Source organism: Lacerta agilis, chromosome 4 (assembly GCF_009819535.1).
Source record: "Lacerta agilis isolate rLacAgi1 chromosome 4, rLacAgi1.pri, whole genome shotgun sequence".
Lineage (NCBI taxonomy): Eukaryota > Metazoa > Chordata > Lepidosauria > Squamata > Lacertidae > Lacerta > Lacerta agilis.
The window spans coordinates 73,200,578-73,320,632 of record NC_046315.1 but is presented as its reverse complement, the minus strand read 5'-3'; the positions used below and the strand labels follow the sequence as shown (position 1 = coordinate 73,320,632).

Here is a 120,055-nt window from a genome sequence, read left to right as displayed (position 1 = left end):
AAAACAAGAACACTTGGTAGGCTGCACTCAGTCCTGTGGGTCACAAGTTGTGTAGGCATCTTTTAGCATTTAATAAAACAGATAAGGAAAAAAATGTGTTACATTTACAAAACAGGCAAGATAGAACTGTCATCTGTACTATGGCTGCAAATCTAAGCGTATTTATTTAGAGCCTAACTGCATATCGCACGCAAAAGCAAGGAAATGAACCTTGATGGCTTCACCATCCCAAAAAGCCAGTTAGCAAGAGATGATGTTGGAACATTTTTCCTGCCTGCTGCTTCTGCTCTCCAGGTTGCACCTCTTCCGCTTTTACTCTCCACACCCTCCAAACAAAAGTCCAGTTGCATTTGTCATAAAATTTTAAGGCTAGAATTTCAAAGCATGTGAGAGTAGCTGTGGTGAGATGGGGATCAGAGCAAAGAGGTGGTGAGCTGGGAGCTGGTTAAGTACCTCTGCCCAAGGATAGGTGCATTCTATTCTTAGGAACGTTTGCTTGCTTTAGTGCAGTGTTTTTCAACCTTTTTTGGGCAAAGGCACACTTGTTTCATGAAAAAAATCACGAGGCACACCACCATTAGAAAATGTTAAAAAAATTAACTCTGTGCCTATATTGACTATATATAAAGTAATTTTTCAATTTTTCCCACGGCACACCAAGCAACATCTCGCGGCACACTAGTGTGCCACGGAACAGTGGTTGAAAAACACTGCTTTAGTGCCGTCTAGTAAGAGGCTCATTCCTAGGGAAATGTGCACATGACACGCCTTAAAAGCAGGAACATTTACCTGCTCACAGTTCAAAACTGGTCTGCAAAGTTTCTTTTGAAACTGCGAGCTCAGAGAACAATCGTAACTACTTACATGATGTAGCAGAATAAATACTTAGGAATCATTTTTCATATCTGTGGGGCATTTGGGACAAAGAACATTTGTGAAAAGAGTCCCTCGGGGATGCATTGTACTTTGTTTGAAGGCAGTTTAAAATGGCTTTGCATTGTTAAGAGCTCTTGGAATGGCATAACAATGTTGGTAAACGGAAATAAAAGGGAAAAGAATGTCCGCCTTTTCTGCTTGTCTTCAGTTATTGTTGTCTATTTGATCATTATTCCATCCAGTATAATTGCTGGTCTATAAATTGCACATCCCACACAGAGGCCGTTCCAAACAGCTTCCATCTGCTGAATATTTACACTTGTGAAGTGTTTACACATTATTATTATTATTATTATTATTATTATTATTATTATTATTATTATGCCTTATACCTGGAGGTCTCAAGAGTGGTTCACAGAACAAAATCAAAATATAAAAGCACAAAAATATATAATCAAAATAAAAACCCCCAATAACCCCTCATTTTAAAAGGGCACTTGTAGAACAACTTGCTATATGGATTATCAGTTGGAGTTTTCACACCATTACCAACTACTCCTAAGGCTGTTTGAGGTGATTGTGTCGAGAGTCCTGTGGTGGTGGCAAGCCTTGTAGTTTAGCCACATTCTAAATCACTTAAACATTTCTGTAATAAATGATAAACAATAGTTACATCGCATGTATATTGCCCAATGATGAATCTCCATTTTATATAGAGTTTGGACTTCCTCACTTTGTCAATTTGCCTAGTTCCTCAAATATTAGTTTGTTATGCGAGGTATAAACTACCCACATTTACTCTGCAATCTTCAGTGGGGCTTACTCCAAGGTAAGTATGTAAAGGACTGTGTCTCCAAATGATCAACTCTTCTCATAGAGCTTTTAATCACCTTTAGCTGATGATTGATATTTTTGTATAAACATGGAGTATTCTGTGTTGGTAGAGAGCAAACTGAAAAGAAAGTTATGTTTGATACCTTCCAACAGATGGCACTAGAGATCTGCATTCGTAAAGTTACTGCATTCGTAAAGTCAAAGCATTTGTAAAGTTACTGCAGCACCAACCCAGGAAAAACTACCGTAGCCATTTTACCGCCAAATAAAGATGTATTATGCTATTAGAACTGCTTGGGAAATGTTTGTCAAAATCGTATTTTTTCACAGCCCAATCCAATTTATGCTTCATTTCACACATTGCCATTCTGTATAGGCCTATGTATCTTTCTCATTTATTAAGCAAATGTAACTATTTTCCGTGAAATAAAATCCAGATCCATAAAACCTACGGAGAGGATCAAATTCAATTCTGAAGGCAATAAACAAAACAATTTTGGACTGAAAACAACGTATTGAGGGGACTATCCAATCCTGAGCTCATTTACTTATTTGTTCAAACTTTATAGGTTTAAGACAAAAATGACAAAATGCTCCACAAAAGTGCATATATATTTATAAATTAATATATCTCAAGTGATAAGTTTCAACAACTAAATCCAAAGAGTTGTTGGAGTTATCAAGTAGGGGGGGCATTTCTGACAATGCACAAGAGCAGTATATTCTCATACCACTTCTCTATTACAGTAAAAAGCATGGCAATAGAAACAAGAGCTTTTCTATTTACATCTTTACATAGTGTTAGAATTTGGGTTTCAGAAGCAACTTCCATATTACATGGGCAAAATGATAAAGGCTGTACTGCGGCCTTAATCTCTTGCATTTGTTCAGTTTCACAGTTTGCAACACCTAGTTGTGTTTCAGTGCATCAGGCACTCTTAGAATTGCTTTCTGAGGATGAATTCTTTTTAAAAGTGCAATTTCTTAGTGCAACTTATACTGCAAACCTGCCATTGGCAAACACGCAAAACACAATTTACATTCAAAAGTACAGTATCTAACTGATAAAACATTACAGAAGTTTAAAAACAAAATATAAAACAAAATAGTTGCACTATTTGGTTCCACAGAAGGTGAGGAGTTTTGTTTTTTCTCCACATAGTGAAAGAACATGATTTCTTTCCCTCCCATCCCCAACCGGTACCCATGACCCTTATGGCTCCATCTGTCCAGTTTAAAGTGCCTCTCTCTGCTGTTCATTGTTAATGGCTCCATTTAGCAGCTTTCAATATGGTTTATTCTCGGATTTATCACTAGGCCTTTTTGAAGCCTGTCGGATTAAACGAGGCGGTGGCAGTGGTTTGGCGGGTCCGTCATCTTCCGCTGACTCTTCCTCGTTCAGTGCACCAAATGCTGGTCTTGGCAAAAGTGGTTGCCTGAAGCCTCTGTTTCCCTGGGGGTGGCTTGCTGTCTCTCTGTTGCTCCTGTCCGTTTCGTTTTTCCATTCCATCCTACACTGCTGCTGTCGAAGCCTCTGGTCTCTCAGAATTTTTCCTGCTTGGGATTTCAAATTCAGCACCGTGCTTTGATCAGAGTCAGAATCGCTGTCGTCCGTTACTGTAAATTAAAGTATATATTAATATATGCATCACAGGAAGAAGAAGAAATGGAGACAAACAAAATCTCAGCATGCCCAATGCTTCACTACTCAAAGTACAATGATGTAACGACGGCCCTATTCGGGTGGTTTCTCTAACACCATTAACAATTATAGAAATCAGGAGGGCAGAGTTATGCTTTCTGGCGCAATCAGGGTTCCACACCATGGGGTAGGGGGAAATCATACTTGCATAAAGCAAGTGCCCTCCTACACATGTCTGCTTCCCCATATGTAGATTGGGGGCAGCAACGAAGTGAGTTCCCACTATCCTTCCCCCCACATCATGTATTTAATCATGCAAGGAAGAGCGCCCAGGTGCTAATGTATTACTAGTTTCCTATATCTGTGATGCATTTCGTTACCTATGGTCCAGCTTCCTGCCATCGCCAAACACATTATTTTTTTGCCAGCAAGTTTTTATTTGGAATTTAAGGTTTGCCGCAGCAGGGAACTGGGGTGTGTGTGTGTGTGTGTGTAACGAAAACGAAAGTTCATTCTGCCACTTCTAATATCAAGTCTTACCACATGAGGGCACAGTCAGTCTCAGTACAGAAAAATGATGCAAATTAACTTTGGGACACATACCACATTATTCCCCAGCTCTGTAGTGAAAATTGCACGGGCTACCTACCCAAAGCTGCCTATACTAGGGTTGCCATATTTCAAAGAGTGAAAATCCAGACAGAAAAGTTGTTGGTGTCCTCTCCTCTCAAGTGAGAGGTTGCAGGACCAGTGGTCAAGGATGATGGGAATCATAATCCAAAAACAACAGCAGGAGACCCAAGTTTGGGAAACACTGATGGTGCACTGGAACTGAGAGCTTATTTACTTTTAAGTAAGAGTTACATGATTTTTAAAGCTATCTGAAAGGAATTATCTGCGAGAGAAGCAGTTGCAAGGTTAGACCTGCAAACAGGAGGTATTAAATTAAAGGCACAGAAGCCCTGAGACGTATATTTGCCTGTCCAGTATGGTGCTGCAATTGCATTGTGCTGAAAAACAATTGCCACACTTCAGGTCTGAGGGAAAAAACACAGAAAACATTGGATGGTGATGATTGTATAGGGAAGTTTTTTAATGTTTGATGTTTCACTGTGTTTGATGTTTTAATTTGTTAGAAGTCACCTAGAGTGACTGGGGCAGCCCAGGCAGATGGGCGGCAAAAAAATAAAATAAATGATGGTGATAACGATGACGCTTGGGAAATCGCAACAGGCAGATAAACAACAACACTGTCGTTATTTTCCGTTCCAGAGAGAGAACATGACATCTTAGGACAGACTTTTGGGATGAAAAAAGCTGTTTTGCAAAGTCATGTAACTAACAAGCAAGGCCTTAAGAGTCCAAGACATAAGACACAGTTGCAAGAATCTGGTCAAAAACTGGCTATGTGTCCTAGTCACCACAGCAACCATTCAAAAGTTGTTGCCATTTGCTTGAACCTGATGTTCACATAACAATTTATTTGTTTATTATTTTTCCTTCACATGCGTGTGCTCAGTAAGATATGTTCCATTTAAAGCAGAGGGTATGAAAGGAACAGGTGAATACACAACACAGTGCTATTGGGAACTCAACATTGTGGTGAATCTATGGCTGAGATCCAAAGAATCACACAACTAGCTCCTCACACCCCAGGCCTTTGGGCCTGCGGTTCTACAAGCAGACACCTCCCTTAGTTCTTTAGGAACTATGGAGCCATTCCAAAGCAGTTCATGGCTGGGAATCTGCAGCTCAAAGGAGGAAAGCCAAGAATGGTACTGTACGCTCAACCGTTTGGGTGTGCCTAAAGTAGCTTTGGATCCTTGCCTAGGGCTATAAAGCCAGAGGCAGACAATAAGTTTTATTTCCCCCCTCCCTGAAAATTAAAGGTGCAATGATAGAGCCACTTCATCACGTGTTCCACTTTTGTCCCTGGCCAAACAAGTTTGGTAGGTTTTTGTGGAGATAAGATCTACAATATAAGGCCTAAAGGATGGCTGTGTGCCTCAGAGGAAAATATGGCCCCATCATACCCCTTTCCAGGGCTGGGGCTTCAGCCAGATAACGTCCCTTCCTGCTAGGTGTACCGCCCTGCTAGAGACTCCTTCCTTCCTCTTCCTTTTCCTCTAGACAGAATGCAGGCAGCAACAGTTGCTGCTCCTTGCCACTGTTGGCCACTCATCTGAGCAGGTAAGCAGCTGCCATCCCAATGGCTACCTTGCTACCCCCTGAATATATACAAACATACTATATACACAAAGCATACACACAATCGCATGCACCAATACACAAAAAAATCACTAAGAGCACCTCCTCGGCATATGCTGCGAGTGAAAGAAATGGACCTATTTGCATGTGGAGTAGCAGTTCTCTTGGAAAGTATGGAAATAACCCATGATCCTCTCTGGCACATTTGCTTGTTTTCCAGGTAACCGCTTCATTAACAAAACAAAAGAAAAGCCAAATTCACTCTTCTTTTTACTCAAAAACTGTATTACCTTTATAAGAAGATTGATTTCTTTTCCGTACTCTCTCAGGGAGTTTAGTGTTTTTAGGCAGTGAAAGATAACGGGGCGGTTTGGCTGCTACCTGCAGAAAGAAACATGAATATTTTTTTTGTACAAGCAAAGTGAAATATACGCATGATTAGTATTATGTCAACTTCTGATACATTTTGTACCTGGGGACAAATGCAAGAGTATAAAATACATATTACACTGTGAGTTGTGATGGGGCCATTATCTTTTCAATTCCTTTGTGCAAACTCTGATGGATCAACTGGTAGAACATGAGACTCTTAAATCTCAGGGTCATGGGTTTGAACTCCACATTGGGCAAAAGAGTCCTGCATTGCAGGGGGCTAGACTAGATGACCCCCGTGGCCCCTTCCAACTCTACAATTCTACGGTTCTGTGTTATACAAGTACCTGTCTTGACAAGCTGCTGCCCCTCTTCACGGTCTCCCTCAGGCTGTGTCGGCGCCGAATCAAAATTTCTTTCGCCTGCTTTTCGCTTGCATCTTCGGCGAGACTGTATCTGTTGTATGATGGAGTCTGAAACGAGAATAAAAGCAATGGCCATATTAATGCCATGAGCGGTACAGGGCTGCAAACTGTAGCTATAATTCAGTGCTTTAAGAAATCTCACAAACAACACTCAAACTAGCATAATGTTTACAACGAGTTACATGCAACCAATGTGTATAATTTAATGCTCGTTCAGCCTTTGGACCTTTGGTTGTTGTTTGGTTGTTATGCATACAAGAAATAAGAATTTTAAACGTTGCAACTCGTGTTCATAACATTTATGCAACTGCAATATCCGTCTAACCCATTCTGGGTGATTTCCCTCTTGCCCTGGAGCCCCACAGGACCCCCCCCCCCACTCCTCTTCAGGAGGATCCCCAATCCTCTGGAGAAGGCTTTCAGAGGTTTCAAGGATGGCAAGAAAGAGGAGGAGGAGGAGGAAGAAGAAGAAGAGGAGGAGGGGGAGGAGGATAGAAAAATCAGCTGAACAGGCTACTTTTCACTTGCACTAACCATTGGACACAATTCTTCGTTTTTTAAATGTTTGTTCTCTTTCAAAATATAAATTCCCTGCTTTGATGAGATCTATGTCTATAAAGATTTTAAGGACAGACGCCATTACAGGCTTCATACAAACAGGAATGTGAAAGAGGTGGCCCATTTAGACATTTCTATATTATCACGCAGTACAGTGGACCCTCTAGTTACATACCGCTCTGGATACGTAACTTTCGGGTTACGAATGCGGCAAACCCGGAAGTGTATACTTCCGGGTTTCACCGCATGTGCAGAAGTGCTCAATCGCACCGCACACACATGCAGAAGCAGCACCTCTGCTTAAGGACTTTTCAGGTTGCGGACGGACCCCCGGAACGAATTTAATTCATATCCGGAGGGTCCATTGTAAAATGCAGCAGAATCCATTATGTGAAGTTGTATTTAATCATCAGAAACCCTGGGCGATCAAATTCCAGCTTAAACAATAGGATTGTGAACATTAACAGCTACAATAACCTTCAGCATCCTATTTACACAGAGGTTGGCCGCACAGGGTTCTCTTAATGACCAGTGGATAAGGAACTATTTTAAACTACTGTGAAACTTACCTATGCACAGCACCTTGAATCTGTGTATGTATTAAGAGTGTGAGTGTGTGTGTGTGTGTGTGTGTGTGGCTCAGAATATTCAGAATTTATGCTTGTGCCTAGTGTTGAGTGGCACATCTTTGTGTTCTAGAAAGCTGCCACAAACTCCTCTTCTTAAGACATTTTATAAAGCCTGGAGTACAACTTCTCATACCTCTTTGTCTTTACCATGTTTATTTATCAGCTTTCCCACACACTAATCCTAAATACATTTTCCCAGATGCGAGTCCCACTGCTTTTAATGGAAATGGCTTCCAAGTAAGTTTGCTTAGGATGGCATCCTGGTGATTTTATTAAGGGAGGAAAAAACATTGCCAGCTGAGAAACTAGATACATTCACCACGGGGTGTTCTATTAATGCCGTATTCTACTTACTCTTTGCCGTATCTGATAGAGATTTTTTGTTAAAATGTATCTTATATCATCCATCTTGACAGGATAGGAAGGCCTTATTTCTTCTTCTTCTTCTTTAAGTTCACTGTAAGAAGGTGAAACAAAATATAAAGGAAAATATGTAATAACTTGCAATACTATAAATAAGGCTAAAACTACCTGGAAGTAATTGCCACTGAACTCAGTGGGGCTTACTTCTGGTATGCAGAATTTCACTGCTACTCAACATTTCTCCATAAATGGAGTGCCGGGGGGGGGGGGGGAGGTGCCTATCCTTACAATTTCTATAACAAAAATCCTAGCTGGTCTAACTATAGCTATTACATTTCAAACAATTTCAAGAGATATGCAAGTACACAAATAGAATTCCAGCAAAATCCCAAATAGGACTGAGCCATAGGTTCTTTTATACATGTAACCATGATAGAATTTTGTTCACATTTGTTACTGGTGGGTATGTCAACCGACTGAAGATTGCTTTGAAAACTTGAAAATATCAGTTACAGGTAGGTAGCCGTGTTGGTCTGCCATAGTCAAAACAAAATAAAATAAAAAATTCCTTCCAGTAGCACCTTAGAGACCAACTAAGTTTGTTCTTCGGAAGTGTGCATGCACACGAAAGCTCATACCAAGAACAAACTTAGTTGGTCTCTAAGGTGCTACTGGAAGGAATTTTTTATTTTATTTTGTTTTGAAAATATCAGACAGCAAGGAATTTCAGTGTAAAAAAAAGATCATGGCACCTCACAGTAAAGAAGCATGCATTAATTGTTAGAAGGAAAAACTATCTTCAAGATGTCGGTTGTCATTCCATATTACAGTAACACAGGTTGTTTGTGGAAGGGCTGTAGTTTACTGGTTGAGTATCCCTGCAGTAGGTCTGATATTCAGTTCCTGAAATCTCCAGTTAGGGCTGGGTGACACTCCAGTCTGAAAACCAGGAAAGCTACTGCTAGTCAGTCTAGACAGTACTGAGCAAGATGGCACAATCATGAGCCTCAGAAGCAAGATCCATTGGGTTTAATGGACTTTACTCCCAGCTGAGTGTGTGCAGGATTACATTTTAGATGTCTGATACCAAAATCCTGTGTATTTCAACTCAAGAAAGTTCAAGTAAATTCAATGGGGCTTATTCCAGGTAAGTGGGTATAGGGGTTGCCGCTCTGGTCAATTAATTTACCAACTGAAGTCTCATTGAATTTGCCCATTCGCTAAGAACATTATTAAAAGCCTTTCTTACAGGGCCTCCACCTTTGTGTATAGAATGGGTGGATACAACAGGTTTTTGGGGCCTCTTCAGTGGTGGCACCCTGGTTATGGAATGTTCTCCTAGGAGAAGTTCACATGCCACTTACTTTATAGTCATTATAGCACCAAATAATTTAAAAAAAGAAAGAATCCCAAGCATTTTTAGTGTTTTATTCTTGGTGTTGGGTCCATCTATTATATTGCCATTGTTGCATTTAGCTTTAATAAGTTGTTTTTTATTTGAATTTTTCATTGTAAGCTGGGTTTTTTTTCCCTTCTATTGTAAGCCATCTGGATTTTTTATGTTTTGGACACACCATAATTCTTTGAAATAAATATACAGACTAGTTAATCCTAAATATAGAAAATACTGTTTGATTCACTTTTGGCTATGATTTGGCAACTGTTAGAATGCACACTTCAAAATGCAACATAGACAAGATTCAAACTAGCAATGATATTGCACCCTACTGCCCTCAACTTACCTTATAGAAGCCAGCGATGGTACTGTACTTATCATTCCACACTCTGCCATCTCTATCGCATGCTTTATTTCAAGTTTCTTGTACAGGGAAACTATACTTGATTTAGGCTCACTTTCCCTAATCAGAAGCCTTCGCAAGTATTTCTTGTCAAACTTTATAAACCTGTGAGGAGCAGAAGCAATGCTGCAGATTAAATTCTAAAATGCTGCAGTGTCCTCTAAACACTGTTACGAGATCAACTTTCAGTTTTTGATATGGATAGCCTGCACAGGGAATGGCAGCTAAAATTCTGCTCACAGGCAGGACTAGGAGCAGCCTGAGCTATAACCAAAAGACAAGTGGAAGACATACTCTGAGTTGCTTCCTATGTGACACACACAGTCAGCACCCCTGAGTTATACCCACTGTTATAGTTTCCAGCTTAATCCTTTTGCTTCCTCTGTTCCTTTTTGGAACTGCCTGGCAAATTGGAAAATCCCCAGGTTAGAAGTAACCGAAGAGGATGGTCCCAGTTACTGTTAATTTTCAGCTTCCGTTTTTTAGCCCAGGAATGGACAAGCCCGGGCTTTCTCAACCTCGGCCCTCCAGATGTTTTGAGACTACGATTCCCAACATCCCTGACCACTGGTCCTGCTAGCTAGGGATCATGGAAGTTGTAGGCCAAAAACATCTGGAGGGCCAAGGTTGAGGAAGACTGGACAAGACCTTTAACCAATACTGTAACCTCTTAATCCAGATGTAGCACCCATCCTGACTTCAATCAGAAAGGAAAGGGCGGTTGTTAGTCTTTGTTTGTCTCTCTCTCTCTCTTTCTTATGCCTCCATCTATTTTTCCTGGTGTGGAAGGGCCTCCGTGTCATTTCCCTTCCATCACACTCCAGCTTCACAGAAGTAAAGGATGGGTATCAAATACTCCCTGTCTCCTCGCAAATCCCTCAGCTGCCAGACTTTTCATTCCCTTGTAGTCTCCTCTATAAGCCACCTTTTCCCAGGTATTAAGTCAACCCCTCCCCTTTTCACATTCCCAGGCAGCTTACTGCTTGGTCTCGTCTCCCTGCCTCTATCGTCCAGCCCACAAGCTCCTTCTAGCCTCAGCTACCCCACACACAGAGAGGCATTCTCTGACCAATTTCCCCACATCCTAACTTTCCCATGTACCTGTATGGATGCTGATTGAATGGGCAGCTTGAATCATTAGGGGTTAAGGCTACTGATACCGTGCTGTTTATGAAAGTTTGAGTCCTGCCTAACACCTTTTTAAGAAATATGCTAATTCCATGTTATTCCAATAAGATGCTTGAATGATACTCAGTGGTATTCTTTGACTCCATGGAGTACCAGTTTCAGGACACACTCAGGCCGCAAAGTCATAAGATCCAAAAAAAGGAGTGTCAGGTTTGCATGGAAGAACTGCAGGTTTGGACACAAGCTATATGTTGTTCTTATATTCAACAAATAAAATATTTTTTTCAAAAAAACACATTTGAACTAGAATGGCCCAATAGCTAAACCGAAGTCCCAGCAGATTACCTCATGAATATTAACAAACACTTGTTTTTTGAATGTAGGATTTTTGAAATAAGGTGAGGTTTTTAATTCATGTAGTTTGATTAGTGCAAATGCTGAAGCTAATTATATATCAGTATTCAGGTTTGCTAAAATGATCTCATCCACGAAGCCACACAAAATAATGCTTTATAGAAATCATTGGCAGATTTCAGAATGTAATTATTGAACTGAGGGATCAAGCTGGGCTTCTCACTTTCCCCCACACTCTACTAATGTTTCAATACACTACTTACTTATCTCTCCAAAAGTTGTGACTCCAGTGTCCACACACATCTTCAATTCCAGCTTTCACGTGATCAAAGAACTAAAATATGGAAACAGACTCATTACTTGCTTTTGTATGTGCCACAGACTTAAGCCACATGCAATCACTGAGGAAAATTTCAACCAATATAAATATTGTTTATCTAAGCTTCTCTTGAAGTCATTCCACATTTGTAACCTAATGACCCAGTTATAAGAGCACAATGGCTGAGAGAAAATGGCATTTCTTCTCTCTAAATCTATATTCACACCATAGATTAAAAGCATATGGCATACCCCAAAGAATTCTGGGAACCATAGTCTGTTAAGGGTGCTGAGAGGTATAAGCCACAGTTCTCAGGAGTCTTTTGGAGAAGCTGTGTTCTTAAATGTATGGTGTGCATGAAACCGTATCACCCTAGTTAACCCTTCGCCACTATCGCACAGGGGAACGGGTGGCGCTGTGGTCTAAACCACTGAGCCTCTTGGGCTTGCCAATCGGAAGGTCGGCAGATCGAATCCACGCAACGGGGTGAGCTCCCATTGCTCTTTCCCAGCTCTTGTCAAACTAGCAGTTCGAAAGCATGCCAGTGCAAGTAGATAAATAGGTACCGCTGCAGCAGGAAGGTAAATGGCATTTATGTGTGCTCTGGTTTCCATTGTGCCTGAAGCGGTTTAGTCATGCTTGGGACATGACCCAGAAAGCTGTCTGTGGACAAACGCCGGCTCCCTCAGCCTGAAAGCAAGATGAGCACCACAACTCCATAATCTCCTTTGACTGGACTTAACCATCCAGGGGTCCTTTACCTTTTACCTTTACTATCACACACTGCACCTAACCAGCCATTAATTTCAAAGGGTGGCATGTGCGTGTCTCATCTATGTATCAGAAGCCATACTTCTATTCTCCAGCATCCTGGTATACCAGTAGCTCAGGCTCCAGGGGAAAGAGGGAAGTGAAGTAAGCAGCTTGCCCTGAGCCACATGTGCACAGCTGTGTCTACAGATTGTAGATCACACCCCTGCTTTCATTATGTGCAGAATTTAACTGAGCTTCAATACTTACTTGGGAGTTAACAACCAGTGAGCTCAGTTGAAACGTATTTTCAAGCAAACATGAAGGACTGAGCTATAAAGGTTAAACCGAATTAAATTGTTGTGCCTAACTAGTGTGTTTTAAAGTCACTATCTTAATATTGTCGGGGGGGGGGAATGTGATACGAGACACTACGCCAGAACTGCAGGCTGAAAAGGTGTTCCCGAATTCAAAGACACACTGGTATGTGACACATGCAGTACCAAAATTAATTAATTCATGTAACAAGCACATGTTATAAATGGCACATGTTATTAAAAATATAAATATATTATTTCCCACCAAAGAAGAAACATTCAGCTATTAAAACCACATTTCAGTACATGTTGTCCACCCAAAACTCCAACATACCCGACAATAAATTTCCTCGCTAACAGCTGGTTGCTTCTTATTTGCTCTTTTAACATCCAGAAATTCCACCAGTGGACGAATTGTTATTCCCTGTTTTCAGGAAACACAAAAACAAGCATGAAAACCATGCCAGCCCTAAAATTTCCTTTCTACTGTGTCACTCTCATATTCTAAACAAAATAAAAAAATTATTTCCAGTAGCACCTTAGAGACCAACTAAGTTTGTTATTGGTATGAGCTTTCATGTGCATGCACACTTCTTCAGATACCAAACACAGTGCATGCACACGAAAGCTCATACCAATAACAAAATTAGTTGGTCTCTAAGGTGCTACTGGAAAGAATTTTTTAATTTTGTTTTGACTATGGTAGACCAACACGGCTACCTACCTGTAACTCTCATATTCTGTTCAGCGTGTAGCTTGGTAAATGAATGTTCAGAAACAGTAGAACAGTTGCATGTTGCCTCAGATAACAGCACAATAAAGTCCCTCAAAATGTACCTGGCTTTCTTTCTTTTTTCTTATTTTCAAAACCAGACAGCACAGACTTTAAAGATCTACTGCTGATGTCTGAATCTAGATGCCCAAGAAATATAGGTTGCAGGTGATTGTGGAAAATGGTCTGTAGCCCTAGAAATCTGTTGTCATTCACAGAAAACCATGCTGGACTAGGTGGAGAACCAGTCTGACCTGGGGCTGCATATACCGGTATGTAAACACACACACCCCAAGAATCCTCAGAACTGTTTTTCGTTAAGAGTGTTGAGAATTATAGCTCTATGAGGAGTAAACAACTGTGGCCAGGATTCTGATGGGAGGTGCTTGAAATGTGTGGTGTATACACAGCTCTGGAATAAGCTAGCTTCCTAGATTTCTATCTGTGGTCTTAACAGGGCAAAAAGCAAAGTATGTTCTCTGTGAGCCAGTACATTTCCAGATAAAATAAGGATGGTAGTCAACAAGCTGTAAAATGCATTGGGTCAAATTTATAAATGACTAGAGGTTGCCACCCCGGCTCGTTCCGATTCCTCCACACCTGCCCAACCCCTTCTTCCTTTACACTTCACCCACCTCCTCGCAGCTCAGCCAAACCTCCCCTCCCCCTCCTCTCTCAGGTTGCCCCACCTTTTGTGAGTGAAGCACCTCCCTTCTCCATTACACGTTGGTGCAGCCATGTTTAACAGAAGGAGACAGCCAATTTACAAAGCTGTTTGTCAAAAAGCTCTGTGAAGCTCTCCCCTCCATGAAACAGTTCACCTGAGTCACCTGCCAATCACCTGACATACTGCCACTACACTGGAGCTGCTGTGGCCTCCTACTGGCAGCCACGTGGACTGCAGCATAACGACAGCCTCACATTTTTATGTATATAGGAAGATATTACTGGCAAGTCACGAATTGCAATCTTTGTTTTTAAAACCGATTTCGCAATTTGCCTGTAAAGCTGGAGACAAGATGTGTTAACTAGTTCAGAATATGATTTACTAAGTTGTGTATAAGTCCTTCTGTGAGATATCTCTCCCGAATTACAGAATATTCATTACGGAAGTAAAATATGATCATACAAGACATTAGGAGGACAAGAGGAGGAAATTACTCTTGGGAGTAAACTCACTTACTACAGTAGAAGTTTCAGGTGACATTTGTAATGGGCTACTTGCAGGCTGTCAGTGCCAATACTATATTAGTCCCATGGCCAGAATAAGTAGTAGGAACATTGACTGGGCTCTTTGCAGGTTTTAGTGCAAATAACTATTTAGTCCCATCACAAAAAAGGAATTTATTCTTACCTGAATGAAAACTGTGAAGAATATCACCACAATAACAGCAGAAATGAAAAGCTTCTTTCTAGGGAAGTCGGCAGAAGGAAGCAAGAAAACGAGAGAGAAACATATGGCTCCTCGGAGGCCTCCATAGGCTATAATAAACTGGTCCTTAAACGTTATAGGAATTGTCCGGAATACATTAATAATTTGAGTCAGTGCAAAAACTCCTAAGGGAAATATAGAAAGACAAGCATGGTTCAGAACCTTAAATTTAAGACAAATATAATAATGTTTCCAAAATAAATGTAAGAATGTTATCTTCCATTTTATGTCATATGAAAAGGAGGTGCATAAGTTTTATTTACATGTCCCAAGGGCTTCTGTTGCACAAGCAACCTGACTGTCCCTATACTTCTCTCCCCACTTCCTGCAGAGCGCTCCCCCCCCCTCTCTCTCTCTCTCACACACACACACACAGAGAGAGAGAGAGAGAGAGAGAGACTTTTCTCACTGTAGTTGGTGGGGGATTGAACCAAGGACACTTTCTTAATGGAAGTATCATGATAACCGAAATCAAGAGGATTTTTTTTAAAAAAGCTCCCCTACCAGGGCCAGCCCAAAACATTTCACTGCCTGAAATGAACATCAACATTCCCACCACCAGAGGCGGATTTACAGAAGTCCAACTGATTTGGTCATACTGTAAGCAAAGCTTCAGGGGCGCTGCAACTATAATGTAGAATGGAAGTTGAGAAGTGGAAGGAGGCCCTGAATTTTGGTGTTGCAGACTAGCTGCTGATGAAATGTGAGACACCACACCACTCCCAAGCACAGAAGCCAACCAAATTGACATAGCTTATAGACTAGGGGAGGGACGTGGGTGGTGCTGTGGGTTAAACCACAGAGCCTAGGGCTTGCCGACCAGAAGGTCGGCGGTTCGGATACCCGCAACGGGGTGAGCTCCCATTGTTCTGTCCCAGCTCCTGCCCACCTAGCAGTTCGAAAGCATGTCAAAGTGCAAGTAGATAAATAGGTACTGCTCCAGCGGGAAGGTAAACAGCGTTTCTGTGCGCTGCTCTGGTTCACCAGAAGCGGCTTAGTCACGCTGGCCACATGACCCGGAAGCTGTACGCCAGCTCCCTCGGCCAGTAATGTGAGATGAGCGCCGCAACCCCAGAGTCAGACATGACTGGACCTAATGGTCAGCGGTCCCTTTACCTCTATAGACTAGGGGACTGATTTACTTCAGCACTTGAAATAACATTGAAGGATCATCTGGAAAGACCCACAGTCTTCCGTGTCCAGAGCATGTCTTTCTTTCAAGCAGTTTTTGCTTTTGTTCTTGATGGCAGCTTTCTTTTCTTTCTTTCTTTGGTCAAGCACACTGTTCCATAAAAGATAAGCATGTTTCAGGTGTAAAGTATGTTGAAGTGCAATCTATACCATTTTAAGTGTCTCTTACCTAGTGCACGCCAAATCAAACAAAACAGGAGGGTAAAGCAAACAAAGGCCCAGTTCCACTCATGGTTTTTTCCAACGGTGGACACTCCCATGAAAATAAAGATCAGGGTCTCGCTGACACTGCTCAGCATCTTCATGAAGTACTTTATTGTGGTGTAGGACTTTTGAGAAACATTCGCCTCCACGTATTTACTCATGGTCATAGCACAAGCTGTAATCCTGCAGAGGAAAGCAACTTTTAATTCAGCTTCCAAAATACTTACATTAAAGTTTACACAGCCCAACGCGAAAAGCATAGCCTGTTATTCCAGGAAGGTTTTAAGGGGGTTCCTCAGATTAGCAAAATTCTGCTTAAGTTTCCATTTCAGCAATCCAGCTGCTGTTGAAGCATTAAATGCGTGGAGAGGTTCAAAAAGCGATTGACTGAAAGATGGAACCAACTTTAGCTAGAACAGGAAGGAAGAGCTCTGAGAATTTAGGCTGTAATCCTATACACACGCTGGAGTACATCCAATTGAATTCATTGGGGCTTCCTTCCAACCAGACATTTGATAGGATCATGCTGTCGGTTGATTGTGTGGGTCAGGGTTGGTAAATACAAGGGAACTGCATGGACTTCAATGGGACTGAGAGATCTGTGTGCGTCACGGGACATTGTTTCACTGTTCCCAAACAGCAAGTCTCCTGCATAACTTCATTATTACAAACTGATGTTTAAATGCAAGGAAGTTTAAAACCCTGTTTGCAAAGCAGTGCCAGGGAGGCATGGTAAATTAACATGCACACTTTGCATCATTCCTAACCTTTTTTTTTTAAAGGGAAGGCTCCATTTCAATTTACTTGCAGGAAATGAAGTGATCATTCTTTGAGGAAACTCTTGTTTCCTTTGCCGTTCTGTAAGGACATTGCATGCTGCCACAGTGCACCCTGGCGCGCACCAGCTGACTGCTATAATTAAGTGTCTCCTTTTTAGTTACTCAGCGTTGTGGGATTCAGCGTGTCATGATTTCACTTTTCACAAGATGCCATTTCATGACAGAGGATGAACTTCAAACAGATATCTTATGTGGGTGGACCTAGGGCCAGGCTTCCTGTTTTAATTTTGAACTCTAAGGTATTTTCCATGACGTTGAACAGCCGCACCTATCAAATGTCTTCCATTGCCAACCAAGGCCAGATTCACACATGAATCAGCCATTTAAAACATCATGTAGAAGAAAACCTACATGAAGCGAACCTGTATGTTTACATTTATATGTCACATTTTGGGGGGTGTATACTTAAATCGGCCAGGTAACTTAAAAAACACAAAGGGTGAGATACAAAGAATGCTTTGAGTGAGTGGAAGGCACATCTGCTGGAGACAGGTGGCAAACAGGAAGTTTATATGGTTTTCAATTATTTCTGTTTCAGCTACAGTTGCACGCACCATAAACCTGCAGATCACACACAAGTCTGCAAGCTCGATTGTGTGGCATGGCCGTGGGCCTATGCTCAACACACTCTGGTTCCCAACTAAAGTGTGAAGAGCGCAATAGACAGCACTGTGACTGCAGGTCAAGTAAACTGCATGGAGGTTGCTCCACTGGGGGAAGACTGTGATGTGAAGCAATTCACCAAGCAGTTCTCGGAGAATTCATCACATCACCACTCATTCATGTTTGCAGTTTTCAATGGAATGTTGAAAGTAAGCCACATAGCCAATGGGCATCAGCAGAAGTTGCATGGCAACTGGTCGTGCGCATGCCCCATATCCCAAGAATGTATGGTATCCTTCCATGGTAATGCTGGGTAGTCACGGTATAACTGTGAACTGCAGCTATAATGGCTAGAACATATCATTATTACTCAAGATTTGAAGCACTCAGAGCATTTAATAATATCGTATGTCCAAAAAGATGCCACTTCTCTCCTAATTTTTATTTTATTTCTGTGCCCAGTTATCAAACAAAGAGTCAGGCATACTTTATTCTATCGATTTCAGTTGGGTTAAGCACACTTAAAGCAATCATATTCACTTATCTAAAACCATCTTTACAGCGGGAAAGGGAAAGAAAAAAGTTTGATGATTATACAAACTGCATTTCATCATGGTTATACCAGTAATGCAAGTCACCTTGCACAAACAAGGCAGTTTCTGTCTGGTGACTGGAAAAATCTAGATCACTGGATGCAGGCATCAAGTTTCGTTGACCTGCTACTAAACTTTGCAAAAGTTTCAATGTGCTTCTAAATTTCACTTCACTAGGGTCACTTTACTAGGGATCAAAATGAAAAAGAAATTAATTGGGAAATTATAACATGAGTAAATGGTGTGTGTGTGTGTGTGTTCTGCTTGTTCCATGCAGTAAGTACATACAAAATGTTGTTTTCGAAAGCAAAAGAGGTTGCTGTGCCGACCAATTCTCATTGCTTTATCAGTAAATGTTAGGCACTAGAAGTTTAGATATTGATCTGGATAGAAAGATGCTCAAACACAACAGCTTTGAATTTGAACTTGGGCATGAACCTACCCCTCCAGTTGCCATCTTGACTGATAACAAGTTGTTAGTCGACCGACAGTGAAATTCTATGCATGTCTATGCAGAACAAAGCTCTATCATTGTCTTGTTCCCATTGAGTCAGCATAGGACTGTGGTCTTCTAAGAGCAGAGGCTAATGTTTCTAATATATCCACGGTATTCTTAGCGCAGTATATTTTCATGGATACTTACGCCATAATGCTTGAGAGATGAAACATTTCAGCTGTTATGTATGCCAGGTAACTGTACAAGAAGACAAACAGTGGTTCAATCACTCGGATTTTATGGGTGTAACGTGTCGTAAAAGCTGCTACAAAGCCCATAACAATTCCAATCAAAACTCCGCCGATGCCAACTACAAAGAAATTAGCAATTCCAGCAAATATGCTAACAGCCGCAACTGTACGCATCTTGCAGAAAGACTTGAAGAGGTTGTACAGGACCTATGAAAGGGAGAAAAAAAGTTAACTTCTTTTAGAATCCTCACTGTAGCTTCAATTGGAAAATTTTACATTATGTAATATTGCTACTACTGTATGTAATTTTAGACAATAGTACAGTTTGATGTAACTGAAGACCATGATACTATCCCAGTGAAAATGATCTGTCACTCATTCCATTAGTTAGACAAGCAATTGCCCTGAAATAATGCAAAGTATGTCCCATCACCTCCTGGCAAATAGAAGGGGAAGAAATGGTGGCAGTGAGAGATTTTACTTTCTTGGGTTCCATGATCACTGCAGATGGTGACAGCAATCACAAAATTAAAAGACGCCTGCTTATTGGGAGAAAAGCAATGACAAACCTAGACAGCATCTTAAGAAGCAGAGACACCACCTTGCCAACAAAGGTCCATATAATTAAAGCTATGGTTTTCCGAGTAGTGATGTATGGAAGTGAGAGCTGGACCATAAAGAAGGCTGACTGCCAAAGAATTGATGCTTTTGAATTATGGTGCTGGAGGAGACTCTTGAGAGTCCCGTGGATTGCAAGAAGATCAAACCTATCCATTCTGAAGGAAATCAGCCCTGAGTGCTCACTGGAAGGACAGATCCTGAAGCTGAGGCTCCAGTACTTTGGCCACCTCATGAGAAGAGAAGAATCCCTAGAAAAGACCCTGATGTTGGGAAAGATGGAGGGCACAAGGAGAAGGGGACGACAGAGGACGAGATGGTTAGACAGTGTTCTCGAAGCTACCAACATGAGTCTGACCAAACTGCGGGAGGGAGGCAGTGGAAGACAGGAGTACCTGGCGTGCTCTGGTCCATGGGGTCACGAAGAGTCGGACACGACTAAACAACTAAACAACAACATGTTTGCGTTCTTTCTAGCCATATACAAGGTATTGCACCAGATGTCTCTGTTTACAGACTAGATTATCTTCATAATGCAGCACAGTGCAGCACAGTAGCTGCTTAAAAATGTAGCTGACTTGATAGTGCTTCATATAGAAAAAATGTGCATACATCAGACTTATTCCATTCATCTTTTTATCTTGCCGGCCCAACATAGTTTCTGAACTAGGACAAACTGTGGTTCGCATTAACTGTAGTTTATCCAAAGAGAATAATTAGCCATGGTTGAATTTGGCTTTTTTCAGACAAACCATAGTTAAAACTACACACAATTTGTCCTCATTCAGACATGATGAACCATATGCAGTCAACTGAAAACGGAAGCTATCACTTCTGATCTCCTCCTCATGACCACATCAGAAGATAGAGGAACACATGAGCCCAAGGATCATGCTACACGTAGGGTAAGCTATGGCTCATTGCATGGAACAATGTCCATGTTGCTGCTTCAAGAAATGCAGTAATCACAGTACTGTGAATTGGGACACAGAAAAAGCAGAAAGCCTGGAAAGGATGCAACAGCAGGATGCATTCACCTGAACAGATTTAATTTGATAGACGCTTGCATAATTGAAAGACTGGCCACCACATTTAAGCCCCAGAACAGCATTTCTTTTAAAATATGTTAACATGCAATGTACATCTACAATACAGAAGATAGAAATGGAACTCTCGGCAATGCATTCCCATCTCACATTAAAGCAGCTAGCTCACTTCCTTGTTCCATTCCCCAGGCATTCCTTGATGCTATCAAATGACATCCATTAAACCTAGGCATCAGTCCAGTTTATACTCAGCAGAACTAAGCAGTGAGGCTTTTCCTGGACAGTACCACTTTAGTTCGCAGAAGGTAGACCTTGCATGTTTGAATACACATACTTTAAAGGCAATTTTATCAAGCTTGTACTTTCCAAAACAATATGAGGACCAAAACACAGCCATCCTCAAAATTCACAGTTATCTAAATTTAGTTTAGCAGTAGTTCTCTATCCAATGTTTGCAGAAATGCATGTATTAGGGGGAAATGTGTAAAAAAATGAATATATTAGTGAAAATAACACAAACATGCATCATAATGAGAGATACAACATCTCAAAAAGGATACAACAGAAAACATGGAGAAAGGGGCACCCAAAATGATCAAGGGGATGGAGGAATTGTTTAAAGCATGGGTGGCGCGTCGCATTGTGCTGCCTGAGGTGAAACAGGAATGTACCACTGTGACCCATGCTGCCATGCTGCCATGCTGCCATGCCGCCGCCACAGCTTCCCTTGCTTGGGTTGCATGGTAGCACCTGTGGAGCAGTGGCAATGACAGCAGCTTCTGGCAGAGGCAGTGGGATGCCCAAGGAAGACCACCTCTTGGCCTTCTGCTACCTGAGGCAGCTGCCTCGCCCTGTCTCATGTGTGAGCCGGCCCTGGCCTGAAGCAAGTGACATTTCAGAGGGGAAAGGAAAACTGGGGGTGGAGGATGACAGGTCAATAAAATTATGTCTAATTAATTTATGGAATTCATAACCATGAATTTATATGCATTCAAAATGAGTTCAGATCAAATTAATCACTGATAGGTTTGTAAGCAGGTATTGGTCATGATACTTGAATGGAATCTTCCAAATCCATAAGGAGCATGTTTCGAAACAGCAAGCACTGACAGGCAAACATTGGGGAAGGGCAACCGCCTGGTTACTGTAGGAAACAGAAGGCTGGATTAGATGAATTTATGCTCTTATCTTGCACAGCTCGTTTTATGCTCTTACATCCCTAGAATAATACTAGCACATTTTATAAATATTCCGCAAATCTCCAGAGCTTGGCTGGTGAAATATGCTTTTCATATTATTAGATCAGATACATTATATGGGGGAGAAGGGAATCAAGTTTTTTTTTTTTTTAGTCCTTTTCATTTATTTTAATTTTTTACTTTGAAGGAAGTACAGTCAAGGAGGACTCACATTAGCATGTTGTGAATTATGCTACATTGGTCTGAAACGTAGTAAGGCATCGCAGGGTGTTGATTTTACGAGATGCCTGGACCGAACAGGTTTTATTGATCATCTCCAATACATAACATTGCCGTGGCCATAGCAATTTCACTCAACAACATGAAGGAGGTCAGGTAATTTCGTGTTAAACATAGAAAAAAAAGGATCGGCTTGGAATGTATTTGTTGCTGGGGTGGGCAAACTTTTCACCAGCAATGAAAAAGCCCCATAGGTGGAATTACCTCATGATGTCTTCCCCTGGGCCTTGACTGAAGCCTGGGCACCCAGGAAGGCCTCAGAGTGCAGACCACTGGTTAGAATCATAGAATTGTAGAATTGGAAGGGACCACGAGGGTCATCTAGTCCAACTCCCTGCAATGCAGGTTAGATAATTTGTAGAATGAAAGACACCCCTCAGCCATCTCAAATTTAAGACTATTGCATCAAACAAAAAACTGTACCTCACCACTGAGAACTTCGCCAAAGTTTTCTCTTCCCTTTGATAATTTTCAGATGCAATTTCTTATCTCACTTATTGGTAGAGAACGGTCTGGAAAATGTATGAGAAATTTCCAGCACAGCACCGCTTCAGACTGTTGAATCCAGCTGATTGCTGGGGCCTTCAAAATCTTGGGAGACCAGCGGTAAGCCCTTTGAGGGCAAAGTTACTCAGATTCACTCTGAAGTAGACTTCACTATCGGGGCAATTCTAGGGGAGCGTCCAGTGCACTGTCTAGTCAAATTTATTTAGGAGGAGTTTCCGTTACTGTGGTGTCAGGATGTGGACAAGATGCTTCACAATGTTCAGTCCACCACATGTGCTCTCAGTAGTTGTGTATCTTGGGTTGTAAGAGCTAGCTGGAAGAGGTTGACCAAACCGGGCCTCAGAGGGCTAAGGTGGCGGGTGAAGGGGCGTGCAAGACTCCCACCCCAGGCCTCAGACAAGCTCCGCATGAGCCTGCCCTGAGGTATACGACAACTACCACCCATTCACACACATCCCCTTCTTATGTGTGCCTGTGTGAATGCATGCATTGTGTGGTGTGCATGCGCTTATTTAGGTGCGAGTCATTACACTACCCATAAAGTGGCAATTAAAACAATTATAGCAGGAAGCGATCGGTGCAGCAATACTTTTCCAAAAGAAAACTGAGGTAAGTACAAAGTCTAGCAATGTTCCTGGTGTGATTATTCATTGATATGGAAATGGATAGCTTGGGGAATTGGTAGATGGATGAGGTCTATGATCTTTAAAAAAAAACCAATCCAGTTAATGATTAAACATTGCTCCCATGTAACGGCTGCAAAGTGTTGCTGCATAAAACAAACTGGCAATCTCAGTCCACCTACAAGCAGGTAGGTATATCCACAACGAGGTAGTGCTAACCGAAACATCTGTTTGTAAAAGCCATTCGATCAGCAGACCTACTCGTCCTATTACTCATTCAGTGCTAAAGACCTCTACTGGCCCCTTTCATGAAGACACTTCTGCTTCCCGATTAAAATGACCCAAAATGTTATAAAGTGCACAAATCACTTAAAAGATCCAATACTAAATCCATTAGCATGTATCGCAGGCATTTTTCTGCTCTAATTATTTTTTCCCTAAAACACAGTAAAGCCCCAGCTTCTTCACTTTCGCTCCGTTATATAGCTGAAAGAAATGTGGTAAGCCGGAAGAGTTCGTAACAATGTGAAACACTTAAGCAAAGTGACTTACCACCGTTACAGCATCATTCAACAGTGACTCCCCAAAAACTAGGATGTACAGCTGCTCGTTGACGTGAATGTTTTCAAAAACTGCCAGCACTGCCACGGGATCCACGGCTGAAATCAAGCTGCCGAAAAGCAGGCACTGCAGTAGAGTGATATCACTCAGGCCGAATACTTCAATCTGGCAAATGGCAAAGAGGGAAATGCCGATGCCAAATGAGTTCCAAAGAGTCCCTACAACCGCGTACCAGAAAATGGTGCCGAAGTTCTCAAAGAAGAGGCGTGTTGGCATGAAGTAGCCGGCGTCGAGGACAATTGGGGGCAGAAGGTACAAGAAAAAAGCATCACTGTTCATCACCGTTATAGACTTTTCTTGTACTCCAAACATAATTCCACCTAGAATTAATCCAACCAGAATAAGGAGGCAGCTCTCTGGCACTACATGGGGCAGCTTGTGGTATAGGTGGAAACCTTCAGAATGAAAGCACAGAGGGGAGGTTGGGAGAGAGACAGAGACAGTTAACTTGTGCACAAAGTGAAAACCAGTGCCATGCTGTCCTTAAATTATCTACTTATGCGTCTATTGGTAACCCACCCCTCCCACAAATTTACACCTCAGTGAAGGGATGCTGAAGGCACCTAACAACATACAGGTGAGAGAAAAGGCATCATACAATAAACCAAGAGCGAAAATCCAGATAACATGGTGTGGGGCATGGGTGTAGTCAGGGTTTTCATTGGGGGAAGGGGCAGGACAGATAACATGGTTTGGGGCATGGGTGTAGTCAGGGTTTTCATTGGGGGAAGGGGCAGGACTTTTTTTAGGAGGGGCAGAACCAACATGATTGGTCAGTTAGTTAAATATTTCTATTGTTTTACTTAATCGGGGGTGGGGACAACTGCCCCCGTTGCTACGCCCATGCAGTGGGGTGATATTCACCAGCAAAATTTAAGTGCCAATCAAAACCATGACTGTCAAAATTTAATGGTCCTGTATCTGAAGGACACAAAGAAAGGGAACAGTCTGATCTTCCACAACAGTGAGTTCTGCAGACACTCTCCCAGATCCCCACCACCAACCCATCCTCAGACACACAGCAGGGCCTCCCCAGCTTCTATCAGTGGATGGACAGGATAATGTTGATGGAAATGGTCCTTCAGATATCCCTGCCCCAAGCAACTGTAATGGCTGTAAATCTTAACCATACTAATCTCACAGTGAGGTCCACTGACATCAGTAGGACTTATTTCTGACTAGACGTGATTAAGATTACACTGAATTTATCTATTTAAGAAAGCTTTATCCCCATCTTCACAATTCCTGTCCCCTGGGCAAGGTAAAAATCATAGAAACCCAATAAAATACATGTTACAAGAGGAACAGATAAAACCGATATGAATCAAGTTATTATTCATAAAACCAGCAAATACTGCGGCCTTTAAATGTAGTGACCAGTTTGGTATTTGTCCAGCAACTTAGTTTCCTCCCCATACACTTTGTTTTAATACAAATGTTCTTAGGAACTAGGAGATGCAGGCTTTAATATTTTGCAAACTACAACATTTTAAGTCTTGGCTAAGGTACAATATTTTGGGGACACTGTAAATTGAGCAGCAGTAGGGGACTATCTGTACCACAGCTATGAAAGTGTCATGGCCTTAGTTCAATGTCAGATTCAGAAGAGGGTAGTCAGCTAATATTCCTGTACCACCAACTGAGATACTGGACTAAGATCCAAATACTGAACCAGAGGCCAGTAGTGGACGGGTCAGGAGCCCGCAGAACTCTCACCTTCCATCCCATCACAATTCACCTGAACTGTCACAACTCCCATCCTGTGCCCCTGTCCAACAGCATGTTGAGTGCGCCAGGTTGAAGGCTACATAGAGAAGGAGAAGTGTTCATCTTAAGGTCAGAAGATTTCTTCTATAGGGATTCACACACTTTAGGTAAAAGGATGAGAGTTTAGGAGGGGTAGACTGGATGCAAGGACCCATAGGGCCCACTCATTGCTTTCTATTGCTTGTGTCCTAACAAAGCAAGAAGTTGGTTCACGGACAGTCATTGGTTCTTAAGACTCTGAAGGACCTTGGTCAAATTTTCTACAACATACCTGTCATCCTATCCATGTCTGCATCCAGGTAAAACTCAGTGTGTCAAATGGGTCTTGCTCCCAAGTCAATGTGCTCTAGATTGCAGTCTTAGTGCACTTAGTCCTAAGAGCACTTTACTAGGGCATTGAACCCAATGGGATTTAGTCCTGAGCAAATATGCTTAGGAGTATGTTGCCCAATGGTGAACCCCATTGCAGTATTTCTTGTATGGCTCATTTTCTTTTTCCATGTCGAAATGGTTCCCCCCGGGCACTAAAGGTCACATTTCACATTTGACCCATACCTCTCCTTTTCTATATATAACCCTTATAATTACACAGCTTGGTGAACTGAAAACACAGCTACCCAATGGAAAAAGAAAATAAACCGCTGCCAAATAGCTTTATGGTTCTTGTTCACGGAAGGAGAATCAGCCGCTGGTAGTTCACCACTGAATTCAACTAGAAGTCATAAGTTGCTATGTTCTGAAGTACATCCTACGATGACACTCAAGTGCCCTTGACTTTTGGCAAGCTCCAGAATTTCACAGCAGCCTTTCCTAGATGACTAGGAATAAAAGTTAAAAACTTAGCTTTCCTTGTACATTAGTGTCTTGTGAACTGCTTTTTATGACTCTTCTGCACTTTTATAGTTTACAATGATGAGTGAATGCAGTACTTATAAAAATACTTTGGAAGAGCAATTGAAACTGATCAGGTGCATGTATCAGGAAATTTTCAATGTCTGATGTTTTACAATTTTTTATATGCTGTAAGCTGCCCAGGTGGCGCTGTGGGTTAAACCACAGAGTCTAGGGCTTGCTGATCAGAAGGTCGGTGGTTCGAATCCCTGTGACGGGGTGAGCTCCCGTTGCTCGGTCCCAGCTCCTGCCCACCTAGCAGTTCGAAAGCACATCATGGGGTCAGGGGTCCCTTTACCTTTACCTTTAAGCTGCCCAGAGTGGCTGGGGAAACCCAGCCAGATGGGCGGGGTATAAATAATGAAATTATTATTATTATTATTATTATTATTATTATTATTATTATTATTATTATTGGAATCTACATAGTGCTGCTCAAACTTTAATAATATTAATTAATTAATTATACCCTGCCCATCTGACTGGGTTTCCCCAGCCACTCTGGGCAGCTTCCAACAGAATATTAAAATGCAATAGTCTATTAAACATTAAAAGCTTCCATATACAGTATAATTACTTTTTTAACCATAAACTTTTGTATTTTTAAGCTATGTATGTTTTATCTGCATTTCTTTTATTTTCCATGAGCCTCCTTGAGTCCTGGTTCTAAGTGAAATAAATAAATAAGCAAGCCAGCATTTGAGAGTCATCCCACTCATTCTGCTGAGTGAGGTTCTGGATCTCTGTCTGTCCCCAAAATCCTATCCTGGTGAGACCACTGTCACCATCAATTCAGTGAGTAAGTGCAACACCCTTAGTACTTTAAAACAGTTGTGGGATGCATTCAAAATTATGCACTTTTAAATCTCATTTAAACTTAATTGGGAGAATTAAACACATTCTGACATTGGGCAGTTTGCACAACTAAGAGAATAACGCCGACATGGGATTGCACTGGAACTGGACTACTAAAGGGGCTATATCAAAACTGTTGAAATGCTGAACGGATTTCTACTGATTATGAAATATGCAATATTGCACCTACATTCACTGCAAGATGGCATGCCCTTCCCTCTGCCATATGTGAAGAATCACATATTATATCACAAAGACAGAAAGATTCATCAGTACCAACAATGGAAGAATGGTTGTTGAAATTAAGACTTAGCTGAGATAGCAAAACTGACATGTTTAAGGCTGAAGATAATGTTTGTTTATAGAAAGTGGTTTTTTAAGGTGTTATAGTAGAGTGGAGAAAGTGATTATTGTTTATATGTAGTGGGCAGATGAAGAATCAGAAGTTCTTAAATCTCTGAACTTTTCTATTTCCTCTTGAAAGCCCTTTTCTATTTCTTCTTTCTTCTTTCTTATCTCTCCATCTCTCTCTCTCTCTCTCTCTCTCTCTCTCTCTCTCTCTCTCTCTTTCATTGTGTTTTTAATCATACTTAGCTTAACTTTGGACAAAAAAAGATATTTGAGATTAAGTTTTGTATTTCTCTTTATAAACTCTAATGAAATTTATTTTAGAACAATATGTATTTTACCTCTCTCTCTCCCCCCCCCCACTCCACCTTTCTCTTTCTTTCTCTCATTTTGTTTGAAGAAACACAAACAAGAACCTGCCAGCAAAAATGCATAAAAGCTTCAGGTTACACACCCCATCAAGTTATTATGCAAGAATCCTCCCAAGCCATGCTTATCTCTCCTCTAACCTTTGTCAGGTCAGGAAAGCAAAGAGATGTCTGTTGCTTCACTGCTTCTTTGGTGACAGGCATCCACCCTGATCCCCTTATGCACAACAACTGCAGCGCAAAAACATCTTCATCACATGAAGAAGAAGTGGTGGAGGAGGCAGCAAAGTTGAGCCAGCTCAGGATTTCCTTGTCCTGCTTCTTGTGTCAATTCGTGAAGAAAAAGAGCAGCAGCCATCTGACTTTCCAAACGTAGACTCTCCTTCCTTGGAGGCATATATTTCTGTTTTACAATTTAAAGTACCGTACTCATTTTTTTTACAATCCTTAAGAGATCAGTGACTCCCCTTCTTCTCTTTCCGTGGTTCATTTTACATATCACAAATCCCTGCCTATTTTACTACAAAATTCAGTATTCCATTATTACATCCATCAAAACTTTTTTTACACTGTTGAATTTATCTGAATGCTGCCAGCATTTTCAGCCCATATATTCAATAAACATTTTCCATTCTAAACGTATGTTCTTCTCGTTCTCTTATTCTAGATGTTAAGTCCGCAAGCTGTGCATATTCTGCCAACTTAAGTTGCCATTCTTCTTTGGTTGGGACCTAACTAGTTTTCCTCTTTTTTTTGGCTAACGAAACATGGGGATGCCAAAGTAGTGGCATACATAAATAACCTTTTTTGACACCTGGGAATTTCAATCTGAATTCAGATTCCTTGGAGGTTTTTAAGAAGAGGTTGGGGTAGCCTTCAGATTTAGCTAAGCTTCCTGTTCCTGCATTGCTGGGGGTTGGACTGCATGACCCCTGGGAACCTTTCCAACTCTACAATTCTACTATTCTGTCTCCCCACAGAAAAGAAATTAGGCTGAAAAGTAGGGAGAGGGGCTACTTGGAGATCAACCGCAAGCCAGATGGGGGCAACACACCTGTTCCTCTCCCCCTTTTTAATAAAGCAAGAAAAACTCGAAATCGACCTCATGGGGGTCCCCTCCCGCCACTTACCGATCTTGGCCAAAGAAGCCAGCAGGATCCACAGGGTGATCTCGAAGGGCACCCTCACGTGCAGGTAATCCAAGGTGAAGACGTGCAGCCTGGTTTCCTCGAAGGGGGTCCCGCTCGGCGGCACAGGCGCCGGGGTCTCCGCCCCGGGAGTGGGGCTGACGCCCAGCATCGCCGCCAGCTCGGGCGCTCCGCTTTCCGACAGGGCGGAGACGCCGCCCGGCAGCAGCAGAAGCCAAGTCAGCAGCGCCAGCGAGGGGGCCAGCCGGCGGGGACCCCGGGAAGCGCCCATCTCGTGGAGCTGCCGCCGCTTTCTCTCCCACAGGCGCGGCTAGAAAAGGGACCGGAGGAGCGCTCGGCTGCCCGCTCGCCTCGGCTGCGCCATGGTCGGCGCTGTGTGGCGTCGGGGGGTCCTGCCCTCGCCGCCTGCAGGGGGAGACAGGCGTCACGCGGCCGGGAGGCGGGCAGCTCGCGCGCACCTGCTGCTTGCTGGCCCCGCCCCTTTCTCGCCCACCCTTCTCGCCTCACCAGGCGCTTTTCAGTCCACGGCCGGGCGCGCGCGAGGCTGGTTGCTCCGGCGCAAGAAGGAGGAGGGCCGGGCAGGGTCCAAACAAGGAGGGACGCGGCCGGTGGTGGCTCCCAGCTTTGCCTCAGAGTGTTCCCCAGTGTTCCTCGCTGTTTCCCCTCCCTCTCCGCTCCTTCAGCCGGGACAGGTGGTGCCGCGAGCAGACCCGCCTCGGGTTCACCGAAGGTCACCCACACCAGGCAGGCAGGGCTGCAAATAGACACGCGCCCGCCCAGCAGCCGGTCGGAAACACACCGGCTGCTGCTGTTGCTGCTTCGCGGCGCGCGCCAAATCTCTGGGGCGAGGGGAGGGGAATGGAGCGCCCCTCCGTCCGTTGCTGTTTCTCGGGGAAGGTGGAGGCAGGCAGGCAAACCACCCGAGGTGTGAGGAGCAGGCACGACAGCGAGGAAAGCCCGTGCTGCGAGGCCACAAGGCAGACTCCACATCTCTTTAACTGGAGATTTCCTGGAGCTGCTAAGCTAACCTGGAAGCTGGCGCCTCTTAGGCTGGGACAGTCCCACTGGTGCGTTTGGCTGCGGCAACGGATTCCTCAGCTTTGCCCATTAAATGCTGCCAGCTTTGTGCCAATAAAAGCATGCAGATCTGTGACATTTGAAGAGAAACCTTGTGCTTATTTGATGTAAAAGGTAAAGGTAAAGGACCCCTGGACGGTTAAGTCCAGTCCAAGGCGACTATGGGGTGCAGTGCTCATCTCGATTCGGCCGAGGGAGCCAGCGTTTGTCCACAGAAGCTTTTTCGGGTAATGTGGTTAGCATGACTAAACCGCTTCTGGTGCAACAGAACACTGTGATGGAAGCCAGAGCGCACTGTTTACCTTCCTGCCACAGCGGTACCTATTTATCTACTCGCACTAGCATGCTTTCGAACTGCTAGGTTGGTGTGGCAGGGATTCAAACTGCCAACCTTCTGATCAGCAAGCCCTAGACTCTGTGGTTTAACCCACAGCGCCACTCGTGTCCTACCAGTCAACAGTGTGATGCAGCAGCAAAAAAGCTAATGCTATTCTAGACTGCATTAACAGAAGATTAATGTCCAGATCAAGAGAAGTCATAGTACCACTCCATTCTGCCTTGGTCAGACCCCACCTGGAATACTGTGTCCAATTCTGGGCACCACAGTTTAAGAAGGATGTTGACAAACTGGGACGTATGCAGAGGAGGGCAATCAAGATGATCAAGGGTCTGGAAACCAAACCTTATGAGGAACAGTTGAAGGAGCTGGGTATGTTTAGCTTGGAAAAGTGGAGACTGAGAAGAGAGATGATAGCCATCTTCAAATATCTCAAGGGCCAGTCACATGGAAGCTTGTTTTCTCCTGCTCCACAGGCTAGGACCCGAACTAATGGCTTCAAGTTACAAGAAAGGAGATTCTGACTGAACATTTGGGAGAACTTTCTGACAGCAAGAGCTGTTCAACAGTGGAACGGACTCCCTCAGGAGATTGCGAGCTCTGCTTCCGTGGAGGTTTTTAAGCAGAGGTTGGATGGCATAAATGCTTCAGCTGACATTCCTGCATTGCAGGGGGTTGGACTAGATGGTGCTTGGGGTCCCTTCCAACTCTACAATTCTATGATTCTATGAAGTGAGTGACAGCCCACCAAAGCTTGTGCCACCATAAGTGTTAATAACTGTGGCTATTCTTGCTGCAACGGAATAAGAAGGCTAGCCCCTCTGTAGGGTGTGGGGAAGCTGCATTTTGCCAGGTGTTGTTGGACTCCAGCTACCATCAGCCCATCAGGGAGCATGGTCAGTGGTCAGGGATGATGTGAGTTGTAGTCCAGCAACAGCCAGAAGGTCACATATTCATAGGAATATAGGAAGCTGCCTTGTAGAGCCAGAACACTTGTCCATCCAGCCCAGAATGGTTGGCAATGGCTGCCCAGGATGTCAGACAGGGACTCTTTCCCAGCCCTATACTTTGAGAAGATGGAAATTGAACATGGGATGCTTTGCATGAAAACCCTGGGCTTTACGACTGAGCTATGGATCTCTCACTCAGCAGCATGGATGCACACATATATCTCAAGCTTAATATTTCAAAAGTCCTTGGAAAGCACATGTCACTGACTCCTTTGAGAGCTTTGCACTTGTTTGCACTTACGATCATATTAGTGTTGCTGTCTTGGATGCTGCCAACCCCTGGGTTATGTGAATAAATAGAATTCTGCTTCCAATAATATCCATGACTAGGTGCCCATAGTTTTGTGTCAGTGCAGAATTAGATACTAGGAGGCCAAGCTTCTCATAACCTGGATAATTCAGACTGGACTACTCTGATTAATTGGAAGCACTGGAATTGTCCTGTAGAATCAGGTCTTTTTTCCATCATGGCACTCAATTATTCAGGGCTTTTTATTTATTTTGATCTTTTAGAAAAACTGATATGGAGTTGCCACTTATGGAAGAATATTAGGCTACCCAGTAAGCTTTGTACACAGACAGGCTATCATGTTGTTTCTGTGGCCAATTAACTCTTTGTGGCAAATAATATATTTAAGAGCTGCTGAATGGGCAAATCAGGAAGCCCCAGGTTTTAACAGTGAATTTGCTGGGTGGTATTAAGGCAAGCTTTTATTCTGACACCCAGATCCACATCTTTAAAATGGCTATAACATTTTAAAAAAAGACCAGAAATGTTCTTACTAAGTATTTTGCCAGAAGAAATAAAAATAAAAAAACAGAAAGAGTGTTATGTATGTATGGTATAATGGCTGCAAGAATCTTAATAGCTCGAAATTGGAAGAACAAAATTGTACCGACCATTACAGATTGGCAAAATTTAATGTTAGAATATTTACAATTAGCTAAGACAATGGGAAAAAATAAGAGGACAAATGAAACAAACAGTATGGAAAGAATGGAGGTTATTTAAAGAATACTTAGAGAGCAAAGGTATAAATGGAATCCTAAAGGCGGATATCGACTGAACCTTTAAATGTTCAAATAAATGAATGAAAAGAAATAAGGAGAAGAAAATTGAGAAACAGATGAATTATATAACTGTACACTATACTAACACAATAATATAGAATGCAACGAGAATAATTGGAAGTTTAAGTGTAGGCGAAAATTTATTGGAATAGTGGTTATATGTACATTTCTACAAAAAGGTATACAAAATGTATATATAAAATGTATATGATGTATTTGTATGTGTGTTTATGATTTTAACCAATAAAGAATTAAACCAAAAAATAAAATAAAATAAAATAAAATGGCTATAACAGTGTCCTGCCTTTCAGAGTTGTTCTAAGAATTGTAACAACATAATGTGTGATTTGAACACTCAAAAGTAGGGAACAACAAATTCCAGTTAAAAACCAACTCATAATTAATGATTAAATGACTGTGTGTGACAGCACGACATTAATAAAGGCACATAAACAAACAAACAAACAAACTCTCCCTCCATTTGAAACAGTCACTTGCCTCACCCTCGGTACTTGTTCTCATGACAATTGTCTCATGACCATCAGCCCACACCCTTGTAGAACATGGGTAGGCAAACTAAGGCCCAAGTGGTCTGGGAATCAGCGTGTTTTTACATGAGTAGAATGTGTCCTTTTATTTAAAATGCACCTCTGGGTTATTTGTGGGGCATAGGAATTTGTTCATTCCCCCCCTCTCAAAATATAGTCTCCCCCCCCTCCAGGTATGAGGGACAGTGGACCAGCCCCCTGCTGAAAAAGTTTGCTGGCCCCTGTTGTAGAAGGTAAGCCTTCTAGGCATGGAGATTCTATGTGGATTTGAGGACTGTAGCAACATTCCACTGAATGAATAGAAAACCTCACGCCCAAGAAGTGCAGTTGTGCTTGAAGTTCTGGCTATTGCCACAATGTATTTTCTTAGCCACAGAAATAACTAGGATTTCATCATCCTTTCCCCATTGGGGCACTAATGTGTTTTATTAATGGACTTGTTGGATGTTCCCCATTTGGAACACCGATGTTGTGGTAAAAGGAGATCACAGATAATGTGACAATGTAGAGCCAAACCAGAGACGGCACAGACATCTCGACCACGTTTAATAACCTTTTAGGCTCATACAGAAGCACCTGCTTAATATTTAAACAAAACTTATTTCAAAATGGAAAAGCAAACGCCAAATTGCAGCACAACGATTGATTGGACTCTGATATCAACATCAGACAATGTAGCATAGAAAAAGAATTGGTTTTATTTTCATTTGGTTTAAGAAACACGACTTCGGGTTTCTATATTATATACACTATGTAAAGGATGCATTCAATATCATGTCAGGGCACATCTGGGCATTTTCCAAATGTAAGCATAATTTTCATAAATATTTAAAACCAACTTTGGAAATTTCTGAGACTGAAACTGCATTAGGGAAGCAGTTGTGTTTATCTTTCCCCTGTTTTAGACAAACAGCAGGCTCAGGAGGCTGCAATATTGAGTGGAAAACTGTGGAAATAAAGGGACTGCTCAGTCCTTTCCTTTCTGCCATTTTCCTGGTTCAGATCGGCCATCCCAACCTACCTTTCCCTCTGCGAAGGGGGAAAATGCAGGTACTGAGATATTTTCTATTACAGGCACAAAAGGAAGAGTGACTTGTAGCAAGGACTGGCCCACAGTGGTACATGCATAGACCATCTTACTTCAGTTAAACAATATTTACAAGGCAGCTAGGTGGTTACTGAATGTTGCACTGAAAAATCAAGGCTTGCTTGATTCCTAGCATGTCTGCACTACACATTTAATCTAATTTAAGGCCTGTTGAACTGCTACAGTTCCTTAGGGAGGAAGGAACCCTAAAAATGATACTTCTGTGGCAGTTCTTTGATATGCACCAAAAGGGCAAAGGGACCAGGAACTATGGGATTTGAAGCTGAGTCCTACTGGCTGCAGAGTGGGACCATAACATGGGCGTAGCTAGGATTTGTGTTAGAGGAAACAGACTTTTGTTGGGGGGGCAGAAGCTCAGATTTGTATTGGTTTTGATTGATTTAGGGGGGCAGCTTCCCCTCCCCCGGTCCCCTTGGCTATGCCCATGGACCCTAACCATTGTAGAACACTGCCTCATTTGATTTCAAAGGTGTTTTGTTTTTGTTTTTTTAACATGGTCTCTGTGGACAGCTTTTACAGAAGCTGGACAGATCTGTAATGGGGAACGTCACATTGTTGAATTTGTAGCAGCTGGAACAGATTCATTTCTTCTGGGGAACATTGTATCTCCTGTGTTGAAACAATTCAATTGGCTAAACAAGAAATCTTGGACTGAGCATATCTCATTACACAATCTTATTTGTCTACGTCAAAGTCGTGGAATTAATCTTGAGTAGGGTTCGCAGTATGGTAGAATACATTGTTCATGGATATAACTGGAGGACAGAAGTGATCTTGGAGATTGCGCCATTCCATTCTGAGTCCTTTGTTTTTAGGAGGAAATGCACAGCTGGTTATTCTGTGTGTTTGCTTCCTAGCAAGGGTGAGGCCTAAGCATATGCACTATTTATCCAATTGCCCTGAATTCTGGAAAAAAAAGGTTCATAAAATGGACCAGAAAGATGTGATTGCTTTCCAGAAATGACAACAGTCTTCAGTCCCTTAGTTCAATATTGCAAGTAGAATATTATTTTAAGTGGGGAAAGCAATATTGAAGGAAATTGTAGGACAATAGTTGTGTGGGGGGGGGGAGAGCAGTGTGATAATATATGTAAAGACAACCTTGGAACTTCAAATTACCATATATTCCTCACATCCTTTTTTGAAGAAATGAGACCACTTGTTTTGGCGAAACCTTATCTTTCTTAGGAGGTACATCTATGTGAAAAACATGTCAAATAATGGCTGTTTTTGAAACCTATTCAGCCCACCATTGGGTTGACCATAAAAGATAATTATTAAAATCTTAAAATGATAAGCCTCTATAAATAACAAAGCAAAACTGATTTATTGAAATATTTATAGGCTGTGCTTTCATAAAAATACAGTAAGGCAGCATACAGCCGTAATTCTATACTTCTGCAGTTTTCCCACAGTCCAGTAGCCATTTGTATGCTATGAAATGCATATTTTTCTATTTAACCCATTTATGTGAATAAGCAAGATCCCCAGAAGCTGGATGTCATATGAATATGATGGGATGAGGCACAAATCATAGTTTTGAATTTTGATGCCTATAACCAATTAAAGGATTTGCATTTTGATCCAAAGTATGGCTAAGCTGCCCATTTGGAAGTGCATCAAGTTCTTTCAAGAGATATCTAGCATTATGTAATGTTGCCACAAGCTTGATATGACTATTCATTCTACTGTCGTGCATTTGCTAATAATAATATTATTAATAATAATATAAATGTTGGTGGTCTGGTCGTATGGGTATTCATTATTCTTTCTTCCCCTTCTTTATCATTCATCACAATACCTCTGCCTGATGAAATTTTGGTGAATCAGATATGTACCTTCCCACATTTTTTATCCTTGCAAACCAGCCACATTTGTGCTCAGATAAGGGGGGAATTTCAGGTTGAGTCCTGGCAGTCAAGTCCACAAATGAAACACATGACATCTCATATTTTCTTCTGTGCGGCCTTCTGGACTACCTGTTTTGTACTACAGATATAAACCAGGGACAAGGGACTCTTGCTGGAAGAATGACAAAGCTCCCTTTTAAGGTGATTGTGAGATCTATACTGTATCATGAGTCAAAGGCAGCTGGGGGAAGGGGTAAACTGGAAAACCATCTGGACTCCCATGCTTTTGGGGGGGCAAAAATATTGCACAGAATCCTTCCTGCCTCCATTAGTCAGGCAACTGTCTTATTTGGAAGTAAAGACTTGTTTCTCTTTGTTCATGACTTACATTTGTGTATTTCCAATGCAGTGTTCATATCATGTCGTAAGTAAAATTCTCTACTCCAGTTGTAATGAAAATTGCTTCACAGAGAAATCAGAGAAACCCGTAAATTTACATGCTTTATCTTAATGAAACGTAAACTGCCCCATGCCCTGCAGTGTTAATCACTTCATTTCAGCCATATTTTCCGAAAGTGACTGATCTCTCAGTGATAAGGCAAAATACAGCCTGCTGAAAACAGATCGCAAAATGCTCATGCAAAACAGCAAGCTTGAAATTACCCCAAGCCGTAAAGCCTTAGTGAAAGTTTCTGCCTCTCATGCTCATTAATCCCAAGAGTTTGTAGTTTCGAAGTGACGCACTGCCTATGCATTTAACTTTTCAGGTGAATCTCTTCAGCAATAGCTTTGAGAGAGCAAGGTGGTTTCAAAGACTAAAGCAGGCTTCGTGAGCACACTCAGCATAGCCCTCTGTAAGTAACAAAACAAAGTATGCTCACCGCTGGCTTACTGAGGCTGAATTGACTTTACTTCTAAGTGCCCGACTAGAAGGTGGCATAAGCAGAAAAGGTCTGCACAGTTTTAACCTCTCCGAGCCAAGTGTGCCCTCCAGCAGACCTGCTGGCTGCTTGACAACTTTCCCCATGCTGTTCAGGCAATCCAAGAGAAGCAGTAAAAACAGGTGGTTCATCATATTGCTGATGATGGCTGCAGGCTGCACGACCACTTTCGTGCATCAGAGTTTAATGCAGGCCTGAGGCAAGAAAGCTCAGGTCTTCAAAAGCTCTGGGTCTTTCCACACTTAACATTTATAGTGGTATAGTTGCTGTTTGATCTGACATTTGTAAGAGTGGGTTTTGGGCCATAGGTGTGCACCTTCGGTCACATGTTGCTGCTATTAGAGAGCGAGTGAGGTTTTAATTCCCACACTAACGGTGGGTTGTGCCTGAATGGAAAAAAGTCCCATGGTTATAGTCACACCTTCAAGGTTCCTTCAGTCAGTAAATGTCAGAGTTAGGAGCATGTGTACGGGGAAGAGTCCTTTAAAAAAAAAAAAAAAAAGGTATTCCAGAACTCCCACCTTGTGGATTTATAGGAGGGTAGAAGAGGTTAGCTGTAACTCTGTGTTTCTGAGCTACAGCTCATCCCAGAACACCCATTGCAATCAGGCATTTTCTTCTCAGACACTGTCATGCGGGGATTAGTTGAGGTGGAAGGAGAAAGAAAAAGGGGGAAGTTGCCTTTTGACCACAGAAATCCTTGCAGGATGCCATTGCTGAGATGATAAACTTATTGACTATAATGTAATTCAAGAATACTACGTATTAATGTAAAGAAATCGAAAGGAATGGCGCCACATGTCTAGGTAAATACTGACACCAACTTAACCTCTGGAATGTATCTCCTGAAATCTCCATGAAGCCTTACGGAGGTTTTATTTTGTCTGAATATCTTGCAGGTCAACAAGTCAGAGGGAAGTGGCATGAAGCAGAAATCTCCAAAACCACTCCCATCAACTCCCACTCCCTGCACACAGAAAGTGGGGTGGTACCTGGACTCATGCCACTCATATGAAGCTACAGAGGATCCATTACAGAACTTGTCGGGCACAAACTCAGCACCTGTGTGACCAAGGGTGACTCAGTTCCATCACCAGCCCTGAACCCCAGATTGGAATAGATCTAAACTATCCCACTAAGCTGGAAATTCCCACTAAACTGGGTTTTGATATGCTTTCTCTGCAGATCTACATGCAAATATATAGTGTTTATAATTTCAACGAAATAGATGCAAAATAAACAGGTCATTGCCTAATTAATTTATAAACCTATCAAATTGGTTGGTCCTAAGGTATTGCCCACCTGCGGGTTTTGGAGTTCATTACAACCTGTTATCAACAGAGGTCACTGCTGCACTTTGAGACTATACTAAAAAACATTCCATTACAAGCAGATGGAATGAGAATCATTACACACACACACACACACAGAGAGAGAGAGAGAGAGAGAGAGAGAGAGAGAGAGAGAGAGAGAGAGAGAAGCAGTTGAAATTGTTTTGTTTAAAAGCTCAGGATTTGGGGGTTTGTAGGTGGAGGAGATTACAGAGTACAAAAAGCTACATTATCCCATCTCTGCATTCAGCTTCCAGAGAGTAGACTCTGTGGGTAGAATCCATTGGAGTGGAATCTATAGGATGGGATAGTGTAGGAGGAGAGAAAAAGTCCATCTCTTTATTTGGGTTGCTCCATGCATAGATATCCGCCTGCAGTCTGTGTGATTTTTTTCCCCAGTGACACGTTCAATTTAATTTCAGTGATGCATGGTTCCTATTAGGAACTTTAAGCGCTCCTGCCTGCTATTTCTTCTGTGTGTGCCGAGAGAAAGTATCTGAGAACAAGGCAAACCCCTAGACGATCATTTGTCTTTTTGGCAAGGAATAAACATCACATTAGATTTTGCGAGAGGCAGGCATATGAAACACATCACTCAGAGACGTTCTCTCATTTTAAAGCCAAGGATGAATGGGTGGATTACTTTCATTACATTTTTAAGGAAGAAGGAATGACTCAGGCTTGGATTCAAACATTTAAAAGTTGAGAGTGAACTATGAATTGGTACTGGTGTCGAGAAACTTGTCTTATTTGTAATGAATAGGAAGGAGATGAATTACACTTGATATTGATAAATAATAATCATACTGCAGGACGGTTATACATTTCAGCTCCCTGCCATAATTTAAGGGAGGATCTTTACACACAAGACCAAATTGGTAGGTTTTTCTAATTGCTTTGTATAAGTTAGAGGCAAGAGAGCAGGTGGGTGAACCACCACTATGATGCACGTGCATTCACTCAACCCAAGCCGATTGTTAGCACCAATCACAAAATTCACATTTTCGTAAACCCCAAAGAACCACAGCCTTGCTGTTCAGAGGCTAATAAATTAAATCACCACCACCCCTGAAAGTGAATAGGCAGGCACTTCTAGAATACACGCCTAAAGAGGGAGGGTGTTGCCAGAAGGAGGAGTATCTTCTTCTCTGGTTTATCTCCATTGAAAATATGGCACAAAGGACAGGGCCTTCTTAGTGGTGACACCACAACTATGGAACATGCTCCTGGGTCAGATCTCTCAGGTTCCATTTCTTCCTGTTTTCAGATGGTCTTTAAAGACATGGATGGCAGGCATCAAATCAATAATTTGTTTAATGCTGCTTTTGACTGCTTTTGCACATTGCTACTGCTGTTATTATTATTTTTTAATATTTGTTTTTCATAATTCTATTGTATGCTGTGTTTCTTTTTATTTCCCCTGTATTAGAGTTTCTGCTGGGTGGTGGTTGTTTGCACAGCATATATGGTGATGCATGGTATTTCAGTTAATCACAGATAAGAGTAGACACCTTTCTTAAAATTCAAAGGAAATCCATTACCTCAAATGTTGTTTCATTTGACTCATTTGTTTACCTTGACTCAGTAGCTCTCCAAACATGCAGCATGCAAGAAAGGCCATTAATATATAAACAATATTACTTCAGCCAACTGATCATTTAAAAGTGCCACCTTCCTCTCTATATCTACAGTACAAATAATATGAGGACCCTGCTCTGCCACAATAACAGGTTGGATGGGGGTTGTTTTTCTATTCCAAGCTAAAATTCCAATGTAAAATTTCCAAAAGCTGCAGTGCAGGTGACAATGTAGACTTAAGTTTAAATTCTGCCATGAAAAGTGAGCCAGGGATATAATTTTACCCACTTGTTTTGCGTCAGAAGAAGAGCATTTAGGTTTGTTTCCCTGGTTTCCGGTTTTGTTTCAAAAGTCCAGGGACCTTTTTATTTATTTATCCCAATACTTTAACATGGTTTAGAACAAAGTGTACCCGAGTGACAAAAATCAACAGATTTCTCAGTTGTTGTTGTTGTTGTTGTTGTTGTTGTTTCGTCCCAGGCTATTTTTTGTTTTCGAAAAGAAAACTCTGGGTACTTAGAGATCCGTTTTTTGTTGGGAGGAAATTACCAGAACAAAAAGATCTATCATTCTCTCTAACAGTGGAACTCACCTAGCTGGACTGTAGTGGTATCAGAAAGCTTGAGTGAAACCCAAAGCTTGCAGAAGTACCAAAATATATACTTAGGAAACAAAAAGCTAAGGGTGCTGGTAGGAAAAACCTTCACAAACCAAAACAGCCAAAGAAGAACTGAGTGGCCACCGAAGGCAGAGTTGGGTGGGAAGCAGGAGGAATGGTATGTATTATCCTGAAAGTGGCCATGACTGACTAGCTGGGACCCTGAACAGGACCTCTCCACACTGCAACATTTTGTTGTTGTAGTAGTACCCCCACTTCTCAACACCTGATAGATATTAAAATATATATAAACTCCATAAAGCCGGTATGTCTCTGAATTCTAGATACCGGAATAATAAAATAGAGAAATAACATTGCTTGTTTTGTGCCCTGATTTTGAATATCTATAGGTTTCTGGCTGACTGTTGTTGGAAGAAGAATGAAGGATTAAGAAGAGACCTGCTGGTTAAGACCTCCTTGTCCAGCATCCTATTATCACAGTGGCCAGGACACAGGTGGCGCTGTGGTCTAAACCATTGAGCCTCTTGAGCTTGCCGATTGGAAGGTCGGCGGTTTGAATCCCCGCGACAGGGTGAGCTCCCGTTGCTCTGTCCCAGCTCCTGCCAACCTAGCAGTTTGAAAGCACACCAGTGCAAGTAGATAAATAGGTACCGCTGTGCTTGGAAGGTAAATGGTGTTTCCATGCACTCTGGCTTCCGTCACGGTGTTCCGAAGCAGTTTAGTCATGCTGGCCAGATTACCCAGAAAGTGGACAAACACCGGCTCCCTTGGCCTGAAGCAAGATAAGCGCCGTACCCCATAGTCGCCTTGGACTGGACTTAATAGTCCAGGGGTCGTTTACTTTTATCTTACCTATCACAGTGGCCAACCAGATGTTCATGAGAAGCCTGCAAACAGGACATATTAGATGGATCTTGCCCTGATCTAGGAAGGCAATTATTACATTCTTATTAAAAACAACAACAACCACATAACCTTTACTTTAATGCATAAGTTGTAAACAGATCTCAAAGGAGGCAAAGTCCTCATAAAAGCAGACCTGGAGGTGTGTTTGCCTAACTCAGAATTAACTTTCTATTCAAGTTCTTCCACTTTCACTGCCTCGAGAGTTCAAGTTTCAACCTTTTTTCTCTGTTTTACTTGAAATGAAGTTTCAGGTACACTAACCTGTTTGCTAGGTTGGGAAAAGAATGATGTCAAATGGGGGGGGGGTGTCAAAGTGCAGGCATCTCCCTCCTGGTTTCACAAGAGAATTAGCTGGATTCGGCCTGATCTAGCACAAAGCCTGAGCCTCAGAAACACAAGTTAAAACCACAGTTCATCTGGAGACTCTCATACTAGGCAGCTGAAGCCGATTCCTAACCCTACAGTCAGCTTCCTAACTGATCTCAGCATGATTATGAATGATCTGCTGAAGATATGAATGGGAACAAAACTGCAAAGCACTCTGCATATTTATAATCATAAAATAATAATGGGAACAAAAATCCAGATGAATTTAGGACAGCCCTGCTGAAAGCAAGGGGATATAAGTGTTTAACTGTATGTCTAGCTTCTTCTGGGATGCCTCGTGAAAGTTCAAAATCATCATGTTCTCTGAAATCACATGACTTACTCATACATAAAATACATGTACCCTTAATTCGCTGATGTGCTAAGGATTTTTTTAAAAAATATAATGCTAGTACATGGAAGTGCTACCACTATAGTTCTTTGGGCAATGAACTGAGTAATCAGAAACAAACTTGTTCTGCAGACCACGTGGAGAATATTTTCTTTTTGATCAAGCGTCTTACAAATATTTACTTATTACTACATAAGTAATAAATCAAATAATTAGATTTCTACACACTTTGTGCTGGGACTGAGCCCCCAAAACATTTTAGATGCCGAGGGCAAGAACCCAAAGTAAACTCATGTAATAATAACAATGGCATCTGAACACCCCCTGGCAAATTGCATCTAGAAAGTGTCACAAAGAGAGTGGGGTGCCTGCGCACACACACACACACACCCTAACAGACCTATTTGTTAATTGCAAGGTTTATACTTCACAAGTATTAGTACAAAAAAAAAAAGTCTGAGCAAAATAGGGTCGGAGGGGGACACATTGTATAACTCTACATATGATAATAATTCTGATAAATAACTTTTACTTACTAAATTAATCCAAAGCAGCTTGGCCAATTGCAAAACACTTAGCAATATATAGTGAATCAGTTACAGTTGGTGCAAATTTATACAGGGACAAAAGAATTACCTGTATATATTGCTACTGACCTCAACACACTGCTCCAAAATCATCTCCCCACCCACTTGTTTCTGTTTGAAAGAAACAAGGAAACGAAGTGTTCTGTGAGAAGGATGGGCCACAATAAACAAGAGGCAGTGTTGACTCTTGAAACTTTACACGGGTGAAACTGACTGAAAAGTTTCATTTGCAATTAAGGATCAGGAAAAAATGTCTCAGCAGAAAGCAAGGTGTTCGGCCACTGGACGCTCTCGATTTCCAGCGTTTCTAAAGCTGAGAGTCCAAATCTTCTGATTACAAAGCTGCTCAGTATACAGAATGTTTTGGAGCAACAAGTATCAGCACCGGCTCCTCCTTCTTTTTCGCCACCTTTTCATTTAGAATGAGGTTGAGCCCCAGCATACTCTCCAAATGCCAGAATCCCTCCTCACTTTTGAGGTGGGATGTTGGAATATTTATTTGGTTGCTGGCACCAATCTTGGAATCAATTTCTGAATTTGACCCAGTGGTTCTCAAAGGGTCTGTAGGGTTACCATATCTGCATGAGCAAATCACCCTTTATTTTAAAACTTGCACACTGCTGCTGCTGTTAGCATAATGAACCAACCATAAGAAACTGCTCCACATTCCCCAAAAATTCAGTTGTAAATAATACAAAGCAAAACAACATTTGGGGAATATAGGAAGACATCAATTGAATGCATTTTGTGGTTTTTTAGGAAGAATTCAACATGTAATTTTTTAACATTGTTATTCTTTGGTCATTGTTTGTTTGTTCTTTTATTCAATGTTCTTTTTTCTTTTGTATAGATGTAAAAGTAAATAAATAAAAAAAGAAAGAAACTGCTCCACATATCATGACTTCCGTAATACAATCGGATTGAATTCCAGGCCTAGCCTGAACAAGAAGTAATTTAACAGAACACCTGGCTTGACTTGAATATGAAATATGCTTCACGCTGTAGTCTGGCCAAAACGTCTGGCTGGCATATGCCCCTGAAATCATTCAAAATGTGTGGTTTGCCTCACATTACAACCACACTAAGCAACAATGAATAGTTAATCCATTATTTGCACAACAGGTATGAGTCTAATTTTTGACGCATGATTAACAATTACCCTAACTATTCTGTAAAGCAGGGGTAGGCAGATATACTGCAGATTTACAGGTTCTACTTGAGGGTTTCTCCTTCTTCTTTTTTGCAAAAAGCCCCAGTGAAAAATTGTGGCTTAAGGGCTACACAAATCATTAGGTATAACTGAAATAAGTTCAGCAAAAATGGATGGTTTCACAAGAGTGGCAGCACTGAACACGCAGGGCCCCAAATTTGGGCAAACACTTAACCTCCTACATCTCTCAGATGAAAATACAGACATTTCTCACTCATTCCTTGACTCCCCCACCCCATTTTTATTTGTCCCCACTCCCACAGAGCATTTCTTACCACCTCTATGGCAACAGAAGACAGCACACACGCCCTCCACCGTCCTGAGGAAAACCCTTAATCTCAATGTTATTTTATTTTATTCTTTGGTAGATTTACAAAAAGAAAAACACGCCAATAAATATGTTTTAGAAAGGAGCAAGAATAGATGCAGACCCACAGAGCTTTTAACAAAAATAAAAACCAAGACTCCTTGTGCTCCTCTCTTTCTTCCCACCCAGGATGGCTCCGCCCTCGGCCTACCCCTCAGAGCCCGTGCATCACATGGGGCTGGGCCTTGGCGGACGCAGACTCTCCTCCTCGCCCACTCTCCAGCAGCTGCTACAAGCTGCCCGAGAGAAGAGGCCAGCAGCAGTGGCCATGGAGAAACCATGCAGAGGCTACAGGGTGCTCCTTCGCAGCTGCCACTGCTGCTGCCACTGCTCAGGACAAGTGTTGACTCATCCTCCTCCCCGAGCTCAGTGGTGGTGGTGGCACTGGCGGGGGAAATAGGGACATTCTGGGATCAAATCAGAAGCCGGGGTGGCTTTCGTAATTCCGGGACTGTTGTCTCTGGAAAAGAGAGAGACTTGGAGGGTATGCAAACAGACCCATTAGTGGGCCTCCGTGATGGGAAAGAGATATATCGGAATGAGGTCACAAAACTGAGGTGCCCCTCGATCCTCATGGCCTCCAAAGTAAGGCCTGTGCATGCTGTATTCTTTACAGGGCAGCCAGTAGCATGCAATTGCTTGCATAAGCAAATCATTGCTCTTGCACCAACCATGAGGTAGAATGAGACAATTTTTGTGGGTGCATGGGAGTGATGAATTGGCAGCCGCCTCCAACCTGCCTGTCTCATTTTTCTGGCCATCCCACTTGCCTGCTGGTCCTCCTGCTTCTTTGGGTACCACCCAGCTGGCAAGACACAGCTCTTTCTTGCCCCCCTGCATCTCTTCCCTATCCTTTCCCCGAGGAAAAAGCCCCGAGCACGTGACCAAGCCCATTAAATAGCACTGTGTGTAGAATCACACCTAAAGCCAACTCCCAGTGATTATTTGCATGACCGAAACACTTGCCAATACTTCAGTTAACACCGCCTATCCAGCTTTCTCTGTTCATTGTGGACATTTACAACGGCTAGGTTTTTCCACCTCCAAGAGTGGAAACGTAAATTATAATGAGACTTCCGCATGAACAGCCAAAACTTCCTGCAGATTTCAGCGCTGGCAATGTATACCTCGTTGCCAATCAGGTCTCACACATTTTGTTATGCATCGACCTCTTCCATCCGTTAAGCTGGAATCAGGATGAGTTCAGAGGGTGTGTTTTTTAATCAAATTCCGAACAAAAATCACGCTCCATTAAGTTATGCTCCATTAAGAAGAAAAATCACTCTTTTCTTCTAGTAAAGTGGCTTTTTCGCTCACAAAAATCACCTTTGGGTTCTGCTGTCCATTTGTTAGAAGACGCTGATGATATTGATGCCCTGTTCCCGTCATCATCTGACACAAGTTCCTGAATAATATCGGTTTCAGGCACTGCAGTAAGCTGAGGTTTCGGCCCTAACAGTGGCCTTTGTACTCTGGCTCTTTCAACCCATTCATTTGTTCTTCTTCTCTGACCTGTAAAACCTGCTGGCTCGACTCTTGAATGCAGCTGCTTCATCGGAAGTGATTGCTGCTGTTGCCACCTTCTTTGCTGTGACCCTGGCCGAGGTTCTGAATTGAGCCTGATGAACACAGACTCGGAGTCGCTGCTACAGTCCCCTGGATTCAGAAACAAGTGAACAATATCAGCGGGGTTCAGACCCTACATTTCCACCTCCTTCTGCACCTACTTATCCTTTCAGACACAAAGAGATTGATGATAAATGGACATAACACAGCGTAATACTGAAACTTGTTCTCTCTGAGGGCATTGGCTCAACATGCTGTGCTTGCACTGCAATCCTATACACGCTTAACTAGGACTCAGCTAGATTGGTAAAGAAAAAGCGATTTGTATACGTTGTATATGCGATATAACATTGTGCCACCAGAAGGCGCTGTGGAGTCCTGTTTTTCTCTACCTGTTTTCCCTGTTTAAATTTACAATGCGTTTAACTGGAACGCTTCTTTGGTGTGTCTAGATCCAGCCCTAGAAGCAGTGCTGTTTTGTGGTGGTTCTCACCAGTACATATCTCTTATTCTTTTTTGCTGCTCCTGGCAGCCATTTTGTGCTGACACCCACAGCACTTCTATCATGATACAAGTACCCGTGCCTCGTTTGTTTTTGTTTTTTTACTCCCCCTCAAAAGAGCACCACCTACCCTGTTTCTCCTAAAATAAGACATAGCCATAAAATAAGCCATAGCAGGATTTCTATGCATTTGTGAAATATAAGCCGTTCCCCAAAAATAAGCCATACCCCGAAAATAAGCCATAGTGACGTGGTACCTCCCATTAAAACAGCCTGGAGAGGCGTGGCTATGCAGCGTACCGATTTGACGTGGTTAAAATAAGACATCCCCTGAAAATAAGCCATACTGTGTTTTGTTGGGCGAAAAAATATATAAGACGGTGTCTTATTTTAGGAGAAACACGGTAGGAATACATTTCATTGAACCTAATGGGACTTAAGCCAACATGCAAAGGATTGAATTGTTAGAGGTGTACATCTTCTGCGAATCTGGGTAGGTCAAGGTCAATATTTTGAGAATTAAGGCCATTTCATAGATTATGCAAAGGCAAGGCCCGGGTTTTAGACCTGCAAGGCTTTAGTCCTCATGATTGGGGAGAAGTATATAAACTGTACAAAAATCAGAACTGTTTCTAGACTACTTGATCTCTTCTTCACCTGATTTTTCTAATGCCATTCCCATTCCTATGAGCAGTGCTTTTCCCCCTTAAAAAATGTTTAGGGGTACTCTCATTTTGATTCAACAAAATCACCATTTTATAGTTTGAATCGGGGAAAATAAATACAGTAAATGGACAAAAGTACCAAGATTCACAAAATGTTTAGGGGTATGCGTATCCCTGCATTCCCCCAGAAAAAAAGCACTGCCTATGAGCATATACTTTATGAGAAATGTCAGCCCAACTTATCTGCCAGGCTCCTCTTTCTGCCCCTGCCTTCACTTATCCTTCTCTCCTACAAATTATCTCACTGGCACCCACCTCAGCATTTTCCTTTTAGTTCACCAGATCTTCAACCCCCTTTCCTATATTCTTTAATGTTGCAATTTCTGCTTACTACTTTTGGCACGGCTAAATGACGCAAGACCAAAAAATCCAAGTTAGGCAAGTCTCTAATTATCCTGTATTGAAAAACAGGATGTGTTACAGGGCACCATGGTTTAAAAGACCCAAGACCAAAGAATTTTAGCTTCAGGGGCCTTTGATAAGCCTTAGGTTGCAGAGGGCAAGTCTTTCATCGACAACATATGATCATAATACAGTCCCATAAAGAAGCACAGACCCTTTGGCACACATTGGGTGCTTTAGGGCTTGAAAGTGTTTGTGGCTACTTATACTATACCTCTTATTTTTCCAAATCATGATTTGAACTATTAATTATAAAAAATAATAATGAGTTCATTGGGGGAGCATATTAGATACAATCTTGTAGATGGTGTCACAACCTACTCTAAAGTCAGTCACACCACCAGCACCGCAACAATACATATGTGACTAAAAAAAAAAAGTTGGTTCCTTAAGATGTGTATGTATGGATTCTTGTTGGAAAAGGCCAAAGACTGTTTCAGACATAGCACAAGAGCCAGGATGTGTATATAGCTTAAATAGTTTCTTAGATCCTACAGGAGCATCTCCACCCCCATTGTTCAGCCCAGACACTGAGGTCCAGCGCTGAGGGCCTTCTGGCAGTTTCCTCACTGCGAGAAGTGAAGTTACAGGGAAGCAGGCAGAGGGCCTTCTCGGTAGTGGCGCCTGCCCTGTGGAACGCCCTCCCGTCAGATGTCAAGGAAATAAACAACAGTCTGACTTTTAGAAGACATCGGAAGCCAGCCTTGTTTAGGGAAGTTTTTAATGACTGATTTTTAATATTTTGTTGGAAGCCGCCCAGAGTGACTGGGGAAACCCAGCCAGATGGGCAGGATATAAATAAATTATTATTATTATTATTATTATTATTATTATTATTACTACTACTACTACTACTACAACAAAAATATTAATTGCAATACCCCACATACTCTCAACCACTAGCACACTCTTTCTTTTGAGATGCATCATTATTCTCCGGAATGAAAAATCTTGTTTCTGCACAAGGCACATTATGGATGATGATCCCAGGCCATAGTTATGAATTAGGGATCTGTAGCTGTGCACCACAAAATAAGCACTGAGGAAACACAAATGAAACATTCAGAGCCAGCTTAGCCCAGCAGTTCCATCGATCAAAGCATTGCTTAGATCCCCTAATCGCTTCCAGCGGTTTTGACACCCGCAGGCGCTCCTGGCTTTAAAAAAATGAAAATGAAAATGAAACATTCAGACCACTGGGGGAATGTCCCCTAAGACATGCCTTAGCTTTGAGCCCAGCCCACTGCTGTTTTGTTTTCGTTTGTTTGTTTTGCACTAGACACTGTCAAACGCACTGCCCCATGACAGTAATGGCCACAGTTGCCATAAATGAATAAGGAGTCCGCAGCTGTGCACCCCAAAACAAGCAATGAACCACCCCCAAATGACATCTACAACACCAGGGGAACACCTGCTATGACATGTCACAGAATTGAGCCCAGCCCACTGCTTTCTTTTTGCACAAGGCACTCTTGGTTTCTGCATTTTTCTCACCTTTGCAAATGGCGGCATTCCTATCTCCAATCTTGTTTGGTCAAAGGACTAAGTCAAAAAATAATCAGTCCTGTTTACTATTCTTTGTGATATCCTTACAGTAAAGGATGAGTGTGTGTCTCCAAGGGAAAACAAATATTCTGGTGGACACCATTTCATCCATCCTTTGTCCCACCTTCCACTTAGCGGGAATGTGTGGTTTATAGCTATTTGCAAATTCATAAAATAGTGTGAATTGGCAGCAATTCAGCATTTTTCCTGTGTTATTTTGATCAAAGAGGATTACCTGTTAGATCATCATCAACATCTCTTCTGGTTGCTTGGGCATTACCAAAGGGTAAAGATAAGTAGCGCATACTTCTGCTGGCAGCCTACGGACAAATAAGTGTGAGACAAGGGGATTCAAATGTGCAGTGCGTTGTGTGTTTGAATTCTGGTGACTCTGAAAAAAGAGTATGTCAGTGAGAATTGATGGTTACATTTGAAATGAGTGATTAATGTATTGCTCTTTGGAAATGGAAAAAAAAATCTTCAAAAAGTAGCTTAAACAAACCTGAAACATCTAGAGCACCAGTTCAAAGCACACTTTACGAGGCAACAGATAACAGGGGGAACTCATGCTAAACCTTACAAGGTAGCTCTTTATGCTATCAAATTTATTTATAACAAAATAAAAAATAATAAAATTCCTTCCAGTAGCACCTTAGAGACCAACTAAGTTTGTTCTTGGTATGAGCTTTCGGGTGCATGCACATGAAAGCTCATACCAAGAACAAACTTAGTTGGTCTCTAAGGTGCTACTGGAAGGAATTTTATTATTTTTTATTTTGTTTTGACTATGGCAGACCAACACGGCTACCTACCTGTAACTAAATTTATTTATGTCATTTTTATCTATAAAAGTATTTATATACTGCCCACACACATAAAATGTCAAGGTGGTGCAAAACATAGAATCACATATTTTAGAATAATGCTTCCTGTGGGAAGTAGCTTTTCAGAGGTTGGATTATAGCTGTGGTCTTGATGAAATCAGGGCAAATAATTGGTGGGACCTCCAAGAAGACAGGAGTGGGAAGTAACTTGTCTGCAGCAGATGAAAGGATTGAGAAATGGAAATTCTATATGTTGCATCTTCATGAAGAGAAGCAGGGGTAGAGAAGAAGCTCCCTAAGGAATGGCAAATGATTGTACCTTATTGCAGTTCACAGCCAGTGAACACTGAATACCCTAAACATTTCCAAAAAGGGCTCTACAATGTCTTACCTTGGCCATGCCAACTTTACAGGTAAGGATGGTTTTTCCTCTAAATAAATTCCAATTGACTACACAGATATAGCATTAAGGTTTCAAAACTGGACTCTGTTTCAGAATCAGAGGCAGATTTCCCATAATATTTTCAATACTTCAAATTTGGTGGACCCAATGTTGCCACTATTAACCTTTTTTGTGTGTGGTGGTGTGGGGAGGTTTTAACCTTTCTGTCCCTCCAGTTCACCTTATGCTCCTCAGCTGAATGAAGAAGAGCTGGGAGTGGTGAAAGGGCCGGAGGGCAGAAAACCACTTCACCTGGAGGCTCCGCTCCTTTTCCTGCTGCTTAGCTGATCAGTGAGAAGGCATGTTGTGGGCCATATAACAATAGGCTGTGGGAAGAAGCCCAGGGAGCACAGATTACACTCTTATGAACAAAAAAGGGGTGAGTGGGTGTGTTTTTCTTAGAAACTATGCATACTGCCCTGAGAAAATGCCTACTATATTGCCTGGAGTATGTACAGATTGCAATCAAGATACTATATGCACATTGCCCTAGGCCCTTTGGGGAATTATACATAATGGCTGGAGGATGTACAAGATAAAGCGGAGATATGTACATTCCCCAAGGCCTGTTTGGGTTTATGCATAGTAGCTGGAGAACGCATAAAATTCAGTTGATATATGGACATTCCCCAAGGTCTGCTGGAGATTACACATATTGACCAAGAAATGTGCATAATTCCCTCTTTGTGGAAAGCTTATGTGCATGAGGCCTGGTAAATGTGCACAATAAGGAGGTCCCAGTGGCACAATAGATCAGTGCATCTTGCTGTTAATCCAAAGGTTGGTAGTTTGAGCCCACCCAGGGATGGCCATGGCTTGTTTTAACAAACCAGCATCAGAATAAACCACAGTTTTCCCGGCTCAGACATAACAGGGAACTGCAGCTTTTATTTCAAAGTGAAAGTGGGTGTTTCAATTACAGCATGCATTCGGAGGGAGGGAAGGAGGTGTCTACAAGCCTAAGGCTCACTCAGACTGATGCTCATTTTGTTTGTTATGCTTGAAAAATCTGGCCAGCAAGACTGTGGGCAAAATAAGCACATATACATATCACATGTAATTCATACCACAGCTCTAGTCTACTAACCCCACTGTAAAACTGGGCTGAGTGAAGTACTCATATGCCAAAATATTTGGAACCTGTAATTAAAGCAGATACTTGTAAATAAAGGAAGCAAATTGGACCATCCTAAATCAGATAAATCAGACGCGGGTGGTGCTAGGGCTTGCTGATCAGAAGGTTGGCGGTTCAAATCCCTGCAACGGGGTGAGCTCCCGTTGCTCAGTCCCAGCTCCTGCCCACCTAGTAGTTCGAAAGCATGTCAAAGTGCAAGTAGATAAATAGGTACCGCTCCGGCAGGAAGGTAAACGCCATTTCCGTGTGCTGCTCTGGTTCACCAGAAGCGGCTTAGTCATGCTGGCCACATGTCCCAGAAGCTGTACGCCGGCTCCCCCGGCCAGTAACGCGAGATGAGCGCCGCAACCTCAGAGTCGGACACGACTGGACCTATTGGTCAGGGGTCTCTTTACCTTTACCTTTAAATCAGATACAGCAGATAGACTTTTGGCAATAACCAGTGCCTCCAGCTTGGGGAAACAAATGTCAAGGATGACTATCTACTGGGACCTGCTCACATCTCTATTTAAAAAACAAAACTTGGCAACTACCTTTTTTACTGCTTTACTTCCCTGAGCAGCTGTGTTTCTAGCTTTCACACTCTTTTCTTATGGCTGTCTAACCTGCATGAAAACTGTGGCACATGGCCATTATTGTTTGTTGTGTATGTGCCTTTGTAAAACAATAGATACTCTTAGGGAGGAAGAAAGTGCCTGGGCCGCAGCTATTTGCAAACCTTGATTCCACACAAATGCTACCTCTTGTGTAAGACGTACCTGCCCTCCCCAAGGAAGGCTGTATCCTTTCCTCACAGTTTGCTTCAGGCTCTGCTGGCGACAAATGAGGATTTCTTTGGCTTGCTCCTCATTTGCATCTGCGGCAAGGCTGTACCTGTTGTATGACAGCGTCTGAAAACAAGCAAATCACAACTTGATATTATTTCCATGTGATTTTCTAGAGCAGGTGGCTTTCGGGTTTTGACCCAAGTCAACGCACTTTGTCCTGCCTTCATTTCCACCAACATGGATCAAACAATGCACATTTAAACTTAGTCTGTATGCCATGGGTAGGAACAATGTTTTAACCTGAGGACCATTTTGCTTGTGGACAAATGTTCGGAGCCTACATGCCAGTGGTGGTTGAGGACAGAGAACAACAAGTGAACAGAATGACAAATGTGACTCTGACTTTTTTTTTATTTACAATGCATTCCAGCTATGCAGAAGTGAGAGCTACATGCAATCTCTCCATCTTCAAAGACACAAACCAGTCAAAAGTACTTGAGGGGGGAACAGAGGAGGGCCAGTGAAGGGTTGTGGTCTGGGGGAGGGCCATCATTGGTGAAGAGTCTTGCGGGCTGGGTAGAAAGGCCACAGTTTGGGTCCCTTCCAACTCTACAATTCTATGATTCTATGATTTGGTCCCTAGGCCTGGGATTTCCCACCCCTGCCTAAAGGGGCTACGGTTATGTAACAACAGTATTAAGCAACTCTAGATTTAACAAAGCAACAACGGAGTCTTGTGGCACCTTAAAGACTAACAGCTTTGTTTACGGTGGCATATACTTTTGTGAATTACGGCCCACTAATCCGTGAAAGCCTGTGACATTCAAATACAAAACTGTTTGTCTCCAAGGTGTCGCAAGATTCCTTGCTGTTTTGCCGCAACAGGCTACAGCAACTATCCCTCTGGAAATTGTTTTGCAAAGATAGACTTTAGTCCATGAAAGCTTTTGTTAAAATAAATTTGTTAGTCTTTAGAGTGCCACAAGAGCCTTTGCTGGCTTGGCTATGACCATAGCTGTCAACTTTTCCCTTTTCTTGCGAGGAATCCTATTCGGAATAAGGGAATTTCCCTTTAAAAACGGAAAAAATTGACAGCTATGGCTATGACAGATTAAGACGATTACCCCTTTGTTTAGGAACAACCAGAGAGACACTTTTACTATTTGCGTTGTTAAAGCAAGGGATGTCTGCCCCCTGGTGCCAGTCTCTGGAGTCTCCTGCTCTCTGGCAGCGTAGATGGCAATCAAAAGCGAATATTCGCAAAGGGGGGGAAAGGAGGGGTCTCTTTTCTTTTGTGTTTTGGGGAAACAGCACAGTGAGTGCAGATATTGAGTTTGTGGGAAACACCGTCGCCTTAGCGAAACACAAACACACAAAACAAGTACATAGGAACATAAGAAGATGGGTGCAGGATCAGGCCAAAGGCCCAAATAGCATTCCTGTTCTCATAGCGGCCTATAGAATGCCTATAGAAATGCCTATAGATGCCTATAGAAAGCCAAAAATTAAAATATTGAATGCAACCGTTTTCCTTCCATTTGTGATTTCCAGCAACGTGGCTATCATAGATACTAAGCCATTGTATCTAACCTTCTGTGAATTTGTCTAATCCCCCTTTAAAGCCACCGTACATTGGAGACCACCATTGCATCCTGAAGTAGGGAATTCCACAGTTCAACTACGTAGTAACTGCGGATCTGAATCTATATTTTCCATAACGTTGTCCCGTGGCTCAGTTACAACCAGCAATGCTAACATTTCTGCTCTCACTGACCGTTGCTAAGGCTTCAGAGACTGTGCAAACATGATCTTTTGTTCTATAGATATGAAGCATGCTACCGGAAAGGGAAACTGACCCTTTGCCTCACTTGATACAGATTGTGAGCCAGTATGTTCTGTATGGAATCCACCTCTGCAGGCGAAAGTCTCTGCATCCTTCGATTTCTAAACCTCCTGCGGAGAAGGAAAGCAAACATTAGAATGACTAAGTCAAAGGGCCAACGGTTACTCCTGCATAGTGGTTGTATGTACACACTAATATTGGCATGTATTAGTTACGCCCGGGCTGTTCTGCTAAGAAGGGATAGCAAAGGATCTCTCATAAATCAAAGAAGCAAGCCATCTCTTTGTAGTGTGAATGGGTGCGTGAGTGAGTGAGTGAGTGAGTGAGCGTACATTCATGTTATTTTATTGCCGTTGGCGTTTCAATCTGCAAGTCCAAAAGGAAAGCAAGTTAAAACAACTGTAAAAAAAACCCATTAAGAAATCCACATAAAATCTCCAGTCTTTGACCTACATAGAAAGTGTCGCTTTGTGGAAAACTGACGGAAGTTGAGTAATGAAGGACTAAAGTTAGTTAAACTTAATCATTTTTTTTAAAAAAAAATCTTCAAAACTATAAAATAGAATATTAGAATTCCAACTGTGTGGCTCTGCCTGTTAGGAGCTAATCCAAATAAAAGCATCTTCCAGTTCTTTTAGAAATTCAGATTCAGATCCTGGGGTGTCTCCAGGGAAAGGGTGCTCTCCCCATTCTAGGGGCTACCAAGGATCTCCCATTTTATCATGAGGACATTTACAGATTGTCTGGGCGATAGCTGAGTGGTAAAAGATAAGCTTTGCAAGCAGAATGTCCCAGGTTAATCCCTGACACCACTAGCTAAGTACAGAATCAAAGAACTGTAGAGTTGGAAGGGACCCGAGGGTCATCTAGTCCACCCCCCCCCCCCCCCGCAATGCAGGAATCTCATCTAAAGCATCCATGACAGGTGGCCATCCCCGGCCCGAAACCCTGGTGATCTGCTGCTGGTCCAGGTAGGTCATGCTTAGCTAGATGGACCAGCAGGTTTGACTCAGTATTAAGCAACCTCCTGTATATTCCTATCTTTAAAATCATGATAATGCCGGGTGGGAGACAGTCTCTACAGATCTCTTCTCATGTTGTTTCAACCGCCTGGAAGCTGCAGTAACCATCTGCATACTGGAGATCACATGTCATTGCAGCAACCACCTCTGCATTGCAACCCCATTTTTCTGGTTGTCTGTTTTTTTCTGGCTCATGCCATTGCTACATGCATACATTCCAACCAGCATTCCAAGGTTGGGGGCAAAAAAGGAAAGGAGGCTGCTGCTGCTGCTGCTGCTCTTGGAAATCGCTTCACCCTGAACCTAGTGGTACCTTGGTTCTCAAACGCCTTGGTATTCAAACAACTTGGAACCCAAACACTGCAAACCCGGAAGTAAGTGTTCCGGTTTGCTAACTTTTTTTGGAAGCCAAATGTGCTCCATTTTGAGTGCCACACTTCCGTTTTGAGTGTTACGCCAAGGTCTGTCTATTTTGCACTTTTGTTTTTGCAGCTCTCTCTTTTTTTGTTTTGGTGACTGTGTGGAACCCAGTTCAGCAACCGACTGACTGATTGTGTTGACTGCAGTACATTGTTTATTGCTTTCATTTTATGGATCAATGGTTTCGTTAGATAGTAAAATTCATGTTAAATTGCTGTTTTAGGGGTTGTTTTTAAAAGTCTGGAACGGATTAATCCATTTTACATTACTTTCTATGGGAAAGCACGCCTTAGTTTTGGAACGCCTTGGTTTTGGAACGGATTATGTTTGAGAACCAAGGTACCACTGTAATGGCTTATTCCTTAATGCTGGTTTAAGTTCCCTTGCCATTCTGACCACCCTATCCCTTTTCTTCTCCAGAATGAGGTAGCAACGCCTTTGAGTCGCATGGCCAGTTTCTTATGTGAGAGCAGTTGGATGAAAGCAAATCACCGCAAGTCACAAAACACATTGCGATGCAGTCATACCTCAAGTTATATCCGCTTCGGGTTACGTTTTTTCGGGTTACAACCTCCGCTACCCCAGAAATGTTTTTCATCATGCACAATATCGCCATTCAGATTACGTACTGTTCGGGTTACAAACAGCACCCCAGAACCAATTAAGTATGTAACCCGAGGTACCACTGTATTGACTTTATGTTAATATCATTTGTCTCTTTCCTTTATAGCCCACCTTTCTCCCTCATCGGCTTAGCTTGAGCCTTGTACACTTTCAAGTCATATGACACTCGCACAGATGTGCCAAGATCACCAGTCAACAAATCTTGGAAAACTCTCCAAATGTAACTGGAGCTGAATCACGACAGCTATCACTTGCAGAGACAGGTACTCAATCCTTACAGATGCACTGCCATGCAAAAACAGCTCTACTCTAGGGGACAGTTCACATATCATGACATCTCTATACAGCAAGAGCCGTTCTAATTGTCCTTGAGGTCAAATTCCTTCATAATGTACACTGTAAAATAAGAGATCACAGATACATTCAGTGTTTTTTGTTCACTGGTGTGCAGCACGATAGCCTCTTTTTTTCTTTTTCGTGCTGCACACCAGTGCACACAGCACTTTTATCAAGATATGAGTTTCGACGCCTCATTTTTACAACAACCACAAAGTACTGGATACACCCAATAGCCGTTATTGTCACTGACACTTTTTCTAACTGCCACAATCTTGGGAAATGCTGTAGGATACGGTCAGGATAGTCTAGTTAACTATATCGCTGCAAACCTGTTCCAGGCTTAGTCCAGCGTTAGGACTACTCGTGCGTAGAAGAAATCATTGGGTGTAAATGGTTAGCTAATCTAGTTCTCTAGATGTTTCAATTAAAATACCCTTAGTTTCAGGCAAACAACGAGCAACTCCACAAACATTATGAAAGCAATTTGTCATACATCTAGAACTCAAATATAAAAATGGAAAACTCTTTTCATGAAGTTAGCTATTAACCAGGCAACTTGATAATGGTAGGCATTTCTGCTTCAGGGAGAAGCAGGAAACTTTCTGTTTAATAAACCCACTTCCTTTTACATTTGCGCTTCAGTGCTGTGCAACCTATGATACAAATCTGTTTTCAGGTAAAGCAAAGGAGACCTGTTAACCACTCAATAAAATGTTTATTTTATTGAAAGCCTTTCTTTGTTTATTACATTTTGTAGTTAAATAGTAAGGTTAGTGCTGGTATTGTAGTTGCACAGAATAAAATGGCTTCAGTGGTAACATCCTTGGTTTCTTTAAAAGCAGACTGTAACTTTCTCCTAATGTTCAACTCTTACTGTGATTGTATTCCAGCATCTTGTACGTCAGGCTTCACCCACCTGGTTCCTTCCAGGTGTTTTGGACTACAACTCCCATCAGCTCCAGTCGACATGGAGCTCATGGGAATTGTAGTCTAAAACATCAGGTTTTTGTTATATGTATTTATTCCTTAACACAGGATAGTAATATAAACAAGAAGCCACCATACATCAAGGGGTGACGGGACAAAATCAAATCTGGTTCCTACATAATCTCAGTTGTGTTTTATATGTATCACAGAATTAAAAGGAATGAGTTTGGATCACCCCCCCAAAAAAAAAAAAAAAATAGTTGCCCTTAGGTCTCATTGGAATCAGCAGCGCTCAAGTTAGTCATCTAGGGCGTTTCACGTTAATTTTCATGGTGCTTTAGTGCGACTTACTCTCTATCCTTATTTTCAAGTACACGTCTATATCCCACTTATCTGAGCTGAAAGAAGATACTCACAAAGAAGACGATTTGGAAGAAGGTGGCTTCATCTCTCCACGCTCTACCATCTCAATGACTTGTTTTATTTCCAGTTTCTTGTACAGGGAGACAATGCTGGATTTAGGTTGGTGCTTGTGTAGCAAAATCTTCTTGAGGACTCTGTTGTCAAATTTCTTAAATCTGGTAAGAGCAACAACAACAACAAAACATTATTTCAATCATCACTCAAGAATTAAATAATGGACAAGCCTAAGGCATCTTCTTGAGCTTCTTAAGGACCAGACATCAAACAGCAAAGAGGTGTAGTTCAATGAAGACAGTATGTTGAACTGATGGGAGAAAGAGGGTGAAGGCACCTAAACACATTTATGGCTGTAAAAGGAAAGGGAAATCCTGATTTGCTTTGTAAGGTAAAGGTAAAGGTACCTCTGACTGTTAGGTCCAGTCGCAGACGACTCTGAGGTTGCGGCGCTCATCTCGCTCTATAGGCCGAGGGAGAAGGCGTTGGTCCGCAGACAGCTTCTGGGTCATGTGTCCAGCATGACTAAACCGCTTCTGGTGAACCAGAGCAGTGCACAGAAACGCTGTTTACCTTCCCGCTGGAGCGGTACCTATTTATCTACTTGCACTTTGATGTGCTTTCGAACTGCTAGGTTGGCAGGAGCTGGGACCGAGCAATGGGAGTTTACCCCATTGCGGGGATTCCAACCGCCGACCTTGATCGACAAGCCCTAGGCTCTGTGGTTTAGACCACAGCACCACCCACGTCCCGATTTGCTTTGTAGAAAGGGAATATTCTAATAAGGCATAAGAGTAATAGCTCTGCTTAAAGTCATAATGTGCCACAGCAAAGTTCTAAATGATCTATTGATTTGGGTCTGCTGTGCCCATCAGCATTTGAAAAGATACCAGAAAAAAAACCCCACAAAAAGTTTATGTAAATAATGGACAATCTGGAGGAAGAGCAACCAAATAGTGGTAAATACTTAGCTCCAATCAGCATTGCTTACTCTTTTCTTTTAGCAGGGAACAGAGAGACTGAAGTTGCAATGCTATACACACTTAATCTGTTAGCGCCACTGCTACCATTTGCTATCTTGGCAAATACACCACTAAACCATAAGCAAATGGTCAAGATGTGATGTACTTAAGATGCTGTGGCAAAAGCCTGCAAACGCTGGGTGGGATTGGCAAGGGTCAGGGACATACTCGCATACATTGTGTGTATGTGCCACACAAACTTTTCTTAACATTTCAGAATTTGCCATGCTACCACCTCCAATCATTGCCACTGATGTATGTGGTATTTTTATCCCCTGTCGCCGTTTCCTCTTTTAAACATTGCATGGAAAGAAGCTCAGGTGAACACATGCAAGCCAAAAGCAGGGGACCCGGTTGTGCACTGGTTGTGTGAACAGGGCTAAACACAGCACCTCAGTAATAAATTCAATGAGAAATAAATAAAACACCTGGCTCTCAGACTTACAGTGGTAAGCCGAAGAGAACACAAAGAAGTGGAAGTCAACAACCATAGAGTATTTTCAGTCTGGCCCATTTTACTACAGGTGAAACTCGAAAAATTATAATATTGTGGAAAGGTTCATTTCTTTCAGTAATTCAACTTAAAAGGTGAAACTAATATATGAGATAGGCTCATGACATGCAAAGCGAGATAGGTAAAGCCTTTATTTGTTATAATTGTGATGATTATGGTGTACAGCTGATGAGAACCCCAAATTAACAATCTCAACTTTGGGGTTTTCATCAGCTGGACGCCATAATCATCACAACAAAGGCTTGACATATCTCGCTTTGCATGTCATGAGTCTATCTCCTATATTAAGCTCCAGTAGCTAATGAAGACAATTGCTTACATAAATGAACTTTCCCACAATATTCTAATTTTTTGAGTTTCACCTGTATATTAGAATAACATTTTCAGTTATTTTCTTTTACCTGACCTGTGACAGACACAATCTTACTTGTCTCTCAGTTGATAATGACTCCATTGTCCGCATATATCTTCAATTCCCGCCTTTAAATGGTCCATCAGCTGCAGACATACAGGAAGTTGGAGAAAGGTGTGAACAACGTTTCAAAGCCATCGCTGCTGTAACAATGTTCACGTGCAAAGAAGATGACAACACAATTTTAAAGAACCATAATTGAGAATACAAAAAAAAAAATAACCTGAGCCAGACCACTGGCTCATCTAAGCTCTGTACTGTCCACACTGACTGGAAGTGGCTCTCCTGTGTTTCAGTCAGGGAACATCTCAGCCCTTCCTTGAGAGGGGAAGGATTTATCGTAGGGCATTCTGCATTCAAAACAGGTGCTTACCACTGAGCTATGGCACAGGACTAACACAGCACCGCCATTAAGAAAAACACTATAAGAAAGTTCTTCTGCCCAAAGGCAGGATTCTTCAAGCATCAAGTTATGCCATCCTGACAGATGATATTAGAAGACTGATTTTAATTGTCCTGGGCAGCAGTAAAAATAATTCTACTTCCTATATCTAACCAATGTCATAGCTAGATATATGTGTTTACATAGGAGTAGGGATGGGTGAATGTGTCAATTTCAGTTTCTCTCAGTCTCCTAGTTTTCCAGTTTTAACTCCAGCTCTCCACATTTCAACATCTGTTTACAAGTGTTTTCTTCAAGAAGTCCTTGTGAAAATTCACCACCACTTGAGTGCTAATTTCTCCTACCATACGTATTTTGTTTGAGAATTTTATTACTATACACATTTTTTACAAAGCAATTTGCCCAGCTATAATGCATTTTTGCTTTTTTTTATTTTCACCACTACGTGCATTTTAGTGCATGTTGACCCTAAAATATTCATTCTTGTACACACTGCTTGGCTGGAGAACTGCATTCCAAAATTGGGAGAAGTGGAAATTTCAGAAGGTGGCTATGTTTCGGTTCATAGCTGGTTTCAGAAACTGGAAATTAGGTAGATTTGCCTATTAATGTGAACTGAATAGAACTGACCCCCCATTCATAACATGGGGCTCAATGGAGCTTAATCCCATACATAGGACTGCAGCTTTAACACAAACCACAGCCCTAATTGGAAATGATGAGATTGAACCTGAGAACTTCTGCATGCTTCACATCTGAGCTATGACTCTTCCCCTGTTTATTAAGGTCCAACACATTTTAAGGTGGAAGGCTTATAACAGTAGCAGAGCACATGCTTAGATGGCATGCAGGCTCCCGGGTTCAAATCCATCCAGAGTAGACCCATTCGAATCAAGCAACACAACTAAGTAAGGTCAATTCAATTCAGCAGGTTTACTCTGACTAATACCACTCAAGTATCTCCCACTTTAAAAGGATCAATTGGAAGGAGGCGATGTGAAATATCTCTACCTAGGACTCTGGAAACCTACTCCCAGACAGAATAGACCATGAATAAATAGTTCTCTGACATTCAATTAAAATTATAAATTTTAAGATAAATGTAAAACTTCATCTTACTCGTATGTGAATTTCCTCATTGACAGACTCTTTTTTATTGGTCTTCTTAACATCCAGGTACTTGACAAGTGGTCTAACGGTGATTCCCTTCATTTGGAACAAAGAAAGCGAGTTAACTTTTGATACAATATTCATTTCCCCATGAAATTGTGAAGCATGCTTAATCCTCATTGAACTGAGACTGCCAAATTGGACAGCACTCTCTTCCAATCTGGACTATCATGTGAAGGAAGAGTGAAAGATTCCCTTCTCTCACCAGAGGCAGGGACGGTGAGGAATTGAAGGTCTCAACACAGTTTGATTTGGCCCGAGCTCCACACCTCCTTAGAGACAGCCCTGTCAGCACTAATACCATGATATGGCAGATAACTCATCTTCTTACCTGGATGAAGACAGTAAAATATGTAAGCACAATAGTAGATGTTATAAACATCTTCTTTCTAGGAAAGAGAGCTGCAGACAGCAAGAATGCCAGGGAGAAACTGCTGGCCCCTCGCAAGCCACTGTAGATGATAATGAGTTGATCTTTAAGAGTGAATCTGTGAGTCCGGAACTTGTTGATGATGCAGAACAAGAAAAGCACACCTAAGGAATGAACAAAAATTCACAACTAACAAGGAGAAGTAACGGAATGGATGCAAACTTTCATACAGTCCGCCCCCAAATCACAGTGTGTTCTATTGCATTGTAGCAGCTGAAATGTAGGAAGTCCATGTTCAAAACATCTCTATAATATTGTCAATAACATTCTCCACCAATGTAGAGTTCTCCAGATGTTGATGGTCTATAACTCCCACCAGCCCTTGCTAGCACAGCCCAGGGTCTTGAATGATGTAATCCAACATCATCTGGGAACCACCACACTGGGGAAGACTGATGCATAAACTTGACTCTGAGAATTGTAGTCCTGTGGGATAGCTAGGGATCTTGAAGAACACTAGGCATCATGATTGGAGGTTGAGGATACATCAGTATGCAATGCATAAACAACCAGCCCATGCAACCTACATTACACAAAATGGGGCAATCCTTGTACAGGCATTTACATGTGTAGACTGGCATGTAGTTCTCCTTCTGCATCAACAGATTGACCATTTCATTTATAAACAGTGGAAAATAAATATCTAAAAGAATTAACAAGGTCTGAAGAGATCATCACTTCAACAACCCTGATACTGAGATGGTAAAAAATTGTATTAAGCATGGAGAAGAAAGAAATGGGGGGGGGTTGTTATGAAAAAAATAGTTACCAAAAATATTACAGTCTTCCTGCACATTTTTAGAACAATGGGGAGATGATGACGCACACTGTCCTCATGGGAAAAAGAAGCCATATGGTCTTCTATCTTGACCTCTACATGTTTGTCTGGAGATCAGAAGAGAGTGTGTGTGTGTGTGTGTGTGTGTGTGTGTGTACAATTGCAAATCCTTCTGTTTCAGGGTCCCCACCTCACATGGAGAGCCCTAGATATCCGTGCAACTGTAGACACACAGGCTCTTTTAGGTTAGATATAAAAGTAGGATATAAGTAAGCCAATATGTTCCCACCCAGCCTCCCAAATCATCCTGGAAGTGCTTTAAAAAAATGTCAAAGGTACTAAGATTTTTTTTAAAAAAATTATCAGTAAGTGTCTTATATGGTTGTCTGAATGGTGATGAAAAGTAATTATACTTGAGGTATAATTTCCTTCAACAATATGTCCAGGGTTGCTCTTCTATAGATATTTCTTTCTCTCGGCAAAGTTCAGTTTTGTATGAAGTGACCTGACCCGTTGAACACAACACACCTGCGGAACAGTCTTTGCTAAACTGGTTATACCAGTCAGCTCTGAACTTCCTAGCCTTTCTCTGCACTGAACGATGCTTTCTGTGACGCAAGGCCTTTCATCCACCTGGTTTAGTTTGATTATTAAAGCACTTGTTTCTTACTTAGCGCCCGCCAAACCACACAGAAGACCAGAGTGAAGCAAACAAAAGCCCAGTTCCACTCGTGGTTCCTCCCGACTGTAGACACTCCCATGAACACAAAGATCAGGGTCTCGCTGACGCTGCTCAGCATTTTCATGAAGTATTTTATCGTCGTGTAGGAATTCTGGGAAACGTTTGCCTCCATGTATTTCTTCATGGTCACTGCGCATGCTGTAATCCTGTTCACAAAGGGAAGGAAGCATGAGCTGCTGGAAACAGTGAAGGAAGGAAGGAAGGAAGACATCTTTCCCACGGAAGGGATGATTATTCCCACAATCACCTCAAGATGCCTTTTGTGGTCATTTGGCCCAGTATTGCCTATCCGTCATGGATGAGGAACTCATTTCCTCCCAGATACAGGGGGACTTCGACTCTCATCAGCCCTGACCATTGGCCATGCTGGCTGGGGTTGGTGAGGGTAGGGATCCAGCAACATCTGGAGGGAATCCCCAGGCTCTAGTCTACACTACCTGGGGTATGCTTTTACAGCCCTGCTTAAGCTATTTACAGCTTATAGCATCTGAAAGGAAGGCACGGCACATCAAGATGGACAGACCTGTCAAATTCAGTTCTCAAACTTTCTTGTATTTCCAACCTTAAAGTCACTTCTCGAAACTTTTGCAACAATTTCTCACGAGAATTTGCTGACATTTTACTATAATTCTTTTTTCTAATAAACACATTTTTGTATACAGTTTTGACCAATCTACAGATTTTCGCAAGCAATTTTCCCTAATATAAGGCATTTTGTATGTCATTTTTACTCATATATGCATTTTAATGCGTATCCCCCCCCCCTAATTCTGGTTTTATGGCTGTTTGGCCATGATAATAAACATTCATTCATTCACCCCTCTTAATAGATACAATTATTTTTCAGTCTGTGCATTAGTTCAATAAACTGCAAATCAGGCATTTTCACATTAAAATGTGAACAAAATTGAAAAGTTTTCTGCAACCCTAATGGCAGGTTGGTTAAAAACCTGAACTATTTGTTGCAGGTCCATCTTTGAATGTGCAATTCCATCCTCTTTTTAGTATTCCGTGGCATTTCAAAAAATTGTCTAGGTTCATGGAGTGCCAGATTAAATCTACATTGGCAATAAAATCAACCCATTTTGAATATACAGTGGTGCCCTGCTAGACGAAAATAATTCATTCGTAGAGTGAATTTTTCGTCTAGTGAAGCGGCAATGGAGCGTGGAGGTTTTCGCGCCAAAAAAAATAAATCGTCTTGCGAGGCAGCCCCATAGACTTTTTCGTCTTGCGGGGCAGCCTTCTGCTAGACAAATGCCTTCGTCTAGCGAGTTTTTCGTCTAGCGAGGCATTCGTCTAGCGGGGCACCACTGTATGCCCCAGAAGCGTAGTAGCTTTAACATCTACAGCACTTAGCAAACATATAAAGCAGTATGATGTGCTGAGCTCATTGCTATTAAATACAAGCAAAAAATTGTAGCAGAACTGCTGTTTATATTGCTTATTGCATGCTTCCTTAAGCACCCTTGTTATTTGAGCATTTTTTCTTATCACTTGAGTCAATTAGCCAAGAGTATAAGAGATGGGAGATGTGAATCCTTTTGAGCCAATGGTAGCTGGTGTGAAAATAAACAGAACTTGCCGCCGTACTCACGCCAAGATGCCAGAGATGTACAGTGTTTCCGCAGCTAAGTATGACAGATAGCTGAACATGAAGACCAGGAGAGGTTCGATCGCAGAAATGTTCTGCGTGAAGCGAGTCATGAAGGCTGCCACAAACCCAAAGGCGATGCCGAAGAGCAGCCCGCCGAGACTCACGACAAAAAAGCGAGCAAATCCAGCCAGGATGTCCACAGGTTCGATCTCTTCATATTTATGCATGTGGGCAAAATCAATGAGGATGTTGTATAAGACCTGAGTGGGGAAACAAAGCAAAACAAAACAGGTTCATATGGTTATCCAAAGATGAATATTACCATCACCACCTGTACACACAACACATTCAGACCCACTTAAAGCAAACTCCTCCTCACCCCCAGGAATCCTGGGAACTGCCGTTTACACCCACACAGAACCCCAATTCCCAGCACCTTAAACAAACTACATTCCCAGGATTCTTGGGACGTGTGTGCATTAAATGCATGGTGTGCACAGGCCTAGGCAGCCACATTCACGGTGACTATGGAACAAACCATACAGGCACTGACACAATGTGGTCAGGCAAACTCATACCCTCAAGGACTGCCTCTTTTCATACCCGGACCCTGAGATCATCTTCTGAGGCCCTCCTTCGTGTGCCCCCTCCTCGAGAGGTTCGGAGGGTGGCAACATGAGAAGGGGCCTTCTCTGCAGTGGCTCCCCGTCTGTGGACTGCTCTCCCCAAGGAAGTTCGCCTGGCACCTTCATTATACACCTTTCGGCACCAGGCAAAAACTTTCCTTTTAACCAGGCCTTTGGCTGACCTGATGGACATCCTATACCTTTTTAAAATGTGGCTCTTTTTTGGGAGGTGTCACTGGGTTATTGTTCTTATTTCGGTTTTACATATTGTGATCTTTTCTGTGAAACGCCCTGAGACCTCCGGGTATAGGGCGGCATATGAATTCAACAAATAAATGAATGAATAAAATACCCTCCAAGTGTCCCCATTTTCCAAGGATAGTCCCGGAATTATGAAAGCCACCCCAGCTTCTGATTTGATCCCGGAATGCCCCTATTTCCCCTGCCAGTCCACTACCGCCAAGCTCAGGGCGGAGGATGAGCCGGCACTTGTCCTGAGAGGCTGCAGCTTGGGCCAGGAGGAAGCATCTTGTTGTCTCTCCATGACCACCACTGCCAGTCTCCTCCATTGCTAGAGAGTGGGTGAAGAGCTCGGCACCCATGATTTTGGCATCCCTTCTTCCCTGACCTCCTTAGAGGAAGGGCAGGATGAACTCATTAAAATAAAATTACGTAGCCTCCTGCTCCCCCCCCAAAAAAAATTCCCCATTTCTACAAGCGTTGCAATGTACTTACCACAGTGATCCCATCGTTTAGCAAAGATTCTCCGAAGATCATCATGTAAAGCTGCTCGTTCACAGACATCTCCTCAAACACAGCCAAGACAGCCGCAGGATCCACAGCCGAGACTATGCTGCCAAACAGCAGGCTGTCAAGTAGGTTGACGTCTTTGAGGCCAAAGGCTGCAATCTGGCAGATCCCATAAAGCGAGACTCCAATGCCGAAGGTGTTGATGAGAGACCCCATGGAAGACCACCAAAGAATGGACCCAAAGTTTTCGAAAAAGGGACGTGTAGGCATAAAATAGCCTCCCTCCAGGATAATGGGCGGGAGCAGATACAGGAAGTAAATGCTTGTGGTCATGACTGGGGGGGATTTATGATCAGTGGCAAAAATAATCCCGCCAACCAAGACTCCCATGGCAATGTGAAGGCAGCTTTCTGGCATAAAGTGTGGCAGTTTATGGTAGAGATGGAATCCTTGAATAAGAATAAAACAACAACAACAGGAAAATAATGACAGCAGTGCTGTTTTTGAAAAAGAAATCCTTTAAAAAAAATAATTATTTTATTAATTTTCCAAATACCAAAAAAACAGAAAATTCAGAAAAAAGAAGAGTAAAAAAATTTTATATCAAAAAAATTCACAGATCAAATCAAACCCCTTTCCCACCCACCACCTTGACTTGTACTTATAACAAATTTTAAACTAAAATATGACTTCCTTCCATCGATGCTTAAATAAAATAAAAAAAGATATTTACAAAACAAAACACAACAACACAACAATAAAGATAAGAATGTGGGGGAGGGAGAGAAACCCTACAGTGCTAGCTGTCCCTCATCTCATATATTGGCTAAGTGCAAAGCCTTCGCCATTTCTCAGCAACCAAAATGTGCTTACAATGCCGAGAATTGTTTCAACGGAGTCAAGTCAAATTTAAGCACTCGCTGAACTCTCTCATTGGCATCTGTGGGATTTAGAAGTCCTTTTTTTATTTGTTCAAAATATTTCTAAACCCTGCTTAGTTGAAACTGATCCCAGGCTGGGGTAGAAGCACAACAGATTCATGCACTTAAAACAATAAATGCATCAGTTCCTACCACCATCACACATCACCAGGAATAAACACACTGTGAATGCCAGTGACCAAAACCATCTCATTAAGGATGCTGCTGAAACTCTTGTTTATGGTAGCACCAGTGCTCCTCAAGCACGAATCCTTTCCAGAGCATCTATACAAGGTTGTTCACATCAAAATGCAAGCCTGCATCCCCCTCCCACTTAACCCATGCTTTCCGAATGAGTTTAAATGAAATTAAACAATGAGTTTAAATATAAAAACCTGTTGCCAACAACTCATTTGCAATGATAAGCTCCTGTTTGGAAGCACCTCAGTCGTTTGCTTAATGTGTGTGATTTTGATGGTAATTTTATTGCTGGATTGCTTCTCTGTAGAAAATATAGTAAAGGAGCTCCCCAGAGTCTTATATTGTGGAGTGGATGCTCTGCATTAACACACTTTTTTAAACTTTTATTTTGCAGTGCCCACACGACAAGTTTAAAAACAAAAGCAAAACCTGTTGCCAGAGACTCATTTGTGGTAAACTAATCGCCACTTACAATATTCAGCTCCCATCTGGAATTCACAAAGGAATTTTCACTCACCTATTTTTGCAAGGGAAGCCAAGAGTATCCAAAGGGTGACCTCATAGGGTATTTGGACATATTCATAATCCACAGTGAAAACATGCAACCTCTCGTCTCGCCCCGATCCTGTAGCATCAAATGGGTCAGTCTCATGCAACGAGCTCGAATTCCTGTAAGGCAATTTCAAATACAACGTGGCAACAGAATTCTCCAGGACTGAGAGAAATACCAGCCAGCTCAGGCACACAAATCTCTGATTCCCCATGGCGAGGAGCAAAACTCTGTCTCCTGTTTGAAAAAGTGTGTGGCATCTATATTGCTCATTTATTAAATGCCCATTTTAGTCCTGGGTGCTTCAGTCGGCTCCAGCAATATGCCTATGTCGTGTCTGGATGCTTTAGTAGTCCAGAATTAACAATCTTCTTCAGATGTTGAGTGGAAACTAAGGTTCACTTGTAAAGCCCAGGACTTTTCAAACTTCTGCAACCCGCTGCTGGCAACTGTAGTCTCTCACTCCATTTGCAAGGAAAGTAACACAGCTTTTTGTCGTCTGAGAAGGTAATGAGCTGGTATGATGAACTCACTCAGATCCTGGGAACCAGAAGACACGAGACTGCTCCACAGGTTCTCCTTCTCCTCTACTTACCTGAGCTGAAACATTTATGACCTTGTAGAAAACTAGTTCTCATATGTAACTGTGTCAACCAGCTACTATGCTAGAGACATCTAGTGGTTACTAGCCAGAACTGAAGCCAGCCTTTGATGCCAGGTGCCCAACCCTGTAACACCCAGCAAGGTGAGATTATGACTGTATGTGAGGAGCAGGTTACCTGTAGCAACTAGCCAGGTACTGAAATCAATACTGCAGTGTCTCTACTGACGCACAGTTGTCTGCTGTCATATTAGCTTTACTGCACTGATGAGTCTCAAACCCAGAGCTGAGGTTTAATCATGCAGTGACACAGTGGAAACAACATCTTTGTGATCATTCATACCTGTGAAAGAAGTCTAAAAATCTAGTGTCATGATTAGCATGTGGAACTGGGACCTGGGAGATTGACATTCAAGTCCTGATTCAACTATGAATCTCAATAGCTGTCCTTAGAACAATCATATATCTCTGATTGACCTACTTCACAAGGTGTTTAAAAAAAAACTGCAGGTGAGGGATAGCTGTGTTGTGCTCCCTAGAAGAAAGGTGGGATAATGATAAAATCTGGACACAATTGACATATTTGAATTGAGAGTGAGCATTTTGAATGTGCAGAGCGAATTCCTCTCATTTGCATTCATCAGTTCAATGATAGTTTCTGAAAAGGACTAAGCAAAAATTTCCACAGTATACACACAACACCATGTGCTCAACGCTTCGCTATGTGACCATGCATACCAGCGTCAATAAAATTTCATGCAAGAAAGCAATATTCACAACATGGGAGAATTTATCTTATGTGAAAACGCCCTGTAAATTTGCATGGTCAACTTAATTTCAGGGAACCAAGTTACAGCGCATCCCATTTTCCAACTGCTCCTATTGCATTTCCTTGCTTATAAACATGTCTTCTCTGTACTTCGGGACTGTTCATAAAATGTGCCACCACTCATCGAGAGAAGAGAAGGGGAAGCAAAAATTGCGAGAGACAGCATTGGTTAAAACAAAGATGTGTGACTTGCAGGACTAGGCATTGAACTTCCCATACCGCATCCATACTTCTGTTTCATTCGTGACTTCTAGGCTCGGGGCGGAGAGGTTTTTCTGCTTTGCCTGGGAAAACTTGGTGCTTACTGCTGAATCAGAGCAAGGCCAATTGGGATACACACACACACACACACATATCTGAAAAGAAGATATAACGTTCACCATATGTTATAATTTGAAAGAAAATGTGATGAAAATGTTTTATCGATGGTACCTGACCCTGGCCAAATTGGCCAAAATGTATTTTTAAAAAATCAAATGTTTGTTGGAGATGTAAAAAAGGGGAGGGTACCCTAATGCACATGTGGTGGGACTGTGTGATGATACGAGAATTTTGGGGTATAATATATAACGAACTTTAAAAGATTCTTAAAGTCTCCTTCCAAAAAAAAACCAGAAGCCTTTCTGCTAGGTATCATGTCCACTGAAATCCCCAAAAACTTTAGAAATATATTTATGTACGCATCCACGGCGGCTAGAATTCTAGTAGTAAAAAAACTGGAAGGATGAATCAATTCCTACAAAGCTTGACTGGCAGGCGAAGATGATAGAATACTTAGAACTTGTGAAAATGACTGGGAGAATAAGAGGAAACTCAAACCAGAAAGTGTGTAAAGAGTGGACAATATTTAAAGAATACTTAAAACAATATTGTGGAAATGCAAATCTTCTGACAGGTCTAGACTGAATCTTGAAGATTAAAAAGAAAGTGATGAATGTAGATAATTTCAGATATGTAATAGATACAACAGAAATTGTGTATAGGCTAAGAACATGCTGAAAACACAAAGAGATGAATTGGAAGTCAAAAGGGTGTGTGATGTTAGTTGATGTGTTGTTAGTTAAGGTCTAGTGTTGTTATTGTGGTTTTGTCTTTTTTCCTGTCTGTCCCAATTTCTCTTCATCTTTTCTTTGATATTTTATGTAAATTGTTTGGCAATTAATATATCTCAATAGTTTTTTTTTTAAAGGCCAATTGGTTTTTTTTGCAGTAAACAAAGGGTCTTCTTGGGGAAAGATGTGGGAGGAAAAAAAAAAGAAAAACCTATTGGATGCATGCCTAGAAGTCACAGACCAAATGGAAGAAATTGTGGGACAAAGGAAAGTGTAGACGAGTCCTAGGGAAAGGAGAGCATGTTAAAAGGTCTTTACTCAAAATTCTAGTCCTTTCCATGATAACCAAATGCCAAGGGTCCCAGGGCATAATTTGGTGTCAAATTTGGCGACAATGGAAAGGTGTCCACAATAAGGTGTCAGACAGATCATACTTAGCCTCTGACTAAGCATGCATATAACTGGAGATTATGGAAACCACTATCTTGAAACTGCTGAAGTCACATTTCTGCCATTGAGACTTACCAATGAACACACTTTTATTAGGGAGTAAGTTGAACACAGCCTGTAAGTTGGGAACCACAATTTCATTCCAGTTAACAGAGATGGTACAAAAACACTTATTTGTCCAAAGTTTATTCCAGCAGGTGGGCACTACCCACTGATGCATGTAATAATTATCAATAAATAGTTGTGTTATGAAAGCATGGCACAGCTCAGCTGCATTCAGCACCCTTTACTATTACAAAATACTGACTTCTATAAGGATATTTCCATTTTACTATGAGTGAAAGATAACCACACTTTAACATATGATGTTTGACCATTAGGCCACAAAGTCTGTTTAAACCGCCAATGGTTTCAGGTCAAGGTTTCTCTCAGCTCCACAGCCCAACATCCTTTCAAGGCTAGGGAAGGTTCTGTATTTGATATATGTTCTCTAAAACTGAGCTACAGCCCCTCTCCTGGCAAGTCCTCAGTTTAGGGAAGTTCTTTCCCAAATCCTCCTCCATTTTTTTGTCCAGTTTGTCCTCCCTGCAGTGGCATTTTTCTTATCCGTGCCCAATAACCAAATGCGGGGAAACCAACGCCAATTGTCTTCAGCTGTGTTGGGATCTTTCGCTGGCATGTGACGCAGCAGTTTTCTCCAGAATTGCTTATTTACAGTGGGAGAGGTAGATGTTTCCCAGGTAACCCTGGGCAAAACCCTGAGAGCTATCTTCACGTTGTGAGGTAATGACTGTGGCTCCTGGAAAGACTTGAATTGAATTAGGATGAGTTTTATTGCCTTGTCTTCCAGCACAGTGTTGACGGCTGTTTCGAGCTCAAAGAGGGCTGGGCCGTTGACATAGCTTGGGCTTAACACCACAATTGCCCGTCTGCTCTTCTTGACAGCGTTCACAATGTCATCAGTGTATGCTGGGAAAAGGAAGGGACAAAAATATTCTTACCAATTTATTATACAAAACACGCTGCCTCCCTGCAGATATTCTTATACCCTGGCACAGTGGTGAATGCAAGGGTGATGGAAAACATCTGTGGTGAAGAATGGCAGAAACTGGAATGTGCCTATATGTTTACTGGCTCGAATGTGCTCTAAACCTGATGGACAAGGGAATGTTGAAGAGTCCTATTCCTCATTCCAGTCCTACCCCCATCATTCAGCCCGGAGACTGAGATCCAACGCCAAGGGCCTTCTGGCGGTTCCCTCACTGCGAGAAGCAAAGCTACAGGGAACCAGGCAGAGGGCCTTATCGGTAGTGGCGCCCGCCCTGTGGAACTCCCTCCCTTCAGATGTCAAAGAGATAGACAACTACATTTAGAGGACATCTGAAGGCAGCCCTGTTTAGGGAAGCTTTTAGTGTGTGATATTTTAATGTATTTGATTTTTGTTGGAAGCCGCCCAGAGTGGCTGGGGAAATCCAGCCAGATGGGCGGGGTACAAATTATTATTATTATTATTATTATTATTATTATTATTATTATTACTACTACTACTACTACTACTACTACTTCCAACTGACACTCTAGCCACATATACCACACTCCAATCCATCCCCAAAACTGTTTCTAAGGGCTCTGTAATGGGCAGAGTAATGGTTTCTTTTCCAAACCCACCCTGGCCCAGAACCAGCTGTAGTCTTTGAGCCTTGTGAAAGAGATAAAGGAACACCCCTTCCAAGCTGAAAACCTGCAATTCATCTCCCAAACCCAGTCTTGTTTTGTTTCCTTAAAGCATAGGATTGTAATCTAAGGCACAAATTCAGTGGCTGTTTCCTTGTCCTATTTTCTCATTGAAAATCACCCTCCCCCAAGCAGTACAGGAGCACTGGTGGATTTTAGGGCAGTGGAAGTGGTTCTGCAGCACTGGGCGCCAAGCCTAGGGGGCGCTGCAGGGCGCCACAACTATGACGTAGCGAAGCGAGCAGAAGAGAAAGCGAGAGGTGAAGGGATGCCAGTTTTGCTGTATGTGTAAATCTACACATGGACATTAGGTGCAGATAAAGTTTCCTAACACAAATATATGTGTTTGAAGAGTTGGTTTTATTATTATGCAATTATGTGAGATGTTACCTCCTCCTGGAAGGATGTCCCGTTCAGTGAGACATAGCTTATATTCATATTTGTTTTCTAAAACTTGAGGGAGAATCTCCAAGGCAAACTTTTCCTCATCAAGTAGCGCGTGATCTGCTTCAGGGAGATCTGGTTTTGTATAGGACACAAATGCATCAAATTCCTTGCCATCTAAAAAAATTTTAAAGGACAAAGTTAAATGAAGCAGCGAAGAAGCAAACATCCTTTAAAGAAAGATGAGAGGTGAGAAAAGACGGGAGGCAACAACATTTTTTCTGAAATAGTGGGGCATGGCTATGGAAGAGGAGTCTTAGCTGAATCCCCATCTTAAAGGAAACCAGCCATAGAGATGGTAAAAAGTACTACTGAAAGCGCAATGGAAAATATTAAAAAGTGAAAGGCAAATTAAAATCCACCCCCCCCCTCGTTTCTTAGCAGTAAGCAGGCACATCTCACTTTCAAATCTCACTTTCAGCCATAACCTCTCTGAGTCAAACCACCACCTCTGGTATTCTGGGTGAACTGTACCCTAGGTGCAAATACGCCTTGCCAAAACAGCTAGTTATTCCATATTGAACAGAGCAGGGACTCAACTCCATTTGTCAAGACAAAACGCTTTATTTGCATTATAACACTGGGACACCAGATGGCGCTGTGGAGTGCCATCTTTCGCCAACAGGATTTCCCTGTATGAAGTTTACAACATGTTTAACTGAATTGCTTTAAATAAAATAAAAAATGTGTCTAGATCCACCCCAGGGATTCTTAGTATATTGCCAGGTTTTTCCTGTCGCTTTTCAATGTCCTTTTTGCTCTCCTCTCTCCCTCTTCTGTCTTTTCACCTGCCGTTCAGCAAAGTTTCTCTCTTTGGATATCTAATGCCCAGGGTTGTGTTATATCCTGATAAAGCCTGTGGTGGCTGATGGCCATTGGAACTCTTAGGGCACAAAGGTCCATAGCAGGCAGAGGCAGAGCCAATGACAAGGCAGAGCCACTTGGTCCTAGTTTTGTTCTCAATCTCTTCTCAGCCAAGTTCTAGAAGGGCATCCCTGGGACTGAGGAGGAGGAAGAGGAGGAGGAGGAGGAAGAGGAAGAGGAAGAGGAAGAGGAAGAGGAAGAGGAAGAGGAAGAGGAAGAGGAAGCAGATAGACAATGCTCCTTCCTGGATTGGTTATAAGAAAGATGGCATTCTCTGTTCCCCCATGTCCCACCTGAAGGCTGGTGCCAGTATGTTCTCAGCACAGTCCAGATCCCTGCTCTTGGACATTTTGAATATTAAATTTGGGTTTTGGGGTATTTTGTAAAAGCGAAGTATTTAAAAAAAAAAAATCAATATATTTGTATGGTTTCATTGCATGCATTGCTTTGATTGGTGTTCGCTGCCCTGTTGTTGGCAGGTGGCAAATGAATTTAATGAATAAATTATATTTTAAAATTACTTGCCAATTTTCATGCAAATATTTGTTACACAGTTGCCAATAAACCTTGAGCAGCCCAATGTAACAAAATAAGAGCATCTCATATACTATTTCATGCATCCTGATATATATCTTGTTGTTGTTGTTGTTGTTGTTGTTGTTGTTGTTGTTCTGTTTTCTACATGGGTACTATTTCTTGTTTCTTCCTGTTTATCATGTCTTATCTGGACACTTGTAATTTCATACTTTCCCTTTTTCAATAAAGAATATATGAAAAAAAGAAAAAAGAAAGAAAGAAAGGTGGGAGGAAGGCAGAGAGCAGGTTGAGGCTGGTGGGGCAATGCCCCATTTACCCTAATGGAGCAGATTCCATAGGCTATTGTTTTGTCCATGACAGGTAAGCCTGGAACACAGTGATGTGTGTATAAAGACCTTTTTCATTAGAAATACAGGACTCCAAAGTATAACAGTGAAGCTGATATTATTAAACAGGATAAAGAAGAGAGTAAAGCACACACTGCCCCTGCTAGGCATAGCGTGAAGAGCCGCACTGAGGGTAAAAATATCACCCTCTCCTACCTTCATATGCATGCGAAGAGACATGGCTGTCCGTACAAACATTGCCACTGCTGTTCTCAAAATTACCGTATGCGCTCACCCCTCACCTGGCTTGTGAAAGACCCCTGGGCAAAGTGTGTCTTTTGGCTCATGCAAGAGTGCAGGGCCAAAAGACGGTACATTTTGGGATCCAATCAGAAGCCAGGATGGTTTCTGTGATTCCAGGATGTCCCAGTAAAATCAGGGGTACGGCACCTTCATCTTTCAGAAATGAATCCTTTAAAACACCAAACAATAGTTGGTTCTTAATTTGACCAGCAGAGGCCACTACAAGAAAACAGAGTGTTAACTGTCGGTTTCTTACACTACGAAGGTACCTTTGCTGGGGCCAAGAAACTGAGGTAACTTTTACCTGTTAACAAATTTTCACATGAAAGCCACTCCCTTGTAGACAACTGAGTGAATCCCATGTGCAGACACACGTGTGTGTGTGTGTGTGTGTGTGTGTGTGTGTACATATGGTGCACACATTCTGGGAAACTGTGGTCAACCACAATATTCCAGAACATGTACATCCCACACATGTAATATCTTCATAGGCCATGACCTATTATCTGGAAACTATGCCGTGCCCAAAACGGAAACGATTTCTATTTTAATAATGTGCCTTGCAACCTTAAGTAGAACATTTTGTCTCTCAAAACCCCTTTGAACCCATCCCTTTTGTACATAATCTGGGGCTTTAGCAAGTGACCTTTCTAGTCTTCCAGAGAGTATTTTTAGATACTTTAAAGTATCTTCAATATCTTTCATAAATACAAGCTGCCTATGCAAGAATTTTGGAGAAGTAAGTGAGTGAGGTTGTCATATGGTCCAACCCCCCGATTAGGAATGGGTGAGAAAAATCAATTCAGTTCACATTTAAAGATGAACCTATCAAGTTTGCACTTATCCAAAACAACATGAAGACTGTAACACAGCCTCCCTCTGAAACTCACACTTATTTGAATTTAACGGTGCAGTTCTCCAACCAGAAAATGCCTATATTATGAGAAAGTATGCATTAAAATTAATACATCAGTGAAAATGGTATAGATTAGGAGAATTTGCTAGCAGCAATGCATACATTAGTCAAAACTGCATACAAAAATTAGGAGAAATTGGCACTAAAATGCTAAATAATTTCCATGAGGATTGGAAAAAAAATGACAAATTGATGTCAAGATGTGGGGAACTGGATTTAAGATTGGAAAAATGAGAAACTGAGAGAACTTAAACTGGCAGATCCTTCTATCCATCCTCTCTGAGCGGTGTCTACAATGCAGGATGAAACTACAGCATTCCTGACGATCCAGCTTCTGCTTAAATACCTACAGCAAAGGACAGCTCATCACTTTCCAATGCCATTGGAAGTTTCTCCTAACGTTTAACCACAATCGGCTTCTTTTCAGCACCCACCCCTTAGTTCTGGTCCCACCTTTGGAGCAATGACAACAAATTTGTTCCATCTTCTGCAGGACAGCCTTCTCCACACACAGTATCTGAGGATGGCTATGTCTCCTCTTAATCTTAGCTTCTCCGGACCAAACATAACCATGAAGGCAGAGCAAAATGCAGTGGTACCTTGGAAGTCGAACGATATCCATTCCGGAAGTCCGTTCGACTTCCAAAATGTTCAGAAACCAAGGTGCGGCTTGTGATTGGCTGTCCTGCAGCCAATCGGAAGCCGTGGAAGTCGCATCGGACGTTCGGGTTCCGAAGGAACATTCGAAAACCGAAACAATCACTTCCGGTTTTCAATCGTTCGGGAGCCAAAACGTTAGACTCCCAAGACGTTTGAAAACCAAGGTAAGACTGTATTTAAAATAAAACAGATTCCCAACTCTTATTTCTTCTTCAGAATTTCAGGGTTTTTTGTTTTACAAATCTTCTTGCTTCTTGACCTCATTTTATTTCATGAAGTTGTTTTTTTTTTTCTTCACCTGCCTTGTCCTTGAGCTTAATTTCCTCTTCACTCAGCTTTACTTTATGCTAGGCTAAACAGGCCTTTCTATACTAACAAGATCTTGCTCATCATTCTGGTATGTCTCCACCCACACCACACAAAATTAGGAGTCTGCCTTGAGCAGTATTCCTTGAGAGGTCATGCTGCCTGATTCATACTGAAACACAACTCTTTCCGAGGACTTTCCCCTTCTTTCCTCCCTGCCACTTCCAAATGGTGAGTCATGAGGTGACTGCAAAGGTATTATTACCAAGAGTCCCCAATTCCGTGACCTTAACATGTAGTATTTTTCAAATCCCCCCGGAGCATGCACTTCATAATTTATAATTGCCCAGTTCTTCAACTTGTGCACATAATGTCGTTTATAATTATATATTCAGAAAATGTCATAAATAAATGCAGAGTGATTTCTAAGAAAGTAAGCACAAAACCAGAGGCTAAAAGCTAAATCCATGGTAAAATCCCACTAATTGTGTCCCGCCCACTCAACACTCTGCTGTACACATCCTCTCAAACCTTGCATTAGTGCACAGCTAATCAAACTTATCTAGTAATTTTGCATGACCTCTCGGGGTCCCTACAATTAGGCAGAGTGAGGTCATCACCTCAGGCAGTTGATTCAGGGCGTCATAGAAGAGCAGAAAATTAATAGTATTTAATTTATTGTTGTTTTTACTGACATGGGGGGGGGGGAGGGAGAAAGGCATGTGTGGAATTTTCTACCACACCTGCCAGAATAAGTGACCTGGCCTTGGGTGCTGTGTACAAAAACGTAGCTTTTCTCAATCCACAATTGTTCATCCCCAACATTCTGCTTTCAGTCTATTGATTCTAGATCCTGCTGTCCACAAAGTTTTGGTGTTATCCAGCTGAGTTCGCCTTTTACCCGATGCTTTTAATGCCTCAGTTTTAAATCATCCCTTCCCAAATCTGCATTAATTAATTTATTTTTAAACTCACAACATATGAGATTTTATGTTAAAGGTAAAAAGGTAAAGGACCCCATGGCGGTTAAGTCCAGTCAAAGGTGACTATGGGGTTGCGGCGCTCATCTCGCTTTCAGGCCAAGGGAGCAGGCGTTGTTGTCATGTGGCCACCATGACTAAACCGCTTCTGGCGTAACACAACACCATGACAGAAACCAGAGCGCACAGAAACACTGTTTACCTTCCTGCCCCAGCAGTACCTAATTATCTACGTAAACTCACTGGCATGCTTTCGAACTGCTAGGTTGGCAGGATCTGGGACAGAGCAACGGGAGCTCACTCCCGTTGCGGGGATTCGAACCGCCGACCTTCTGATTGGCAAGCCCAAGAGGCTCAGTGGTTTAGACCACAGTGGCACCTGTGTGCACCTTGTTTCCCAAAGCCGAGTACTGCTGTTGGTTGCTTAGAGTGAGGGAAGTGAGGAAGCAGGGAGCTCAGAGCAGTGAAGACAGCAGCAGAGCTCATCCAGCAGTCCTGTCACTATTCCCATATCACGTCCATCTCCCTGCTGCCTCAACCGCCAACCTCTTGGCTCTGGGAAGCCAGGTGAGCGGCACACCACAAACTGCTACTGGCAATCTTGTCCCGGTCACTAACCTCTCCATCTTACCTACCTCACAGGGTTGCTGTGAGGGAATAAGGGAACCTTGTACACCACCGTGTGTTTCCTGGAGCAAACACGGGATACATGTGTCATAAATAAACAGAGAACAGGCCGTTCACAGTAAAGATAATTGCCAAGGTAAGAAAAGTAGAACACAAGCTCTTACCGCCGACAGTTTCACCTTTGGCCACATAATTCCGATATAACAGCACTATTTCAATCCGGTGCCGGTAAACCACCATACTTCCCAAAAAGATTAGAAATACAGTTGTCATGGAACAGCACAAAGTGAGCAAGAAGTGAAGAGCTAAAAAAGGAAACAAAAAATAAGAGAAGCATTTATTTATTTTTGGTGGGGTTTGGTTTGTTCTCTTCTTAAATTTTGTTTGTAAGAAGATAAGGAGATGCTGGAGTAGGGCACGTGAAGACCAAGCTGCCAAATGTCTTTCCCAGGTAAAAAAAAGGTTTAGAATCTCAGAGCTTCTACTCTTGTTCCCTCTCCCTGCTGCAGTGCTGTCAAGTATCCCGTTTTCCCCGGGAATCTCCCTTATTTCAAGCAGTTTCCCGTTGCTATCCCTTATTTTTTATATCCCTTTAACTTCCCGTTTTTTCAAAGGAAGCTCCTCTCCCTCCCCCTGCTGGCCAGGGACTGGGAAGACCTCGCCCCCTTGCAGCCTCAAAGCAAGCGGGAGCCATTTCCCGCGCTTACAGGCGTCGTAGCCCATGGGCAGCATTTCCAAAATACAGTAAGCCTAATGCGCGCGTTCACACCAGTGCCGCCCACTTTTGCTTCTGGCTCCGCCCACCACTGCCATGTGACTGTCCCTGGGACAGGTGAGTCTGCTGATCCCTTATTTTCAAATCCGAAACTTGACAGCTATGCCCTGCTGCCACAATTTAAAGAACCTCTCTGACGATCGGAAAACGGAAAGGCAATTTTAATCAAAGCCAGAAGCAGACCGGGGATATTAACCCAAATGTAACTTGTAAAATAAATGAAAATAAAAGAACACTGCATGCTAGGTGGTTTGCCAGTTTACCTCTTTCTGTTCTCTTCTTAAATCTGAACACCCCCGTGGTGTTCCCAATGGAGTTTTGAGCCAGGCAGATGAATTGGCTGCATAAATCCTCTTCGGTTAAATTGGTCAGGTTGAAAGCAAGATCAAAGCAGCTGCCTTCTAGTTCCTTTGGATTGACCCTAAATAGAATAACGCTTTCGTCAGCCACTTGTAGCATTCATTCTCACACAGTTACAGTAGTCCCTGGTGCCACCAACCCCATATTTGTGCAGGTGATGGCTCTGATTTCTATAAAGGCGGTGATGACCCAAATAGCAAAAATCAGGGCAGTTGCATATTTACCAACCTCTTGGAAACACAGGATTACAACGTCTCCCCTGGAGCCTGGCCGACGAACCCATGTAGGAGCCACAGCCCATGGACACACTCTTTAGAAAATATTCATTTGTTGCTTCCGTTTATTTACTCTTACTATCTATATTCCACCCAACAATAAGATAATCATAGTGCCATCAAATACAAAAACCCAAGATAAAAAATAAAATCTAAAACCAGCAATGGGAAATAGGCCAGGACAGTAAATCTAAAAAGTACTTTGAAACACTGAAAATTCTTCAGAATTTTTTTTTTTTTAAGGTCTTCATTTGGTACGAGAAAGAACCACATAACATCAGCTCCAGGAAAGCCTCTCTGGGGAGGGTGTTCCATAACCAGGGTGCCAACACTGAAAAGGCTACATCTACAGTAGCCACTCTATGGACCTCATTTGGTGGGGACACCCAGAGAAGGATAGATGGTGGTCCCCCTTCAAGGAGTAGAACAGTCTCCCTCGGGAAGTTGTGGGCTCTCATTCCTTGGAGGTTTTTAAGCAGAGGTTAGAATAGCTGAGATTCCTGCATTGCGGAGGATTGGACTGGATGACCCTTCGGGTACCTTCCAGCTCTACAATTCTATGATTCCATGATACTTTAAGCAATCATGGCTTACCCCCCAAAGAATCCTGGGAACTGTAGAACTGTAATTTGTTAAGGGCACTGGGAATTGTTAGGAGACAATCCTCTCACACAGCTACAATTCCTAGAGTGCTTTAACAACAACCCCTTTTCCCAGTTACAGGTAGGTAGCCGTGTTGGTCTGCTGTAGTTGAAACAAAATAAAAAAATTCCTTCCAGTAGCACCTTAGAGACCAACTAAGTTTGCTCTTGGTATGAGCTTTCGTGTGGTATCTGAAGAAGTGTGCATGCACACGAAAGCTCATACCAAGAACAAACTTAGTTGGTCTCTAAGGTGCTACTGGAAGGATTTTTTTTTTTTTGGTTCCCTCTTCCCAGGGAATTCATATCCTTAAACATTCTGCTGCCTTAAACATTACTGCTGAACTCCAGCCAAAGGTTGGACTGCATTATGCTTCCCATTCAGTTTACTGTATCCTCTTCCCTGTATCCTTTTCCCAAAAAGAGGACTTTAAGATTCACAGTTATGGAACTACTACCAAAGCCAAGGTTGGAGTCACATGGAAAGAGAGGAATCCCATCTGTGTACGGGAGGGGAGGAAAACATGGAAAAGCCTTCGCTAATCCTCTTCCAGTTACATTAGCATTTTGAACATGTGCTACAACAGATTTCCCCAACCTATCATTCTCTATCATTGGCCATGCTGGCATAAGCTGAAGGGAACTGTAGTATGAAATTAAACAAGAATACTGTTTTGGCTCTACTGTTCTTTTGCTAGCTGCTTACATTCTACAAATACATGTATTCAAGTTGGAGACTGTCCATACCATTTTTGCTTTAGCAGTTGCTTCCGTTCACCAGCTTCTCTGTACCACTGCATCAAAGAGGAAGCATTTAGTTCAAAACCAAACTGTGCTCGGCATTTGAGCTCAAGCGGTTGCCCTGAAGAAAAACCACACATAAAAATCAGTATGTATGCACATTTTTTAGATCTGAAGTAGAAGCATGGGGATGTGGGCTATTGGTTTGTGTTGTTGTTGTTGATTCCGTATGTTGTGTTTTCTCTTGTATTTTCATGTTGTGAACCGCCCTGGGATCTATGGATGAAGGGCGATATTGTTGGTTGTCGTAAGCCATCTGTCCAGCGACACAATGGAGTACACCTGAGATCCAGCACCGAGGGCCTTCTGGCGGTTCCCTCACTGCGAGAAGCAAAGCTACAGGGAACCAGGCAGAGGGCCTTCTTGGTAGTGGCGCCCGCCCTGTGGAACGCCCTCCCATCAGGGGTCAGAGAGATAAACAACTACCTGTCATTTAGAAAATACCTGAAGGCAGCCCTGTTTAGGGAAGTTTTTAATCTGTGACTTTGTATTGTACTTTGATATTTGTTGGAAGAAGCCCAGAGTGGCTGGGGAGACCCAGCCAGATGAGTGGGGTCTAAATAAATTATTATTATTATTATTATTATTATTATTATTATTATTATTATTATTATTATATACACACACCTCTGGGGTGAACTCAAACCACTGCGCTGGCAGCACCAAAATGACCTTCCCAGGGCACAAGCCTAGACAGTGTATATGGCGGCCCTGGGCTGCTCAAATGACAAGACCTGCCAACCCCCCTGCCTTGCTGATGTGGTCCAAAGGAAAGCATAGCAATATGTTTGGCACAAGCTTGGCTGCAGGAGTTGCTGGGAGGAGGCGTACAAGACACCATCCAACTGTCTTAGGGACTCCACTCTGGATTTGTTTAGGGTTTATTTCTTAGCCTTTTCTCCTCCCGAAGATATTCTGCAAGGCAGCGGGGGTTTAGGATCAGAGTTTTCCTTCTTCTAGATGGGCTACCTTCCCAGTTTGACAAGCCCCATTTGCCCCTCTATAGTGCAGGCAGAAACCGCCTTTTTGACCAGTGGGTCATCCACTCAATCCACCAGAGCCTGTCTTTGCATGCAGGAGAAGTCCCCTAAATCACTGAAAGGTGTGTCACTGCCACTTATCAGGGGGGAGGGGAGGCTGGAGAAACATTGCCACGGAGACAATCTGGTGCTCCCACGGTTGTGCCAATGTGCCTGTTACTGCATCCACCCCCAAGAAGTAGGAACAAAATGCCTGCTGCGAAGCTAGCATTGCAGCTTCACCTCACCATGAGAGCCGCTTCAACTTAATCATTTTTCACCTTTTGGCAATAGAGCCCAGAGGCTTGATCTCACTCCCTACCCACCAACACAAAGCCTCAGCTTTCTGAGGCAACGGCCATACCCAGCAAGTGTCCCAGAAAAACTGGGGCATTCTGTTTTTCCTTACGAGAGGACGGTGACCATTTTGGGCGCTGTGATCTCACGCGGTTCTGTGCCACAATTCCCGCACACACAAAAAAGAGCGTTTTTCGGGGTGCTGCGCCCAGGGGGGAGTGCTTTTTCAGGGGGCATCATGGCATGAAATTGCACTCAATCACGACACCCAAAATGGTCGCTGTCCTCTCATGAGAAAAAATGGGAAGATGGCATCATGGTTTTTGCCTTCGATGTGCTGGAGGGATGGATGCCTCACTTTGTCCAATCACTATGCCAGGCCTGAGCTAACCAAATGCTTAGGTGGAGCCCATAAGGAGGACATGAGCTCAATAGTGGTCATATATAATAATATTTGATATAATAATCATCAGGATTTTTTTTCATCCAGAGCTCACCAGAACTCAATTCTGGCACCTCTCAGGTGCATGCCATTGCCATTCTGATAATAGCATTGGATTATTGACAACATTACAAAACAAATTAAGAATATAGTCAGTTTACCAAGTTTTACTTCAAGGATTCTCACACCACGGGGATCCAGAACCTCTGGGCGATTGTTAGTGTCTTGTGCTACGACATGAAAAAAGGGGTCTATTAGGGAATTTCCAATGAACCTTTTGCATGTACAATTAATAACCAGATTAAACATGATGTGAGAAAATCAATGACTAAACCGTAGGCAATATTTTTTTGTTTGTGGAGAAAGAGAAGGGTATCAAATAGCCATAAATGGATATGCTGTGCAATTAGACATGTCATGTTATTTCCATGGAGACTGAAAGAAGCTTTCTATGGCTCCTGGAAGCAACTTAAAATCACATACATAGGTCACAGGTTGATTGGTTAGCATACACATTGTATTTTAAAAGCTCTCTATATATACTAAGTTGCACAAACAGCAAATGCAGCTGTGTCAGCTTTTAAGGGAGGGGGGGTGGAATCCAAAACCTTTATTAGGACTTGCGAACTATTTTGTGACCTTTTAGTTGGCCAAATTAAAGGTATTACATTAATAAGGATTTAGGAATGTTTTTGATGATGCAGTATATTGTAGAATAGATACAAGGCACATGGTTACTTCTGAGTAAAGTTATTTAATGTAATCTTTTATTTACAGTAGTCTGATATGACAGGTTCAGTAAACCTACACAAACAGCATTTATAGATATTAATATTTTTTCTTTAAAATATAAATGGAAGAGACTAAATGGGAATCGTAGGAGACAATGTAATATAATACAAGTGCCAGAATATAAAGCAATAGATCAGAACCATTTATTAAGCTGGATGTAAAATGACTTACCAATGATAGTTACGTTTACTATTGTTCTCATTGTCCATTGGGTATTGTTGTCAGTCAGTGTATAATCACATACATAAGTACCATTATCTGCGTCGTAGACATGATATAATACTATACTATCGTCCTCAAATCTCAGGCTTGATCTTTTATCCTTTTGAAGTCTTACTTTTAATCCATTCTAAGGAGAGAAACAAGCAAACATTGCAATGCTCTCTAAAACAGGAATTGGCCGCTGACATAGGCTGAATCTATTGAGCTGATCTATACTCCTCCTTCCCCCAAGTTACCAACCCCTTCCTTTTATCTTCCACAATTTTTGAAATGGCTAGGGGAATCAATGTGAGGGAAGGGAGCACCCCTCTTCCTCTTGTTGGTATAGCTCCAGTCTCTTCCTCCCCCATCTCAGTGGGGGCAAAATGGCTCAGGAAAATGAAAGAGGCACGGATAAATGAGTTTGAGGATGTAGAGCAGGAGTGGAGAACCTGCAGCCCTTCAGATGTTCCTGGACTGCAACTCACATCAGCTCTGGACCACTGGCTGTGTCTGATGGAAGTCGGGAATTCAACAATGCCTGGAAAGCTAGATGTTCCCCATCCCGGATGCAGGGAGATTCTTCTTTTCTTGTTTCAGTGTTGCTCCCTCCTTTCACAAGCCCATCTCACTCCCTCTCCCACCATTTCTGAACCAGTCTGTCATGTGGGTGATGTTGCAAGAGAGCGTAACTTTGCATTTCCTCCCCATGTCCAGTAATCTTCAACTTTGGATATCCAGAAGCTGTTGAATTTAAGCTCCCATTATCCTTAGCAGCCTAGCCAATTGTCAAGGATGATGGGACCTGTAGTCCAAGCATGACTGAGGATACATGGTTGAACAACACAGCCCTAGTCCTATCATAAGGGCTACCATGCATTTTGCAAGTGTAAACATCCCAGATGGAAAGGAAACTTGTTGGAAAGCCATTAAGTCTACCCACCATTTCTCTACTCCAAACCCCTTCCCATGTTCTCTTCCCTGCCACAGGGTTTTAAATAGAGCATTTTGAGGGGTTGTTCATGGGTCCGAAGGTGACATAGAATGGGAACCATGAGGACACAGTAGCCACCTCAAATATTGACTTGAAATAACCATACAAATCTATAGTTCCAAATTTTATTTGTAGCCTGTGACTCAAAGGTCTTTTAAAAGCACATTAACTTTGGAGCAAGATCTATAATGCAAACCATTACAAAATTGAAATAAAGAGGCTTTTAAAAATATTTACGAAAATGACTTCGGTGAATTTTGACATCCACACTTCACCAAACGCCCTTGGGTATGTCTTTCCAAGTTTATTGTAACTGTGCTCTCAACATGCCATCATTTACCAAGATACTAATCCAGGCAACGGAGTGATTCATTCATTCATTAACTGTATGTGGAAATAGTTTCAACCCATTACACTACCAGAGAGCAAGTTTCCCTCACCCACACTCACCACAAGTATATTTGTTGCATGTAAGTGTGACTCAGATTGATAAAACAAAGTGCTCTAAAGATAGAGAGACCCGTACCTTGTACCAGTTAACTTCTGACTGCTGAAAATCACTGTAACAGCTTTTTCCTGGACAAGGAATAACTCCTTTTCTGAGAACAAGTAGGTTCAAGTTACTCACGCTACTATCTGAACAATTGGCCATCTTCCTTGTTTGAACATCTATGAAAATATTGGCACACTTGCTTTTCCTGTGTGACACGAAAAGAAAACACATGTAAAATCATACAGAGAAAACTAGATTGTGAAAAGTGATATATACGGGACTAGATATATTGATATTGATATATCAATTTATTGATAAATATTGGACTAGATATATTCGATCAGACTTCCCCAGTCTGATGCCTTCCATATGGTTTGGACTTCAACTCCCATCAGCCATAGTCAGCATAGCCATGCTGGCTGGGACTGATGGGAGTGGTGGTTATTTATTTACATGCCACTAAACCTCTACAAAAATATACATTAAAATGACTGATAACATCCAACGTTAAAAAACAAGTTAGCCTAACAATTTTCAAAATAAAACCAGCAGTTTAAAAACATACAGTAAAAAGTAAAAGTACATTAATATATGTAATAAATTTACATGTCTGGGTAGGCTTACTCAAACAAAGAAATCCTTTTTGGCAGGTGCTGGAAAATGATTGCCTAACATCAATAGGCAGTGAGTTCCAAAGGGTCAATTTATTTCAAGGGTAGAAGGAGCATTATACAGTATAGCGAGTGCCAGGCTGGGGAGAGGCTGCTTTAGTCACAGTGTGGCAATGCATTCTAAGATCCATAAGTGATTCCTGTCCCTTCTCCACGCTGCTACTTCCAGCAGCAGCAGCACCCCCCAAAAAATGCTAGATCCTGAGAATAAGGTAAGCCTTGGGGATGGTGTGGGTTATGGTGCAGAGAAGAGCAAATGGAGGTGAAGTCGGCAGGAATCACAAACCTCCTTTTTGTGAGTGGAATTGCCTTTCCAACTGGGAAAAGACATCTTCGGATCATAGCCTATCAATTTAGCACTAACTATCATTCCAAAGTGTGCATGCACATGAAAGCTCATACCAAGAACAAACTCAGTTGGTCTCTAAGGTGCTACTGGAAAGAATTTTCTATTTTGTATCATTCCAAAGATACTATTAACATAATTTGTCACGATGAGATAATAAGGTACTAAGGTAATATGTAACATTTAGGTAAAAAAAAAAGTCTGAATGATGAACATTTGTAAAATGTTTTAAATAACAATGGTTTGTTTTTTAATAGAATTTGTCCAGAGAATGTATCAAGATATAAACAACAAAGTCAAATGCTATTTGATTTGGAATGTGTTTCAGCGGACAGAGTTCATATTTTATGTACAGTACTTAATAGTATGAGAGGCCCCTGAAAGCACAAAGATGAGATATAAGCCTTTTGAAATGAATGATCCAGCTTCATTAAGCACAATTAATTCCCTCTCTTTCTATTTCCAAACATGAAGTTGATGCTTACATTTCTCCCCCTTTAACAAATGAGAAAAAGAAAATATGATGAAGAAAATAAGAAATTCTCAAAATACTAGTGCACACTGAGGTCTGACTGAGGTGTGTCATGGCAACCGACCTATTCATGCAGACATATGTTCCAGAATGTTGAACTGTTATTGGATTAAACCAAAGGGCATTTCCCTGCAGTCTGGGGTTGATGGTTTCTTTTCTGACAAGCACTGGGTCTCCCCCATCTCTTGATCGCCAGATCCACTGAAGCCAGCTTTCATGAAGACGAGAAAAGTTAAAAATTGAGGCAGGGTTCTCTCGTGGTACGTCACACGACACAACAAATGCTTGGCCACTAATGGCCCGGTACTTCACATCAGGTTGTTTGTGATGACATTCTGAAAAGATAAAGAGATCTGTGCAAACAGGTAAAAAAAGTTCCATTCTTGGGTCACTTCCAGACAACCTGTTCAACAAGCATTTGACTGTGGGGAGATTAAATGATGTTGCAGCAAGTATTTCCTTCATTTTCCCATCACTTATCACAAAAAAGAGAAAATATTCTGGGTTTGTTTCATAACAGCTCCAAATCAGCTTTAACTCTGCAGCCTAAACTGGACAAGAAGTGATTGAATCCCACCAGAAAAGGGGAGGGGTGTCTGTAAGCTCCCTGAGATTTTTATTCTTTTCACCCCTTTAGAAAACTTTGCAGAATTTTATCTGAATATTCTCCACTGGTACCTAGGCACTGTGAAGGATGCAAAATTGTGGAGGCAACCAAGAAGACTTCCTGCTCCTGCGGAAAGGGGCTTTAGGGGAAAAATACAGAAGCTGTGCTACTGCTGCTGCTAATTGTGGAGCTCTGTATTTTAGTCAATGTCAAAGAAAATACATTGAGTTGTCATTTACTTGAAGGCCTCCCTGTGCAGAAATTGGGTACCATATCAAAACCTGCCACTGCGAAGATGACAGTTTTCAAACTTTTCAATGCAGGCATAAAACATGCAATGGTCTGTAAGCATTGCAGGGGGTTGGACTAGACTAGGGGTCCCCAAACTAAGGCCCGGGGGCCAGATGCAGCCCAATCGCCTTCTAAATGTGGCCTGCAGACAGTTCAGGAATCTGGGGCATAGAAATTTTTTTTTTTTCAAAATATAGTCTGGCCCCCACAAGGTCTGAGGGACAGTGGACCGGCCCCCTGCTGGAAAGGTTTGCTGACCCCCTGAACTAGACGACCCTTGGGGACCCTCCCAGCTCTATGATTCTATGAAAATGTGGGCTGAGAGGACTGTACCACCTTTAAAAATGAGCATTTAAAGCATGTTAAGGAAGAGTACAACACGATGTCTTACCTCTAAAACCTCTGACTTCTGCACTTTCCATTAATGTCAGAAAAAGATAACAGAGTATTAGCATTGCTTTCTACCACTGCGTTTCTTCATTTGGCAATGAACCTTTGTGGCAGAGATAGCCTGATGTATTTCCCTGGGATTATTTTCTATAGCTGTAAAACATGACAAAACAAAACAATAAGTGGCCAACTCTCTTTGAAACGAACTCGTTCCAGACAGCTGCTAGGTGGAAAGATAGTCCAGGCAAGCAGGCGTATTTTATAGCCAATGGGAAAGGTCTTTGTGGTGGGAAAGTCAGGGGGTAGGAACCCTGTGGTCTATCAGATATTATTGGATTTCAACTCCCATCAGATCTTTCTAGGGGTGGTGGAGTTGCAGAGCAGGGATATTTGGAGGGCCATAGGTTCTGCACCTCTTCTGTAAAGAAAGCATTATACCTGCTGCAGCTTAGTTCTGTAACCTCCCCATCATATCAAGTTGGACCTGCTCAGCTAAGCAGAATCTCTGGCTCTCAGCCTTGGCTCCCGCACATGATTCCTCCTTCCCAGGAGCTGCTTGCCATTTCGCAAAACCCCTAGAGAATTTTGTTTTAGAAAGGCAAGGGAAGGAGCCACACCTCCCAGCAATTCACCAATTCTGCCCACCTTGAAATATATCCAGAATGTCAGAAAGTAGGGCTGCTGTTTTGGATCAGGCCCAGTAGTCACTGAAATCTCTCTCCCCCCCCCCCCCCCCGGTAGCTGCACATTACAAGAGAAGGTGACTGTTCAGCAGTCTGCCTTTCAAGGAAGCATCAGCCATTACCGAGAAGCTTCCAAGGAATCTCAGGGTTCTCCAGGGTAAACCTCGAAGAACATTGTTGTAGAACCACCTATAGAGATTAAGTGCCAGAGCTCAGGGATAGAGCAGCTGTTCTGCAGGTCCCAACAAAGGCAGCTGGCAAGGAAGTGTATTGCCACACACTTGACCTCCCCTTGGCATCTCCACAGTTTGATCCCTGGCATCTCCACAGTTTGATCCCTGGCATCTCCAGTTAGGACTTTGAAAAGCTTTTGTCGAAAAACCCAGAGACAGGTTTATGTAAAAGTAGGGGCTTGTGCAAAGCGTTCAGTCTAGGCAATTGTATTTGTTTTTATTTAAAAACCCCCCCAAAAACTGAGCTAGGTGAACCAATAAGAACCAAGTACAAGTTTGGTGTGGTTATTAAGAATACCATCTATAAACCTGGAAGTTCCGGATTCTGGGTTTGGTTTAGCCATTGGATTTTCTGGGTTCTGTTATCAATTAGCGTTCACCATCTATAATATGGGGGGGAACCCACGGATACTATGCTGCCTTTGGGATTGCTGAGAAAGACAATGTTTATTCCTTTGGCAGGATGCTACAAAATACTAAGGTAAATAATTGCTCTTCCTACATCGCAAGAAAAAGTTTCACTGGCGAACCCAGTGGCATCCTTATCTCTCATTTAAGATTATATACAGTGGTACCTCGGGTTACAAACGCTTCAGGTTACAGATGCTTCAGGTTACAGACTCTGCTAACCCAGAAATAATACCTCGGGTTAAGAACTTTACCTCAGGATGAGAACAGAAATCGCATGACGGCGGTCCAGCGGCAGTGGGAGGCCCCATTAGCTAAAGTAGTACCTCAGGTTAAGAACAGTTTCAGGTTAAGAATGGACCTCCGGAATGAATTAAGTTCTTAACCCAAGGTACCACTGTATCTAAATCTAATAAATATACTGAATAGCTTATTTACTTGTTTTATCACTGAATAATTGATGCTTTTGAATTATGGTGCTGGAGGAGACTCTTGAGAATCCCATGGACTGCAAGAAGATCTAACCTATCCATTCTGAAGGAAATCAGGCCTGAGTGCTCACTGGAAGGACAGATCCTGAAGCTGAGGCTCCAATACTTTGGCCACCTCATGAGAAGAGAAGACTCCCTAGAAAAGACCCTGATGTTGGGAAAGATTGAGGGCACAAGGAGAAGGGGACGACAGGATGAGATGGTTGGACAGTGTTCTCGAAGCTACCAACATGAGTCTGACCAAACTGCGGGAGGCAGTGGAAGACAGGAGTGCCTGGCATGCTCTGGTCCATGGGGTCATGAAGAGTCGGACACGACTAAACGACTAAACAACAACAACATCCTTTATGTTATTCTGTGAACCTCCCTAAGATCTTAGGTTGAAGGGCGGTATACAAATCTAATAAATGAAATGAAATAATAAATGTCTTCTGAAATAGGATGGTATGATAGCTTTCATTCAAAATACAAAAAAGGGTATTGCAGAAATCTTAGGCTGCAACCCTATGTACACTTCCTGCCCCCTTGCAGGCAAGTAAGACCCTCTGAACTTCAGACAGACATGCATCAAATCGCTCCATTAGGGTATTACGGTGAAATGAACATATGTGACTGGCATATTGGAATACCAAGCTAGTATTTCAGTTTCAGAATATTTATTGCAAGACAGCGTTAGAGTAGAATATTAAAAGGGGGAGGTAAATTTGATTGTAATTTAAATTCTCCACTAAACAACTCGGGGGGAGGGGGGACACACGACTGTTCAGATAGCATTTACATCACCCATAACATTTTACAGAGAGCCTTACTTTTACTTCACATTTTGTAATAAATGATTTGTTGTTGTTGTTTAGCCACATTTAGTAATAAATGATGCCAACACATAAATCAGCTATTATAAAGAGGCTTTTAACACTATGTGATATTCCCTCTGCAATACCCCATAGATTTATTTCCATTCGCTTACGGAAAGCGGAGGTTCACAATCACCCCTGAAATATAATTATCAGTGGCAAAATGGGAAAGAGAAATAGACAATTCAGAAAATAAACCTCTTCAGCTTAAGTAAATAGAAAGGTTTGCTGAAAAGTAATCACAGAACAGTAATATTAAAAGTTTTGCATTCTGAAAAGAGACTGTTATCTGAGAAGGCTATCTTACCTCTGCATCTACACAGTTGTGTTAAGAGCTGTGGTTAGCTCTCAAATGGATATAGCGTGTGAGTTTCCTTTCAATCAGAATTTCCTTTGCCTCGTCACCTCTTCTTTCTTTCTTTCTTTTTTTCATCAAGTACACATTTCCAGCAACTTTTCTTGTAAGAAGGGCAGGGGAAAACAGCATAACAAACCTGGTTACAACACATTGCTACTACAGTATTTGAAAAGTCTTCAAGTTTGCAACAACATTGCTTCCCCTTACACTTCCTAAATTTGCAATCAGTAATGAAGCGTGTAGACCAATATAGGCTTCCTTTCTCATGTTTCCTCTCTCCTTCCCCACTTTCCCCCTCCCTTTCCTTCTCCCTTCAGTTCATCCTCCCAGGTCACCAACAGGCATCTAGTTCTGGGCCTCTGAAGTGACACACGATATGAGTCGGTCATTTCTGACAGTTGGGAAAGGCACTGAGTGAATCCTCTCTTGCCCTTTCACACTTGAGCAATAGATCCTTGCAAGTCTGCCCTGGAACGAAAAGCATATTACACAGTTATTTTATTTTTATTTTAATGTACTGTACAGTCGTACCTTGGAAGTCGATCGGAATCTGTTTGGAAACCAAAGCATGGCTTCCGATTGGCTGCAGGAATCTCCTGCAGCCAATCGGAAGCCGCGAAAGCCCCATCGGACATTCGGGTTCCAAAGAATGTTTGCAAACCGAACAGTCACTTCCGGGTTTCGATTGTTCGGGAGCCAAAATGTCCGAGTGCCAAGGCGTTCGGGATCCAAGGTATGACTGTATAAGGGTGGGGAAAGATGAAGGTATTGAGCATTCCTCTCCCTCTTGCCTTTTCATACTTGTACAATAAATTATCAAATTGATGGCAGACAGGCTTCTGAGAATGGCCAGACTGGGCCTCTGAGGGAGCCTCAATATTGATAAACAGAGTCTGTGGGCATGACTTCAACAGTGCCATCATTCTCACTTTGCAAGTCAAAGAGGGAGCCTGAAAGACTGAAGATCCACAGCCGACATTTGAAGCACACAATTTCCCCCAAAGAATCATGGGAACAGGGGGTTCTTAAAGGCACTGGACACTGTAGCTCTGTGGGTAGAAACTACAGTTCTCCACCATATACCTACCCAAGTTTTAAGATACTCCCTGGATGCGCACTGCATTGCGCAGCTCCATTTGTCACCAAGTCAATGAAATTGGTGGTTACAACAGAGAGGGTCTTCTCAGTGGTGGCACCCTGGTAACAAAACAGCTTTCTCATAGAGGCTAATCTGGCACCTTCTTTACAGCACCAGCTGAAGACCTTTTTATTTACACAGGCCTTTTAAATTTGTATTTTAAGCCAAACTAAAAAGTATTTATTCTGTCCCCACTAGGGAAAGCTTTGTGTTGCTATTTTTACTGAGCTGTTTTAAGAATTCTATTCTGCATTTCTAGATATTGCATGATTGTTTTGTAAGCCGTACATAAAAATGTATTGAGGGCCGGTCATATGGAGTAATAATGAAAATTAGGGATGGGGGAGAAATCTGATTCGGTTTGCATTTAAAGGCAAACTGAAATTCACACTTGCGCAAATTTTGAAACGCGGTTCCTTCAGCCAAGCAATGTCTACAAAAATCTACATATACTGGAGTAAAAATGCTACGTATTGGTGAAAATAGCACACAAAAATTCATTATTTTAGGGGAAACCGCTATGCAAGAATACTGCATATTAGGCAAAAATTTCTTACAAACATATTTAATAGCAGAAATGTGGATGAACATGCTGGTGGATTTTCATGAGGATTTCTTTTTATTAAAAAATGCAAACGGCTGTGGAAATGTGGAGAATTTAGGAATGGGGAAAAGGGAAATGGAATACAAAACGACAGATTAGGTCATCCATTATAAACAACACCTATAGGCAGCTGCCACTTTCAGAATATAAAGAATGCACTATAAACAAAAGCATTTTCGCCCCTTCAATATTATTTTGCATTATTTTATTATTATTTATTAGATCTGTATACCGCCCTGTACCTGCAGGTCTCAGGACAGTTCACAAGATAAAAATCACACTGGCTCTCATGTCATATGGTTGATGTCAGTCTGGCACCGGAATATATAGTGGTTTACATCCGTGGTTTATCTTTCATTGTAGTATCTAGTGACTACGAAAAGAATGAACTTCTGTCTAGTTGAAGCAACTCTACAGTTTAAACTACCAGATGACATGTAGTCATGAGACATGAGAGCCAGTGTAGTGTAGTGGTTAAGAGCTGTAGACTCATAATCTGGTGAACCAGGTTGGTGTCTCTGCTCCTCCACATGCAGCTGCTGGGTGACCTTGGGCTAGTCACACTTCTCTGAAGTCTCTCAGCCCCACTCACCTCACAGAGTTGTTTGTTGTGGGGGAGGAAGGGAAAGGAGAATGTTAGCCGCTTTGAGACTCCTTTGGGTAGTGATAAAGCAGGATATCAAATCCAAACTCTTCTTCTTCTTCTTCTAGTCACAATAAGCATTCCTTGTGAAAACAATACTCTGGTGAGAAGTGAGCATCTCCCCTATGGAGGCTGTGGTTAAAGGCTACTTCCTGCACCAAGCATAAAACCACAAGGCCCAGCATTTATATGATTGTGGTCAGGTAAAATGTTGTGTGCTTGCCCCCTGTAGACTGCTGTTGAAGCTGGAAATGGGTGCAATGTGAATACAGTCATACCTCTATGCTTCAGGATGCATACATGGGTTACGAACGCACCAAACCCCAAAATAACGGAACGTGTTACTTCCAGGTTCGGCAGTTCGCAGATGCGTCAAATGACATCACGCGCATGCGCAGAAGCGCTGAATCGTGTCGTGCACATGCGCAGACACAGCACTTCAGGTTGCACACGTCACGAGTTATGAACGGGGCTCCGGAACGGATCCTGTTCATAACCAGAGGTACCACTGTACAATAATCTCTCATCAATAGGAAAGTTAAACTGCTTGCTATAGAGAGTAGGGAAACCAATTGACTTGTTTCATACCAAACAATGGATTATAATCCCATCCTTGAAGCTTGCCCCAGCTATTCAGACTCCTGTTCCCTGCACCAACCTCCAATTTCATTTTTTCCAATGAAAAGGTTGCTATGTGTCCTCTTTTCTCACGGGTATGTAGCATTAGAGATGTCACAGCGACCCATAGTTAAAGGTAGAAAATGTGTCCTCTTTTTTGCTCTTCAAAATATGGTGACCCTACCAACGGGGCTTGCACATTCACTTGTTGTGCACCAGAGTCCTGCAACTTTTCTGTTTTGGCATTTCGACCTTGCATCTCATTCAACTTCTTTGCTCTTGTGCTTTCTTCAGGAGTGCTGTAGTACGTATATGTACAGAGAGCAGAAAATGGGCAGGTGAAACAGGCTTGTGGCATGAAATGGCAAAACGGAATACCTCTTAGCGAGTAAACCCAGTCAGCAGACACCTTGCTACTTGAAAATCAGACTGTGGACAGTTGGTACAGTACCAGATAATTGCAGAAAGTTTAGCCATTCTGTGCATACTTGATACAGCACCAAGGTATTATTGCAACCAAGTATAATACTATTGTCATTTTCTTTTTATTATTCAATAAATCTCAAGACAGACCGCTAATCCACCGTGGTTTATTGTAGCTCCTTATCAGATTCAGCAACGTCCTGGTTTTAAAAGTGAGATAACAACCCAAGGAAACATACATAATATTTCTACAAATACCTTGTTCCCACCCAGCGTGCCTTTTGAAAGTAAAGATAGCACCACAGTTGGAGTGTGTAGACACAGATGCAGATCTTTATTTTATTTTTGGAAATATCTATGACTGCAGTTTCATAAAAAAAAATACAGCAAGGCAAGTAAAAATAATTTCACATTGCAAAGGCTTGCCTGAATATTACAATTTTAGGAGATGTATAAAAGAAGGCAGGAGCGTTTCCTGCTGATCCTCTCTTGGCAAGGAGTTCCACAGGACAGGGTCTGCAATACTGAAGGCAGCAAACCTATGAATGACACCTGTCCATATAAGGAGACAAAATATTCTCTATTGAGTCCTATGTTGAGTTGCCTTCCAGAGAGTGCTGAATCTACTTAAAGATCACACCCTATATTTTCTGACACATTTTGTTTTTGGGGAGATTAGACACAAATCTTCCCAAATAGAGCCACTCTAATTGCAAACAGTCAACAGCCTGTAGCAACATCTTGTTCTAAAGGGACTCTGATATGAAGCTAGTCGCCTTTCTGAGATGAAACCTGAGTGAAGCCCATCAGGGGTGACTGAACTGGTCATGCTCTGTCCTGGAATTTACATCTCACAAAATAGACGGTTCCTTCATTGAAGAGGGCTTAGCAGGCATTGCATAACGCAGCTTCTTCCAAAACCTGGAATTTAAAGGGAGTGACTTCTCTTCTTTCCATTTCACCACGTGGCTCGGTGAAAGAAGTTTCAAAGACTTGGGCAAGAAATCAAAGTCACGTATAGGCATATATTCTATTAGTATCACTTTAATGTTCTTTTCAACCAAGGCCTTGTGGAGCCCGGTTTCAAGTTCAAACATGACTTTGTCAGAGACGTAGTTCTTACTCAGTATAATGATTAATCTTCTACTTCTGTCAATATATGACTGGACATCATCGACAGCAGCTGCAGGCAGAAGAGGGAGCAGTTATAATGGGAAAATCTGAAATAGGATTGTTTTATTAATACATGACATAGATTACGAACATGAGAGGCCTGTGGAAATGTGCTAATGCTGTCTCTTCTACCACAAAGCAGCATGGAAAAGTTTAAAGTGAATTATTCCTAATTTTAGAATACAGATTGTGTGTGTAACTATATAACTATGGGTCATATCACATTTTACAGCTGGAGAACACTGAGGCACAATAATAAGTGACTAGCCCACAATTAGTCAGCGAGTTCATGACAAAGAATTCTTAAGCAAAAATTCCAGTAAACAGCAATAGTGAGTGATTCTGGGCATGTGCAGAATGCATTTCACTCACAACCAAGCATTTTCAGCCTCCCCTCCCCACCCTACCCCCTCACAGAAGTCCATTTACAACTAAGAAGTCTATTTTCAGCATTAGGACAGAGCCCCGGAGTCAAAGAAGCAAAAGGCAGGTTGCAAATGACACCAGTCATTTTCTTTAGCCCTTGATGAACTGCACAACTCTAATGTGATGTTCTGAGGTCTCTGAGAAACTGCGAGGAAATGACTTCTACGAAGGCAGGAAGGCATGTGGGCATGTTAAGCGGCAGAACTTCATCCCTGGTCTGCGATATTATCAGAAGCAACTCGTTCTTCCTTTAAATCAACACCACTTGTTAACCAAACTATAAAACCGTCACCTACTATGGTCACAGATTCTTGTTTGGCACAGAGTAAAAAACCATCCAGCAAAACAAACATCTATGTCACCCTTAAAGGTAGCAGGGGCAAGGACTCCCCCTTCTCTGGTAGGCTTCTGTCAGGGATTTGCCTTCTCCTCGCAAGGAGAGCCCGGGGGGAGGCCCTACTCGTGAGGAGAGCCCACGCGGCAGTACTCCTCGCGGGGAGAGTGGGGAAGGTGATCCTGCTACTGGGGAGGATCAGGGTAAGGAACCTCCTCGAGAGGAGGTCTTGCTCAGGTACAGGGAGCCCCAGCCACTGCTGTCATCTGACTCCTCTCAAAGCCCAGCGCCAGAGGAGGAGCTGAGAGTCAGGGATGCTGGGCAGAGACCCAGCAACACCAGCCAGAGGCGATCAGAGGGGGAGTTGCAGCTTCCGGCGCCAGTGCAGCATCGGGGGGTCAGAGGCCACAGAAGACGTCGTTTCAGGGTGCCGAGGCTTTGGTGCTGGGCGGGAAACAGGAGAGGGGCATTTCTGGATTCTGCAAGTGACTGAGAGGTCATGTTTTTAGCTAGCTCTGCACTGTAAATGGTTATGCACAATAAAGTAGTCTTTAGTGTAAGAGGACTCTGTCGTTACTCATGAGCAACACCATGGTGTACCCTGACAGCTTCCCTCCCCCTTCCATTACAGAAGGACAAGATATTACATCCCCCCCCCCCCGCTAACAAACAGGCAGCCCTGTATCAGGAAGTTTTTAGTGTTTGTTGTTTACTGTGTTTGATGTTTTAATTTGTTGGAAGCTGCCCAGAGTGGCTGGGGCAACCCAGTCAGTTGGGTGGCATGTAAAATTTTATTATTATTATTATTATTATTATTATTATTATTATTATTATTATTATTGAATTTTTTGCATATTGTCAAAAACTACTCAGTCAGACAGTAACAACACATCCACCTACCTCCTCCAGGAGAGATATCCCGTTCAAAGATACACAGTTTGTATCCAAAATGTTTTTCTAATATTGTGGGCAATATGTTCAGTGCAAATTTTCTCTCTTCATCACATATGGGTATACAGTCTTTCAGGTAAGACACAAATGCATCATATATTTTTCCATCTGGAAAAAAAAATTCACCCGTGAAGTATTTATGTCTTCTGTCTATTTTAAAAAAAGATATTCCTTGTGCAATTACTAGAACGATCTGTGCAACTCCCGCATTTCTTGAAGGTAGCCACTTATCCTTCATTCCATGCAGCCTAATAAACTGAAAGGTCCTTCCCTTTGCAACTGGGGAATGCTGCAACAGAAAAGCTTAAAGAGCAAATACAACCCTGTCCAACTTCCCAACCAAGTTCATTTTTGTTCAGGCAAAACAGCTCTCCACCGACCCCACCCTAAGCCAAACCTTGCTATGTTTTACCTCCAATCGTTTCATCCTTCCCGGTGACATCTCTGTACAATAAAACAAGGTCAACTTTGAATATCACAGACAGAACGACCACAAGGACAGAAACAAGGGAAAGCAACATCACTGCGATAATTCCAGGGGTAAAGACACGCAAGGGTAAGTCTCGATTCGTTTCTGGAAAACAAAAGGAGGCAACACATGATTGAGACAGAGCCCTCCAAATAAGTACTCTTCTCAAGAAAAACTACAGTAAGTCTATCCCAAGGGTAGCCAACATATCCCTGCCCCCCACAGTATTACTTCACTACAGTTCCCATGATCCCCCTGGCTGAGGCTGCTGGGAACTGGAGTTCAACAACATCTGCAGGGCACCACATTGGGGACCCCTGGTCTATACTGATGCCGGAACACTCTGCTATTAAGTGTTTGCCCAGGATGTTTTTAGGCAGAAAAAGGGATGACGCATGTTGTTGTGCCTCTTGTTTCTGCCCCAAGATGTAAGTGGGATCCTATGATCTAAGCCCTGTTTAGGGAAGTTTTTAATGTTTGATCTTTTATTGTGTTTTTAATGTTCTGCTGGGAGACGATCGGAGCGGCTGGAGAAACCCAGCCAAATGGGTGGGGTATAAATAGTATATCATCATCATCATCATCATCATCATCATCTATCCTCAATTCGTGAGCTCATGCTTCATTTGCTCTCAAACTCTAACAAACAGAGCCCCATGAAATCCATTTGTTCTTGTTCATTTATAGTCAACATCCAAGAGGCGACCAAAGGCAATTCCCCCCCCCCAAAAAAACCACATGTTTGTTGAGATAATGTGATTGTGAGGAGGAGCATTTGAAAGAGAGAACTGGTGGGTGCTTAACACTTTCCCCCCTCCCCACCAATTCTTCCAGACAAGCTGTCTCCACAGCAAGACTGCATGAGTCAAAATGTCCAGCTGGGGGGGGGGGAAGCATGTCTATTACAATCTCAGACCAAGACCGCCAAGAAAAAGTAGCAGCCCTATATGTATTTGCCACTACAAATGTTCGCCTGTGCTGAGAGATCCGACACTAGTCTTTTTCCTTGCTTACGCCAACACCAGGATGCTAGATCCAATTAGGGAACTATCACTAATTTTGTCAGCTAAGAGAGAAAGCCACAGGCAGAAACATAGAATCGTAGAATTGAACAGCTGGAAGGGACCACAAAGGTCATCCAGTCCAACCCCCTGCAAGGCAGGGATTTTTTGCCCAGCATGGGACTCGAACCCATGACCCTGAGATTAAGAGTCTCATGCTCTACTGACTGAGCTACCCTTGCCGTTGCTATTTCCCACTTCCTTTCAAATAAGGTAAACTAATTCTAAAAGAAGGGAGCACTGAATTGAAACAGAAATGCCAAGTACTATCAACAATCTGAGGTCCTCATCCAGAGGACTACTTTTTAGGCTTCCACACGAAAGCTCTGATTTTCCTTGCATAAGTGCTTTGCACTTCCATTGTATCTGGTCCACAGACGGGCCCCAGTTAATACTCTTTGTGGGTGCCAGGCATTAGACTAAAACCATACAGTACCTTTCTGCAGTGTAACTATTTGCCTTTCAGAGTAACCAGCTGCTACAAAATTGCAGGTGTATGAAAAATTGATGTCCGCCTCTTTAACGCTCTTGATCCACAACTGCTTTAAAGAATAGTTTTTCCCTTCTTCTTGACTGTTAGAAGAAAAGAAAAGAATGTAAGACGTCTTTCATCAATCAGCTTGATTCTTGTAATATAATTTCAGGATACAAATCTTTAACGGCAGATCACTGAAGAAAATCTTAGAATCACAGAATTGTAGTCCGACCCCCTGGAATGCAGGAATCTCAGATCAAGAATCCATAACAGAAGAAGTGCCCTTTGTGACTAAAGAACACAAGGAATGCAGTGTGCTAAAGTAATTATTTGAGAAATAAACCACCCTCTCCAACTAAATAAATCTTCTCATTGCAGCTTCATTAGGTACTTCCAAATTAGAGGCTGTGTAATGCTCAGAACAGACATTGAAATGAATGGACCTGATTAACTTGGGTCCATTAATTTCAAGGGGCCCACTCTCAGTATGATTAATGTTGGCTACAACCCTAGATATTTAGTGAGGCATTTCCATGTTTCCTTCAGTCACTGTTATTGGGGAAGTTCTGTCATGCACAGTCTTTGCAAGGCACTACTTTATAAACCCTTTTATGATCTTTTATTTAGCATTAACATGTATTTATGGGGATATATATATATATACCATACCACCTGTTTTGGACTGCTTACACACTATACATTTAAAGCAAGAACCCTGGGAACTGTTAATGGTACTGGGAACTGCAGCTCTGTAAGGGAGTAAACTACAGTTCCCAGGATTCTTTGCAGGGTAAATATTTGATTTATATATGCTTTAAATGTACGGTGTGTATGCTGCTGTATTGCCATTTCCAGGCAAAATGGAAATACAGAATATGACATACAAAGTCCAAAGTAAAACGAAAACACTTAAAACCCACAATGGTTAACATCACAAGCCAGCAAATGCCAAGCTGAAGTGCGAGAGGTTTAGTGAAGTAAAACCATGCAGGGATAGCTAATACAGTGTCCTCAAGATGTGGCTTGACTACAACTCCCATCATTCCTTATCATTGGCCATGCTGGCCCAGGACTGATAGGAGTTGTAGTCCAATAACATCTGGACGGGACCACATTAGCTACCCCTGCCGCAATGCTATAATATTGATTTTTAAAAAAATCCTTTTCAGTACTGTTGCTGTTCATTTTTATTATTATTTTATCGTTTAATCTTTTTGTAAACCGCTTTGAGGTTTTTTTGTTTGTTTTTATAATCAAGCAGTGTATAAATTTCCTGGAAGAAAGAAGAAGAAGAAGAAGAAGAAGAAGAAGAAGAAGAAGAAGAAGAAGAAGAAGAAGAAGAAGAAGTGTACCTTATCTGATTCAAAGGTGGGGGGGGGGATCCATAACATGCTAAACCAGTTCACAGACAATGCAGACAATATGAACATTAAAGAAAGGTGGAAGAGACAGTGAGAGGAATCCAATGAACATAAATAGGCAGATAGTTGCAGAGAAGAGTGCGAAATTGAAAGCGAGTATTTTGTTGTATTGTGCATCTTCCCAATCCTCTAGGTACTAGGTTGAATCCAGGCTCAGGCTATCTACACACTAACCCATTTGTAGCACCAAAAATGTAGTTTTTCCTCAATCTGGAACAATCCATGTAAACGTGCTGCTTTCAATCTAGACTGATTCTAGATCCTGCCGTGGACAAGGATCGATGTGGATACACGTTTGAAAACCTTCCCCTTGGAAAGGCAAGTGGTGATTGTGATGGCGGTGTGGACACACTTTCCATTGCCAGGAACGCCTACCTCTGCTTTCAAATGGACACACTGAGGGGTTATGCTGAATCAATCAGCAATGAGCTTTTATTTTCGGAATGAACCCATTTTCTCCAGGAGCAATAGATCAGTGAGTCTCAAACAGGGGGGGCATATGAAAATCTCAAGTTGGAGTGAGTGGGGTTTTTTATTTATTTATTTAAAAAGTCCAATATAAGTAAAATACTAACAGTCACAAAATTCCAACCCTAAACTCGTTTCCTATTCTTATCCTTTCACTTTTTCCTAAGCTGTCTCTTCCTGACATCTTAAACACAGCATCCCTAAGTATGCTTCTTGGAAATTATTGGAAACAACCGTCTATTTCCTGCCTTTAGAGTTCATTTTAGGATTCATGGCCAAGTCTTGAGAAGTAAAAGGAAGTGTTACTTATTCTTAACCAGCATATGTGACAAAACAAAGGTTCCTGCCACAAGAGGGATCTTGAGAATACAGGGGTGGAGGAAGGGGTGTGTGGTGGGGGCGGTGTGCCCTGGGTGTCAGCACTGAGGGGGGGTGACAAAATGCCAAGTGGCACTCACCGCAGCGCGCCCGAGCCATGTGTCTCTCCTGGGCCCACAGGCTCCGCGCTGCCCCCCAAAGTCCGCCTGCCCGCTCCCCCTCAGCTGTAGGGCGGCTGAGTGGGAGGAGGCAGGCGGAGTCCTTGGAGGCCCTGCTGAGCGTCTTGCCCCGGCTCACCCTGCCCCACAGGCAAATGGACCCACCCCCTGGGAGGCTAGCACCGCCCCTGGCTGCAGGGCACGGGTACCGCCCCAGGCGCCTGATTGGCTTGCTCCACCGCTGTGAGAATCTAATTCTACTATCGCCTCAAATGCTTCTACAACCATGAAATAAAAAGTGCGTCCTGAGAGCAAGAATAACAACAGAAAATCTAACATTTAAGCTTTAGTCTGAGGCTTGTAGCGTCATCAATTCATAGAGATCAAACTAGAAATGAATAGGACAGATTGCTCAGAAAAGAGAAGTGGGCTTTGTTATTTCTCAGTGAATCAGATGAAAAAGGGGTCAGTCTCACGCATCCCTGCTTTTAACAGCTCTGGGGGATGATGGCATCCATGAGCCTATCTTCCACAGCAGGAGTAACAAGGTGGTTTCAACCAGGACCCTGAAGTGCAGAACAGCCCCACTCTATAAGGTCAGTAACTTCTGCCTGCATCACAGCCACTTCCAGGAAGAGCAGGCCAGCTGGCTATGATTTCTCAGAAGCCCGACAATGCTTTTTAAATATTGCAAGCAGCCAATTTCCACCCCTACCTTTATATATAAAAAAACCTTGTAACATTACGAAGTTGGTGTCTGAGTTTGCTTCTTTCCTCTTCCCTCCCCATCCCTGTTTTCCTTTTGTGTTGTGTCTTTTTAGATTGCAATTCTAAAGGCACGGGCTGTGTTATTTTTACTAATAGATAAGTCACTGTAGGAGCCTTTCTGACTGAAGAGTGGGATATAAATGCTTTGAATGAATGAATGAATGTCAAGCCTCCTCAAAAAGAGGACACAGAGATTCTCTATTAAAAAATGTACAGCTACCTTCTCCTTCAAGAAGTATAGCTCTCGTTGCTCTGGTTCTGAGAGAACAAGGCTGGCTATTAAACACCAGTTTGTGTCTGTCGTACAAATAAGCCCTATGGTTATATTTTATTTTAGCTGGTTAGGTAAGAATGCAAGACAGAGAGCACAGGAAATCACAACATGCCGAAATGCCAAGGATTGCACTATATAAACATTGATATACAGTATTTTTCTACCAACATTACTTACTAATGGTATTCCATTTCACATGGCAAGTCGTTGTCCTCACAGCGACCTATCATGTCATCTTGGTGTGCCCAGTAAAGCAGAAAGTCTCCAACTACAGTGTTAGAGTAACCTAAAAAAGCTGTGCAGTTGAGGATTTCCTTTTTACCTAAGCAGAACATGTTTCAAAATTAATAATCTAGGGGGCCTTTAATAAATACACCCAATTGTTATTAAAGATGAAATGGTTGCCTAATTTGTTTTTATTTATTTGTGAAATTTCTAGCCCACCTTCCACTATGTAGGCCCAGGGCAGGAATACAAACATTCCTAAAACTATACAACTAAAACCCCGCTGGGTGGTACCTAGCTAAGTCATACTCAGAGCAGCGTTTCCTCGATGACAGTAGTTTAAGTTCAACCACATTTTGCTCACACCAGACCCATTGAAATTAGTGGACTTAAGTTTGTCATGTCCACTGAATTCAGTGGGTCTACTCTGAATATAACTAACAACCCACAGCTTAAAAGGAAAGAGTCCTCCAGCTGCATCAAAACAGGCAATACACAATACCAGCCGAAGGGCTCCATTAAAATCCTCACCCTTTCCCAAAGGCCTGCGAGCAGTTGCTTTGCTTCCAACTCCCATGATTTTGTAGTCCTGTATTAAGTTTTTAAGGGTGTTTGCTCAACTTTTTTTTCAACATTTGAGAAGGATACTGCCTCGTGAGGAAACCGCCGTGGGTTGCTATCTACCACAGAGATGGAAGCGATACGCATGGTTCAGTTAAATATTCAGTTAAAATGTCTTCCATAAGCTTCTTGTGCAGATAACGGCTATGAAAACTTGTACTCTACAGGGCCAACCAAAATGATGAATGGATTGTAAATAAATAATTATGGTTTGTTTAGGTTATGGCAGTTTTGTGTTTCAAATCATCATACGTCACTTTAAAATTATTTTGTAAAAATATTATACCTGTAATACATGCGTGCATGCATCATCTGCAATAGGCAGTCCACATGGTTCATGAAATACATCTACTCTGTCCCCACAGTGTATCTCAGGATGTAATGTCTTGGGACAAATGTGGCAATGCCTGCTGTCTTCACTTGCACGCCACACAACCAGCCCATACAACCACACACACTTACACAACTAGCCTTACAAAACGCTCCCTCGTTTTAGAGAAAGGAAGAGTTACCTATTTCTGTTAGGATGGTATAACCTCCGGGTCCAATTAGCCCAGGCTTTGTGATTTCCTCAAGACCTTGGGGAGGCAAAACAGCATGTTACTTAAGCCACCCTTTCCCCTAACATTTCAGTCTAATGTTGACATATCTGAAATTGGGTGAAATAATGTTGTTGTTATAATTGTTGTTATATAATTTGAAAGTGATATTTATTTATTTATTTATTTGTTTGTTTGTTTGTTTGTTTGTTTATTATTACTACTACTACTACTATTATCACTATTCGCATAAATCCAGGGTTGGCAAAAAGTGCCTGATAGGAACCTGTCAGCTTACAGAGTGTTGATGCAACAAAGCAAATCCCCTGTGTTGCAGAACAGACAAAACTAGACCAACCAGAAGCAACACGCAGCTAATAAAGAATGAGCAATAATCAATGTTAGAGATTTCAAAGTGCCTACGTGCAGAAAGTCAGCTTATCACCTCTGTAGCAATTACCAGTTGGCTGAAAGCCAAGATCTGCTCTCTCTCCAGACCCTTAGCAATGACCTGTGATTGGTCAATGAGTTCCTAAAGAATGAGCTGTGTGTGAGAGCTGGTGTGGTTGTTAGTGGTGTGGAGTTAGTAGTTTGGTTACTGAAGGCTGAGAGAGAGAGACAGAGAGGAGAGGTTTTATGTTTTGTTTCTTTTATTTGTAAAGTCTGTACATAGTAACTTATGGATACTAGTTGCTTCAATAAATACTGTATATAGTTATCCAAGTGAGTTGCTGAGTTCCTGCGTTGTGCTGTCCAGTCAATGCTCTACAGCCAGAAGCTTCCAGAAAACCTGCGGTTCACTCTGCTGTGTCCAGGACTACGTTATTTCCTGACACTAAATCTTAAGAATCAATAATAATGTAGTGTTTCACAATAACAAATAGTAAATATGTGATGTTTCAAAGTACAGTAGTACCTCGGGTTACAAACACCTCGGGTTACAAACACTTCGGGTTACAAACTCCGCTAACCCGGAAGTAGTACCTCGGGTTGCGAACTTTGCCCCAGGATGAGAACGGAAATCGCGTGGTGGTACAGCGGCAGCAGCAGCAGGAGGCCCCATTAGCTAAAGTGGTACCTCAGGTTAAGAACGGTTTCAGGTTAAGAACGGACCTCCGGAACGAATTAAGTTCGTAACCCGAGGTACCACTGTACATTAAATCAAAATAGTAAGCATAACCAGTCACTATAACGGAACATTGCGATTAAGGCCCGATGCCTTTAAACAGTCAATCAATGTCCTGCAAAAAAGCAGTGACAGGTGCTCCAGCAGAAAACAGAGGAACATTATTGCTCATTCTTTATTAGCTGTGTGTTGCTACAGAGTGCTGATGGCAGCTGACCCTACAGAGAGGAGGCAGAAACCAAAAGTTAGGCAGACTCCATGTATTATCCACACGAAATGGCCTCCACCTATAGCCGTGAGCCCCAGCTCCCTTGCTGTTTCTACACATGGGAGACCCATTCATGTGGATAACACCTCAAGGTGCTTGTGTGAAGTCTGCATCCCCAGTATCATGTCTTAAAAACACACACCCTAAAAATCAAATACTGAGTGAACAGCAGCATTGCTAAGCACTTAAAAGATTCAGAGCACAGCCACGTGCCACAAATGGGCAAAAAATTGACACCTGCTCATATGTATAGGGGCTCCAGGGTAAATTGAGATTAAAAGGGTTTAATGCAAAGCAAACTATCGCCCTATTTTTTGCTCCGCCTCTCACCTTCTTTCACTGTTAGTCCTATAGTACTGGTGGCATTGTATCTCTTTCCTGCATGAACAAATGACTTCACACATGTGAAGTTTCCAGAATCTCCCGTTGTTAGGTTATCGATAGACCACTCTTCCTTTGTTTGAGGGAGCTTCCTGCAGTCCTGTTTAAAGTGGAGATGTTCCAAAGGGTGTCTTAGAAGCGGCACAAAACTTCCAAATACAGTACATGAACAAGTACGCAAACAATGTGGTGAGCAATCCCTCCCCTTCCATTCTGCCTTCATTATCTTGCTCTAAAACATGGGAAGGCAAACTAAGCCCCAGGGGCCAGATCCGGCCCAATCGCCTTCTAAATCTGGCCTGCAGACGGGGATCAGCGTGTTTTTACATGAGTAGAATGTGTGCTTTTATTTAAAATGCATCTCTGGGTTATTTGTGGGGTGTAGGAATTCTTTCATTTTCCTCCCCAAAATATATTCCGGCCCCCCACAAGGTCTGAGGGACAGTGGACCAGCCCCCTGCAGAAAAAGTTTGCTGACCCCTGAGTCTAAACTGCTTGTCATCATAAATATTTCATCACAACCTTGTAGTTAGTTGTGTGCAGTGCTTTTTTTCTGGAAAAGGGAAGGGAAACTCACCACAAAGTTTGCTTGTTTGTTTGTTGCAGATCCAGTCACAGTGCCACCCCCCACCCCAATTCCCAGACAGTGACCAAATGTAAGATGTGATTAATAAACTGGATTAGAAATGGCCACAACTTTATTGATTACAGATATAGGTGGATTTTGGGGTGCATATCCATTCCAGCCCTCCAACCCTCCAGCTCCGCCCTGCCCCCCGACAAAAAATAATTATTAAATTTTTAAAAAGGTAAGGTTGCGTTAAAAAGTTGTGTTAATAAATACCTTGTACCATGTTATCTTGGCAACATTTGCCTTGTGGTATTTATCATTGCATTTCAGGTGATAGACTGTTCCAAGAATTCCATGTATAGCAGATGACACGTGGTTGGCATTGAAGCAACTTGTTCTACTTCTTTGGAGGACAATCAAAGACCAGTTCTTATGGGTAACGTGTGTTCCATTGCTGAGAGGAAGGAATAATAATTTTGAGTTTTTAGGTTGTTAACAGTCCTGCAATTTCAGATGAAGGGTGGTAAATAAATGCAAGAATGATTGTGATAGCTCAACGTTATCACAATACAGTACAGTGGTACCTTGGAAGTCGAACGGTATCCGTTCCAGAAGTCCGTTCGACTTCCAAAATGTTCGGAAAACAAGGCACAACTTCCGATTGGCTTCCGGAAGCTCCTGCAACCAATTGGAAGCTGCGGAAGCCACGTTGGACATTCAGGTTCCAAAGAACGTTTGCAAACCGGAACACCCACCGACTTCATTTCGAGGCACAGAATCACATGTTCAAGTGAGGTCTCTGTGACCTAATTTGCGACAGCCACAAGAACAAAGGTGCCGGTAAAGGGGGCAGGAAGAAAACAACAAGCAGCAGCCCAACCCAAGATTTTTGGATAACAGTTACCTAACTTGACTTTAGCTCGTGGGTCATTTTTAGATTTAAAAAAGCCATCTGAAAACTGAATTGATAGGTGCCACTGAGAAAGTTACGTGGGACTCCAGGCGGCCAAATAAAGCATTTTCTATCAGGCAAGGGTAGCCAAAGATGCCTCCTGTTTGAGCCCTTCAGTTGCTCAAAACAACCCAGGTCTCTGGCTCCTTAAACTCAGACCTAGGACTCAGCCATACAGCTGCAAACAAAACGTTTTAAGTGTGTTTTAAGTGCAATATGCAATATGACACTAGATGGCGATGGTGAGCCTTATGGAAAATTCAATGTATTTTTAAGAACGCATTTTCAGAGCAGTTTTTTTAAGTGTGTGGAGATTCCACCTTAGTCTCCCTGCAACTCACCTAGACTCCCTTCGTTACTGACCCTGCATTTGGATTGTGTTTGGACCTGGACTGATTCCCTAGACCGATTCAACCTCAGTATGTTCTGGTCACTGCTGCACCATCATCCCAGCTCTCATTGGCCAAGAATTTTGGAAAGGAAACCTGTGCCTCTCTGGACTGGTACCCAAGCCCTTGAGAGCACCCCTAGACAATAACATCTATTTGCTTTCAAGTCCTATCATTCACACAGGAGTGTGTTCTGTGTTGTTGCTGGGCAGCAACATCAGTGTGTATATGTGGTACAAAATCAATATCGTTTGCTCTGCACATTCAGGACCAACGGGACAAAGCTGGACTTCCTACGGTATGGATTTGGGTGAGGGACCATCAATCACAAAAACTCAGAGCAATAAAGAAATAAGATCCAAGATCCAAAATTCATGCCACAATAAACTGATGGGTCACCATGCCATGTAAATTTGGGTTTGTAGGTTGCCATCCCAAAAAGGTTGGGAACTAACAGGAGACTATTTTGGCATTAAGCAGTATATAAATGAATAAATAAAGGGACACGGGTGGCGCTGTGGGTTAAACCACAGAGTCTAGGGCTTGCCGATCAGAAGGTTGGTGGTTCGAATCCCTGCGACAGGGTGCAGTCCCTGCTCCAGCCAACCTAGCAGTTCAAAAGCACGTCAAAGTGCAAGTAGATAAATAGGTACCGCTCTGGCGGGAAGGTGAACGCCATTTCCGTGCAGCTCTGGTTCGCCAGAAGCGGCTTAGTCATGCTGGCCACATGACCCTCAGCCAATAAAGCGAGATGAGTGCCACAACCCCAGAGTCGTCCGCGACTAGACCTTATTTTCAGGGGGTCCCTTTATCTTTACCTTTAAATGAATAAATAAAATAACTGGTTGCAAAAAGACATCCAGATGGACGCTTCTTGCATTGAGAGTAGCACTAAACCAGAAATCCCCATCTAGCTTTGTTTGGAAGCAGGCCAGGGCCCCCTGTTTGGCCCCTGCTGGAGCTAACTGTGCTGCATTAGTTCTGGTACTGGATCCAACCGTTCCTCGTGTGGTTTGTGAGTGCCAGAAGCCAGCACTTCTATTGGAAATCATGCAGCTGTTGCCGCACGTGGTTCGCCAAAGAGGTGCTGCGATGCTGGCTACATAAGCAATCTTCAACGCTCTCAGTCCGGTATTTTGCAGCACATGTCTCTGCCACGCTCACGTTAAGGTTCATATGGGGTCATCCCCCTGACAATCCAGGAAACATATTGCTTCAAGGAGTTGCCCAATCCAGAATGCATAACAGGAAAAGGCCCGCTTTCGGAAGAGGGGAAGCTGGTTGTGCTTTACTAACTGAGAAGGAAACGAAGGAACTCACTGGGAGGGCTCTCCTGACATTGTTGCCTTTCACTGACATTCACAGTGTAGCAACCTGGGAGGGGGGAGCCTTGTTGGTAGCGGCACCCCTGCTTTGAAACCCACTCCACACCAAGATACAGCTAGTAGAGTGGTACCTCAGGTTACATACGCTTCAGGTTACATACTCCGCTAACCCAGAAATAACGCTTCAGGTTAAGAACTTTAATTCAGGATAAGAACAGAAACCATGCTCTGGCGGCGCAGCAGCAGCAGGGGAGTCCCATTAGCTAAAGTGGTGCTTCGGGTTAAGAACTGTTTCAGGTTAAGAACGGACCTCCGGAACGAATTAAGTACGTAACCAGAGGCACCACTGTATCAATGTTGCTGAACTGTCAGCACCAGTTAAAAAAACTGTTCCATTCCGGCTAAAGGGTGGGAAGGCAGTGTGCTTGTGCAACAGCCGGGGAACCCCAAAGCCTTGCCCTGTTGCGGGGGTGTGAAGGGCAAGGGGATAAAAGCATTGGTGCCTGCCTTTCTACTTAATCAGCCTTTTCTTAGGAACTGGGTGTGGAGGGTGGGAGAGGGAATAGTAGAATCGTAGAGCTGGAAAGGACCACAGGGTCATTGCAAGATTTGGAAGGAGGGGGGGAAGGTGCCAGTACAGCGTACCACCAAAAAAAAAAAAAAAAAGCACTAAGAAGGTTCAACCCCTGGTGTTTCCAGGTAGAGCAGGGAGAAAACCCAGCCTGAAAGCTGGGAAAGCCACTGAGCAAGAAGAAAGGCAGCTTCCTGTGCAAATATGGACTGCTGTACATCTTCTTTACGTGAAAGGAAGACCTGGCAAAACAGGGCAAGGCCTCCAAACATCTCTGTATGTACTCCTCTTGGTACATATTCCACTTACCTGGCATGACACTCATAGTTTCCAGTGTCATTCAGCACAGCTGGCCAAAATTCCAAGTAAGTCCCGCTCAACTTAGTTCTGTTGTCTTCTTGAATTAATGTCCAATCTCCTCCTCTTTCCTTATACCAGTGTACAGCATAGCCTCTATCTTGTTCCACCCCGGGACAGCAATGTGAAAAATATTCTCCTTCCAGAATGTTAATGATCGAGCGTATCAGGCAAAGCTGACCTTCAGAGTGTACACAAAGAAACAAATAAATGTGGCCTTTCTAGAAAACGGGGGGGGGGGGGAGAGAGCACATCTCTTTCTTGGAGCTATGGTAATGCTAGCCCAGATGTGACCTAGCTTCATGAAACACAGACTATCGTTCCACTTCTTTGGCCTGACTACTGAGACAGGAAATGGAGTGTGCTGGAGAGCAGTGGCGCTATTCAAACAAAACAAGAAGGCAGTGGGAATGCAGCTCTGTAAAGGGAGGGGTCCATGCCCCTGTTTTTGTCTGTAGAGGATCCACAATATCTTGCATGTTTGTGCAATGCAGCATGAAGCTTCTAAGGAAGAAGAAGAAAATGCACTAGTGTATGGAAGATATGGTTAGCAGGGAGAGGTGAAGCTGTGTAGGTGCTTGGAGGTTGTAATGGGCTAGATGAGGACCAATAAACAGAAACTAAATTCCAACAGGACAGAGGTGCTGTGAATCAGTGGCACCCACATCCAGGAATTAGGTAGAAGGTGACCTGTTCTAGATGCACTTGCACTTCCCCTGAAAGAATAGCTTCATAGTCTGCAGGTAGGGACGCAGGTGGCACTGTGGTCTAAACCACTGAGCCACTTGGGCTTGCCAATCAGAAGGTCGGCGGTTCAAATCCCCGCAACGGGGTGAGCTTCCGTTGCTCTGTCCCAGCTCCTGCAAACCTAGCAGTTCAAAAGCACACCAGTACAAGTAGATAAATAGGTACTGCTGTGGCGGGATGGTAAACGGCGTTTCCATGCCCTCTAGGTTACATCACGGTGTTCCGTTGTGCCAGAAGCAGTTTAGTCCTGCTGGCCACATGACATGGAAAGCTGTATTGTTAGTATTGTTTTATATGAGCTTAAAGCTGAATTGAGGGACCCAGGTGGCGCTGTGGGTTAAACCACAGAGTCTAGGGCTAGCTGATCAGAAGGTCGGCGGTTCGAATCCCTGCCACGGGGTGAGCTCCCGTTGCTCGGTCCCAGCTCCTGCCCACCTAGCAGTTCGAAAGCACGTCCAAAGTGCAAGTAGATAAATAGGGACCGCTCCGGCGGGAAGGTAAACGGCGTTTCCGTGCGCTGCTCTGGTTCACCAGAAGCGGCTTTGTCATGCTGGCCACATGACCCGGAAGCTGTCTGCGGACAAACGCCGGCTCCCTCGGCCTATAGAGCGAGATGAGCGCCGCAACCCCAGAGTCGGACACGACTGGACCTGATGGTCAGGGGTCCCTTTACCTTTACCTAAAGCTGAAATAAAGTGATTGATTGTCTGTGGACAAACACCGGCTCCCTCAGCCTGAAAGTGAGATGGGCGCAGCAACCCCATAGTCGCCTTTGACTGGACTTTACTGTCCAGGGGTCCTTTACCATTAACTTTTACCTAAATTCCACCTTGTCCCTGGAAGTCTATGCAGTCTCTCTTTCCAGATAAGGCTGGTTCATCACTTACAAAGAACCACCAGGGACTGATCCACTGCTCCCTGGGCTTCCTTCCCGCATGAAGGACCAGGCCCTGGAAGCTGGGCCTGCTGATATATAGTACCGGTAGCTGGGAGATGAGCCAGATAAGGAACAGCTGAGGAAAGAGACAGCTCTTGAGTGAGGCCTCAGAGTGCTTTCTAACTGAGGAGGATGGGAAGATAGCCGTGGCTATTTATGTGCAGGAAGAGAGGGACAGCAGGCATGGGCAGCAGGTCTACTGATGTACTGCTGCCCAACACAAGTTACAGGGGTAGCCTGGTTGCTGTGATCCACACTCAAATAACCTCTGGTTTAGCTACTGCAATGCACTCTATGAGGGGCTGCCCTTGAAGAGGGCTCAGAATTTGCAGCTAGTGCAAAATGTACCCACCAGAGTCACGTTGGGTCTGATGTTTCAAGACTTCATGGCACCAATCCTCAAAGATCTGTGCTGGCTGCCACTTAACTACCAAACCCAGTTCAAAGTTTTGGTCCTGACATCTAACTCCCTAAACTGCTAATACCACTGCTAATAAACTCCCTAAACCCAAATACCAGAGGGACCAGAGGGACCCACTTCTCCATATATCAACCTGTCCATGGCTTGAGACCTGCTTGGGAGGGCCAGCTGGTAGGCCCAGGCCCAGGAGGTTCTCTAACACACCAGAAGGACTTCTTGGTAACAACCTCACAGTTGTGGAATGCACTGCCCCAAGAGGGTTGGGTTGGTGTCAAAACTCTTTAGGCATCTTCTCATCGGTGTTTCCCAAAGTTGGGTCCTCCAGCTGTTTTTGGACTACAACTCCCATCATCCCTAACTAGCAAGACCAGTGGTCAGGGATGATGGGAATTGTAGTCCAAAAACAGTTGGCGAGCCAAGTTTGGGAAACACTGTTCTAATCATTGCCTTTTTCATAGGGCATCTTTATGTAGAAGTAGATAGCTTACGGAAATTGGTTTTATTTTACTGCATCGTTTGTTTGTTTATTTATTTATGGGTTTATATATTGTTTGTCCCGAAGATCCTCGGACAAAGGGTGGGATACAAGGTTTTTAAAAAAATAAAGTTCAAACTACGCAGGGTGGTTGGCAGGAAAAGCGCACACAACTTAATATCAAAAGTTAGTCATACCCAGAGAAAGCCATTGACTTCAAGTTATTTAAATCCACTTATTTCAAGGGTTCTGCTCTAAGTATCACACCCCACACTGTAATTCCTGAGAAATAAAAATGTGTGCTTTCAGGGAAAATGATATTTACCAATAATAGAACCATTACACTGAAGGACAGTGAAAGTAACCACATTGCATTTACAGTTGGTTTTTTAATTAACGTCTGGAAATGTTTCTGGGGAGCTTTATATGAAGATCCAGAAACAGTGACTTACCTTCTATACTTGAATATATATACACACACACACACACACACACACACACACTGTATATGGCTTTCTAAACCTTGTTTAAAGAGAGGAAAAGTTGAGCTTACCTAGGCTGGCACAGCTAAGAATCGTCAGCAGGAGAACAGACGGATTTCCAACATACATTTCAAAATTAATTTGAGTTGCACCTTCTTTTCTGGAAAAAAAGAAAAGAAAAAGCTAGAGGCTTTGACTGGATTTGCAGGCTGTCTGATTCGTCAGTAGAGGTTTTTATCTAAGGATATGAGTAAAATGAGAAACAACTAAAACTGGAGGGTGTTTTTTTAAAAAAAACAACAACTGGAAAGTTATTCATACATAAAAAGGAAATATTTGCATATTTGGGTATTTGCGTATTTGGATATGACTCGTTTTGTATTGCTCGTGGCTTAATGATTTTGCTGAATATTGTGAATTACAATCACATTCTAGATATGCCTTCTAGACTTGAGAGATCAAGCACACTGGCTTGGAAGGCAGCTGGGTCCTAAAGCTGCAATACTAAACATCCAGTGTATCCACACAGAGGGTTTTTAACAATGCCTGCTCATTATTCTCCTGCCTTAAGCTAAATAATTTTCCATGCCGCAGAAGTTACATCCTCCCATCTTCTGTCATATCAACGTCCACACACTTTTTTACACGGCAATTTTTGCTCCATTTTAAACTCCTTGTGTGGGTGCAACTCTAGATCCATTGTGCTCAGTGGAATTTACTTCTAAACTGGAGATTAGACATAACTATGACAGGCAGTGTGGTGCAGTGGTTAGAGCGTTGGACTAGGGACCTAGGAGACCAGGGTTCAGCCACAATGCTCAATGGGTAACTTTGGGCCAGTCACTGTCTCTTAGCCTAATCTACCTCACATGATTGCTCTGAGGATGAAATGGGGAGGTGGAGAATTACACTCCGAGCTCCTTGACGGAAAGGGGGGGGGATAAAAGAAGGAACCATACAGAATTAGATATAATTTGCAGACATGTGCCTGGATCCCACAGACACGGCAGCAACAGTCTAGAAGTACCGTTAGCCCCTCTACCTGCTAACTTGGGCTGCTTTCAGATGGTCTCGCTGTTTTGTGAGAGAGCGTCAAGGAGAGAGCAGCAAAATCAGGCTGCTTGATTAAAGAGGATTTGTCTGGGGGGAAAGTGATGAGAAAGCACATGGGAAAGTGAGGGATAACAATTCCTTGATGCATAGAATCATAGAATTGGAAGGGACGCCAAGGGTCATCTAGCCCAACCCCATGCAGGAATCTCAACACACTGTCCCCTATCCCAGTTGACACAACGTCATATCATTTCCCCGCAAAAAGAGAGAGAGAGAGAGAGAGAGAGAGAGAGAGAGAGAGAGAGAGAGAGAGAGAAAAGAAACACTCAGTAAATTTCAGAAGCCTTGTAACCTACCTGGAAACTCTGTGCAAAAGCAAAATCCGGAGAAATGCTCAAATTAGCAAGTTGTCTGGAAGCAACAGCAATGCAAATCTTTCCTGTTTAAGCAGAAGAAAAGTCCTACTGGGCGCAATTGGTAAGCATGTTTAGGATCGGGGCCGCCGATTTCAATGGGTCTTAATCCCCACCCTCCAAAAAACAACAACCCAAAACTGTACAGGATTGCACAGCATTTTGATTGCAAAGCACACAACACTTCAACTGGTAATACCACTTGCGTGACCATATAACCGAGATTGCAAGAGGGGGGAAACTGCGTGCGCCTTACCTTACGCAAACCAAGCGGACTGGAGAATCGGGAGTGAGCGAGGGAGACGCGGCCAGCTCCTCCTTCCTACTGAAAACTTAGCGCGTCGCTTGGAAGGCAGACTTAGCAACAAAAAACAAAACCCCAGCAGCAAAGGGGAAACGGTTGATTCTCCTCCAAACCGTTAATTTGGGTATCTAGGCGATGCAACCTAGATGGGACTCCGTCACCCGTGACCAAGGCGGAAGCGGGAAAAGAAAGGATAGGGCCCTAAATCTTTGTGGGGTGTTTTTTTTCTTCTTTTTTAGAAAAAAGAAAGAGGCGGCAGTGTTGAGGTTTAGGCTTGCTTGGAAGTCCCGCCCTGTGACCCAGATGCGCGCGCGTGTGCGCAGCAACCGCAGCTGGTTACGCGCTAAGGAAAGTACAGTATTCGGGTTCCCCTGCCAAGCGAGGAAATTCCCAGGACGAAAGGTTCAACTGCTGCTGCTGCGGTGGAAGAAAGGCGCGCGGCACCTTGATCTCCTATGCTTGCGGGGGGGGGGGGGAGGGAGCAAATGCATTTCCTTCAGTTTCTAGTTCATGCAGGTGTTGCTTTAAACCGCACTATGGCGCTGTTCTCTTGCAATCTAGCCAGCAGTTGCTTGTAACTCTCTTTGAAGAAGTTAACTCCCCTGCCCCCTTAGGGGTTGCCAACTTTAATAAAATAAAATAATATTTTTTTGGCGTAGTAAACCCCCCCCCCAAAAAAATGGAGATATGAAAGGAACATTTCGTACAAAGATTACCATAATAAAGGACAAAAGTGGAAAGGTCCTAACAGAAGCAGAAGACATCAAGAAGAGGTGGCAAGAATACACAGAGGAATTATACCAGAAAGATATGGAGGTCTCGTACACCCCAGGTAGTGTGGTTGTTGACCTTGAGCCAGACATCCTGGAGAGTGAAGTCAAATGGGCCTTAGAAAGCACTGCTAATAACAAGGCCAGTGGAAGTGATGATATTCCAGCTGAACTATTTAAAAATTTAAAAGATGATGCAGTTAAGGTGCTACACTCAATATGCCAGCAAGTTTGGAAAACTCAGCAATGGCCATAGGATTGGAGAAGATCAGTCTACATCCCAACCCCAAAGAATGGCAGTGCCAAAGAATGCACCAACTACCGCACAATTGCACTCATTTCACACGCTAGCAAGGTTATGCTTAAAATTCTACAGGGCAGGCTTAAGCAGTATGTGGACCAAGAACTCCCAGAAGTGCAAGCTGGATTTCGAAGGGGCAGAGGAACCAGAGACCAAATTGCAAACATGCACTGGATTATGGAGAAAGCTAGAGAGTTCCAGAAAAACAACTACTTCTGCTTCATTGACTATGCAAAAGCATTTGACTGTGTCGACCACAGCAAACTATGGCAAGTTCTTAAAGAAATGGGAGTGCCGGATCACCTCATCTGTCTCCTGAGAAATCTCTATGTGGGACAAGAAGCTACAGTTAGAACTGGATATGGAATAACTGATTGGTTCAAAATTGGGAAAGGCTGTATATTGTCTCCCTGCCTATTTAACTTATATGCAGAATTCATCATGCGAAAGACTGGACTGGATGAATCCCAAACCAGAATTAAGATTGCCGGAAGAAATATCAACAACAGGTTGGAAAAGGAATGAAATGCCTTTAGGGGATATATACAAAATTATATTGAAAAACCTGAACTCCTATCAGAATGAAACAAGTTCCATGAGAAATATAAGTTAGAAGGAGAAAAGAAGGAATCCAAAATATTAGTATTGAAAATAATAGTATAATTAATAGTATACAAGAGAAATGATAGAAGATTGAAGATATTGCAGCTGAGAAGATTGGAAGCCTAGCACTGGGTGAGGTGGGGGGGGTGGGGGGGAGTGGAGGTTAAGGGTGGTAGAGGGGTAAGAAGGAATGTAAAATGCTATTTATAGTCACGACCAATTATTTTTTACCCAATGTATGGGGGAATGTATGTATGTATATTTGTATGTGCTCATCTGTATGTTTTAACAACAAAATTTTTTTTTTTAAAAAAAAAAAAAACTGCGGGAGGCAGTGGAAGACAGGAGTGCCTGGCGTGCTCTGGTCCATGGAGTCACGAAGAGGCGGACACGACAAAACGACTAAACAACAACAACAACAACAGTAAACCCTGCCCCACATAATCACACAATGCGGCACACACAGACTATTTAAATGGCAATATCCTTCAATTTTGGGGTTGACCCCTTCAAATATTTTATTGCGGGGAGGCAAAAGGACCTCAGCCCTTAGGAGTTGGCTGCTATGCCCCCTAGTCGGATTTAGGGGAGCACGACTAGTTCGATCGCACAGGGTGTCACAGGGGAACCACAACCATTCTTTAGAATGGAGCGTGCATGCCCGCATTGGTGCCCTAACTGTTCCCCTACCAAAAATGTCTCCGCACGACAATGACCTATGCCCCACAGCTCTGTCTTCTACTGAACTAAGGGGGCTGGTGGAAGTTGGAGCCCAACAACTTCTAGAAAGCGCCAGGTTTCTTCCCAACCTGAGAAGGCCTGGGTTAGAGACAAACATTTTGAAAGATCCAGGACAGTGTGCAATAGTTTGAAAGAGGGGACGGAAAATTCCTTCAGAAGTAGAGCCACCCCCCAACCTCTCTCACAACAAAGAAATGCAACGAGCGAATAGTAAAGAGAACCCACACAAGTGACGCTGACACAAAACCCCACACATACACTCAGTCGAAGAATAGAAGCATTGCCACCTGACCCCCCCCTCACTTGCTCCCCACTCCACCTCTTCCCCCTTTTCTTCCTAGCCTGACGTTGTATGTAACACCAATGTCTCACAGCAAATGAAACTGATCTGTAGAAAACGCAACTTGAAAAAAGAGACAATGCACATATTTTTGTGAATTAAGAAATCTTTCATTCAAAACATATTTTAAAAAGAAGAAGTAAAGCATGCAGATCATTTTGCTGTCTTGAAATTTAAGTGCTAGCCTAACAGCCACAAGCAACAGGGAACTGCAGGCCTGCAAGTCAGAGGGCTCCATCCTTCCCCTTAAACCTAGCAAAGAAATGCAGCAGACGGGGCCGTCTTAAGCACATCCGGCGCCGTGGCACAAAGAACCCTCCGGCACCCCCTCCCTTTCCCAGAATTTAATACTCGGGACCCAACTTGCGGACCACCTCGTAGCCCTGGGAGCCGCCGCCCACAGAAGACACCGCCAATGTGGTGGCCAGACTGCTGGAACCCCGCACTCGTGAGGTTCCGGGGTACCTCCTCCTCCTCCGCTGCTTGACAGCGACAGCCCGCTGTTGCCGCTCTCGCTACTGCCCAGCAGCCCAAGGAGCAGGAGGCGTTTGCCCAGGGTGTGGTGGTGGTGGGGCACTGGTGACACAGAGGAGGCCCCTCGGGAGCCGCTCCCACCACCGCCGCTCCCTCAGACGACAGCGGCTTGGCGGGTGGGGGCTGAGGGGATTCCTGCGGCTGAGGGAGAGGAGGAGGAGGAACCATAGGGCTTAGTGGCTCGTTGTACCCTGCCAACCATCTGGTGGTGGGCAGGGAAAAGGGAGGCCGCCGGCAAAGCCACACAGCTTCCCCACTCACTGGGGCGCCCCGAGAGGATGGCGCCCTGGCGCAACAAGCCACTAAGCCCTGTGGGAAAGACGGCTCTGTCAGCAGTCTGCTGTAAGAGGCTCACAGCGAGCTAGTAAACATTCCTGCAAGCTAGTCGCTTTTGCGGGCTTATTTACAGCAAATCATATGCAGGATTCACTGTGGTTGGCTTTTTTAAACGACGCCTCCATGGCATTTGGTATTCCACGTGCTTCCAAAAGGTAGTGTTGGGTGAGGATGGAGAGGCCATGTATTTTGCTCTCCATTTTATAGTTCCTTGCTGGTGAATCAGGTGCCTGAGAGACTCCTGCAGCCGTTCGTAGTCCCCAATTTCCTCCATTTCCAGCAGAATCACTTTCACGTTATTTTGGATGAGGACATTGTAGAATGCGATCTGATGCTCGTATGCAAAATGTTCACTCTTGGCCAGCCATTCTGTTAGAAGGATTATCAGTCTTCTGCTCTTTCGCATTCTACTTTCAATTGCGCTAATAGCATCTGCCAATGTATAAAGTACTTAGTTAAGAAACAGCACAAGAGACCTTTCCAACCCCATGGTGCATGTTTCAGAAGGCTATTAAAAATCTCAGGCTCAGAAGATATCCACTACCAACACTGGCCACTGCATCTAAAGTAAAGAATTTCTTGTGACTCTTAGAGTCAGAGAGTTAGGAAGAGAAAGCTAGAGCGTCCTCATCAGATGTCTAGCTAGGCCTCTGCTTGAAGACCTCCAGAGCCTACCATGGACTATTGCCAGCGCAGCTTGAATCGAGTTTTGTCTATTAAGGAAGAGCCCCACCACAAGCAGGGCTTGCTTTCAGTGCTGCATTTAAATTCAGTGCCAATTGCAAGCCCTGCTTGCAGAGGAACAAATGGAACACACCCTAATGCTCCTTTGGTGCCGAAGATTACCAGTGTTGAAGCAATGATTCTTCAACATCAGCTTCATTGGACTGGTCATGTTGTGTGGATGCCAGATTATCGACTTCCGAAGAA

General features: G+C 42.7%; 5 protein-coding genes across 5 annotated transcripts in view; all 5 read right to left on the bottom strand.

The window, feature by feature from the left end:
* Window positions 1–2,803: 2,803 nt before the first annotated feature.
* On the bottom strand, window positions 2,804–29,324 carry SLC9A2 (solute carrier family 9 member A2). Its single transcript, XM_033147637.1, has 12 exons — window positions 29,148–29,324; window positions 23,720–24,183; window positions 18,852–19,102; window positions 16,139–16,356; window positions 14,701–14,903; window positions 12,909–12,998; window positions 11,452–11,522; window positions 9,650–9,811; window positions 7,899–8,001; window positions 6,280–6,405; window positions 5,851–5,941; window positions 2,804–3,327 (listed from the first exon to the last, which is right to left on the bottom strand). The coding sequence occupies exons 1-12, from the start codon at window positions 29,314–29,316 to the stop codon at window positions 2,996–2,998; spliced, it is 2,280 nt and encodes a 759-aa protein (XP_033003528.1). The 5' UTR covers window positions 29,317–29,324; the 3' UTR covers window positions 2,804–2,995.
* Window positions 29,325–45,473: 16,149 nt separating this feature from the next.
* On the bottom strand, window positions 45,474–68,616 carry SLC9A4 (solute carrier family 9 member A4). The gene is made up of 12 exons (XM_033147636.1): window positions 68,006–68,616; window positions 66,353–66,816; window positions 64,992–65,251; window positions 63,323–63,540; window positions 61,776–61,978; window positions 61,394–61,480; window positions 59,887–59,957; window positions 57,923–58,084; window positions 54,188–54,284; window positions 52,323–52,454; window positions 49,399–49,483; window positions 45,474–46,079 (listed from the first exon to the last, which is right to left on the bottom strand). Exons 1-12 carry the CDS (start codon window positions 68,250–68,252, stop codon window positions 45,703–45,705), a joined length of 2,403 nt encoding a protein of 800 aa, XP_033003527.1. The 5' UTR covers window positions 68,253–68,616; the 3' UTR covers window positions 45,474–45,702.
* A 2,420-nt stretch (window positions 68,617–71,036) lies between these two features.
* Window positions 71,037–91,762, bottom strand: IL18RAP (interleukin 18 receptor accessory protein). Its single transcript, XM_033147635.1, is given in 12 exon segments — window positions 71,037–71,542; window positions 71,545–71,939; window positions 73,095–73,265; window positions 78,832–78,972; window positions 79,706–79,863; window positions 81,466–81,580; window positions 83,439–83,507; window positions 84,241–84,418; window positions 85,791–85,962; window positions 87,371–87,641; window positions 88,596–88,747; window positions 91,571–91,762. Coding segments are annotated over 11 exon segments (1,848 nt in total). The 5' UTR covers window positions 88,660–88,747; window positions 91,571–91,762; the 3' UTR covers window positions 71,037–71,428.
* Window positions 91,763–95,448: 3,686 nt separating this feature from the next.
* On the bottom strand, window positions 95,449–115,268 carry IL18R1 (interleukin 18 receptor 1). Its single transcript, XM_033147634.1, has 11 exons — window positions 115,140–115,268; window positions 113,802–113,890; window positions 110,621–110,849; window positions 107,348–107,528; window positions 106,453–106,603; window positions 104,702–104,767; window positions 103,521–103,665; window positions 99,898–100,034; window positions 98,344–98,505; window positions 97,881–98,039; window positions 95,449–96,230 (listed from the first exon to the last, which is right to left on the bottom strand). Exons 2-11 carry the CDS (start codon window positions 113,857–113,859, stop codon window positions 95,899–95,901), a joined length of 1,620 nt encoding a protein of 539 aa, XP_033003525.1. The 5' UTR covers window positions 113,860–113,890; window positions 115,140–115,268; the 3' UTR covers window positions 95,449–95,898.
* Window positions 115,269–119,173: 3,905 nt separating this feature from the next.
* Window positions 119,174–120,055, bottom strand: part of IL1RL1 (interleukin 1 receptor like 1) — a 13,224-nt gene continuing 12,342 nt past the window's right edge. The window contains exon 9 of the mRNA XM_033147632.1: window positions 119,174–119,557. Within this exon, the coding sequence (XP_033003523.1) occupies window positions 119,193–119,557 (365 nt within the window). The 3' untranslated portion in view covers window positions 119,174–119,192. The remainder of the gene's footprint in view (window positions 119,558–120,055) is intronic.

Excerpts from the sequence above, each read along its gene's own strand:
- IL18R1 (XM_033147634.1), bottom strand. The coding sequence starts at position 113,859 with ATGTATGTTGGAAATCCGTCTGTTCTCCTGCTGACGATTCTTAGCTGT. Across the intron at positions 110,850-113,801 it reads TCTTAGCTGTGCCAGCCTAG|GTCAGCTTTGCCTGATACGC; the intron begins GTAAGCTCAACT and ends TACACTCTGAAG. Across the intron at positions 103,666-104,701 it reads TACCATCCTAACAGAAATAG|GTAAAAAGGAAATCCTCAAC; the intron begins GTAACTCTTCCT and ends TGTTCTGCTTAG.
- SLC9A4 (XM_033147636.1), bottom strand. The coding sequence starts at position 68,252 with ATGGGGAATCAGAGATTTGTGTGCCTGAGCTGGCTGGTATTTCTCTCA. Across the intron at positions 54,285-57,922 it reads TCTTCCAAATCGTCTTCTTT|GAGGTTTAGAAATCGAAGGA; the intron begins GTGAGTATCTTC and ends CCTTCTCCGCAG. Across the intron at positions 52,455-54,187 it reads TGTATCAAGTGAGGCAAAGG|ACGCTGTCATACAACAGGTA; the intron begins GTCAGTTTCCCT and ends GCTTGTTTTCAG.
- SLC9A2 (XM_033147637.1), bottom strand. The coding sequence starts at position 29,316 with ATGCTGGGCGTCAGCCCCACTCCCGGGGCGGAGACCCCGGCGCCTGTG. Across the intron at positions 16,357-18,851 it reads CATCTCTCAAGCATTATGGC|GATTACAGCTTGTGCTATGA; the intron begins GTAAGTATCCAT and ends TTTCCTCTGCAG. Across the intron at positions 8,002-9,649 it reads CCATCGCTGGCTTCTATAAG|TGAACTTAAAGAAGAAGAAG; the intron begins GTAAGTTGAGGG and ends ACCTTCTTACAG.